Here is a 135,351-nt window from a genome sequence, read left to right as displayed (position 1 = left end):
AGGGTAATAAATGGAGGATTTGCACACTTAAAGTTATGTTACATTGAAAATATATGTTGTGAAGAAGAGAAACAGAAAGACCATAGAGTCTTGTCAGTTGCTATTTCATCTACTGGAAATGAGAGTTCAAGGAGAAAGAGAAAAATATATTCAATTATAACTGTTAACCAAACAAGCCTGGTGCAGTGGTGCATGCCTTTAATCCCAGCTACTTAGGAGGCTGAGGCAGGAGGATCCCAGGTTCAAGGCAAGGCCAGCTTCAGTAGCTTAGCAAACCTTGACTCAAAATAAAATAAAAATTGCTGGGGGATGTATATCAGTGGTAGAGTACTTGCTTAGCATGTGTAAGGTCCTGGGTTCAATCCCCAGTGCTGCAAAGAAAAGAAAAAAAGCCTGTTGATATAGTTCTAATAACTGAATAGTAAGCCAAGTAAGGTGGCACATGCCTGCAATCCTAGAGACTTTGGAGGCTGAGGCAGGAAGATTGCAAGTTGAAAGCCACCCTCTGTGACTTAATGAAACCCTGTCTCAAAATAAAAAAAATAAAAAGGACTGGAGACATGGCTCAGAGATTAAGCATCACTGGGTTCAATCCCCAGTACTGAGAGAAAAACAAACAAACAAACAAATAAAAAAAAAACTGGATAAAAGTGGCTCCAAAACCACCATTATATTTGAATTCCAAACAGATACATTTACAAAAGTGATGTAGTAATTTTACTTAAACTGTTAGTTAATGCCTACTATATGCCTAAAATTCTTTGTAATTAAACTCATGGCCAAACTTAAAACATATGAGGAGAATCAAGTTCTTTTAGAGGCAAATCTGGTCTAATCGACATTTTTAGAGCACTACACTCAACATTGCTTAATACCACCCATCTCCCCCTCCTTTTTTTTTTTTTTTGGCAAGTGAGCCTCAAATATACACCATATGCTGGTCATAAAGCAAGTTTCAAAAATCTTCAAAGGAAGCCATACTGTGTTCTCTGATTACAAAGTTAGGAAAAGATAACTGGAAAATCCCCAACCATTTGGAAATCAAGCAAAACACTTTTAAATGTTTAAATGCTTCTAGGACAGACTTATTGCATGCTAAATGCTTTGCTTAATGCAGATTTTTCCAATTTAGCCCAAAGTCAGACACATGAGGGAGATAGGCTCCCCCTCTTTTCTCTTTTAATTAATTAATTATTATGGTTCTGGGGATTGAACCCCGGGGTGCTCTGCCACTGCGTTACCTCTCCAGCCCTTTTAATTTTATTTGGAGACAGGATCTAGCTAAGTTGAGCAGGCTGGCCTTCAACTTGAGATCTTCCTACCTTAACCTCCTGAGTAGCTGGGGATTATGGTACATATGATACATGCCCCCACACTTGACCGGTTTTCCTTCTTTTTTAGGTTCTCCATATCTATATCTAGTCTCTTTTTCTTGAATAATTTGCTTTCTAAAAGAAATAAAGACCTCCTGGGAGCCCTGGGGCATGTCTGTAATCCCAGCAACTAGGGAGACTGAGGTAGGGGGATCACATGTTTGAAGCCAAACTCGGCAACTTTGTGAGGCCTTAAGCAACTTACCGAGACCTTGTCTCAAAAGAACAAATAAAATGGACTTGGGATGTGGCTCAGTAGTATAGTGCCTCTGGGTTCAACCATCCCTTGATCCAGGAAAAAAAAAAAGACCCATATCCCAGTGTAGGGTAAACCCCACAGTCTCCCTTCAGAGGCACATTATGCTCTTCCTTCAGAGACTCAGATCTAGCCTTTGCACCTGAGCTTCCTCAGAAATTTTCCCACCTGTCTCTTTCCTGGACAGTTTTTTTGTACCAATGACCCTGATGTGGCCAGCACATTATTTGTCATTTTAAAAAATTTCTTCCCTTTGAATATTCTCTTCCCAGTTGGACTGCTTGAGATTAAGGATCCAATTATATAATATTATTAAGTTATATATCTTCTGAAAATTGAATTGAATTAAAGATCATCCTGAAGCTAGGATTTCTTGCCATAAAATGAACTATCCAGGTCTTTCCAAAGTAGGCTAGGAGATTTTCATAGGGGATCCATAATAAAGAGCACGCTCAATGAAGTTTGAGAAAGAACAAAATGACAACGTTTTCTAAATGCAGAATTTGCCAGACACTGTAAGTGCTACTGTGGGGAAGAGAGCTAGAGATGAGTGCTCCCCAAACATATTTTACCATGGAATTCTTTCATCGAGGAACATCTTGTGGTACTGGGTGCAACTGGAAAGTCACATAGAAGGTACGTACACTTTGTCCAAGTAAGATGCATTTGGCAGGAGTCATACCTGCCATTTTCCAGTCCTGTTGGTTCCCCAGGCCCATCATTTGGGATTTGGCCTGGCAGAGCCTCTGCACAAGCTTGCCTTCAAAGCCATCACCCTGAGAATGACAAGACTGGGCCTGTGTGTCTGTTTTCCTTCAGCATGGCTCAGCTCCGGCCAGGCTTCCTGAGATGACTCAGTTCCTGGCCCCCCTGGACCTGCCTCAAGCAGCACTAGACACATCCCCAACCTCCCAGAACTATGGGGAACTCAGAATATAAGCCATACATTCACAGCATTCCTGGAAGGCCGGGCCCTCAGCCAGCTGGGCCAACGAATCTCATCCACAGCCCTCATTTATATGTTCTTCTGTGGGTTTTGCCAATGAATCCTTTCCTTTCCATTCCCTGCAAAGTCCAGCATGAGACTAGAACGGAGCTCTGTTTCATCTCCAGAAACACAGAGAGAAAGAGAGCGCCTTTGTTCAGAGAAATTCTCAGCTCTCCAGGCGCCACCTCAGGCTCAGGTTATCAATAATAAATCCATACAGAGGCCCTACTCCTGAAAGGTGGGCCAGACCATGTGCTCCTGGCACTGTCCAGCCGGGGGCGGGGGTGGGTGCTGATACCAATGTGGAGCCAGCCTCCATGAAGCTCTAGATTCAGTGGAATGCTCACAAGCTGGGAGAAACTTAGAGACCAGAGACCGTAAGGGTGTTGAAGATTGGCCAGGGAGCTGCTCACAGAGAGAGATGAGCTGGATCTAGAGGGATTGCTACGATTTTATTTTTATTTTATTTATTTGTTTTAAATATATTTTAAATTTTAGTTGACACTGTAGTTTTTTGTTGTTGTTGTTTATTTCTTCTAAATAGCCCTTCTGGTCTCCCACCCCCCTTTTTTGGGGGGGATACTGGAGATTGAACCCAGGGGTACTTAACCACTAAGCCACATCCCAGCCCATTTGTTTCTTTGTTTGTTATTGAGAAAGGTCTAGCTAAGTTGCTGAGGTTGGCTTTGAACTGAAGATCCTCTGGCCTCAGGCTCCAAAGCTACTGGAGTTACAAGTATGCACTACCACATCCTGCCTCTTGACTAAAAAATTATTTTATGATCACTATATAAAACTTAATATAAAAATACTGAAAGAAACCAGGCATGGTGGTACATGCCTGTAAATTCAAAGCCAGGCTCAGCAAAAGTAAGGCACTAAGCAACTCAGTGAGACCATGTCTTTAAATAAAATACAAAACAGGGCTGGGGGTGTGGCTCAGCAGAAAAGTGCTCCTGAGTTCAATCTCCAATAAACTCCCCCACCCCCTAAAAAATATTGAAGGAAGATGTTTTAGTTAGCTTTTTCATCACCAACACTAAAATTAAGAACAATTTAGAGGAGGAAAATTTGTTTAGGGTTCCTGGTTTCAGAGAGCCCAGCAGAGTAAAGCTGCTCAGCTCATGGTGGGGTCAGGAAGCAGAGAAGGAGCTGAGAAAAGGCCACAGGGAAGATGTCCCCTTTCAGGGCACATCACCAGTGACTCACTTCCCAGCCATGCCCCACCTGCCTACAGTCTCCACCCAGTCATTTCCTTCATACTAGGAGAGACTGATGAGGTTACCGCTCTTACAATTCAAATGCTTCACCTCTGAACATTTCTGCACCAACACTGGAGCTTTTGGAGGACACTTCACATCCAAACAATAGCAGAAGTAAATAAAGACCACCCTATTGTAAGTGGTTTTCCAATATGCATATATATGGTAATTACACATACACACACAATATGTGTATATACAATTTTTATGTTTATGTGTACATATATTTTGGAGATATATATCTAAAGTTTTATTTAAAATAAATACATATATATATGTATGTATTTATTTTAAATAAAACTTTAGATGAGCCTGTGAAAATGTGTGTGCATATACAGTGATACCAGTAACTACTAACCTTAGCTGTTCATTACATTCCCCTTACATGTTTGCAGAAAATCCTGGTATCCAGGTCCCTAACAAACTGAATGAGAATCTTAGAGGTTGGGGCCCAGGTATTGGTGCTTTTAAAGTACTAGGGAGATTTGAATGTGCTGTCAGTGTTGACAACCATATTCCTGTACTGTCTTGAGTAAAGATAATGTACCCCTGTTTATCCCAAGAGTGAAATGATCTAATGATCACAGCAAAGGGTCCATAAGTTCAGTGGATACCTTCTTTAGAGACTGTACTTAGGAATGGGTTGTAGTGGAAATGGAGTTTGCCCTGGATCCATCATGGACTGCTTACCTTCAAGTGTTATCCTCAAGAGAGGAGCTTCAGGCCACCCGGACACAGGATGTCCTTTGTCCAAACTGTGGAGATTAAGGTTGCAGTCAACTACTAATCTTGGGCACTAAAGTGCCATTCCAAGGGCCTGGGGCAACTCAGAAAATCAGCACTTCACTAGATTATTTGATCAAAAGGAAAGAGCTTGTTGAGGATCATGGATGCAAATAGGTCTTGCTCACTTAGGCTATAGAGCTGAGATGGGACACAGCCTACCATGTTGGCAAAGCAGACCTCAGAGGCAGAGACTGAACTCTTCTCTTACATGGGTAGATCATAATGCGTCTCCTGCTGATTCATTTAGATTTTTTCCAATTTTGCACTTTTGTAAATAAGGATGTTTTAAATATCCTTGATAAGATTTTTTTATGTGATAAATGAAGGATTTTGATGGGACCAAAGGATATGGTAAATAAACAATATGGGAAATAAGAACAGAAACAACAAAGAGAAGAAATAGAAAAAAAATATAAGGCAAGTCTGGGGATCAATAAGTAATAAGAAATCTCTGAAGTAAGAGAGAAGTGTAAAAGTACTGAACTGGCATAAGACAGACATTTAGCAATCAGAATCAAGGCTGGCCTTGGGCAAGGGCAGAGTTCTGGAAGGTTTCTGCTGGGCCAAGCATCAACCCTCTAGATAATGGATTGTGGAAGCTGGGGGAGGCCGAAAGCAGTAGAGGATATTGGGAGAGGGCTCAGGCAAGTGGCTGTTTACAGACTGATATACCCAATGTTGTAATAACTTGTATGGTCCTAACAGAGCTAAATACTAGCTAGGAGTGAGCTGAGGACAATAGTCCATGTACTTTGTAGAGTGGCCTATGTCTTTATCCAAACTTTTCTAGCTACCACCTTATACATCCTGGTTCTAATAGTGAGGACAAGTGTTTCTTGAATTCCTTCTATGGCAAGAGGGGACATTGAAAGAAGGGAAGGATTTATGACTTTGCATATAGATTCAAGGAAGGCATTGGTCACTGGGAGTAGGACATGAGGTTAGTGCTGCTCTCTTCTGAATGAACCTCTTCTGGCAGAGTTAGTTCCACCAGGGGCTTCTAGACACCATTTCATTAGAGACCTCTTATTTTTCTGTGGTGCAAGGGGGAAAATGCTTTATAGATGCTCTATGACACTCTGGCTCAGCACTTAACACTTAGAGAAATGGTTTTCCCAAGAAAAAAAGAAGCCAGGAAGGACTTAGAAATATTGTCCTGACTCACAAGCTCTCATTTTCCACACCCACCTGTGTCAACATAGTAGCTTTGGAATGAACTTAAAGAAGTTGACTTTTTAAAAAATTTCCAACTGTCACTCTCTTAAACAGCAAACAAGCTTTCACATTTGATCTAAGGTAGTGTGTTTTTTTTTTTTTTGGTTTCTTTTGAGACATGAGGAGGGGAAAGGTGTTCATTTATATTGCCTTGCAGGGGGAGCACCTCGGGGTTGAGTTCTGGGGATACTTGGTTCCAAGAGTCATGAGTTCCCCTTTGAGTACAACCTTTGTTTCTCACTCCTTCCCAGTAGGGGGCTCTGAGAAACACAATTGGTCCATTGAGAATGAAGGGAAATGAAAGAACACAGTATATCTCCCCACCCCCCATGGTGCCTGGAATTGAAACTAGAGCCTCATGCATAGTAGGTAAACACTCTACCATCAGGCTACATCTCCAACCCAGTAGACAATATATTCTTAATATGAAGTACAGACAATAGCTTTTCATATGTTTATGTGGGGATAACACTTATAGATAGGCCTTGGCATCTAAGGACCTCATTTGCATGGACACCCTCTTCCCAAAGGTCATTTCCACTCAATGTGATTGATGCCCATGTCCCTGGAGGATCAGATAGTGTACTGAGTCAATGTCATTGTCAAAGTTAAAATTTGACTAATAAAACAGTCAGTAAAGACTTTGTTCAAGATTATTGCAATGGGGAGAGGGCCTGAACCAACTCCATTGACCCAAAGGACTGGAGAGGTTGACAGATCAGGAAGAGGAATTTCAGTCCACCTGTGGGTGCTAATTGGTCTTCATGACTCTAAAAGTAAGCACATACCCTTCCTCAGAGACAGGGAGGAAGGGGTGCTCGCTCCTTCCATGTTCATGTTTCAGAAAAATGATTGTCAGGTCCTTTAGAATTTCCTGAGGGACTGGGGGTATAACTCAGTGGCACAGTGTGTACTTAGCATGCAAAATGTTCAGCATCCCTCCTCCTGAAAAAAAAAAAAAAGAAAAAGAAAAGAAAAGAAAAAAAAAGAAAGACATTTCCTGGGTTGTGCAACTGGAAGTAGCTGCATCTATTTCAAGGGGAAGAGAAAGAATTTACAATCCCAAGTATTAGAGCAAACCCTCTAAGAAAAAGGAGGTCAGGGACCTAGTCAGGAAGAAACTTGTCTAACATTTAACTAAACTGCGGTGAATGTTGAAGCCATCTTGGCTACTCTCTAAGGCAATTCTTCAAAAATTCACTGCAAAATTCATTCCTGCCACTTGAGAAGGATCTTAAACCCAGTGGTACATAAATTTGGAAATTTCATGTCTTAGTACAGGTACCTTTTCATGAATAGCCCATTGAAATGAGCATATAAGTGTTTCCTTTTGATACTCTCATGAAAGGCCATTTTAATGGATCAATAAATATGCAGGAAGCATCTAGTCAATGTCACACACCATATTAATCATGACAAGGAGAAAACATGCCTCCAAAGAGATCTCACAACACTGAAGGAGATAGCTAAATAAATAAACATTTGAGATATGAGTTTTTCAAAATATTAAATATAAGACCCAGGTGTCTGGCCAGCAGAAATGAAAGCATGTGCCTCCGCAAACTCTTGTACACAAATGTCTACAGCATCATAATTAATGATAGCCAAAAGATGGAAGCAAACCAATGACCATTGACTGATGATGGATAAACAAAATCCTGCATATCCATATTATTCATTAATATTCAGCAATAAGAAGGAATGAGGGACTGATGCATGGTGCATCAAGGATAAACCCTGAAAACAGTCTGCCAGTTGAAAGAAGCCAGACACAAAATGTCACATATTGACCAATTTCATTTAGGTGAAAGGTCTAGAACAGAAAAATCCAGAGACAGATCAGAAATGAGAGGCTACATAAGGCCCTGGGGTAGGGAAAATGATGAGTGACTCTTAGTGGGTCAAAGGCTTCTCTTGGGGGCCAACGAAAGTGTCCTAAGATGATTTTTGTGGTGGAGTCACAACTTTGTGAATATACTAAAAATCATTGAATTACATACTTTTAATGGGTGAATTGTATGGTGTGTGAATTAATCTTAAAAATGCTGTGTAAAAATGCTGTGTAAGAAATCTTAAAAATGTGTATATAAACATATACATATCTATATGTTACATGATGTGAAAAAAACGTGAGGATACTCATCTATGGGAGTCAAGGGGAAGCAGGTGGGATCAGGAAGATTTCAAAGAGGAGGTGAAAGCTCAGATGAAACTTGAAGGATAAGGGTTCCCAAAGCCCTATCAGAATGGAAGCCCAGAGCAGCAAGGCCCTTCTGAGGACCCACAGACAGTTTAGGGATCCCCAGAACACAGGAGCATGTGGAGGGGCTGAAGGCAGGCAGGGCCTGGCACTGTGAGGGGTTCATCCTTCCTGCCTGTGAAGCAGTACTGGATGACAGTGATAAGCAAGACCCTGAGGCCAGGCTCCATGGGCTCAATTCCAGTTCTGGACTTACAGAAGCTGCAGGGCCTTGGGCAAGTCACTTTACTTCTCTGTGCCTTAATACCCTCCTCTGTCACATAGATTGATGGACACAAAGTCCTTGGAATGGTGCAGAGAGGCTCTGAGCACTGTATGCATGCTTATCATGTGACACAATCACAAAACCACTGGATGATTTAAAGCAGTGACCACAGGAGGGTTTTCCAGGAACAATACCCTCCCAGTGACATGGAAGGCAGGAGGGGTTCAGTGTGAATTAGGTGAAAAGTGACTGGGTCTTAGAGAAGACTGTTGCAATTGTCCAAGAGAGACATGATGTCTGTAGAGTGCAGAAACAGCAGGAATGGGAAGGAGGACAGAGAATATTCAAAAAGAGTTAAGGATGTGATGACTAATAAGCTCGGAACAGTGAGGGGTTGGGAGGTGTGTATTGTGATGGTCCCTGAGTTTCTAATTGGGTAACTGGGTGGACAGATGGTGAGATCATTCACTGAAATGGATGAAACAGAATGAAGAGAAAGCTCAAAGGATGTGTCATTGGACAAATCTACTATGTGGCACCTGTCTTCTGATGTCAGATTCAGTATCCTTCTTGTCTTCCCCCAGCCATCAGAATAGTACCCTGCTTTCAGGTGATATGGTTTGTTATACTTGGGGGCATCATGTCACGAGGAGGCCGGCTCTGCAGCACACCTGATAATGGAAAGTCAAGTACCAATGATCTAGAAAGTTCTGAAGGAACTGAGAGATTATTGAGACAAGCTCTGGTCAGATCATCACTTAGAACAGATCAGTGTAGCCTGGAGAATCTCAGGTCACCAGCTTAGTTATATAAGAAATGCAAACTTATTTTTCCAGAACTGGGCTTAATTACCTATAAATTTCCAGTCTCCATTCCTTGAATCTGTGCATTCTGGATCTCCTGCCACCGTCTCCTGACTGCACAGGGCTTGAGATTATTCTCTGAAGCCTTTGTGCCTGATGAACAGGGTAAATACAGTGTTCAATGGGGAGCAGAAACACTTTTGGGGAAACTACACAGGTTTACTTAAAGCTGATCCCCAGTGACTAGGGGATCTTGGGCAAAGGAGGTGCTCAATAAATGTGGTTAAAGTGCATGTAACTGAAATAAGGCACAGGTGGATTTAGGATGTCAAGAATGTCACAGGTGTTTCCCACACCCATTTTCTCACCTAGAAATCCCATCAAAAGCATTCTGTCTGTGGCCCTTCCCCCTCCCAGGGACATCTATTCATCTGTTTGATGAGTCCTTGCTGATGTGACCTCGCACAGGTTGCACCCACAGCCTTTCCCCACTGACTAAGTATAGTCCAGTCAGTGTCCAAGGGGAGCCCACATAGAGCCAGCACTGCCACTGGCCACATTTTTCTCCACTGGAAGTCAACCTGTTTATTTTATTTACTCTGCCTCCATTATTTCTCTGGCACTAACACGTATTTCCTGACCAATGATCAAGTTCATGCAGGATGGTAACATACAGTCTATGGAAGGGGAGCCTCCGATGGGCATGGGCTGGGTTTTGCGTCTAGTGATGGTCGCCATTAAAAAGTTTCTTTCTCCACAATGCCCAGGGGATAATTCTTCAGCAGGTAACAAAGTACTGATGAAGGTCATAATAAATGGCAATGGCAGGAACAAGCCACCATAGAGGCTGGGCTCTGATGCCCCACAGAGCTCTGATTTCCTCATTGATCCCATTTCTAGGGACAAGTTCCTTCCCACATGGGCGTGGTGAGTGTGGTTTGTGTGGTTCTGAAGAAGTGTGCCTAAAAGTGGTTCTTTTCAAATGCTGTACCCCTCCTTCTCTACAGGGGAAGCTTGACCCATTCTCTTCCTCTATTTCTCCAAGGGGCTCTAGGACTCCCAAGGCTAGGGTTCCATGCTTTGCTTGGCAGCAATCACCAGCTGGGGACAATGTGTCAAGGGAGGGAGTTGTCTGTTGTTACCAGAATGACTCACATGTTTCTGTGTTACCTGGATGGCTGTTCTGGACACCATGGTCCCACCTTGCCTGGCATTTGAATAAGGATTTCCCAGTGCTACCCTCTTCCTCCCTGCTCTCGTATGCTCAGGACTTGGAGTCTAGGGTCCCAACCTTCCTGAAGCAGATGCCAGGAGTTCTTTGAAACATGCCCTTGGTCTCTGGAGTCCTGACTCTTAGGCTGAGCCTTCTCAATAGCAACTCTTTGGGATGTTGGACCGGCCACTTCAAAACTATCACATGCAGGGCCCCTGACTATAAACTTTGCTTCTGTAGAGGTTTGCCAGGCGCCAAAAACATTTCCAGTGCTCCAGTCAGGAACAGCCAATGGAAACTGCAGCCAGGACCCCTCCCACCCTCCCCCAGTGGCCTCCTGGCCTCCTGCCTCTCTCTTCCTTCCCTCTTGCCTGTCCTGCCTGACTCAGAGTGAGGACCAGGCGAAAGTCAGCATCAGCAGCATTAGGAGCTGCAAAGAGACTCAGCTTCTACAAAGATGACTTGGCGACAGGTCCTTCTCCTGTCCTGCCTCTCGGCCATGGTGCTCCTGTCTAGTGAGTATATGGGAGGGTTAAGGGGGACTGTGTTATCTACATAGTAGATAAGACTTACCTTCCACAGGTAAGTGCTCTCAGCTGGCACAGAGAGGCCATTCTTGGTGTGTGTGTGTGTGTGTGTGTGTGTGTGTGTGTGTGTGTGTGAGAGAGAGAGAGAGAGAGAGAGAGAGAGAGAGAGAGAGAGAGAGAGAGAGAGATAGCAAAGAAAGAAAAAAAAACAGGAAACACTGTAGTTTGCCTTATGGGTTCCTAGGGAGATTGGCCCCATACCTGGCATGTGATGGACAGAGGACCCCACATGAGGCCTGGCAAGCCACTAAGCCTAGAAGGACTATTGAGGCCTTGCTCAGGGCCTGGGCTCCCCTCCAATGCTGGAGCCTTTCCTCTGTGATCTTGTCCTCCAGTGCTGCTGGAGGGGACCAGCGCATCAGTGGACAGCCCTCAGGAAGCGGGAGAAGAAGCCCAGGAAGGTGAGTCTGGGGACAACCCTTGGGTGCAGGACAGGTGGAGCCCACTCCCCCAACATCCCTGCCCCCAGTGCTGGTTGTGACAGGCCTCTCTTGGGTTTCAGGTGTGAAACCGAAGATTTTCATGTAGGAATCAGATGCCTCAAATTTCCTCAAGAGGCGCAGCAAGCGGTCCCCCAAATCCCGAGATGAGGTCAATGGTAAGGATGCTGAGTGGTCTCTTACCACCACAGGGGATTAAGGGTTGCAGCAAAGCCCTTGAACATCAGGATGACTGTAGCTCTGAAGTAGAAATTATAATGTTTCCTTGATGGTGGGTCACATGTTGGGGCAAATGCATTGCTAGGGTGAGGACCAAAAAGAAACAGTGATGCATCAAATGTATCTAACAATTATGAGATGCATCCCTTCTTCAGAAAGTGAAAAATGTAAAGGAGGAAATGTTCTCTGGTCTAGAAAGCACCTAGCACTTTAGTGGATGTTTTGGAGTATTGGCAAGGTGCACAGTATAGCAACAGAATCACATGCAGGAAAAGATCCCAGGGGACAGGAGTGCTGAGAAATGTGGGCTTAGTGACAGCTCTGTTGCTAAGTGGCCTTAGCCACTTCCTGTCTGTGGTCCTAATTCCCACTTATATGCCTCTGAACAAACTGTGTTTAGCCAGCTGTGCTTTCTTGAAGCTTTATTTGCAGTGCAGTTGGTGAGCACGTCTCCCTTAGAGCCTGGGGCCTGGGGTCCACACTGCAGGGCCCTCATGTTCTTGACCTACCGCCTTTGAACGCATTTGAGTTTCCTACCTCTAAACTTGATTCTTCTTAGACTCTAAGCTCAGGCTGTCCTGGCCAAGTTGACTGCTTGATTCTTTCCTTGTGTGTGTAGATGAATGAACTCTTTGTATCCCTGAGCATATGCAGTGAGGTGACTTTCTCAGTGAAAATAACAGGATTATTTTCAAATGATGAGGAAGATCAGAGGTGGAAATGCTTGGAGATGAGAATTTTTTTTTAATTGGATAAGTGTAGTCAGATTAGTGAAATCTCTAGACCTCACACAATTTGGGATTTAAATTTGGCAAAATCAAAAAACACTGAAAGGCTATGATGGATGTTGGGCCATTCTTGTCTGAAATCAGAGAAGCAGCTTTCTGCAAATTTCCAGGGGAAAACAGGCAACTTTAATACAGACCAATATATCTGTCCTCTGAAGCTGACTCAGAAACATAAGATCTGTGATTAGGCTGAATTCCCTGACCTTAGGCAGGAGCTCAGTGCCTCAAGCAGTTGTGAGAGGACAAGGACAGTCAGGTGAACCCCAGGACTGCACGTAAATGCATCTGAGGATACCTCATCGATTTGTATAGATGAATGGGCAGAGCTGACAGAGATCCAGAGGCCCAGGCAGTAAGGTCACAAGTTCTACACCAGCCTGGATGAATTAAGCGAGACCCTTTCTCAAAATAAAGACTAAAAGGACTGGTGATGCAGCTCAGTGGTAGAGGATTCCTCAGTACAAAAAAAAAAAAAAAAAGGAAAGAAAATAAAATGAAAAATAAATAGAGAAATAAACAAACTTCTGGAGAATCCTTCCAGTGGTCCTTAAGTTGGGAATAAGAAAGGTGATATTTTGAAGCAATTTGTATTGGAATCCAAGGAGATGGAAAAGTGACTTCTTTAAGTTTCTGAGATCCAGGCTCAATTTACTTTAGGGTGAAAGAGAATCTGAGGGATGTATGTTCTTGGTAGAAATGCATGTAATGCAGAAGGTGATACCTAGCATAGAAACACCGTCTTAACTGGGCCTGGTGACATAGCCTGCAATTCCTGCCACTCTGGAAGCTGAAGCAGGAGGATTACAAGTTCCAGGCCAGCCTGGGCAATTTAGGGAGATCCTGTTTCAAAATAAAATAAAAAGGGTAGGGATGTAGCTCAGTGGTAGAGCCCCTGCCTAGCATTGTGCCAATCCCTAGTACCTAAAAACAAACAAACAATCAAGAGTTAAATTGTTCTTCTTTGTTGCTACATCTAACACCCTAATGGAGGTGCAGGACTATAATCCTAGTGCTCATGAGACTGAGGCGGAAGACTCGGTTGAGTCCAGAAGTTCGGAATCATCATGGACAATACAATGAGACTCTGTCTCAGAAAATGGAGGAAGAGGAGGAGGAAGAGGAGGAGGAGGAGGAGGAGGAGGAGGAGGAGGAGGAGGAGGAGGAGGAGGAGGAGGAGGAGTAAACGTCCAGTTTTTGGCACCTCTGAAAATGCAACTTGAGGAACCAAGGAACTAGGGGGTACTCTGGGCAAGTACTAAGGAATCTGGTGTTCTAGCTCTAGCCTCAGCTCCACCCCAATAGGCTGTGTAGCTGTGTGACTTCAAAGATGTCAATGCACCTCTCTGAGCCTGGATGCCCTCTTGAGAAATATGTGCTGTATGAAGATGGATTGGATCACAAACCCCTTATGCCAGACTAAGGTTTCCTTCAACTGTATAGGCAAAAAGGCAGGAATCTGGGAGAAACAGAGGACTTACCTAAGGGATTCTAAGACCAATTTACAGATATAGTGATTTTTAATCTGAGTTAAATAGTATAATTTCAACATAAATAACTCATATTTATAGAATTTACTGATAAATGTAGGCTCCTTGGATTTGAGGTGGTTTCTGATGTTACCATTGTGCATAGGAGTACTTGTCATTTCCTGAATGTGGGGTGAGGCAGGGGCCATGGCCTCCCTTGGTTCCTCTGCTTCCCTCACCTCCCCCACCTGCTCTTGCACATCAGAGTTGTGGGGACAACAAGAGCGCCTCAGTCCCCCAGGAGAATGTGAGGTTTCTGAGGGGCCTGTTCTTCCTCCAGCAGACATGACCCTCAAGTCTTTGTTGATTTTTCTAGTTGAAGAATGTGCCAGAAGTCCTTGAAGGTAGAGTTCTAGATACTGTCCTCCCAATAAGTCATGTTCTCCAGAGGACCACAGTTCTCACAGAGTTTAATTTCACAGCCAAAAGCTCAGTGAAACTTGTTGGGGTTTTTTTTTCTTGGTGCTGGGAATTAAAGTCAGGGCTTTATGCACACTGGAAAGCACTATGCACTGAGCAACACTCCCAGCCCCTGAAACTTGCTTTGAGGGCTCTCTCCTCACCTGGATGACAGCCATTTTAAGTGAAGGACAGCATCTTTCTTACTTACCTTTGTAATTCCAGCATTCAGTCTATATCCTGGTGTGACAGGTGCTCAAAAATGTTGACTAGACTTGAAGGTATTAATCAATATGACATCAACTTTAAATTGGATACGTCCTTTGTGAAGTTTGTTTATTTATTTTTCATTTTCTTTTCTTCTCTTTCCTTTTTTTCTTTCTTTTTCTTTCCTTTTTTTTTTCTTTAATACTGAGGAGTCCTCTACCACTAAGCTGTATCACCAGTCCTTTTTAGTTTTTATTTTGAGACCGTTAGGTGCAGGGCAGGCTGAACTAAGTTGTCCGCAGGACAGGCTGAACAAATGTTAGCTGCAGGATAACCCATGCACTCAACCCCACATCTAGCCCCTGCCCCACCTCGTCTGCCTGAAGACAGATGACACTACCGTATGACCCAATCTCCCTATGCCAACAAGGCAGCTTGCAGATCCAGAGACCCCATTAGATTTGGGCTATAAAAACCTCCCTCCTGCCGGGCCCCTCTCTCTTGCTCTCTCTGTCTCCTTCTCTTGCTCTTGATCTCTCTTCTCTTGTTTTTGTTCTCCCTCTCCCTCTCTTCTCTCCTCTTCTCTCTTTGCTCTCTCCCCTCTTTCTTCTCTCTTTCCCTACTCTTTCTTTCTCTTTTTCTCCTCCTTTGTACTGCTGCAATAAAGATCTCTTGGTCGCTTCAAGTGTTGTGGTCACTTTCCTTTCAGAGACAAGGTCTCACTAAGTCATCCAGGCTGGTGTAGAACTTGTGATCTTACTGCCTGGGCCTCTGGATCTCTGGGATGACAGATGTGGGTCACCGTACCCGGCTTGTGGAGTTTATCTCTGATTTCAAATGTCTAAGTGGCCTGGTGTACTTGGATTATACCACTAACTTGATGACTGGGGCTAACTCACTTTTTCCTCTTGGGGCTTCAATCTCTTCACCTGCAAAATGAGGTGATTTTGCCTGTCATGATGTGCACATCTGTAATCTCAGTGACTTGGGAGGCTGAGGCTGGAAGATGGCAAATTTGAGGACAGCATGGGCAACTTAGTGAGACCCTGTCTCAAAAACCAAAAACCAAAAAATAAAACAAAACAAAAAAAGGCGGGGCTGGGGATGGAGCTCAGTAGTAGAGTGCTCCTGGGTTCAATCTCTAGTACTGTTCAAAGAGAGGGGATGTGGCAGGGGGTGGGGGGTAACTGGGTAGGATCATCTCCCAGGTCCTTCCAGTTTAAAGCCTCTGCCAGGAATAAACCATTTCAGTGGAGTCTCCCAAGCTAAATACCTCCCAAACCACTTTTAGCTTCTCAGGTAAAATGTTGGTGTTTCCCTAAATGTGAGCCCTCAATGTCCCTCTCTTGGGGGCAACTACCTCTTTTCCTTCCACAGTGGAAAACAGGCAGAAGTTGTGGGCTGATGAGCTACGGAGAGAATATTACGAGGAACAAAGGAATGAATTTGAGAACTTTGTGGAGGAACAGAAGGATGGTAAGGGTTCTTGCTCATCTGCCATTTAAGCCCTGTTTTCTGAGTCTTGACCTTTCATCTCTTGTCAATAGATAAATAGTAGAAAAGGCAAGAGGGCAAGTGACTCTAACCAAGCAATTAATGTACCATGCCCCTGCCCTCAAGGCTCCTTTCTTCCCTCCAGCCTTGCTGGCTGCATCAGGGCTTCAGTAGGGAGTGGGTATGGATGAGATAGAGGAAGACTATGTCTTTAAGCCAATGCCTTCCACCAGTGGGATTTGACCTTGCTGTCTAGTGTCATCCACAGCAGACATCTGTAGCAACATTTAATGAGGATCAAACCAGTAGGCCTGATTCTCATTATGTGCTGGTTTCTTTCTTTTTTGGTATTTCTCAAACTTCAAGATAAAAATGGTCCTGAACAAGCTCACTTGGTACCTCCTGGTACATATGAGCTTGAACACAGGACCCCGATTTGGGGTACTTTTGTTGGAGCCAGCTCTTTTGTTTTACCCTGACTCCTTGACTTTGATAGACAGAGGAAGTATGATCCTTTAAGGGCATCCTCCAGTGAAAAGACTCCAGTGAAAAGCCACCAGGACCCAAGGGCTACAGGCTGTGCTTATAGCCCTTCAAGTGGCATCTGGTTGAGCCCAACAAGCAGATCCTGGGCTCAGATCCTAGCAAATCAAACTTTACATTTTTTTTTAGTTGTTGATAGACTTTTATTTTTTAAAAATTTATTTATATGCAGTGCTGAACCCAGTGCCTCACACATGCCAGGCAAGTGCACTACCACTGAGCTCCAGCCCCAGCCCCCAAATCAAACTTTTTTGGGGAAGATACTGTGAAAAACTCAGGCTGTCCTAGCTTAGAGGCCAATGCTTGTTACCTTGGTGGACAGCTTGGGGAGAGCTGTCTTAGTTTTAAGAAATGAAAAATATGATTTTTAGTCATACTACTCATCATAATTTTTTTGTGTGTGATTTTTTAAAAAATTTCAGGTCCAAATCTCTAGCACATGGGTGGAAATAATTTGCTGTTTTCTTTTTCATGATGAATTATGAAGGAGGTCAGGTACCTATAGGATGATGTGTCTTTTTGGAGGATGCTAAGATCAGGGTCCTCAGGCTTCATCCACAGAGATGGAGAGGCCATTTTTAGAAGAGGCCACAGGTCTTTGGGAACTGAAGTTATAGAAGCTGTTGGTGCAGAACACTTGTTCTGCCAGGTACTGTGCTGAACCATCTAACTACTACAAGCTTCATCTGAGACAGGACTTGTGAGTTTCATTTTAGAATTTGGAAAACAGGCTTAGAAAGGACACATGAATACCCAAGGTGACATACTAACAGGCTAACTAACGTAACAGGAGCAGTTGAGGATAAAGGTCTGAAAAAGGCGGATCTCTTCTCAAAATTTCTTTCTTTTCCAGAACAACTGTTGCTATGGCCTGGTTGCCTGGGGCCATGTTCAAAATCTCCATCTTTTGGGACCTTCTATGAGGCCCATGACATTCCCCTTTCATAACCCTGTCTTTAGTTAGCTGTCTTATCCAACAAAGCCACATGTTCTAAGAATAATTAATAGCAGTTGAATGTTCAACCTTTTTCAAGGTATTTACTTCATAAAAGGGATAGCCAATCAATTTCTATGGCAAAATCACACTCTCAAAGAGGAGTTGGTCCACTGAGCTTGAGCAATGTCTGAAAGGGCTGAAGGCTAATGAATGAGTTCTAGTCCAGGAGTTCCAGTCTATCTTTGGGGTACCAAGTACCTAAGAATATTTTTCAAGGGGAGCACCATCTCCAGGGTGCCATGAAAGGACCATGGTGCCTCAATGTGCAGTGGTAACAGGGCCCTTCCTCCTTAGTCCAGGCATATGGCTCTCACAGGTGCTAAGGAGCAGAGGGACATCCATTTTGTCCATACCACCAGTTTGTCCTATTAGCCCAAGGCCAAAGAGAATGCCACTTTCATTAGCACCAGAATCAAGTTCATAAACTTTTTGGAGAAGTTCACATTTGAGACAATAGAGGCAAGGAAGACATTTAAAATTTTTAAACCTCGACATCATCTTCTGTCAGTATTTCCATCCTCCCAATATTTTTCACAAATTCTTTTCTTAAAAACAAAAACAAAAACAAAACAAACAATTAGCATGGTGGCACATGTCTATAATCCCAGTGGCTCCAGAGGCTGAGGCAGGAGGATCACATGTTCAAAGCTAGCCTCAGCAATTTAGCAAGGCCCTGTCTCAAAGGAAATGTAAAAAAGGATGGGGATGTGGCTCAGTGGTTAAATGCCCTGGGTTCAATCCCCAGTACCGAAAACAAACAAACAAAAAACCCCAAACAACCTTGTGGTAAAATAGAGATAAGGGAAAATTTGCCATTTAAACCATTGCTGAGTATACAGGTTCATGACATTTAGTACATTCATACTATTGTGCAACTATTACCACTAGTTCCAAATGGTTTTATTATTCCAGACAGGAACTCTGTACCCATTAAATAATAACTGTCCATTCTTCCTTCCCCCTAATCTTGGTAACCTCCATTATATTTTTTGTATCCATGAATTTTCCTGTTCTAGATATTTCATATAAATGGAGGACACAGTATTTTGTCTCATTATGCATGGTCTATTTCATTTAGCACAATGTTTTCAAAGTTTATCCATGTTGTGACATATATCCATTCATTTCTTTTTATAGCTGAAAAATTTCTCTTATGCATATTTACATACATATTTGTTTATATATCCCCATAAATAACACATTTTGTTTATCCATTCACCTGTGGGTGGACATTTGGGTCGTTTCCACTTTTGAGTGACTGTACATGTTGTTGCTGTGAGCATTCCTATATGTACAAGTATCTGAGGCTCTGTTTTCAATTCTCTTGAGTATAAGTCTAGGAATAGAATTTCTGGAAAATGTGGTAATTTTATTAACTTTTGGAGGAGTCTCACTCACCTTTTTCAAATTTTGGAGGTCTTATGATATCTGCCAGTGCCTTAAATGCAATTAATGGTAGCATCTTGAATTGGCACCAGGAGCCTAATTCTACAATTACATAAAGATGTTGTTTGGAAACATATCTGAGCAAACAAAAGTAAAATTATAGCTTTCTTAACTCATTAAAAACTTTCTTCATCCCTTTTCAGCCTTTTACTATGAAATACTTAAAACATATGGAAAAGGATCAGGTTAATGAGCCCCATAGAGCCAGTTATCTAAGTTTTCCCACTTTTAGTTCATCCATCCTTTTTCCAGTTAGTTTTAAAAATGGAAATTTATCTTTGAAGCTTAGAAAATACAGAATGGTATAGAGGAGAAAATCTGTAATAATTCTGTCATTCCAGATCCACAATAATTTCCATCCAGGAGCTTTTCAAGGCACAGTGCTTGGTCTCTGTGTTACCACATTGTTACTTTTAGTGCTTCAGTTGTCATCTCTTTGAGCCAGTGACTGCATAGGCTCTTCCCCACATAGGCAAAGAGTTCAGATGCCAGACACTGGTCTCAGTTCTCCAGCAGCCAGCTGTGTGGCTCTGATCCACAAATGGAGGCCGCTGGACTCACATTCTCAGGTCCCTTCGGAAGCTCTGATCTCGGATGTCTCCAGGGCTCATAGGCACACTTGACTCATGTCACCTCAGGGTGGGCCATGTGGGCTGATGGCTGCTTGTTTTCAGGTCAGAGTCCCCTTCATCCTCATGTGACTTCATCTTTCCTCTCCAGAGCAGGAAGAGAGGAGACGGGAGGCCGTGGAGCAGTGGCGGCAGTGGCATTATGATGGGCTGTACCCTTCCTATCTCTACAATCGCCATCGCATCTGACCCCATCCTGAAGCAACCCAGGAAGACAGAGCATGAAACATAGCTGCTCACCCGGGTGTACCAGCACCTCTTTCCACACAAATGCCCTAATAGGGACCTCAGCTTAGGGTGCGCTGTGGTCAACAACCCTGGTAAATACACATGCCTTTCATTCTGATGCATTAAATGTCCTGACTTTTGCTTTTTTGTGGATGATTTTCCAAGGTGAGCAACCACCTGTGGCTCATCCTAATCCCTAATCTTTGTTGGTTTCCCCTCACTTAGTCATTGTCCCCAAAGCAGATCTCCTGTCTGATTGGACAGGAGAATCACAGTTAAGAGAGAAATTTTGTGTTTGCTTATAGCTTACAAATAAAAACTCTGACTTAACCATATGTATTAGCATCTCAAGTCTCCAGTTGAGCAAGGTATAGACTTGATCCCCGCTCCCCCCAGTGACAAGGTTAATGTTGCTGACTTGGTTGTTAGAAAGTTTGTCCTTGGGAGTATCAATCACTCCTCTATTATGTCTCAGTAGTTAGTTATGTAAGTGAAAAAAATACTAATACATTTGTTTTGGTAAAAAGCCTTCAAAGGATTGCTGAGTCCAGGGACTTCCTTCTTCATCCCACCAAAGAGGGTTAAGGTTCATTCCTGATTTCTTAATTGCACCCTTCAGAAGCCAGAGTTACAGTAAGGCCAGTTATATAAACAAAATGAGAAACCCTTGGTTGGCATCATCTCACTTTTCTTCATAGTGTCTTATATTTGTTTCCCTCTGCTGCCATTAACAGAGTACCACAAACTAGGTGACTTGAATCAATGGAAATTTATTCTCTCACAGTTCTGGAACTGAAAAGTCTGGAACCTTGATGTTGGCAGGGCCAGGTTCCCTCCAGAGCTCTAGGGGTATCCTTCCTTGCTCTTCCTGCATCTGAGGGCACCAGGCATTCCTTGGCATATGGTGGCATGATGCCACCCCACCTCAGCATCATATGGCTGCCTCCCTGTGTGCTTTCACATCACCATCCCTCTCATGTATGTCTCATGTCTCTTCTTCTAAGGACACCAGTCATATTGAATCAAGGCCTCACTCTACTAACTTTGTCCAAACTTGATTAGGACCTAAAAACCCTATTTCCAAATAAGATCCCATTCACAGGGACTGGGGGTTAGGACTTCAATGTATTTTTTGAGGGGCACAGAATTCTATCCCTTCCTTTCCTCTCAACCACTTTGCTTTCTGGTCCCAGGCTCATTAACCCTATTCCCATTGTTGCTCCCCACTGACATCCAGAAATTGCACAATAAGAATGGCAAGGAGTCAAAACAACTTAAGTGGGCTCTGGAAGATAAAGAGGACTCTAGGTGAAGAATAAGCACCCACTCTTCCCCAGATTCCCATCTCACCTATGGGCCCTTGCTTCCCTCATGCCTGGGGTACCTGGTCAGCTAGCCCCCACCTGCTTTTGAGGTTGAGCTTCCAGGGCAATATAGGGTGATTTTATATAAGGGTTGCTGTAAGGAAATTTTACCTTCATGGTGGCAAAATATTCCACCAGAGCTAGGGTGATCTATCAGGTTAGGAGATTTTGTAAACAATGCATGTATTTTTAAGTTAGTTTTTAAAAAAGCCTATAAAGTCTTTTAAAAAGCTCTAATTATTCATAATGGATAATTGAATCTAATGTATGAAATATGATATATCAAGAGCTTTGTAATGTTTTGAACAACCAATAAAAACTCCAATTATTAAGTGATTTTGTGCCAGATTACCTCATATTTAACAATTAGTGCTATTATTTTCTTCCCACAAACTCCAAGAAAGAGCTAACATGACCTTGGGAAGATGAGGTGGGCAGTGGACAAACTCTCATACTAAATATATTTTTATCTTTTTTCAGTGCTGGGGACTGAATCTTGGACCTTGGTCATGCTAAACACATGCCCCATCACTGAGCTCTACCCCCAGTCCTATCATTAAATGCTGTTTGTTGTACAGAAAGATAGAAGGAACTCTAGGGTTCACAATTTGGAAACTAGAGCTTGAGGAAAAGTCAAGTCTCAGCATAAGAAAGGGCAAATGGCACTCTTTTTAGTGGCATAACTAAGGAGAATGTTTTGAGTTAGTCTTCTTTAACTGTGGCCCAGGTGTACCTTCCAGATACTTCTCTGTTGGATAACAGGTGCTCAGGAATTATCTGTGCTCCTGTTTTTCCTCTAAGGTCTATTTGATATTTATACCATTAGTGGCGGTACGGGGGGGTGAATCTTTGCTCCCTCCACATGTCATTGAACAGGCTAGACTTTGTTCACCCATTTCTTCATTGGTAAAATAGATGAAATGTGAGTTGCAACTTTTATGCATTTCAAACTGGCTGTATCAAACTTCCCTGTGAAGAGATTAGGTGCTTACTATCACTGGGACATCTTTGCTAGTCTTTTTATAAAGCAAGCAAATTGAGAATATTTGCAGAAAAATTCATGGTTGGGGGCCCTTGAATTATTAACTATTTATGAATCCCCTTGGACCACTGCTGTTAGATTTAATCAAGTCAGACCTAAACAGGTGACTAGCGCTCACTCCTCTGTATGATCTGTGTATTTCTACCCTAACACCTTTGGACCTGGTGCAACAGAAAGTTTGTTTAGGAATTATAGTTGCTATAGTTTGGAGTTGGAAAGTCCACGAAAAGCCCATGTGGTAAAGGACATGTCCCCAGCTTGGTGCTATTGGAAGATGGTGGAAACTCTAAGAGGTGAGGCCTAGTGGGAGATCTTCAGTTGTGAACGTGTCCTTGAAGGGGATTGTGAGATCCTAGTCCCTTCCTCTTCCTTTCACTTTCCAGCTACAATGTAGGCAGTTTTGCTCTATTGCATGTCTTCCATGGTGTGCTCCTTGTCCAAAACAATGGGGCCAATCAGTCATGGACTGAAACATGACTGTGAGCCAACATAACCTTTTTCTCCTTGTAAGTTGCTTATCTCAGGTATTTGTTATAGAGATGGGAAACTGACTGACACCTCATTTCTCTCCACCCTCCCGGAGAGTGTCATTCTGGAAGAAACTGATATAAAATAAAAACTTGGAAATGCCTCAGCTTTTCATTGCTATTTTTACTCTGTTACCTGGTGAGACTGATATTACTTGGGAGGGAAAAGGATTTCAATGTTTTGAAGCATAAATCTCAACAGGAAGGAGCTCTGCTGCTTGCCTTCCATTGCCCCAGTCTCTGATCCAAACTAGAGAGAGCAATCAGTTTGAGTACAACCAAGATGAGAGATGTTCCTTCCTGAACTACTGGTCAAGAGCCACACATGAATCTCATTTGCTTCCTATCCCAGCCCCTAAAATGAGACAAAACTGGAGCATTAGCAAGTTAGTGAGGTACACTCCCAGCTCAAGGATATTCTAGGTCTGTTCTTTTGGGGCTGGAGCTCCTCAGCACTTAATCCATACCTAGATTAGACATTCTAAAGTAGCATGTGCCTATTCTAGATTGGCTATCAAGTGAAGTGGGTGAGGGTGAGTCCTCAGCTGGGTTGGCATGTGAGCACTGGTGTGGGTTTAGCTCAGGTGATCTCAGATTCTAAGTCTGAACTGCAGATTTTCTGGCCAGTGGTACAAGCAAGGATGAACTCTGGCCACATGCAATTGCCCTTGTGGTTCAGGAGTGTGATGGGCCTTGAGGATCCTACACCTGTAAGGCTGGTATTCTAGGACAACAAGGTGCTTTTTAAATAAATTATAGTTGTTCCTTGAAATCTGAGAGGGATCAGTTCTAGGACCCTCCTGGATACCAAAATCTAAACATGTATTCAAGTCCCTTAGGTATATGGCATGAATTTACATGTAACTTTCACATATCCTCTGGTATACTTTGAATCATCTCTAGGTTTATTAAAATATCAAACACAATGTAAATGCCAAGTCAAAACCTCTACTGTATTGTTTGGGGAATAATTACTATATAGACACAATTTTTTGGTCTGAAGTTGGTTCAATCTGTGAATACAGAATCTGTGCATACAGTAGGCCAACAGTATTTTTATTACTGTACAATATAAAAAAAAAAGCAAAGAACTGTTCTCACTTCAGCTGCAAATCAAAAGGAGCCAAAATCTGGTTCATATCAGTCAGGATAAAACAGCCTATGCCTTCTGGTGAGCCACCTGCCTCTCCCTTGTGCTAGTAAGCAGGTGGATGGCAGCAAATACATTCTGACTCAGGGCCACACCACACAGCCACCTGCCTGTTGTGTCTGTAGGAAGGAATGTTGGGGCCATACAGATGTCAAAACCAGAATAGTTTGGAGGAGAGATTGTTTAAAAACAGAACAAAATAAGTTTGTTCTTGCCTCTTCAGTGACCAAGCTTGGCAGGCTGGCTCTAAATAAAGAATTCTAGCAGAAAGGGGCTAAAGAAGAATTTGATTACTCGCTTGCTCCCATCCCTAACAAGGCCTCCATTATACTTCAGGGTTTTCAAATTTGGCCCAGAAGTCCTTAGCTAAAATCCAAGCAAAGTCATTTCCTTGGCTGGGAGAAGGATGCCAAATGTAACATGACCAGGAATTTGAGCAGCCATATTTAATAGGAAATTAATGACAGAAAAATTTGTATTTTTGGACACTGACCTTGTCCAAAGTGTGGCCTTTGGACATTCTTTTGCTTACTCTTCTGTTCTTTTACTACTATCCTGTTGTTCTTAATGTTCTTAAGGACTTCCAGGTAAGTGGTTGCAAACAAATTTGTTAAAGATTAAATTTGTTAATTTTTTATCACCAGTTTTACAGAGTGCCCCCCCTGACCAACCGAAGAATACTCTGTAGCTCAGTAAAGTGCATGCTTAGCATTCTGGAGGCCTTGGGTTTGATTCCCAGAACTAAAAACAATCGTGTGTGTTTCTGCATGCATTCCAGGGGAAATGTTGCAACTTCTTATCATCTGCCTTTATTTACTTAAGGTTTTTTGAAAAGAGATGATTATTTTTGTGAGTTCCAGAATGATTTTTAGTTTTTGAAGTCTTGTTAGGAGAAAGTTCCATTTCTAATTTATTTTCAATGATATTCTAATGCTCTCACAAGTTTTCTATAATTTAGAAGTTCTGTTTCAAGCTTGTAAAAATTTGTCTAAAAGCATATGGGTTGAATATTAATGTTCTAGTTCACAGTTGATAACTTTGGCATACTCTGTGATCCTATAACAAATCAAGACTTAAAAAAAAATCCAAAAGATGTCTATTGAGATGATTTCCCGCTCACCTCAACTCAGGGTGCTTTGGGTGCTGCTTCCTCTTGAAGGACAACCCTCTAGTAAGCCTGGCTTTTCCTCCTATGGGTTGGCAAAGGACAGTGAAAAGGGCAACACCCAAAACTACCCTTTGTGTGGCTGAAGACTTATAGCATCCTGGGCCTGTCGCATCCATGGAGGGGGAATGGGGCTCAGTGCTAGGTGCTCACCTCTAGAAAGGGCTGAAGGAGATCCTTTGTGAGAGGCATGATATCTTGGGAGGTTTGTCACTGCTGGAAAGCTTTGCCCCTTTCCATATTACCTTTTTTAAAAAATTAAAGTTTGAATACCTAGCATGTGTGAGGCCCTTGGGTTCAATCCCTAGCACCACACACAGACACACAATGTGAACAGGTAATCTCCATACATGCTTTCAAACTTACAAAGGACAGAAAGGAACACACTAGAAAGTACATCCCTCTTGTCTCCAAAGGAAACCATCAATCGCACATCTTGAGGATCCTGAAGGTAATCTGTGTACACCTAAGAATCTACAGAAACTTATTTTTATTTTTTAAACACTAAAATTCATTTTTGTCCAGTAATGCCTACTTTACCTATTGAACCATTTCTTTTTTATCATATAAAAAAGATGGTATAGTTAATTTATAGTTAAGCAGTTTTCAAAAAGTTTCCTACAGGAACAGCAATTTTTGAGGTTTGGGATATGGCTGGAAAATAACTGATATGAAAACTAAAGTGAATATATTTTCTAGACAACTCATTGATTTAGACACCATAATACTTTGTGGTCTTAAATATTACACTAGTTATTTTGAAATCTTTCAGTGTGTATACTCCTGTCCTTAAATCTTTCCCCAAGTAAAAACAATAACAACAATGTCATTATTATAAAGCACTGGCCTTACAAAAACAATTTCTTTCTTTCTTTTTTTTTTTTTTTTGATAATACTTGTGATTGAACCCAGGGTCTCACACATGCCAGGCAAGTGTTCTATCACCGAGCTACCTTCCCAATTCCATCTGGTTATTCTCAGGCAGGGGCTTGCTAAATTGCTGATAGGCTTTGAACTTGTAATCCTCTTACATCAGCCTCCCCGGAAGCTGGGATTACAGGTGTGCACCACGGTGTCCAGCAAGCTTGTGATGTTATCAGCTCATGGTTGATCATTCATGCACTCAGCAGAATTATGGCACCAAGAGGCAAGATATTTAATATTCTGTAAATTGATTTACATGAGAAACTGTCGCGACCCCCCTTGCCCACAAGGAAGACGCGACTCAGGAATCTTCTTTCAGCAGTTTATTCAGGCCCTTGATATTCTTCTAATAATTCTTCTACTACTACTACCTCGGATGCCCCTCCCAGCCTTAATAAAGCACCGCGAACCCCAATGCAAAGCTGCCACGTGTACCCTTCTCACAGGGTGCTAGAAAATGACACGCCAACTTTCTCTGATAAGGAGCTGGGAACACGCCAACTCTCTTTGATATGGAGTTGTCCTTCACAGACCACAACGGAGCCAGCGCCATCATGTAATGGCGACCACAGTCCGCAGGAACGGCTCACCACAAGAAACAATCTAATTACACCATTAGATAGCTCTCCTGAAGTCATTATTGAAAAAAATAAAATAGTACAACTTTTAGTGAGGACAACCTTTCTTATGCCTTTAACACATGAACAAGTACCTGTCATAGTTTGGATCTTCAGTGTCCCCTAAAGGTCCCTATGTTAAAGACTTGGGTTCTAGCCTGGTGTGATTGGGATAAATTTTCAGAGGTGGAACTAGTGGGAGGTCTTGGGTCACTGGGGTTGTGCCACTGAAGAGGACTGTAGGACTCTGGTCTCCTCTTCCTCTTTTTTTGCTTCTCAGCCATGAGTTGGTTTTGCTCCAACATGCAATCCCAACATGATACACTGCCCTGCCACAGGCCCCAAAAGAATGGGGCCAACCATCCTCCAAAACTGAGCCAAAATAAACCCTTTTTCTTTATAAATTGGATATCTCAGGTATTTGTTATAATGATGGAAAACTAACACAGTACCTGAATAACATACAACTAGACAATACTTCCATTTTGATATATTTGCTAATTATGTAAAAATAAATCAGAATAAAAAACCCAGGAATTTACTAAACCCAGTACTTGAAATGTTCTCTCTCAAGGTCAAACCCACTGTGCTCAGCTGATTACATCACTGGGGAATTATGACAAGAAAAAAACCAGACTATTTTCATAGATCTTCTGCCCAACATTACTCAAAATACTTTCATGATACTTAATGGTGAAAGAAAGCACTTGTATCCAGAATATACATAACTCAATCCAATAATTAAAAAAAATATATAAATGGATGAGTAGACATATGTCATAAAGACACATGAGGCTGGGCATGGTGGCAAAAGCCTATAATCCCAGCAGCTTGGGAAGCCAAGGCAGAGGGACTGCAAGTTCAAAGTTAGCCTAAGCAACTTAGCAAGGCCCTGAGCAACTCAGCAAGACTCTTGTCTCAAAATAAAAAGGTATAGGGATTAAGCTCTATGGTTAAGTGGCCTGGAGTTAAAAAAACAAAAACCAAAAAACAAAACAAGGACATGAATGGACAGTACATGAAAAGATGCTCAAATAGTATTGGTTACCAGGGAAATGCAAACCAAACCATAATAAGATGCCATTACACACACATCAGAATGGCTAAAAAGACAATATCAGGTATTGGGACAGTGGAGCGAACGGAACCCTTGCACATTACCAGTTGGTGTATAAAATGGTACAACCACTTTGGAAAACAACTTGGCAGTTTCTTATGAAGCTTCCCATATAACCCAGAAATTCCACTCCTAGGTGTTTGCCTGAGACACAAAAATACTTCTATTGCTAAAATAATTTTAGCAGTTTTATTCATGATAGCCCCAAACTAGGGACAATCCAATCCATTATGAATATCATCAGGTGAATAAACAAACCATTTACAGGGAAGCCAGCAATAAAAAAGAAAAAAAAAACATTGATAACACACTATAATATGGATAAATTTAAAAAATTATGCCACATGAGAGAAGCCAGATATCAAAGTATGTTCTGTAAGATTCCATTTATCTGAAACTAGAATATAAATCTGTAGGAGCTGGGATGCAGATTGATTGGCAAGAGATTCAACGCTACCTTTTGGAGGAGAAAGCAACATCTTGCTTTAGGTTTGTAGTGTGGCTACATGGGTATAAACACTTGTTCCAATTTTTCAATTGTACACCTTAGGTATGTGCCTTTTACTGTATGTAATCTATACCTTAATATAATTGATTTTAAAAAATATTGTTAGCTAAGTCTTTGCTTAAGAAATCTTACTATGGCTGGGGTTGTAGCTCAGTGGTAGAGTGCTTGCATCACATGCATGAGGCCCTGAGTTCAATCCTCAGCACCACGTAAAAATAAATAAATAAAAATAAAGATATTGTATCCATCTACAACTAAAAAAAATTAAAACAAACAACAAAAAAAGAAACCTTCCTAAACTTGGTTCAAATAAGTCTCAGCCCTTATTTCTAAATTACTTAACCAATTTCTAATCTGCAAAATAGAGTATACCTGGATCTGGTTGTATTTGAGGAAATACTATATAGTCATTGGTTATTTGTGCTTCAATGTTTGCAAATTCACCTAATTTGATTTATAGCTTCTAAATCAGTTCTTCAAGTGCTTCTGTGATGACTTGCATGCAGAGTAACGTTCTTCATTTTCAAAATTTAGTTAGGCCTTTTTTACAAATTGTCATCAACCTAATAAGCTAACTGATCTCTTCTACCTTTAATGCCACTTAGTTTGTGGCTGCTAGTGACATACTTAAGCAAACAGATCTATGCTCCAGATTAGAACAAACAAACGTCATTAGAATGTCATTTGCCTGTTATAAACAGCATCAAGCTTTTCTTTTATCATGAACTTTTCCACAGAAATCCAGTCCATGTACTCTCTTCCTTGTCCAATGTGAAGCTTTTCATATTTTAGGTTCCCTTTGGGGAAAATTCTACACCAGCCATTCAGAAGTTCCTTATTTGCTATTCTGAATGATTTTTACCTAAAATACTTGTTTTATTTTTGTTGTTTAGAAAGGGAAAACATTTTATCATTATAAAACTCAATGAAAGGTGATTTTCTATTAAAAAGCCAAGTTTTTTTCCTCCAAAAGGAAAAATGCACAACAAGAATACCAAAACCAACCAACCCCCCCCATAAAATCAAAACAAACAAACAAACATACAAATAAAAACTATTGTGAAAATTATAATCTTCACACCAAGTTCTCCATAAAGGACAAATGGCTACTGCTCAACCCTGCTCTGAAGGCCTGTGATGACACAATACCCTACTAATGACAGGTTAAAAAAAAAATTAACACCTGTTAGGTTTGTGTGAAAGCATTTAATACATGTTGATAAACAGGATTAAAAGACTGATCTCATTAGGAATGTTTTCAAGGCCTACAAGTAAGTTCCCCCACCTGTGCTGTACCCCTGGCCCACCCACTCATTGCTCAATGTTCTAAACACCTCAAAGGAAAGCCCTCCAAGATTTAGTGTAACTAAGGAGTAACTCCAAAAATTTATGTGAATGCAGTAATGCAGTCATCTAAAGTGAGAACAGGAAAGATGAGGACATCTTGATTTTCCACCTGTAAGTCAAAGTTATATTTGGTGTAAAATTAATACAACAGAGGAAAGTAATTAAGGAAAGTGGATGGGCTTATTAACAAGTTTTTGTTTCTAATGGTGTCAATCAGCAATATGGGCAATGCAGAGCCAGTCCCTTGCTTTTCCAGACCCACAAGAAGCAAGACAGGTTGTGAAAAAAATATCTGAAGTTAGGGTCATTTAAGGCTATTCAGAAATTTAGCATGTTCTTTTCCTCTTGGCAATAGGGTTTCTCCTCCAATCTTTGGACCAGTCTTTTCCTAGAAAAATGAGAACACTTAATAAGAACAGGCTTAACATTATTTCCCTGGATCACTAAAATGAGTCACAAATTAACACTGAAGTAATCCACCCCTATAGTTGGATCTAATATGCACCCCAAAGACCCACATGTTTAAGACTTGGTTCTCAGCATGGCACTGCTGGAGGTGTGGAACTTTTAAACAGATGGGGCATAACAGGAGGTCATAGGTCATTGGGGTTGTGCCTTTGAAGGGACTATGGAACCCAGGCCTCTTCTATTTCATTCCTAGCCTTGAGGTAAATGGGCCTCCTCTGCCATGTATTCTTATCACAATGTGCAGTTTTACCACAGGCCCCAAAACAATGGGGCCAACTAGCCATGGATTCAAATCCCTAAAACTGAGCTGAAATAAATCTTTCCTCTTTCTCAGTTGATTAGCACAGTGGTTTGTTATAGTAACAGAAAGCTTATGAAAACACCTACCTTTAGCATTCCATCTCATTCCCATTTGTAGAGGCCACAATTACTGAAAGAGAAAAGATGGATTTACTCAGTGGTGAGGTATATGCCAACACACTTAAATACAATGGGGCTTACTGTGTAATTAAAGAGGAAAAAACCATAGGAAATTATCTATGTACTTTTAAGGTGGGGATGGGGTAAGAGAAAAAGAAAACTAGAAAAACAATAAAAACCATAAAAGTACAAAGCTGTGAGATTAAAAAAAATTCCCTATTGATTCAACTTATAAATCAATAGTTTGGGAAGAATATATTTACAATGATTAAAAATTATATGGGACTGCTCTTGCCCTCCACTGAGCCAGCTGCCCGAAGGAAGCTGAATTTCTGTTGCAGTTTGGCGAAAAGACTCCCACATAAATGGCTTGAGGAAGTTCAGCAGAGGAGAGATAATGAAAAAAAGATAGAAGATAGTGGAGTAGAGAAGAACTTGTTACTGGCATGACTTCGTGTGAGTGGTCGGACGCTTTTCAGCATAGGAGCCATTCATAAATTTAAGCTTCATGGAGTTTGTGACAGGATTTTAAGTAGCGGTTTGTTACAAGGGCAGCCAAAAACTTGAAAATACCCCGAGTAGTTCTGTGCGCAGAAGCCGGCCAGGAGCAGCGGGGCCTGGGAACCAGCTGCAGATGGGTGAGGCAAGCGCAGTGGAGTTCTGGCAGCATAGAGACACAGGCTCACAGATCCTTTAAGATCAGAGCGCGCCAGACTGTGACCCCAGGTCTCTGCAGGGCACCAGACTGAGGACAGAACTCAAGGCATAGTGGATAAACATCCTAGCCCCCCACACCTCACTGGACACCCTGGTGCCGAAATGGGCGGTTGCCATCTTGGAAAATCTACCGCATCAGCTTTTGGCAGATGTAGCAGAACAGGGAGATTGGCAAATGAACAGGTGTGTGATACCCAGCACCCTCTCTACCCAGCTGTGATAACTCAAAACCTTTTTTGTCAGCTCTCAGGTAGGCATGAATTTCAGATGGGAATGAATTTCAGAGCCCAGTGAAACTGAAAAGGTGCCAGATCTCCCCCTCCCCCCCAGCTGTGATAACCTGAAACCTTACTCTCCAACTCTTGGTGGGCATGGCTATCAGAGAGAATACAGACAGAACAGGTTGCCCGTGTCCAACTCACCCTCTCCACAGCTGTGAAGACCTGGTGACTCCCCAACACAGAGGTAGTCCCCAGTTGATCAGGAGCGCGGGGTGGCCAGGGCGCCATAAGTCCAGAGTAACCAAGGGCTGCAGAAAAGAGTCCCAGTATTTGGGGCCTGGTGGGCAAGAGAAGTGAGGGGGATAGAGACCGGGATTGGAGAGGCACCCAGCAGGGGAGGGAGAGCCGCCCCACATGGATTGCTTCCTATATCCTGAGGGCAGAGACTCAACCTGGAATGCACAACACCACCTACCGGAAGAGAAGAAAATAGAATTCTAAGAGTGCATTATTTCTTTCCTTTCTTTTTCCTTCTTTCCTTTTTTCTTTTTATCTTTCTCTTCTCTCTTTTTTCATTCCTTTTTCTCTTTCGCTTCCCTCCCCTTTTTTCTTCTTCTTTTCTTTTTACTTTTCTTCCTCCTTCTCTTCCTCTCCCAACCTTCCAAGTGTTACTACTTCTACTACATGTAAACTACTAAATGCAAATAGGTGATTGTTTCTATGCTTCTTATTGTCCTCCCATGTACTTAGCCATCCTGAAATACCTCCTGTCTATTCTCCTGTTAATAACCCCCTTCATTAGAGTTCTCCTCTAAAGTAGCTAAGATATATTAGGCCCCATACCCTCACATCTTTTCCCCCTAAACATAAAGTCTTATGACTGACTCTCAGTTCTCTATACGTCACCAGAATCTGTATGCCTTTTATGAAGCTAATGAATATACTGTAAACTATAATTGAATCCAACATCTCTAGACATTGTTTCCCATCACAAAGGAGAGATCTCGGAACTATTCAAGAGCAATACAAAATTATAGGAGAGAAATAATAACACAACAGTCAAACAGAGCTGGAAAGAAGCATGAGCAACATGAAAAAACAAGGAAAAAAAGGGCCACAAACAATGCAGGACAACTCAAAAATAGAGGAGATAATAGCTGCAGCAAAAAAAAAAATGTCAGATAAAGATTTCAAGATATACATGGTTCAGATCTGGAGTCTTAAGGAGGACTTTAGACAGCAAATGCAGACAATGAAAGATCACTTTGACAATAAAATACACAAACAAATCCAATAAGCAAAAGATCAACTCTACAGGGAAATAGAGGTTATACAAAACAAAACAAAACAACAACAACAACAACAAAAAATAGAAATCCTGGAAATGCAGGAAATAATAAACAAATTAAAAACTCAAATGAGAGTATCACAAGCAGAGTAGAACACTTAGAAGTCAGAACATCAGACAACGAAGACAAAGTATATCATCTCGAAATGATAGCTCAGAAAGGCTGATAAGAAACCATGAGCAGAACATCCAAGAAATATGGGATAGCATAAAGAGACCAAATTTAAGAGTTACTGGATAGAGGAAGGTATAGAGGTCAAAACCAAAGGAATGAGCAATCTCTTCAATGAAATAATTTTAGAAAACTTTCCAGACATGAAGAATGAAATGGAAATCCAAATCCTAGAAGCCTACAGGACACCAAATGTACAAAACCACAAGAGACCCACACGAAGACACATAATAATGAAAATGCTGAACATATAGAACAAGGAGAGAATTTTAAAAGCCACAAGAGAAAGGAAGCAGATTACATTTAGGGGTAAACCAATTAGGTCAACGGTGGATTTTTCAACACAGACTCTGAAAGCTAGAAGATCCTGGAACAATGTATTTCAAACGCTGAAAGATAATGGGTTCCAATCAAGAATCTTGTATCCAGCAAAATTAAGCTTCAGGTTTGAGATGAAATAAAAACTTTCCATGATAAACAAAAGTTAAAAGAATTTGCAGCTAGAAAACCGGCACTTTAAAGCATCATTGGCAAAACATTACATGATGAGGAAATGAAAAATAACAATGCAAATCAACAGTGTGTGGTAGTACATTAAAGGAAAAACTAATCAAAGAGGAAAAACAAATCAAGTTAAATAACAAAAATAAAAAAATATGGCTGGAAGTACAAACCATAGCTCAATAGGAACCCTAAATGTTAATGGCTTAAACTCACCAATTAAAAGACATAGGCTAGCAGACTGGATTTAAAAAAAAAGATCCAACAATATGCTGCCTATAGGAAACTCACCTGATAAGAAAAGACATACACAGACTGAAGGTGAAAGATTGGGAAAAATCATACCACTCACATGAAGCTCAGAAGCAAGCAGGGGTGTCCATACTCATATCAAATAAAATAGACTTCAAGCCAAAGTTAATCAAAAGGAATAAAGAAGGACACTACATACTGCTAAAGGGAACCATTCACAAACAAGACATAACAATCATTAATATATATGCCCCAAACAATGGTGCAGCTATGTTCATCAATCAAACTCTTCTCAAGTTCAAGAGACAAAGAGACCACAACACAATAATCATGGGTGATTTTAATAAACCTGTCCTACCACTGGACAGATCATCCAAACAAAATTTGAATAAAGAAACTATAAAACTCAATAACACAATTAATAACTTAGACTTAATTGATATACATAGAATATATCAACCAACATCAAGCAGATAAAATTTTTTTCTCAGCAGCACATGGATCCTTTTCAAAAATAGACCATATATTATGTCATAGGGCAACTCTTAGCAAATACAAAGGAGTAGAGATATTACCATGCATTTTATCCGATCATAATGTAATGAAATTGGAAATAAATGATAAAACAATGAAGAAAAATTCCTACATCACATGAAGAATGAACAATATGCTACTGAATGAACAATGGGTTACAGAAGACATCAAGGAAGAAATTGAAAACATAGAAACAACATATTGACTCTCTGGGACACTATGATAGCAGTACTAAGAGGAAAGTTCATTCCTTAAAAGAGGAAAAAGCCAAAAAATAAATGACCTCACACTATATCTCAAAGCCCTAGAAAAGGAAGAACAAATCAATAGCAAATGCAGTAGAAGGCAAGAAATAATTGAAATCAATGAAATTGAAACAAAAGAAACAAAAAAATTGACAAAACTAAAAGTTGATTCTTTGAAAAATTAAATAAGAACGACAGACCCTTAGCCATGCTAACGAAGAGGACAGAGAGAACCCAAATTACTAGCATACAGGATGAAAAAGACAATATCACAACAGATACTACAGAAATACAGAAGATAATTAGAAATTATTTTGAAAGCTTATACTAAAATAAAATAGAAGATAGTGAAGGCATCGATAAATTCCTTAACTCATATAATCTATCCAGATTCAGTCAGGAGGATACACACAACTTAAAAAGATCAATATCAAGTGAGAAAATAGAAGAAGCCATCAAAAGATTACCAACCAAGATAAGCCCAGGACTAGACGTAATACAGCCAAGTTTTATAAGACCTTTAAAGAAGAACTAATACCAATACTCTCCAATCTATTTCAGGAAATAGAAAAAGAGGGAGTACTTCCAAACTTCCAAACTCATTCTATGAGGCCAATATCACCTTGATTTCAAAACCAGACAAAGACACCTCAAAGAAAGAAAACTTCAGACAAATATCTCTAATGAATACAGATGCAAAAATCCTCAATAAAATTCTGGCAAATCGGATACAAAAACATAACAAAAAGATCATGCACCATGATGAAGTGGGATTCATCCCTGGTATGCAAGGTTGGTTCAACACACGGAAATCAATAAATGTAATTCATCACATCAACAGACTTAAAGAACCACATGATCATCTCGATAGATGCAGAAAAAGCACTTGACAAAATACAGCACCCCTTTATGTTCAAAACACTAGAAAAACTAGTGATAATAGGAACTTACCTCAACATTGTAAAAGCTATCTACGCTAAGCCTCAGGCCAGCATCATTCTAAACTGAGAAAAACTGAAGGCATTCCCTATAAAATATTGAACAAGACAGGGATGCCCTCTCTCACTACTTCTATTCAACATAGTTCTTGAAACACTGGCCAGATCAAATAGACAGACGAAAGAAATCAAAGGAATAACTATAGGAAAAGAAGAACTTAAACTAGCACTATTCGCTGATGATATGATTCTGTACCTAGAAGACCCCAAAATCCTCCACCAGAAACTTCTAGAACTAGTAAATGAATTCAGCAAAGTGGCAGGACATAAAATCAACAGCCATAAATCAAAGGCATTCCTGTATATCAGTGACAAATCCTCTATAAAGGAATTGAGGAAATCTAACGCATTCACAATGTCCTCAAAAAAAAAAAAAAAAAAAAAGAAATACTTGGGAATCAATTTAACAAAAGAGGTGAAAGGAGAACTCAAGATGGCGGCCGGCGAGGAAGCAGTGATTCCAATGTCTCCACTTTAACGGGACCAGAACGACCCATTGCAACAGCCGCAGCCGCAGCCTACCTATGGAGGAAATTCTAACAAAATTCCCTTAAGAGGAGAGCAGCCGAGAACTGGTAGGTTTATTGGAAGTGACAGTTTGTCCCAGAGAAGTGGATCTTGGCTGGCCACGCGGGCACAGAGGTAAAGTCCTGCAGCCATCAGCCGCTCCTGCAAGGGGCTCTCATGGGAAGCCCATCTCTGGCTCAGCGAGCAGCTGCCCCACCCACCTGCATGGCTCTTGACCACACGGCCGCAGCTACCTGGCTCAACAGGCGGCTCCACGGCGGGTGCAGGAGTTTAATCCCGCAGCCAGCACCCGCTACTGCAAGCGGCCGGCACCCGGCGGCTGGCCCGCCCCACCCGAACCGGCAGGCGCCCTTCACCATCCAGGCTCACACGGGAGGCCCATCTCTCGCTCAGCGAGCGGCTGCCCCACCCACCTGCCTGGCTCTTGACCACGCGGCCGCAGCTACCTGGCTCCACAGGCAGCTCCACGGCGGGTGCAGGAGTTTAGTCCCGCAGCCAGCACCCGCTTCGGCAAGCGGCTGGCACCCAGAGCTGCGTGGCCCACCCCGCCCGAACCAGCAGGGGCCCTCCACCATCCGGGCTCTCACGGGAGGCCCATCTCTCGCTCTGCGAGCGGCTGCCCCACCGGCCCGGCTCTTAACCACGCGGCAGTATGAAAAGACAAGGAAAGAAAGGACCACAAGCAATGCAGGTCAACTCAACTTTAGAAGAGGCAATAGCTGCATCAGATGGAATGTCAGATAAAGAGTTCAGGATATACATGCTTCAGATGATCTGGAGTCTCAAGGAAGACATGGAACAGCAAAATCAGACAATGAAAGATCACATTGATAAGGAACTACATAAACAAATACAGGAAGCAAAAGATCAATTACACAGGGAGATAGAGGTAATAAAAAACAAACAAATAGAAATCCTAGAAATGCAGGAAGCAATAAACCAACTTAAAAACTCAATTGAGAATACTACCAGCAGAGTAGATCACTTAGAAGATAGAACATCAGACAATGAAGACAAAGTATTTCAACTTGAAAAGAACATAGACAGCTCAGCAAGACTGCTAAGAAACCATGAGCAGAACATCCAAGAATTATGGGATAATATCAAAAGACCAAATTTAAGGGTCATTGGGATACAGGAAGGCACAGAGCTCCAAACCAAAGGAATAAATAATCTATTCAATGAAATAATACGAGAAAACTTCCCAGACTTGAGGAATGAGACAGAATCCCAAATCCTAGAAGCCTACAGGACGCCGAATGTGCAAAACCATAAGAGATCCACACCTAGACATATTATAATGAAGATGTCCAACATACAGAATAAGGAAAGAATTTTAAAAGCTACAAGAGAAAGGAAGCAGATTACATTTAGGGGAAAACCAATCAGGATAACAGCGGATCTCTCAACACAGACTCTGAAAGCTAGAAGATCCTGGAATAACATATTTCAAACACTGAAAGAAAATGGGTTCCAACCAAGCATCGTGTATCCAGCGAAATTAAGCTTCAGGATGGAAGATGAAATTAAAACCTTCCACAATAAACAAAAGTTAAAAGAATTCGCAGCTAGAAAACCTTCTCTTCAAAAAATCCTTGGCAAAACATTACAGGAAGAGGAAGTGGAAAATAACATTGAAAACCAACATTGGGAGGTAGGACAGTAAATGGGGGAAAGTAATCAAAGAGGAAAACAAATCAGGTTTAGTATCATCAATAAACAAATATGGCTAGAAGAACAAACCATATCTCAATAGTAACCCTAAATGTTAATGGCTTAAACTCACCAATTAAGAGACACAGGCTAGTTGAATGGATCACAAAACAAGACCCAACAATATGCTGCCTGCAGGAGACACATTTGATAGGAAAAGATATACATAGACTGAAGGTGAAAGGTTGGGAAAAATCATACCACTCATATGGACTGCGGAAACAAGCAGGAGTGTCCATACTCATATCTAATAAAATAGATTTTAAGCCAAAGTTAATCAAAAGGGATAAAGAGGGACACTACATACTGCTCAAGGGAACCATACACCAACAAGACATAACAATCATAAATATATATGCCCCAAATAATGGTGCAGCTATGTTCATCAAGCAAATGCTGCTCAAGTTCAAGAGTCTAACAGACCACCATACAATAATCATGGGAGACTTCAACACACCTCTCACCACTGGACAGATCTTCCAAACAAAAGTTAAATAAGGAAACTATAGAACTCAACAACACAATCAACAACCTAGACTTAATTGACATATATAGAATATACCATCCAACATCAAGTAGTTACACTTTTTTCTCAGCAGCACATGGATCCTTCTCAAAAATAGATCAAATATTATGTCACAGGGCAACTCTTAGACAATATAAAGGAGTAGAGATAATACCATGCATCTTGTCTGATCTTAATGGAATAAAACTGAAAATCAATGATAAAAGAAGGAAGGAAAAATCATACATCACTTGGAGAATGAACAATAGGCTACTGAATGATCAATGGGTTTTAGAAGACATTAAGGAGGAAATTAAAAACGTCTTAGAGTTAAACGAAAACACAGACACAACATATCGGAATCTATGGGACACATTGAAAGCAGTTCTAAGAGGAAAATTTATTGCCTGTAGTTCATTCCTTAAAAAAAGAAAAAACCAACAAATAAATGATCTCATACTTCATCTCAAAATCCTAGAAAAAGAAGAGCAAAACAACAGCAAAAGAAGTAGAAGGCAAGAAATAATTCAAATCAGAGCTGAAATTAATGAAATCGAAACAAAAGAAACAATTGAAAAAATAGACAAAACTAAAAGTTGGTTCTTTGAAAAAATAAATAAAATCGACAGACCCTTAGCCATGCTAACGAAGAGAAGAAGAGAGAGAACCCAAATTACTAACATACGGGATGAAAAAGGCAATATCACAACAGACACTTCAGAAATACAGAAGATAATCAGAAATTATTTTGAATCCTTATACTCCAATAAAATAGAAGATAGTGAAGGCATAGATAAATTTCTTAAGTCATATGATCTGCCCAGATTGAGTCAGGAGGATATAGAGAACCTAAACAGACCAATAACAATAGAGGAAATAGAAGAAACCATCAAAAGACTACCAACTAAGAAAAGCCCAGGACCGGATGGGTATACAGCAGAGTTTACAAAACCTTTAAAGAGGAACTAACACCAATACTTTTCAAGCTATTTCAGGAAATAGAAAAAGAGGGAGAACTTCCAAATACATTCTACGAGGCCAACATCACACTAATCCCTAAACCAGACAAAGACACTTCAAAGAAAGAAAACTACAGACCAATATCTCTAATGAACCTAGATGCAAAAATCCTCAATAAAATTCTGGCGAACCGAATTCAAAAACATATCAAAAAAATTATATACCATGATCAAGTAGGATTCATCCCTGGGATGCAAGGCTGGTTCAATATACGGAAATCAATAAATATTATTCACCACATCAATAGACTTAAAAATAAGAACCATATGATCATCTCAATAGATGCAGAAAAAGCATTCGACAAAGTACAGCATCCCTTTATGTTCAAAACTCTAGAAAAATTAGGGATAACAGGATCATACCTCAACATTGTAAAAGCAATCTATGATAAGCCACAGGCCAGCATCATTCTGAATGGAGAAAAATTGAAGGCATTCCCTCTAAGATCTGGAACAAGACAGGGATGCCCTCTCTCACCACTTCTGTTCAACATAGTTCTCGAAACACTGGCCAGAGCAATTAGACAGACGAAAGAAATTAAAGGCATAAAAATAGGAAAAGAAGAACTTAAATTATCACTATTTGCTGACGACATGATTATATACCTAACAGACCCAAAAGGGTCTACAAAGAAACTATTAGAGCTAATAAATGAATTCAGCAAAGTGTCAGGGTATAAAATCAACACGCATAAATCAAATGCATTCCTGTATATCAGCGACAAATCCTCTGATACGGAAATGAGGACAACTACTCCATTCACAATATCCCCCCCAAAAAAATAAAATACTTGGGAATCAACCTAACAAAAGAGGTGAAAGATTTATACAATGAAAACTACAGAACCCTAAAGAAAGATATAGAAGAAGACCTTAGAAGATGGAAAAATATACCCTGTTCATGGATAGGCAGAACCAACATCATCAAAATGGCGATACTACCAAGAGTTCTCTATAAGTTCAATGCAATGCCAATCAAAATCCCAACAGCATTTCTTGTAGAAATAGATAAAACAATCATGAAATTCATATGGAATAATAAAAGACCCAGAATAGCAAAAACAATGCTAAGCAGGAAGAGAGAATCAGGCGGTATAGCGATACCAGACTTCAAATTATACTACAGAGCAATAGTAACAAAAACAGCGTGGTACTGGTACCAGAACAGGTGGGTGGACCAATGGTACAGAATAGAGGACACAGTAACCAATCCACAAAACTACAACTATCTTATATTTGATAAAGGGGCTAAAAGCATGCAATGGAGGAAGGATAGCATCTTCAACAAATGGTGCTGGGAAAACTGGAAATCCATTTGCATCAAAATGAAACTGAATCCCTTTCTCTCACCATGCACAAAAGTTAACTCAAAATGGATCAAGGAGCTTGATATTAAATCAGAGACACGGCATCTGATACATACTGTGGGGTCGGGCTCCAAATTCCTCAATAGGACACCCATAGCGCAAGAATCAACAAATGGGACTTACTCAAACTAAAAAGTTTTTTCTCAGCAAAAGAAACAATAAGAGAGATAAATAGGGAGCCTACATCCTGGGAACAAATCTTTACTCCACACACTTCAGATAGAGCCCTAATATCCAGAATATACAAAGAACTCAAAAAATTAGACAATAAGACAACAAATAACCCAATCAACAAATGGGTCAAGGACCTGAACAGACAGTTCTCAGAGGAGGACATACAATCAATCAACAAGTACATGAAAAAATGCTCACCATCGCTAGCAGTCACAGAAATGCAAATCAAAACTACCCTAAGATACCATCTCACTCCAGTAAGATTGGCAGCCATCACGAAGTCCAACAACAACAAGTGCTGGAGAGGATGCGGGGAAAAGGGTACACTTGTTCATTGTTGGTGGGACTGCAAAATGGTGCAGCCAATTTGGAAAGCAGTATGGAGATTTCTTGGAAAGCTGGGAATGGAACCACCATTTGACCCAGCTATTCCCCTTCTCGGTCTATTCTCTAAAGACTTAAAAAGAGCATGCTACAGGGACACTGCTGCATCGATGTTCATAGCAGCACAATTCACGATAGCAAGATTGTGGAACCAACCTAGATGCCCTTCAATAGATGAATGGATAAAAAAAATGTGACATTTATACATAATGGAGTATTACTCTGCATTAAGAAACGACAAAATCATAGAATTTGGAGGGAAATGGATGGCATTAGAGCAGATTATGCTAAGTGAAGCTAGCCAATCCTTAAAAAATAAATGCCAAATGACTTCTTTGATATAAGGGGAGTAACTAAGGAAAGAGTAGGGACGAAGAGCAGGAGAAGAAGATTAACATTAAATAGGGATGAGAGGGGGGAGGGAAAGGGAGAGAGAAGGGAAACTGCAGGGAAAGGGAAGGTGATCCTCAGGGTTATATAAAATTACATACAAGAGGAAGTGAGGGGTAAGGGAAGAAGACCACAAGTGGAATAAATGTTTTACAGTAGAGGTGGTCGAGAGAGAAGAGGGGAGAGGAGGGGAGGGGTGGGGGGATAGTAGAGGATAGGTTAGAGAGCAGAATTCATCAGACACTAGAATGGCAATGTGTAAATCAATGGAAATGTAACTGATGTAACCGATGTGATTCAGCAATCTGTATACGGGGTAATAATGGAAGTTCATAACCCTTCTGAATCAAATTGTGAAACATGATATATTAAGAAAGATGTAATGTTTTGAACGACCAACAATAAAAAAAAAAAAGAGGTGAAAGATTTATAACAATGAAAACTATAGAACCCTAAAGAGAGATATAGAAGAAGACCTTAGAAGATGGAAAGATCTACCTTGCTCATGGATAGGTGATTGTAAGAATTAATATTATTAAAATGACCATATTACCAAAAGCACTATACAGATTCAATGCAATTCAGATCAAAATCCCAATGGCATTCCTCAAAGAAATAGAAAAAGCAATTATGAAATTCATCTGGAAAAATAAGAGACCCAGAATATCTAAAGCAATTCTAAGCAGTAAGAGTGATACAGGTGGTATCGCTATACTAGATCTTAAACTATACTACAGAGCAATAGTAACAAAGACAGCATGGTACTGGCACCAAAACAGGCTGGTGGACCAATGGTACAGGATAGAGGACACAGAGACTAACCCACAAAACTACAACTACCTTATATTAGACAAAGGTGCTAAAAGTATGCATTGGAGAAAGGATAGAATCTTTAACAAATGGTGCTGGGAGAACACTGGAAATCCATATGCAACAAAATGAAACTGAATCCTTATCTCTCACCATGCACAAAAGTTAACTCAAAATGGATCAAGGATTTAGGGATTAAACCAGAGACTCTGCATCTAATAGAAGAAAAAGTAGGCCCTAATCTCCATCAGATGGGGTTAGGCCCCTATTTCCTTAATAAGACACCTATAACACAAATTAAAACCAAGAATCAACAAATGGGATGAATTCAAACTAAAAAGATTTTTCTCAGCAAGAGAAATAATGTGAGGTGAATAGGGAGCCTACATTCTGGGAACAAATTTTTACCTCTCACATATCAGATAGAGCTCTAATCTCTAGGGTATACAAAGAACTCAAAAAGCTATACACCAAAAAACCAAATGCAAAATGTCTTCTCTGATATAAGGGGGATGACTCAAAATGGGGAAGAGAGGAAGAGCATGGGAAGAAGATCACCTCTACATAGTGAAGAGGGGTGGGAGGGAAACAAAAGGAGAAAGGGAATTGCATGGATGGTGGAAGGAGACCCTCATTGTTATACAAAATACATGTATGAAGATGTGAGGAAAAAAAAAAGAATAGTGTTACCCTAGATTAGGTAGAGAGAAGTGATGGGAGGGGAGGGGAGGGGGTTGGGGATATAGGGAGGATAGTAGAATAAAACAGACATTATTATTACTGTTTATATGTGACTGCATGACCAATGAGATTCTGCAACCTGTATACTCAGAAAAATGAGAAATTATATCCCATCTGATTCAAATGTATGATATGTCAAGATCATTGTACTGTCTTGTGTAACATATAAAAAAATTATATGGGACTAAGGTCGTAAATACTAAAAGCACATCTATAAATAAAGAAGAAAAAGAAGCTCCAGTAGGGTAATTAATAAGAGAGAGTAACAGAAAATACAAAAAAGAAAAACATATGAACTGATATTAAAAATATCAATACCCAAATACATATAATTTTAACAAACTATCAGAATGCCACTTTGTACTCTGGCAAAAATGTGTTGAAGACAGAGGGATATGGAGGCCCCTGTGTAGGCCTGATGGAGGGACAACTGGCCTGGTCACTCTGGAGAGCAGCCTAATACTATCTGGTCAGTTCTAATCCCAGGTACACGCCAAAACATCTCCTATACCAGACTCTATGAGGACCTAAGGGGTGAGTAAGGGGTATGGAAATCCATGGATGAATGTGATGAATGCTAGTCATGGAGCAGTATTATCAATTGGTGGAACACACTAGAGCACAGAGAGAGCAAACAGAGGTATCCTAAAAACACTGAGTGAAAAGAGACATTAAGATGAGACATTTAATATAGTGCCATTTCTGCAAAATAAAAGTGCATAAAAACAGAACATTTTACAAAAAACCAAAAGCATAATATTAATAATGTGAGAATGGTTGATTATGTTAGGAGGTGGGAAGAGGGGGTGAGGAAGGGGATAAAAAGAACAAATAAATAAGACGAGGAGGATGGTGAATGGACCAGAGATGGAGGAGGAAGAATTCCTCAGCCTCCCCAAGAGGATGACATCACCGTATATGTGACCCAGCAGCTATGCCTTTGTATCTGAGCCTGCCCACAAGTAAACACAAAAACAAATAAAAGAACATTAAAACATGTATACTTTCTCACGTGTTAAAAGAGATTTTAAGTGAAGAAAAGATTCCTTGGAGAGAGAAAAACACTTCTCTATCTTAGTCCTAATAAGTAGATATATTCATTCACCAGCCCAACCTATACATATTTCATTTATTCCATGAACATTTCTGAGAACTCTATGGGCCAGACACCACATTAAGTGTTGGGGATATAGCAGTGAAAAGGAAGTGTCCCTACCTCCAAGGGATTCCAACTGACAACTGTAGTCTTGAGGATATCCAGAAGCTCTAAGAAGGCATGGAATAATGTTCCTATGATTCTTTCAGCACCACACTGTAACACCAAAAGACTTAAGGAGCCCTGCATGCGACAGAAAACCCCAAGCAGAGTTCATACCTGCAGTGCTTCTTTGGGAGCCTGTCAAGGGAGATGCTTCTGTTTCCACAGGGACACTTGAAAAACCTCTTGATGCCATCATGCCAGTGGTAGTCATGTTGCTTGCTGACACACGTCTCCAAAGGTTTGAAGTGGGTGTAGGCGCACTGCACAAACCAACAGACCACATGTCCATGAAGAGCTTTTAAGGAGAGACTGGGTAGCCAGCCTCTGTTCCAAGTACATGGTATCATCCCCTTACTGCCTAGATCAATGCTGGGGATGTCACCACTTTATCTTCTAGCTCTGTGGATCAAGTGATTTCTTGACACTCCCTCATATTGATTACTACTTTTTCTAATGTCTACTTGAACTTCTAGCCAGGCATGAAGTACCCATTAACTTCTGTGACATTAGAACAACAGTGATGGCCAAAGGAGCCCAGTGTTGTAAACTTCTCAACAGCTTAGAATGGTCTGTCTTAGACTCCTCCTTATAGGCTACTGATGATAGATGAGGCTTGGGACTTATTTAGAAAGGCTGATCCATAGCTCTTTCACTTTCTCCTACAAGGTCTATGAAAAATATATAAGCTTGTTATCACTCCAATTTTACAAGCAACAAAACCAAAACATAATTCATCTTTAGTTTTGATTCCTGAAAGGAGTGAAGAGAAGAAATGGTAGAAAGTTGAAATGGGTACACTCACTGTCTTACACGTCACTACTCGACACTTCACTTCTCTGATGCTTCTCATCTTTTCTTCCATTTGTTCTTTTTTCATCAGTGGCTCGAAATAGCATTCCTGAAGCTCAGCCTCCAACTGAATGACAAAACAGTCAAGAGTATTTGCACAAATTCCAACATATGCTCAGACAGTTGGATAATAATAACAATAATCTGTTGGGACAATAATCAAAACAGAACTGAAGAGACAGGCTAAATGTTAGGGAACCCTAAGTAGTACTTCAAGAACTTTAAACCAAAGATGAAGGTAAATAGAAATGAGCTCTTAAAATGTGTATCAGGGAGAACCAAAACCATGAAAACATTTGGTGATTTGTAAAACACCAAATGTAAATAAAAACAGCTAACATTATTAACACCATCATTAGGTCCAGTGTGCACCAGCAGACAGTTATTTCTACTGTTCTAATACAGACTCTATGTGGGGAACATGCTCAAGATCTCCAGTGATGACAGCCCCATTTACTAGGTACTGGTCCCAGATTGAGCACTTGGCAGAACTTCCTGGGTGCTGGGAATAAGAGAAAGGATGAGGGGAGGGAGGTGTTTAATATAGAATGTGGACACAGCTTGAATTGGCACAGCTGCATAAGGCAAAAGAGTTCAATATCTGAGGTCCCCATGAGGAAGGAGCTCATCTCTACGGTCTTTAGGAGTCGGCTCTGACATTTCAATTGCCTGAGTTTTAAGTCTAGTGGAAAGATGGTTTATAACCGTCTTGTTACTTGGTAATCAAGAGTGAAGATCATCTGGCATATCAGCATTAAGTGGAAACAACACTAGCCCCAAAGACATTTTGAGAATGTGTGTGGTGCTTTTTTGTTATTGTCATGATTGCTATCTCCACCATTGGCAGAGAAAAGGGATGCTATGCTGTCTGCAATGCACAGAACAGTCCCCTACAAAACAAAAGATTGTTCCTTATCCCATTTGGCTTCTGTGTATTAATGGGAGATCCATGTGCATGAGAAACCTAATTATAGGTTTTATATATAAATCCGTTTTATATATAACCCTAAGTTATTTGTGCATGGTTTTAACATACATTATATATTCCAAGAGCACATCTAGGTAACTTCTGTGTACACTGAGGGTTTTCCAGGATAATTCATTGTTAAAAAAAAAAATAGGCCCATGGTACTTAACAAGAAAACATAGCTACTACATGAGTTCTCATTTCCAGCTGTGTCATGTACATTTTTAAATTCAAGCCTCTAACTACTTCATTATTTCTTTTAGGGTAAGCTATGCCCAAGCACTTCTAATGAAAAACATTATTTTCCTCTTTTTAAAAACTTTTATATTATTTAGGATACCATACTGATATCTTTGAAATTTTAAGTATAGGTAATACATATCATTCATGAATTTTATTTTATGATAAAGAGCAATAAAAAAGTACTTCTGATTAAAATGGTCTTTGGGAGTAATGATGTTAACTATTGATGTAGAGCATTTGAAATGTCAACATTAAAATATTTGAATGGAAATGATAACTTTCCATATTGCAAGGCAGAAAATATTAAGCAGTATCGGACCATTTACACATGATCTCATAACCATAATTACATGAAAACAATTTTATATACTGAAGTTTGTTTAAATAATAAACAAGTTGCTATTCTTCAGTATAAGGACAAGAGCAAAGCTAAAATTATTTGAAAATATTCCTGCCTTTCCAAGCAAACCCAAACAAACTGCCCTAGTTATTTCTTGACATATGTACAAGAAAGTTCTTTGTTGTACAACAAAGCACCTCAGGTTTGAAGGACATTGACATCTCTCTGATTTTGGGGGTTCTTACCTCTTTCTGGATGCCTGTGTGCTTTGATTTTGCTTTTAGAATTTTCTGGAATTCCTCAGATTCCAGGTAAGATCGTTGCTCTCTCCTTTTTTTCTTGGTAGGCTCCAATTCATCCTCAGCTAGAGCAGAAAGAAAAAATGTTAAATGTAACAGAGAAATCTGAGACAGCAAAGCATCCCTGTTCCCTGCCAATGGTACCTCAGATGTTTAGCTTCCTCTGACTCTCTTTCTATTGGGTCTTTCAACCTTGAGACCCATGAAGAAAGCTCAGAGAGTGAGCCAAGCAGTAGAATATAGGGGTGATGTGACCGCTGGGTCAGAATATCTCTTTCACTTTAACATAAGGATCTGATTATGATAACAGATAACAAGAAAAATCCTATTTATAAACCAATTAAAAAATGGCATTACTAACTACAGAGTTTTAAAAATGAACTGCAATTTAAAACAAAGGAATTCTATTTATTTCAAAGTAAATTTTCATGCTAATGCATTCTGCAAAGATTCATGAGGAACCTTTTTCCTGATGGTTCAAATTGTGTATTAATTTCATTCCAATTTAATGTGGTTATAAAAACACAATCAGTTTCAATCTTAAATCTTATGTGGGGGAAATGCAAGTGAAAAAATGACTTGGGTTGGGCATAGTGGTGCATGCCTATAATCCCAGTTGCTTAGAAGGCCAAGGTAGAAAGATCGCAAGTTCAAGTCAACTCAAAATATAAAGGGTTGGGGACACAGCTCAGTAATAGAGTGCTTGCTTCACATGTGTGAGTCCGTGGGGTCAATTCCCAACACCACCACCAAAAAAAAAAAAAAAAAAAAAAAAAGACTTAGCATCAGAGTACTGGTTATGGTTACTACCTTGAGGAGAAAATGTATTGTTCTTTTCTACACGATTCTTCACTTCCAGGACATTCTGGGAGTCCTTTTATTTCTTTGTAATGTTGTTTGGATCAGTTCTTGTAAGAATCTGGCCTTTTGCCCTTAATTTGGAGATAGCAGCCAACTAGGAAAAAAAAAAAAAAGAAGCTAGGAATCTAAAGATGAAACAGGCACCCAAAGCATCTTTTCCCCTTTCCAGCTATTAACCAGTGGAGTGTTTCTATTTTCTGATGGAAATTGACAGAGTATTTCTTCATCTTACCTAGAATTAGTAATAATTATTAGAATCTACTAACAGAGAGACAGGTCTATAAACTGATGAATGAAATTTCAGTTTACTTAAATGAAATAAATAGCTTAATATCACAGACTACAGGCTTCAAGATCTATAAAGGGGATCACATGATCATTTTGTAAGTTTTAGAATCAGAATTCAGGTAGAATTCCAGCTCAGGCCCTGAGTAGCATGTAATATTACTTCATTTCTCAGTCTCAGTTTCTACATTGATAAAAGGGGATGATGATAGCATTGACCTGTCTTATTATAAGGTTCTACTTGTCTGGATTCAATGAGACAAGGCACATACCTGCACATAGGATGAGCATGGCATGCGCAGAGTAATATTATTACTCAATATGTGCAACTGCTGTTATTGTTGATGTTACTGTTAACATTATTATAGGTAAGGGGTTTGGGCTTAGAGTGAGCTTTTGCCCTTAATTTGATTATTCCTGGTGATTAGAGAAAAGCAGAAAGAAGTTCAATCAAGGGACTAGGGCAGTTGTGAGATGGTGTTCTGGGTACCCCCCCCACCCCTACTACAGCCAAAGCAATTTAGCTTTCATCTATTGACAGACTGGACTTCTGTAAAAGGTTCTTTTTAAAGAAGAATTCTTTTTTATTTTTTTGGTTGCTGGGATCAAACCCAGGGCCTTGTGTGAGCTAAATACACATTGTAGCACTGAGCTACACCCTCACCCTAAAGAAGGAATCTTTAAACCACTAGTTTTTAGTCTTGCCTCAAAAATTCCAATTTTTTCCCTAACAGCAATGTCTCTAGCTGTAAAGCAATATTTTCCTGGAGGCTATTTCCTTTAGCCTAATTAAGAATAGTTGAGACAGGGCTCAATTTTCTTAGATTAAATGAATGGTATGTGGATACCATTATCATTTAAAGTTCCTTTTACTTTACATAACACGATTGGTAAATAACCACTAGGAATTGAGTGAACATGAGTATATAGTTTGACACCCAAGCTGTGTCTTACGGAATGCAAAATAAAGCACTAAAGAAAATAGAAGCCAGTTACCTTTTTAGCTTCTGCAACTGCACTCAGTTTTGGTCCTGGTGGTCGTGACTCATCAAAAAAGAGAACATCTTCCCCTTCTGAGATGCCTCGGCCAAGCTTAGGCACTTGTGTGGCCACTGTGCCTTCCAGCCCTGGGAACTCAGCCCCTGTTCTCAGAGACTGAAAAGTGGGAAGCTGAGATGAGCATGGAACAGCTGGTCTCTGGTCTTTGCTGGAGCTTTGAAGAAATCTTTAAAGAAACATGCAGAAATAAAACATACACTCGGTTTTACACAGATGGAAACTCCAGAACTCAAACTGGACTGAGAGACTCTAGGCAGGCCACCTAGTTTGTTTTTAAAATAATTTCTTCCTAGGTTAATCATTCAAGTTACACACAAGAACAACTCTAATACTTAGATTAATTGACTTTTCATTGAATAAGCTCTGACTGTTGTATACTTTAGTACTGATGAACTCTTTCACCACCAACTGTCTTTCCAATGGGTGTCTTCTGCAGGGCTCAGTCCTGAAGCTAAGGTGTGGACAGAATCCCAGCCTGTTGTTAGCTCTAGGACTTGCAGGACCTCACTGAATCCCTCTGCATTTTAGTTTACTCAACTGGGAAGACAAAAAACATAGGATGTGTTTGGAAGTCCTTAATAGAGAGGCATTGTAACTTCATGGTGATTACACATGGTTTTAAGAGTTATTTAAAAAGAGTGAATCTCCAAACTAAAAAGCTTCTTCTCAGCAAAGGTAACAATAATATAAAGAGAGAGCCTACAGAATGGGATAAAATCTCTACCATACACAACTCAGACAGAGCACTAATCTCCAGGATATATAAATAACTCAATAAACTTAACATAAAAAAAAAACCCACATAACCCAGTCAATAAATGGGCTAAGGAAGTGAACAGATACTTCACAGAAGAAACAGAATTGACCAACAAACATATGACAAAATGTTCATCATCTCTAGCAATTAGAGAAATGCAAATCAAAACTACTCTAAGATTTCATCTCACTGTAGTCAAAACAACAATTATCAAGAATACAAGTAATAATAAGTGTTGGCGAGGATGTGGGGAAAAAGGCACACTCACACATTGCTGGGGGAACTGCAAATTGGTGCCACTACTATGGAAAGCAGCATGAAGATTCCTCAGAAAACTGGGAATGCAACCACCATTTGACCCAGCTATCCAACTCCTCAGTTTACACCCAGAGGACTTAAAATCAGCATACTACAGTAACACAGCCACATCAGTGTTTTATAGCACCTCAACTCAGAATAACAAAATTATGAAATCAACCTAGATGCCCTTCAAAAGATAAATGGATAAAGAAAATGTGGTACATACACAATGGAATATTACTCAGGCTTAAGAAGAATGAAATTATGACATGTGCAGGTAAATGAGAAAATCATACTAAGTGAAATAAGCCAAACTTAAAAAAACAAAGACCGAATGTTTTCTATGATAAGCAGATGCTGATCCACAGTGTGTATACATGGGCAGGAGGGAATGGCAGGGAAGGGAGTTTGGGAACAATGAAGGAACTTTGGCTTTTGCAGAGGGGAGTGAGGGGAAGGGAGGAAGTGTAGGGACGGGAAGGACAGTAGAATGACAGTCATCATTGCCTTATATACATGTATGATTACACTACTGGTGTGACTTTGCACCATGTACACCCAGAGGAATGAAAAGTTATGCTCCATTTGTGTACATTGTGTCAAAATGTATTCTACTGTCATGTATAACTAATTAGAACAAATGAAAAAATTAAAAAAAAAACTTTGGTAGTCTTCAAATTCTTTTTTAAAAATGCTTTATATTTTTTAAAAAAAACCCACAATTTAAGAATACAACAACATCAAAATAGTGAATCTCAAAAATCATTTTGTTCAAACTCTTCATTTTTAGATGAAAAAACTGAGGTCCAATATCACATTGCTTACAAATGACACACTCACTACTGGTGGCAGTTAATCTCAGACCAGTATTCCTCTCTCTATCAATGAGCACTCCTATGAGGTCTAGGCTAGTTTGCAAACCGCCTATCAAATCCTGCCCAAAGTTTATGTTTTGTTTTGCCAGAAAAATCCAGAAAAATGTCATACTATAATGCCTTCTAGATGACAGGTATTATTTATTTCCCACCAGGCTCACAACCCAATATATTTTCATGTGCATATATATATTTATGTTACCTGGAGGCACATGAGAAATAACTTCTGTAGATATCCTATCAGAATCTCAAACTAAGCTGCCTGAGACCAAACTCTTCTTACCCTTTTCTTATTTTTCCAAAGAATTTCTCCTTGACTTTTAATTGAGTTTCCATGTAACCCCCACCTTTTTAGCAGCCCAGACTTGGGATAGCAGATTGGTTAAAACAGTGGAGTAGAATGGGTGGAGGCTAAAACCCGGCTGTTATCTTCAGTTACATCATCAGTGAAACCAGGACCATAAAGCCTTGTCAGGTTATTGTGAGGACTGAATGAAATGCTATATTCAGGGAGTGACTGCTTGGTGCATGTTAAGCACCTATAAACAGTGGTTGTTATCACTATCTAGACGACCTGAGTTCAGGAATTTCTGATTTGTCCACCCTCCCTATTTCCACTTGATTTTACTTCAAAAAATGACTCCTTATTTTTAGTGCCTCATTTTTCTCATTTATCTGAATAGCTAAGTATAACAATTTACTCATTGGCTCTGCCTATATTTAAAAACCTAATTCTTACAAAATAAAAAAAAAACAAGAGCCAAATAAGTGAACATGTCTTCCCTTTCTATAAAAATCCTCTCCATGCTTCACTCCTTTCTCTTTTTCCACAGTGGTACTAACTAATCTATATCTGGTTTCAGGAGTCACTAGCCTAAGTTAGAAATGTAGAGCCTTCAGTGCTCTTCAGGTTATGACACAAACGTATCCAACCAAATCTGAAGTCACATTTTGAAATTGAAATCGATTAAGAAATTCAAAGGATTCCCAAGATAAGTTACCGAAACCGTGAATATTAAATCTGCTCCTCTTACCTTTTCTGAATTTCTTCTGATTTCTTCTTCCTCATCTCCAACATTTTCTGCTTCTGCTGTTTCAGGAGGGCTGATGCTGAGATAGACTGGATGTCAGGTTTTGAGCTTCCCATGAACCCTGAAACACAAGCCCATCTTAGGGGTTCCCTGAGAGCCAAGAACTAGGGCCCACACTGCTGACTGAGAGCCTTGGCTTTCGCTAAGTGTTCTTTTAAGTTTCTGGCTCCAAATATTGGCAGGTCCATCAGTTCCCTGAACTCCTCAGAGCAAGACAAGGCCTTCTGGGGTATTCCTGGGATGTGCAAACATCGGCTTTAGAAAGGATCCAAAATTCAGATGGTTTGATGTCATAAGATGTGTCATTTTAAAAAACCTGTATTCATCATAATTTAAACATTTAAAATGAAGTAAATGGAATGTCAAGAGAAAATATAGAGCCCTTGACCCCTAACATCTGTCTAGGACTGCAAGGGTATTGTAAGTATGTTATTTCTAGTAATAACTAGAATACTAGGCACTAATATCTGTGGGGTTGTTTCAGACAGTATTTCTATGCTAGACCCCAGCCATGTTAAGACCAAAAGTACACAGTAGGCTGGCATTCTCTGATTTAGAATTAACAAAAGATAACTGATAGGACTGACCAGGAATTCAAAACCACTGATTCTAATGCTGGATATTAAGAGCCTGACCCAGATACATTAGGAAATCTTAAAGCACACAAAGCCAAGGCACAGCTAAGATCAACATGTACGTTTTCATTATGTCTTGCTTCTGGGCTTCATGCTTTTAGCTTAGGCTATATTATGCATTAAGTGTGAGTGACGGCTGGATATTCAGCACTTACGAGTATAAGCCAAATAAAACATATTTCAACTGGAGAAAGAAATTTATGATGAAGAAACTAAGTTACCTAGTTTTTGCGGAGTTTCATGAATGATCAAGTTTGTGCCCTTCACAACCAGATTACTTAAAGTAGTTTGAACCTTCTTAGGAGCAACAGCCGCAGCACTGAAATGATAAGAGCCACACCATGAAAGAAAAAGCACCAGCGCCAATGCTCTGATGAGTAAAGGTCACAGAAATAAATATTCAATGTATTTACTACTAACAGTTGAAGTCTCTCAAAGCACCATGTAAGTAGGCTTTACTAATGCCATGACCTGGCAGTGTAACTGGTTTATGTGGAGAATAAGAGGCAACCTACAAATTTGCCTGAGGCTATTCTGGAAGGCCAAAAGAAATACAAAATATGTCAACATTCTAGAAGTCCAGGAATTTGTCTTAAGATGATTAAGCTTTGTGTAAAAATTGAGGATAGCTTAGTTTATGATGTTATAAATTAGAAACACCATTAATGTTCCTCTAAGTGTTTAAAAGAGCCAAGAATAAGAATAGCAGGTAACCACTAAAAATAATGACATTAAATATTTGACTAGGAAAACATTATTTTGTGAGGAAAAAAAGGGTTCACAAAGAAATGTATAAGTATAATATGGCTCATTTAATATTACCAAAAGTTCAAACTTAAAAAAAATAAAAACCCCAAACACCTGGGTGCATAAATACCAAACAGCTCATCATTTTCTAGGTGGTAGGATTATAGGTGACTTTTACTTTCTTCTTTTGGTTGAATCGCATATTCTTATTTTAAAATAATGCACACATATTGCTTTTTAGCAATGTGGAAAAAATACTGAAATTATTTTAAATCATAAAAATGTGTTTGATATTATTAAATAAACAGGAAGTGTGAATCCTCTTGCCTAATTCCTGTTGTACTGGGAACAAAATTTGTTTAATGATAAACCAACTAAAGTTCCTTTGTGCCAAGTCCTACCTGTCATATTTTCTGATGTGCTCCTTACAATATAGTGACAGGGCCATTGATCATCTACTTCAGGGACTCTATAGACAGTCTGAGATCCCCAGAAAGGGGCCATGAGTGTCTGCCCTGCAGCATCCCACCCCATGTGAGACTTCACATGGTGTGTTCACTAAATTTAAATTGGGTTCTAAGAGGTCTGCAACCTCGATCAAATAGTCACAACAGAATTGACTCAAGGACTATTAAGACTATGATGAGCTTACTCTTAATGGTATACCAACAGCCCCCACAAAATCACACCATTTGTGTTAGAAGCTAAAAAAAAAAAAAAAAGTACGGGCTCTGTGATAAAGACCATGACTGCTTAATCACTCCCTTCTGTATGCTTTGCTCTCTAAGAATAGAAATCCTGTCTACCACATTGCAGGCAGTAAACTATGAAAGATAAAACCTGGACAAGTATCCTAGGTCAGTTACAGAAAAGTCCAATCATTGGGTTTACTCTTAGGAAACAAACAAAACTCTTGCCCCAAAAGAAGCCCTGAGAATGTCTTACACGGAAGCTGCATATGATGCAGAAGACACTCCTCCATAGTAAAAACCATCTTGACACAGGCGCTCTTTTAGACTGGCACCTTTGCGTGCAAATTTCTTTGGTATACGTCCTCCGGAGAAGGTGGATTGCAAATCAGCTCGCTTTGCAGAGTTTCTTGTACTGAGCCTGGATACGATACTGACAGTACTCACAGTTGTTCTGCAAAGAAGAGCAGCTGATGAGGACTAGGGTTGAAGCCCTGGGAGCTGAAGGCAGAAAGAGCCTCTTTTCAGCCTCACAACACTATCTACATGCAGAGTCCCCTAAATGTTTAGAGCAGCATTATTCATATCTGCCAAATGTAGAAACTTAAATGTCAAGCAACTGAAGAATGGATAAACAAAATGCAGTCTGTTCATGCAAGGGAATATTATTTAACCATAAAAAGAAATGAAAGAATATTACAATATGCGTGAAACTTAAAAGATGTGGTAGGCAAAATAAATCAGTCAAAAAGGTCACATTCTGTTTCACATTCTATGAATTATTTAGAATAGGCAAATGCAGACACAGAAAGTAAACTAGTGCTAACCAGGGGGTATGAGAAGATGGACTGGGGAATGACTGCTATTGGGTATGGTTTTTTTTTGACGTAATGAAAGTATTCTGAATTACATGGTAATGATGGTTGCACAATTCTGAATACATTAAAAAATTACTGATTGTATATTTAAAAGGGTGAATTGTATGATATATAAATCACATATCAATGAAGCTATTTTTGTTTTCTTAAAACAGTCATAAGGAAGTTATATTATAGTATAGGTTTCTGGTGTATTTCATCATTGTTGGCAGTGAAACCCTCCCTATCCTTAGCTTTTTAAACTGGCAATTATTAACCACACATTTCACTTTCTCATTTTGAGTATTCCTGTTAAATAGGAAACTCTATTCCAATTTAATCATTACAGTTAAATACCTAAACTCTAATCCTAATCACTTTTCTTTAGGAGAAGCCATCTTAGGTTTGAAACCAACCAAATTAACAGTCTGTGTACAAGGCTCTCCGTTCTTCTTCTTGGCTTTACATGTTCCCAAGTCAAGAGCTTCACCCATAATTAAAACCTTCTGAGGATGATCAATAGACAAGCACACTTAAAGGAAAAAAAGGCAGAGTTAAAAGCAGACAAAGACAGGGTCTTTTAGTAGCAAGGATGGATAAAAGAATGGTTGGTACTGATTTAAGACTTTATTGGTCAAAAGGAATTTAAGACGGGAGATCTATAAAAGAGATTTAGAAGTGAGAAAACATTCAGCTTTCTTCTCAGTAATGATCTCTTCCTTCTTCTTGGCTATCAGAATTGTTCCTTTATTTGGACTTGCAAAAGCTCAGCCTCAGAAAAGGGATCCCACTTTGCTTTCCCAGCACTCCTTATAGCTAGTAATGGTCTAGCTTTAAGTCTTAAGACTTAGCCAATGAGATTTCAGCAGGAATTGGTAGGAAAGCCCTTGCTTTCCTAGTAGGAGAGAGTGCCCGCTCATCCTTCCTCTTCATTTGCTGCTTTGAATGGTGATATGATTGCAGGAGGAAAACCAGTTCTCCTCCTTCTTGCTTGCAATTCTCAGGCAGAATGTATTATGAACACAGGTCCTAATATAAGGAACAACTGTCCTGAAGAGCCTAGATTTTATCCTCAACCCTCTTATAATACTTGAGGCTTCTATGGATTATTAGAACCTATCTATAAGTAATAAAGTTACTTTTCCTGGCTTTTGAGAGCATTCAGCATCAATGGACTCAAACTCTGGCAGTCAGGTTTGTGCATAAGCCTCTTGCCTAGCAGAAACTGGCAAGGTGTTTCGAGTCCTTTTCTGGGAGTAATATCTGACACAGTATTCTGCTCCACAGTGATGACTGGAACTTCAGTCATCTTGTAAGTAAGGGGGAAAGTCAGAGACTCACAGAGTCATTGCCATGACATTACTATACTGCCCATGTTTAGCTTTTTATCATGTAAGAAAATCAAGCCCCACCATTTATTGTTAAAAAACAAACTGTAGTGAAATTTTCCTATTATCTGTAGACAAACACATTCCCAAACAGATAAAGATCTGATGCTATTCTTTTTTGTTGAAAACAAGGAGTGAAATAACTTTTTTTCCCCTTTCATTACTTTTGAATTTAATCTGACAAGAAGGCAAAGCTTGCTGGATGAAGGTAAAGAAATTACTTGGTGCTAATTCAACAAGTAATTTGTAATTTATTAGAGAAGCAGTAGATGGTACCAAAAAGTCTAATATGGCTTGAGAAGAGGCTTTGATTCTAAACTACAGTTATGACTGTAATAATTAATGAAGCAAAATTCCTTGAGGCTACCATGAAAATTTATAAGGAATCTAAGGAAACCTGAGCATAAGAGTTCAAAAAACTCTAGGAACCTTGGAACTAATTTGAAAAGATATAGTAAAGGTAGTTATTACAAAACACTTTGAAGAAGGTAGAAATTCAGAACACTGTGGATGATTAACAAACACCAAATTAATGGAGACAATAATATAAAAGCATGACTCATTTTTTGGGGGTAGACCAATACAAACATTTTTTATAAAACTCAGCTAATTTATAAAGACAACCAATCAATATAATCACAGACACATTCTTACCTCCTCTGAACCATCCTTGGGCTTCATGGGATTAGCATTTAGCAATCCGATGACAGTACCTTGCTCCGTTTTCCAGAGTCCTTTATGAACTTCCCCAAACAAGAATAATGACACATATCGCATGAGGTCCCGAAGATCATTTAGTCTCCAAATGCTAAATGTTTTCCCCTGAAAAGAATTTTTATTCTATTTTTAATTTGAATTTTTGAATTGTTGATTACCCTGTCTCTATTTATGGTTCAAGTGCTAAAGTACTCCTTTTGATACCAGGGATTGAATCCAGGGGTGCTCAACCACTGAGCCACTTCCTCAGTCCTTTTATATATTTTATTTAGAGACAGGGTCTCACTAAGTTGCTTAGGGCCTTGCTAAATTACTGAAGTTGGCTTTAAACTCACAATCCTCCTGCCTCAGCCTCCAGAGCTGCTGTAGTTACAGGTGTGTGCCACCATGCCCAGCAGTTCAAGTGTTTCATTGTAGGAAAACACAGAAATATAATGAATCCCAAAAATACAATCATCAAATGTCTGCTAATCCTATGCAGTGGGCACAACACTTCCTTTTTAACCCCTGCCCCCAACACAACCATTAAGAAGACAAGAAGCTACAGTGTTACCATTTAATAACTTACTAACATAAACTTTACTATGTAAACAACTTGGTATCTATTAGTTAACAAACACCAGATTAATGGAGTCAATAATAAAAAATTAATAATATTATTAGCAGTAATAAAGAGGTTCTGCTGTATGCTACTAAATTTCTGCTTGGCTTGGTAGCAAAAAGCATCGTTTAATCTATTATGCCCATTTTCGCGTTTATGAAACACCTAGAAAACCTAAATTGAAATGATGGTGAAATGTAATGATCATTACTATCCAAAGCACATGTATGAAGACATGAATTGGTGTGAATATACTATGAATATAACCAGAGATATAAAAAATTGTGCTGTATATGTGTAATAAGAATTCTAATGCATTCTGTCATATATAAATTTAAAAAACTTACATTAAAAAAAACTAAATTGAGCAACAAATATACCACTTATGGTAACTTTCACATAAATATTTGTTTTTGGAGATCCATTCTTTTGAGAAAAGAAAGTGAATAATTAGTACTAATATCCATTAATATTATTGACATAATTAACATTATTAATGATAATAAGTTATATAATAAGCTCTAGATTATGATTTCCAACCTATTTTAATGCCACTGTGTCAATTTCATTGAAATATTCAAGAATTGAAAACCTGGGACTTAACTGGTTAAAGAAAATTGGCTGAGCTTTGAAATTTCACAAGTATTAGAGAAAACAACTCAAAATGTCAATCACTTATAACATGAATAACCTTCAAAGACACATTTTAAAAAACAGAACTGTTTGAATAACACTGAAACAAACTATTTCATCAGGGCTGTCCCAGGACGTGTCTGGTTTTAGGCTATAGTGAGTTAGTGCCTGTATTATTAAGCATTATAATTATTCTTCCATGGGTTCATGCAATGTCTTTCTTGGAAGAGCTGAGATAAACTTTCATATCTACTGTTTCAATGTCATTCTAGCCAGTGTGAAACAATTAAGAACTTAATTAAATGAAAACCATATTTGTTCACATTTATCCCAATAGTAACAGAGCACACTAATCTAAAGCTCAATCTTGGTATCAGATCTTATGAACAATCCATGGTTGGAAAATTCTAAATTGGAAAATAATAACAGATTGGGCCTGATTAAGCACAATATTTTAAAGCTGGAAGGGATTTTCAATATAACCAAAGCCAGGCTTCATTTAATGGATAAGAAATGGAAGTCTTTCAAAAAAGATTAAGGGTCAACCTGAGGACTTACCTTTGTTCTTACTATTTAAAGAGAGAACAAAGCTTAGAACTTAGGTTTTTTGCCTTGCTAAGTCACAGAGGTTTTCTTCCACACTATGCCTCAGTCAACTGCAATTTTGAAACTTGGGAGATCTTTTGGAAGAGCCACCAACTTAAAGATACCATATTGTGTTGGCATAGGCCAGAGATTTCAGCACTTTTGTGATTGGTAATTTGCATTTACAGGGATCTCCAAAAGATCTGTGAATTCAGCTTCTCTGATCACTTGCCCTTCTCTCCTCCACAGGAAGAATTACAGTGTCACATGGATGTTCACATGTATAAAATACTATGAGAATGATTTGAACAATGAAAAGCCCAAGAAACCTATATAATTAGCTTTTTAAAAGATAAAGCATTCTTTACCTATTCCCCTTTATACCAACACAAAGGACGGTGAACTAGATTTTTCAAAGTGAAATACTGACAAGTAAAAAGTTAAAGATATAAGTTCCATTATCAGTTTTCAATGAAGTAGCTCAGAAATCAATAGCATGGCTTACATTGTTAGTACTCTGTGGAGTGACTTTCTTCACTATAACTCCAAATGTCACCCATTCCATTTCTTCCAGTTTCTCACTTGCCATCTTTTCCTTTATCTGAGACAGTCTGATTAATTTTCGGCCAGTCATTTTCTTGTTCATTTCTGTGGAGGATACTCTAGGTCGCCTAAGTTAAGAAACCAGCAATAAACAGATTATAATTCTAAAAAGAGATTATCTGGCATCTTAACCAGGTGATAAGAGAAAGTGTTATGGGCACACACCTCTACAGTTTCTCAAGGGGTTAAATTATATAATATAAACAATGCACACATTTTTACAGCAAATAAACAAAAATCAGATAATTTTTAAAGTGAGGTTTGCCTTTCTCCAAATATAGATCTGGGATTTACACAGAATAAGAAAAAAAAAATCACAAATCCTTTAAGTGCTAATAAGTTATAACATGTTATAATATTCTTTTTAAAATTTTTATAAAACTGAATTGATATTTAAAGCTCATCAGTTCTTCAAGAATCTCACAGTTTCTACAATTTCCAATCAGACTTTTTAAAAAAACAAATACTCTAACAACAATAAAGGTTTTTGAATTTAGCTTTGATGAATACATTCTCTTTTTTATGGTATTGAGGATTAAACCCAGGGGTGCTTAACCACTGAACCACATCCAAGCCCTTTTATATATTTTATTTAGAGACAAGATCTTGCTAAGTTGCTTAAGGTCTTACAAAATTAATGAGGTGGGCTTTGAATTCTTATTTCCTCCTGTCTCAGCCTCCCAAGTACTTGGGATTATAAGCATGGATCACCATACCCAGTTTGATGAATATATTCTTATTCCTAATCATTAGTCAAAATCTGGTGAATTTTCAAATTATTCTTCTCTAATAGAATATGAACATCTATTCTGTCTCTGACCATACTATATATTCATATAGAACTCTACTATCCTCATTCACCTATATAACCTAATATTTTAAAAAATCTATAACCACTAGTACAACAAAAATAAAATGTAGACTAAATTATACCTAAATAAAGATGAAAAAAAAAAACACCTCAAAATAGTGAATATCCCTGTTCCACCTGTCAATTTCTGATTAAATATATTTCCATTTTCTTAACAGATAAATATTCTTTATTCATCATGAAAACAATAAGTCTTCCTTAAACATTTCATATGCAACTGTCCTGAGTCAAACCAAGTGCTACTGCTGGTCTTGTGCCAAGTTTTGTTCAGCTCAAGCGCTGTTGGTATTCTGTCAATCTGCTGCACCAACATGCTACTTCTAGAAGTCTCTGTCTTCTGAGCAGAAGAGCCATCTAGTGGTGCAAATGAGGGAAATAAGAGGATTGTTATACATATTGACCTGAGTAGCAGGCCAGAGAAGGCTTCCACAGAGACCTGCTGAGCTGGTAGTGCTCCAGAATTCTCTGGTGTCCCCAAGCTCTGCTCTCTAGTTATCCTACTAGGTTTGTTCCCAGGAACAGTTTGGAGTGGTTGGGAGGGGGCACTTGTCATCCTTGAAAATGAGCTCTTGGCCTCTAGAAAGTTACCTTAAGAATTCAGTAAAAAGAAAGCCATGTGGATAAATGCAAAATTTGTTTTTAGTTTCTTTTTTAATTAACTAATGCAAAACAAACAAAATGAAGATAGAACAAAATGAAGCCCACAAGACCATTTTTAACCTACCCTCAAAATCTCTGCAAAACAGTCCAACACAATATGATGGTAGCCACCAGTTACAAGTAGCCACTGATTACTTAAAATGTGACTGGTGCTTCTAAGGAAATAAGTTTCTAATTTAAATAGATACACGTGGCTAGTGGTTACTGTATTTCAATGTGCAGTTCTAAAATACCTATGTAATGATACTTATGGAGTGTTCACCATATACAAGATTTCAGTAGATTCTAATCAGAAGTGAAAGCCTTCCTTTAGGAATAAATAATTAGAGATCTATGCACAGATCAAATTCTAACTTGGGCATATCTAAAGTTAAATTCCCTTTTGATTTTCTTATTTAATTTCATTCCATTCCATTCCATTTGTAAGACAGGGGAGAAAAGGGGGACGAGGGTATTCTGATTATTATCTGCATTAAATATCCCTGATGTGGTTACTTTTTACATCTTGGAAGTGTTTGTAATGCTCCCAAAGATCAGAAAGCTTGGGTATATTCCATAATAAAATTTCCCTTGTTATATAAGATTATGTCAAAGGGACTCTGGATCATTGCTCCCAAGTTAGGAGTCAGGACAATTCTAGAATTTTAGAATTAGAAACCATGTCCATGTCCTAACTCCTCAAAACAAATCTTTGAAAACTGCCTAATGAAATATGCTAATAATGCCAAAGGTCTCAAGAGAATGGACAATTTTCATGAGTGAATAAACTCAATATAGAACTTGTTATCAAATTAATATGACCACTCCAAGACTGCAACTATTCTCCACTACCACATCATAGGTCAAAGCTATTCAAAAGGGCTTTTGAACAAACATGGCCAATAAATGCTGCTTCATTTAGGCTTCTTTATCTCCAGACCATTTTGTCTCAAGTTTTTTTGAAGAATAATCACTTTGGACAAACTGAAGCAATAAACCAAGACCAATATAGGGTTTATAAATTCTTTTCATTTTGTGTGTGTGTGTGTGTGTGTGTGTGTGTGTGTGTGTGTGTGTGTATGTATTTGCTTACCATTCTATACTCCTGGCAAAGAAGTTTTATTTTTTTAGTTCAATGGACATTTATTTTATTTATTTATATGTGGTGCTGAGGATTGAACCCAGTGTCTCACACATGCTAGGCGAGTGCTCTACCACTGAGCCAAAACCCCAGCCCCACAAAGAAGTTTTTTCCCCTAAAGAATAAACACTGGCTTAATACAACCCAGTTTCAAATAAAGCTTTACCATTTTAAGGGCATATATGCCTTACTCTCCCAAGCCTGAAGATTAAATTTACATATTCCCAGCATGAGAACTTCATCCACATGTTATACTTACTTCAGTCCAAAGTACAACTTTAAGATTACATGGTTAAAATAATTCAACCTGTTAACTATTCAGTAAGCATTTACTTCATACCTAAGGGTTTTCTAAATACTTTGAGACGTACAGGAAAGGCACAAAATATATCATATGATTTCCATTCCCAAGAAACTTACTTTTCTCAGTGGGGACATAAGACAGACCAAAAGACTATAGATAAATAGACAGACAGACAGATACACACACACACATGCACACAGGACAATGCCAAAATACATTTTAAACATAGCTAGAGCAGTGGCAACCAGTGAGGCCTTGAGTATCACACCTGTAGAAGTCTTTGGTTTCCGAGCTACTCGCTTGGTTCTTGGTAGGGCAGGGACATCAAGCTCTGCAGAAAAGCATGTTGATTCTTGAATTCTCTGAACTTTCTTCTCCTTAAGAGGGGGCCGTGGAGACTTACTTTCTTGATTAAAAATAAATTAGAAAAACCTATTTAGGAAGAGGTTCCAAGGCTGTTTTGTTAGGAGTTGAATTCAAAGAATAATGTTACAATTTCTTAAAGACAGAATGCATATTATTGTCAGAAGTACAGTCTTATTACCAGGGGATTTATGTGGAAGGGCTGGACTTGAAGGCTGTTTAAGTGATGCTGCTTTTAGCTGTTCCTGTAAGGACTTCATTTGCTCTTGCAACTTCCTTAATTCATCTAGGAAAGAAAAACAGATTTAAAAACAAGGAAGGAAAAAAATGGATACATGAGAAAAATGCTGGCAATACATTGTCCCCCACCACAAAACCTTGAGACTCTCAATATAACCACATACTTAAAGCTCATGCTTAATTTTTACTTCAAAGAGGTCCCTCAGAGAAATACTTTTCATTTCTAAGCAATTAAGACTCTCATATCTAAGCTAGTTAGGAATTTGTACCACAGATATTATTGATGCATATGTAGAGTTAATTTTTAGAAGCAAAGAAATAATTATACAGGGCTGGGGTTGTGGCTCAGTGGTAGAGTGCTTGCCTAGCATGCGTGAGGCACTGGGTTTGATCCCCAGCACCACATGAAAGTAAAAACAAATAAAATAAAGGTATTGTGTCCACCTACAAATAAAAAAAAAAATATTTAAAAAAAGAAATAATTATATTTATTTTGTAAGTTGAAATATCATAGCTAACATAATAAATGCTAGTGCGTGTATTAGAAGAGACAGTAAACCCCAGAACTGTGTTATGACTTAAAAATATGCCAAGAATAAGACAAAGTTATGCCTCAAAGTTTCTGTTTGGGAACAGCCCCCTGCTTACATAGAATGTGTGGTACCTTTGTAGTCTTATCCCTGGTTTCAATGCACATAAAGTATGTAATAAGTATAAAAAGAGCCATTCTGTGGAGGATCAATTATGGCTGGCTGACAATATCCAAGGAGGCCAATGGATGTTGAAACAAATCTTGAGTACCTACTGTCTTAACTACCTACTGAAAAAATTTTTATTTTTTACAAAGTCATTTATCTCTACCCTTGAATCAGCAAGTATTTTGATGAAAACTATCTGTTTTGTGGTTTTGGAGTCTTGTTGGCAAATGGTTAGAGCACCTTGTAACTCCTGATTGGTTTTCTCTTGACTAGGTGCAGGAGTCAGGAGGACTTTGTTTTCAGTTGTTTGCAATGTAGGAACTTCTTCCTCATCTGTTAAGTCCTCCATGTCCCCAAAGAGAGTGGCCAAATTTTCTTTCTGGTCTTCCATCTTTCCCACTTCATCAACAGCCTCTTCTGTATACAATTCACCATCACCATCAGCATCAAAGAGTTCATCGAACGTGTCAGGTTTCCATCTTCCTGGGGCAAGGAGTTACTTTCTTCTGAATTACAAGCCAAGGCTGACTCATTTTCCTCCAGCAGAGCTGTCAGCAAAGACAAATCATCTTCCTCCACTGGAGGAAATAAAGGTGGGAAAATAAGCCTACCTGAGAAATTGCTCATGACAAGCATAGTTAAACATTCAACATAACAAAACTATTAAAATCAATTTACAGATTCACCATTTTGCCTGATTCATTGTTGTTCTCCTTGTATCTACATTTCCTGGCCTCAGATACTTCTTAGAAGGCATAAGACCAAGAAAGAAAGGACCAGGATCTGCTTAGTGACTACAGAGGCCCAGGCACTGGGCTACATCTTTCTTACCTGTGCTACTTTAACTGATGAGACAACTTTCTGAATGACAACTTCCATGAGATTTAGCCAACAAAAGAATAATTAAAAAACAGTAAACATAGATCCAGGCCTTAGCTGTGTATGCTTCCTTACTTTTTAACTATTTTGAGTTTTTTTTTAAATACAAAAGTATACTAAAAGTATTCATGTCCCATCATCCAAAATTAGCCATCACTAACATTTTTTCTGGCCTTTCAAGTAACACTTAGCAGGAATCTATCATGCCAGATCTTTTCCCAATTTCTTATCACTCCCTATAGCAATCACTTTCATAATTTGGGGGTATCATTCTAGACCATTCCCATACTTTTACATAAATATATAGGTAATAAGAGTCAATACATGATATTGTTGTCTTAAAAGAAACATAAATATTTCACACTGTATTTATTACTCGGTATCCACTGGTCTTTCTATATTCCTTGTAAAATTAAAGTAAATCAAAGTAGTTCTAGTTTATTTCTTTTACTTTTTGTATCATATTCTATAGTAAGGCTGTATCAATAATCCATTTGGTAATAAATAACATTAGGTTATTCCCAATTCTAAAAATGATTCTAAAAAGATATATATATATATCTTCTTGCACATGTGTGTTTCTTGGAAGTGAATTGCTGGATTGTTGGGAATGTACACTTCCTATTTTAGCAGCTACTGCTAAGCTATTCTCAAAGTGGAAGGACACCATCTTGAATTTTTTTTTTTTGCCAAAGATGACTTAAAAATTATCACACTCTTTTGATTGGCATTTCCTGGATTACTGGTGAGGTTAAGAATCTTTTATGATTACTGGCAAGTTGTATTTCTTCTTTCTTAATTAGTTTATTTTCTTTGCTCATTCCCTCTTCCCCACATTTGGGCACTATTCCTTTATAAAACCAGAGGTATTTAGAGCAAAATGTCAAGGATATCTGACCGATTGCCCTCATTTGAAAGATAAGGGCTGGAATGGGTAGGAACTTGTTCAGATTTACAGGAGACAGGTCAGTGTGGTAGCCTGGGTTAGTAAGGAGTTCTCTAGATCAACAAACCAACCCCTTCTACCACTCTATACTCTCAGCAGATAGAAAGAGCAAAGGGCTAGTCTTACATCTTAGAATGTTCTGACAAGCCTAATGGTTAAGAGTCAGATGTCATTTAAAAATTAGTTTCAATTGCTGGGTCAACAAAGACTTTAAGACTGCAGCGTGTAGCATGAGAAGAGAGGTGATCCCAGCTCCCCGTGCTTCAGAGAAATTACAACATCTCTAAATCAAAGCAGAGAGGCCTCTACTACCTCTCATTTCTAGCTGCCAAAGATAGTGCATCACAGGAAGAGGGCTTGACTCTTTTTCCTTCTTTTCATTTCTTTTTCGTAGTACTGGAGTGTCACGACCCCTCGCCAGCAAGGGAAACACGACACAGGATTCTTCTTTCAGCAGTTTATTCAGGACCCTTGAAGCACGATAAGAAAACAGGAAAGAGCGTGAGCGGTCGGTCTGCCCTGGCTTAAGTACCCAGCCCCGCCAATGAACTAGCACCACGTGGAAAAGTCTAATAGGTACAGCGCAGTGGAAGCAGGCCAGAGCCCAGCCCCACAGCCTTACAAGGAGTTGTTTACCTCTAACAAATCTAACTGCTAAAGAAGCAGAAGCAGGAAACCAGCGCCATTTTCAGGGTGCGGTCGCCAGCTCCCAAAACTGGAGAATGAACCTAGGTGCATGCTAGGCAAATGCTCCCAGGGGCTCCATCACTAGCCCCCAAAGACTCTTAATTCCCATGCTTCTCTCACATGTTCTCAAGTTCCCTGACAAAATCTTAACCATGAGTAAGTCCAACGTCTACCACCTCTATACTAGCACGCTACCTGGTCAATATTACTGGGAAAAGACATGCTGTCATGTTAATTGGCCTACTTTTAAATTTATGCCACCAATAATAAATAGGCATTCAACAATGCTAAAAAAATGCTTCCCCAAAACATTTCCTTTCCCTTTCCCTACTTCACACAGCCTTTCCTCAAACCACCTATACCTCCACCTCTCTTTACTCTTGGCTGATGACCTTGATTTATATTTATCTTACTCCCTTGATGAAAATGTAAGCAGGAACAATGTTCAACAGTGTATCCCCAGTACCAGTAAACTTTTTATTCTCTCTAGGTTGGCCAAATTGTGAAGCCATGCCAACCACATTAGTTTTTCCTACTGGATACTATGATTTCTTAGCACACATCCAAGCACCTCTTATTTTCATGTCCACCTCATAGAAAAAGTTATGGTTTTTAATACATAAACTACTCTATAGTTTAATGATTTTAGAAAAACAAGAAACTATCATCATACCATAGTGCAATGAGTTTCATGTATACCACAGGGTAATGAATTTTAACATTTAGTTTTATAATCTTTTTTTCCTTAAAAAGTATAATAATCTTGAAATTTTTTAAAAAAAATCTAGTTTCAGACAATGACCTCAAATATGCAACCAGAAAAATAATGCATTTTATTTGTCAAGGTCCCTTTACAATCAACACAAGTCATTTTTATGCTGCTTCAGGCTAAGCTTTGCAAATAAGAAAAATATCTCTTTACTGACTAGTATTGTGCACACATCCATGAAAAAAATCAAAGTTAGAAAGGACTGTTAAGAGTTGGGGATGTAGCTCAGTAGGACAGTGCTTGCCTAGCACATTTGAGGACCTGGGTTCAATCCCCAACATTGAAACAACAACAGAAAAAAACTGTAAAGGTCGGGGGAACGTCGGAGGAAAAGACCACCAAGAGACTGTCTCATGCAACAGCAAAGGGTTTATTGGGGGTCCAGCATGCTGGGGCTCAGAGCTCACTTCGGAGGAGCAGAGAACCCTGAGAACAGCTTGAGCAGAGCTTATATTCATTCTCTGGAAAGGGCAAGGACTTCACATACAGCATAACAAATCATCATACGCCACGGGAAAATCAAACAACAATTCTTAACTATGATTAGTACATTTACTGGCAGGAACAAGTCGGGTAGGGGTGATTGGTTAGTACAAAGAAGGGTATACATTCAAACTGATTGGCTCAAGCCCTGAGGTGTGTACGTGCTGGACTGCACGGTTTCTGGGAGGGGGGTTGTTTTTACAGAGCAACCAGATGGTCAGGGGAGATTTCAACATACATTTCAGTGGCTTTTCCAGGAGTTGTTTTTTAACTTCCACATGAATTTCAGGTTCCACATGCAACTTAACAGAACTTAAAAACTTTACAGAACTTGAAACAAATTTTATCCTTTACATTTCATTTCTTTAACCTTTCATTTCCCACTCCTTTTTCTAACTACTTTTAATCTTAAATGTAATAATTCATAATCATTGAGGGGTTTCACATTCCATTTCTGTCAGTGTCGCATATTGTTGTCTGATTACCATAAGTTTTACCTGACCAATCTGAGCCTGGAGAAACGGTTAAGCAAACAGAGTCCTACAGTTAGCAATAGCATGAGGATGATTAAGAGCATAATTAACCAGGGGGACTGGGTGAACCAAGACTCAAACCACCTTTGTTGGGTTTCTATCTTTCTCTGGCGCTCTTCAAGGCGTTTTCTTAATTTACTCATGGATTCCCTTACAACTCCAGTATGGTCAGCATAAAAACAACATTCTTCCCTCAATGCAGCACAGAGGCCTCCCTCCCTCATGAAGAGGAGGTCCGACTCTCGCCTGTTCTGTAAAACAACTTCAGAGAGAGAGGTTAAGGGTTCTTGGATGGCTAAAGTCAGGGATACAGGTTCCCGGCGGAACCGGGTTGTATGCCCCCCTATTTGATGTTCAAACGAACCTGCATCGTGATAGAGCACTCTGGGAAACATCTGCACCATTACACAATAATTTACAGAGCTGTTAAATACCTGAGCTGAAATGCAAGGAGTTAACCCTGAGTCACATGCCCACCAGGTTCCATTTTCAGGGATAAGAAAGCCCTGTGTGGTGCTGATTTCTTTTATCTGGGTACATAAGTGTTGTTTGCTTTTAGGTGGGGACCCTAGACATAAACCTGCCCCGGTTACTTCTGGGAGGGTTAACTTAGGATTTTCACCCCAACTACAGGAGGAACTCTGTGCTTTTACTGTATAAGTCCCATTGATTGCTATCCCTTCATAGTAAGGGGGAGTAGTGGAGAGACAGAGCCAGCAAGATTGAGTGAGGTCTGGTTGTGTGGAGTTCAGTACCGCAAAGGCCCCTTCAATTAGCCCCCAGTAGGAGGGACTGGCTTCACCCTGGATTGGGGAAGTAGACGGGAGTGGAGTTTGGGTATTGGATGGTGGTGGGACCTTGGTTTTCGATGGGGTGGTAAATTGAGGCATGGGAGATTTGGGAGGCCTGATTCCTGGCTTAAGGAGATTGGGTCCTATGGCTGTGGGGTTTAATTGTCTTTTAAGCCGGATGGTGAACCAAAGACCAAAATCATACCCTGAAGTATAAAATCGCATCCCATAGGTGTTCCCTGAGATCCATGACTGGGTATAACCTTTTCCTTTAGGGGTGAAAGTTATATTTAGAGGGTTACATAGGGTATTGGAGTGACATCGGTTATTTAGAGCCAAAACTCCATCTTCTGGGTCTGGTCCAGGAGAGGGACAGCTCTCAGGGTTTATCCGGGTGCTATTTCTTCCCACCCGGATAAAACTGTCAGGAGAGTCTGGTTCCCACCAGGCTGCCCCTGTTTGTTCACATCCCCATGACTTGCAGTAAAAGTCGCTTTGCCCCCCGCATAACTGGGACTGTTCGTGGCTCCCATAGCCTGCAGGACAAACGTAGTAATCAAGGCTGGCTAACCTGCATCTGGCTTGTGGGGAACTGCAACCAAAGGTTCCTGAGTCTCTTGTGCCTGATGGGATTTTGGTGGGATCTTCTACGTCAGGGATATCCCAACTGGGGAGACCTATAGCAAGCTGACAAATATCCGGGTGAAGAGATGGCCACCAGGTCCATAAGGGGGCTGTATGCGAAATGGACCATACTTCTTGTCCAGTAGGATTTATGATCTGCCACCGTTGCTGAACAGGCTGATGGGGATTAGGACTGCTGGTGGCCAAGGGAAGAGTCCATAGCCCTATCCATATTGCAAATATGCAATTTGAAAGAGTTACCAGTCTTTTCCAGTCTCCAGCCAGAATCTGGACAGGGCGCAGGCTTGAGATGGGAGGCATGGATCCAGGAATCGATCCTGTCCACTTTCACCGCTGTAGGTGTTATAAGCAGCACCTGGTATGGTCCTTTCCAGCGGGGCTCCAGGGATGACACCTGATGTCACCTCACGTAGATGAAGTCTCCTACTTGATATCAGTGTGGAGTTCCTTCGTCTCTAGGTTGGTAAGCAGTGGCCAACTGTTTCCACAGGTATCACTGGGTTTTTTCAAGAGCTTTAAGTCTGTCAAGCAAGGGGATGTGAAAGGAATCATTAAGTCTCAGAGTTGGGGTTAGGTCCCTTACTGGAGGAGGGGCACCATAGAGCATTTCATAGGGGGTGAGGTTACACAAAGAAATGGAAGGACTATTTCTTGCACGAAACAGTGCATAAGGTAGGAGCATAGTCCAATCTTTTATGCAGGTCTCTAAGCTTAATTTCGTTAAGGTCTCTTTGATGGTTCTATTCATTCTTAACTTTGAGAGATGCTGTCCTTGGGGGTGGGAGGTTCCCTGGGGATGTGGCTCAGTGGTTAAGCACCTCTGGGTTCAATCCGCCACTATCATCCCCCTCAAAAGAAGAAAGGACAGTCAGAATTTAAGTCAGATCTAGACTAAGACTAAAACGATTTCAACATATTTCCACATCAAATGCAAGCCTTGAGGTCTGACTTCCTGGTTCAAATCCCTGATCTGACAGTTTAACTGGTGACAAGTTACTAAACATCCCTGACTTCTTGTCTATAAAATACAGTGGCTATGAAGATTAAGTAAGTTAATATATGTAAGGATCTTAGCAAATGCTTGCCATATTTTAAGTACCTGTCAGCAAGCAGTATTATGAAAGACAATTACAGTTGCCAGAGGGAAAAGAAAAATCTCACCTGGTGAAAACAAATAACATTCAGAGACTAAAATGAGATCTCTTTTGAACCACTGTGATATTATGCTCAGGGTAGGAAAGCATTTTCACTATTTTGTAAGTAGAATAACAAGTCCATGCAGGAAAGCGTGGTTTTCCATGAAACAAGGAGAAATTAAGAAAATAACCAGGTCTTACCATCCACGCTGTCAAAAAACAGTTGTGCCAGGAACTGAAGGAGGATTAGATGGCCAAGAGGATGAGTACTGTAGAATCTTGGCTGTGTGAAATCAACACAAGAAGTCACCTTTGATTCTTTTTGGTCTAACAGTGCATATCCAACAAATCCCATGGGCTATAACCTTAGAATTCATCTAGAATCTGACAAATTCTCATCTTTTCTCTGCCCACAGCCAACACTATCTCCTCTTTACATGTAAAACAATCTTCTTTTTCTTGTCTTCACACTATGATTACGGAAATCACACATTGGTGAAATGTAGTAGTTTGTAAAATACAAGGTGGTAGAAATGAGACAGACTATGAATAAGAATCATTGAGGCTGGTCTAAATATTAGGGCTGGTATCCCATATTATTTATTATAATGCACACGATGTTGACTTTATCCATAGTAGCTTAGTGTGTAATTACTTAGTTCCAGCCTTTGTCAGAATTTTAATTCAATATTAGTTAGCAAAGCACAGAGGAGCTTTTTAAGATAAAAATATATCATTCTGTGTGCTCTCCTTTTTTTCATTTAAAGTGACTTATTAAATTGCAAGGTTATTTAGAATTAACTTACGTATATGTCACTTTCACAAGTGCAATGTCAAGATATTGATTATGGTGCTTTCTTTTTATTTATTGAACAAACATTTCCATGGACCCCATCGTGTGTAATGTAGGATGTTATACACCAGGGAATCCAGTGAAGAGTTAGGAGCAAACTTGGTTCACTGCTATAACCAGCCCCTGCCTTCTCTCAGATCATACTCACTCTCATATCCTGGGCCATTCAACAAGTGTTATGGGTTTTATTGCCAAACTAGTGCTCAAATCTTTCAGTTTTCTCCAACCTCACTGACAAAACCCTAATATGAGCCACTATTAATCTTTTGTCTGGACTATTATGTTAGCTTCCTATATTGGTTTCTTTGCTTCCTACAATCTATTTTCCATACAACAGTCACCATAATCTTTCCCTAGTAAACTTTTAGGAACACATACAAGACCATAGTATTTCCTTAACTGAAATTCTTTATTGGTTTTTCATTGCACTTAAAAACAAAATTTACAAAGCCTGCGAGGCAATGGATACTGTCTCACCTTGTATTTCTACTTCCTCATCTTTTCCGTTTATACCCCATCCAACTCTACCCACTTCCCAAACTATGCTCCAGCCAGACAAGCCTGCTTTCAGGCCTCAGGCACTTTTGTTTGGAAAACTCCGCCAGAGCTTCTCATCCTCGCTTAACTCTCCATTTTTCTAAGTTTTTCCAGACCAACCTATCTGCTAAGCTTCCTTCTATATCCTTCTCATCATAAATGAAAGGAAGATATCCTTTCATCTATCTTATGGCACATCATCCATCACCGTGAACTTGTTTGTTAATCTATTTTCCTCCTTAGACCGCAAGCCTCCTCCTAAGGGTAGACATCACGTGTCCGGAGGTCGGCAAATGCAGCTTTCAATACTGGTTAGGAAATTAAATTACTGATTAGACAAACAAAGGAACGAATCAATAATGAACAAAAGGCATTCATTTGGCAAGTATTTTTAAAGGTTACTCTTTAAAAAACAAAACAAAACTGATTTCTTAAGCAGGAGACCCCGCGCCCAGGCGGGTCTTCCCCGCGGTGCCGCACCCTTAGCGCACCCTCCCCAGGCCGGTGCTCAGCAGCTCGCCCCCACTGCAGGCCGATCCCGGATCTCGCCCACCCAAGCGCCCAGGGTTCTGCGCCTCTCATGCTCAGACTCCTCCAAGTCCTCCCACAGACGCGCAGGGGTCACCCGCACGCCCAGAACCCGCGTTTCTTACCCAGCGCGGGGTACAAGACCCAGTCTACCGCGGAACCCGCCAAAATTAAAACTCGGGCCAGCCCCTGCTTCTGACGTCAGACGCATGCGGCTGCAGAACCGTACTGATTGGCTACGCTAGAGCTCTCCTAGGCGAATACCAGGGGAGCGAGCGAAACACGGCCCCTGCGCAGAGCAATCTGATTTGCTTACGTCACCGGGCGCCCTCTTTGTTGAGGGCACCGCAACTTCCGTGAAGTTCTTGGATGGACCCTGTAAAATAGAGTCTGACGCCCCCCAGCGTCAGGATGCCTTTACAGTATTTTTTTATACGCGGTCCAAACTCGTTTCTTCACCGTTTTAAGGACTGAATGATCCAGTTCGTCGCAACTGCATTTTCTCCTTTCCAGGAGGTGGAGGCTAAGAATTGCCACAGAGAAGCCCCGACATTTGCCAAACGCTTACTGCTGCGCTCAAAAATTTCCTGTGGGGTAAGTAGATATAGGTCAAAACAAGCTGGTTGATTATCTCACTTAGCTTTGCTGGCCTTATGTCCAGTTGATATTCGAACTCAACCTAAATAAAATAAATAACTTTTATTTTTAGGTTTCCTTTCACTATTTGTAAAATGAGGGAAAGGCTAGATGACATTCCTTGACTTACAAACCACTATTCCCAGATAGTTCTAGGTCCACAGATTTTGAGAATTGTAACAGGTGTCAGAGTTCACAATAACTTGGCAGGAAGCCATATTTTTCACAGAACACTCTGTAGTAAATTCAGACCTCTTGGTGTATTTACATTCTAAAAATAGTGTTCAGGGCTGGGGTTGTGTTTAGTCTCAGTGGTAGAGCACTTGCTTAGCATGTGTGAGGCACTGGGTTCGATTCTCAGCACCAAATTGTGGTATATATGTGTATTAAGAATTGTAATGCAAAAAAAAAAGCACATGCATAAAATAAAGTTCATCGACAACTAAAAACATTTTAAAAATAGTGTTTGTACATAATATTAAGAATACAGTTTTTAAGTGCAGACTTATCTTCTACATAAGTTCAAAGACTTCCGAGCAGACAAGTTTTTAATGGACCAAAATGATCATGTCTTTTTTTTCTCTTGAGGACACTACTCAGGCATGGTATTCCCCCAATGCATTTCATATAAGATGTTATTTTGTCCAATGCATCTACCTTCATTTTAGAACAATTAAAACCAGCTTTAAGATGACTGAAAAGCAAACAATCCCGACATCATCTACATGGATTTTTTTCCTCCGTGTATTAATGCTCCACTTATGAGCTCAACCTGGGAGCAATACCTTTTGAGAACTGTGAGTGCTGAAAATTTCACAGTATTGAAGAGACTACAAAAAATCAAATTGAAGAAAGGTGTTTAAATGTATCACTGCATCTAATTATAAAAGTTCATCGCTGATTTAGTTTTAGCCATCATGTAGAAATTCCTTGACAAATTCTGATTGGTAGTCTAGAGTTGGTTTCTTCACCTTGACTTTTAGGTCCCCTTTGCATCCCATGCTATACAAGGAGTAGGAAACAGTACCAATCTTTAAGCCCTCAAATCTTCCTGGAGTGAGGGAGCAAGCCATTCTTATGGGATTTAGAATAGTGGCAATTTTGAGGAAAGAGATGGGATTAATTTTGAGAAAAAATGAGAGCAGATTTAGGACCCATTGAAAGTGGGGATATTAAAGAAAGAGAGGGTGAGGATGACTGATAGATTTTGGATTTGTGCATCTGGGTGTTTTTTGAGGCAATGCAATGAAATAGGGGACACAGGAAAAATATAACATGTTTAGGGGAGTCAATAGATTCTGTTTTCAATTTCATAATGAGATATATCTAAGATACTGATTAAGAAAGGCCAAATAGTCAGCTTAATCTCCAGTCTGGGGTTCTTGGGAGAGGTTGATGTCTCCTTAGAATAAAAACAGAGGTCCATGAACAATAGTTTTGAGAATCATAAAAAAAATACCTAAAATGAGATCTAAACAGAGTCTATATTACAGGGGTTCTTAATCTTTTGGGGGGTATGTGATATCACAAACTCCTTTGAGAAAATACTGAAAGTGATTCTATTTTTCTTCTTGGAAAAATGTACACTCAGAATCTGAAGATTTTGCATACTTTTTCAGGGGTTCACATATTTTACTGAAGTTCATCCATAGACATCTCTCAGATTAAGAGCCTCAGGCGTAGAAGGTCAGAATCCTGGGGAGCACAAGAATTTGAGGGGCAAGAAGCAGAGGTAAATAGGAGCAGCCAAAGACAGAAACTGAGCAGGAGCAGCCAGAGGGATTAGGAAAGTGAATGATCCTATTTTGGGTGTGATGGTGCACGCTTGTAATCCTAGAAATTTGGGAGCTGATGCAGGAATATCAAGGCCAGCCTCAGCAACTTAGTGAGGACCTGTCTCAAAATAAAAAGGGTTGGGGATGTAGCTAAGTGGTAGAGTGCCTCTAGGTTCAACCTTCATTACTATAAAAGAGAAAAAACAAAAAAATTGAACTACTCTTATCCCAAGGCCAAAGGGCACCCTGACCATGTCCTTTACATGCCCTTGTTCTCTCCCATCCTTCTTCCAGCTGTACCCTTTCTCACAGGGAGATGAGCCCCACGACCAAGGGAATATACCACCAGGATCATGGGCAACCCCTTGTAATCAAAGCTCTATGTCATAGGCCCCTGGAATTTTCTAACCAATTGATCTAAGCCTGTGTCAAGGGCCTTACTTGGGCCTCAGCCTCTGGTTGTCCTTCCAAGGGCCAATCCTTTGTCTAAGATAGTGGCTGGGGTAGGGGTGCAGGAAGCTTGAATAGCAGGCTGGGTGTCTTGTTGCTTGTGAAAGAGGCAGAAAAAAAGGTTGGGAGGCCTAAGGCCCACTGTTCATGTGCCATAATTCAGTGTGAAACCCAAGGAGATGGTAAGTTTTAACCATAAATTTTCAAATGGTACACATAGAGTATATAGGCCTCAGTTTATATTCTTGCCCCCAGGTATTCCCAGTATAAGAGATGGGTCTGCAGAAAATGATGGCATAGAATTCCAAGAAAGGAGACTTTTAGGAAGGAAATGGCCATTGTCAGTGCTATAAAGCAGTGCTTCTTAAAGTCTGGTCCCTGGACCAGCAGCATCACTATTACCTGGGAACTCATTGGAAATCATATGCTTGCTGTTCCTGCAGTGATGACCTCCCCACGAGAACATGCCTCTCGCAAAAAAATCTCCTTCATCCCTCTCCAGAAGAGAAGAGGAAACACAAGAAGTGGTTCCTGGTGCAGAGCCCCAATTCCTATTTCATGGATGTGAAGTGCCCAGGATGCTATAAAATCACCACAGTTTTTAACCATGCACAAAGAATAGTTTTTTGTGTTGATTGCTCCACTGTTCTCTGCCAGCCTACAGGAAGAAAAGCAAGACTTACAGAAGGATGTTCCTTCAGGAAGAAACAGCACAAAAAGCAGCCTGAATCAAGATGAGTGGGAAAACATACCAATAAACATGTTTTAGATATTAAAAAAAAGAGAAAAAAAGAAATCACATGCTTGGGCCTCATATCCTATCTGTTGAATAAGAAATGCAAGATAAGACTGGACATTTCTCTGTTCAGCCTCTGTAATATCTTTCTATAGCACTGGTTAGAGTGTATCAGAATCACAGTGAGGACCTTTTAAAATATATCACAAAACAAGAAAGGGAAACAAAAGAGAAAGGTTAGTCTCCGAAGGACATAAATGCCATGAGTCCATTATGCTGCTGAAGTTCTCACTCACTGTGTCCAGTTACACAGGCTCTAGCTCATATCTCCTGAATCTTTTCTCTCTCCTACATCCTCCCTCTTTAGTCTCTCATCATCTTTCATCTTTAGCTTAGCTATTGCTGATCCATTTCCAGTCTCACACGATTCCTATCCATTTCTCTTGTTGCCTCCATTTATAAAACAATCTTGGCATTGCTTTTCCCTGAAAAAAATCTATCAATCACCTCTTAGTTCCTATAAATTTCAAACTTAGAGACTCAACTTCCACCCACTTTTTCAATAATCTGAACTCTTATCTTTCCCCACTACTCTTTTTTTCCAACTACACTGAACTATTCCTTCTTCCTCAAGTATTCCAGGCACTGGCATGCCTCAGAGCCATTGTACATGTAAATTCCTCTGCTTGGAATGATTTCAACCATTGGGTCAACATCAACTACTACCTGATCAGCTTCTACTCATCCATCTAAGCTCTGGCCAAGAATCCCTCCTCTGTGAAACTCCTCTTGATCCCCTGGACTAAACTTTCCTATTTGGTATTTCCTTGAGCTCTACACTGGTCTTGTTCATAGAACTTGCCATGGTGCTCCCTAATTGTTTGTATCTTTTTCTTCCTACTATAATGTGAGCATCTGGAGAGAAGGTAACCATGTCTTGCTCATCTTCCCACATCATCCTCTATTTTCTCTCACTGCTACTGTCTCTGGTGCACAATGTTTATGGAAAGGAAAAACGAAATAGCACATTTTTTTAACAAGTTACTGACCATTTGAGGACAATGTCTGGATTAGAAGATTTTAGGGAGGATCACATGAGAATATCCAGTACATTTTCACACAAAACAGCCATAATAGTACATTGCCTTATGTAGAAAAGTGTTAGGCAAACACGTGATTCCTATTCCAGGTTTTAACAGTGTAATATGGGAGATATGACAATGCATAAGAGGTAAATAACAACAGGTGACTACCAATTTTGCCAGAGGGGCAGGAACATATAGAGAAAAGGAGGCAGAAACATTAAAGGAAGTATGTAGAAACATTATCTGGAGGATGATAGACACAGGTCAAAACCTTTTTTATATATATATTTAGTTATACATGGATAAAATATCCTTATTTTATTTGTCTATTTTTTTAATGTGCTGCTGAGGATTGAACCCAGTGCCTCACACATGCTAGGCAAGTGCTCTATCACTGAGCAACAACCCTAGCCCCCAAAACTTTTACTTATACATAATAAAAAGACATGTTTGAGCAGATGGAAGAGGAAGGTGGATATACAGAAAAAAGATATGGCTAAGTACTGAGACTGCATGCAGCCTTGAAGATTGCATGATTTTAACTGCCACTTACAACTATGCAACTTTGGATAAGTTACTCCTCAGTGACTCCACTTACTTCTCTGTTCAGTAGGGATGGTAATTGTTATTTCATAGGACATTTGAAGATATTTAAATAGAAAAACTTGAAAATATACACAATGTGCCTGGTACATGGAAGCATTAAACGTGTACTAATTTATATTCTCATTATTCTGTAAGGAGATTAATCAGAAGATTAATCAGAAGGCTTCATCTTCTTAATCAGAAGATTAAGCCTATTAAAGATGGGTGCTCAGGAACTGAAATGCAAGACACTAGGGGCAGAGAACTTGTTAGAAGGTTGTGACAGTCACAACTATGAGAATACAGAAACAAATGGGGAGCAGGTGAAGGTAAACCTATCTGCTTTGGTAACTGACCAGAGGAAAGCACCTGTGATAGGAAAAGGAGAAGACAATGGCCAGGGTGTTACTACCTGGGAGACTGGCAGAACCATAGAAATACACTAGAAACCTAGAGAGGAGCTTGTTTTGGATAGGCAGAGATGTGGTGTGAATTTCAGCAGGGTCTTTAAATTTGTGACTGAAGCCAGGAGGATATATAGCCAATACCCCAAACTGTATTTGAAACCTTTTAAGTTTAACCTCTTAAACAGTTTGAGGTATTGGCTAGTGAACATAGTTGAGAGTTCTCTAAGTAGACAGTCTAGAAGTGTATTATCTTTGAGTATATTTACCTAATTAATGAGCCAAATAATTAAACCAGTTCTTCTGTCCTGACCCAGGAGGAGGGAATACTATTCAAAATGAGACCTATTAGAAGTAAGAGCCTAGATGCCCTGCATCCCTCACCTCCCTGTAGGCATCAGTTTATATCTACTTCACATCTCTTATCCTCTGTGGTATAGAATTTTCTACAGTCTTATCTCAAACCTGAATTTGTCCAGTGGACTGGACAAAGATGCTTTACTGAGAGAAATGCTATGCTTGCTCAGCAGAGACCCTCTACTTAGTGGCCTTTCTGAGAAAGAAGAAAACTAATCTCCTTAATTGTCATAACAGAATATTCTATTTGTTGCTCAAATAGATGTTTATTTCCCTTCAACCAATGCAGCAGTTACTTTAAACAACAGGGCAGAACCCTCTATCTTATGACTTCAACTGGTGTTTTGCAAAGGGAAACCAATAAAATGTCTAGTTGCCAGGTGTGATGGTGCATTTATAATACCAAGTTTCCAGTAGAGAGAGAGAGAGAGGGAGAGAGAGAGAGAGAGAGAGAGAGAGAGAGAGAGAGAGAGAGAGAGAGAGAGAAGGAGGAGGAGGAGGAGGAGGAGGAGGAGGAGGAGGAGGAGGAAGTTCAGTGTTTCAATTAATCCATAAGAATATTAAACATATTTCTTCCTTGGTTTTGCTGGATAAATAATTGTGTGTGTGTGTGTGTGTGTGATTGTGTGTGTATATGAGAGAGAGAGAGAGAGAGAGAGAGAGAGAGAGAGAGAGAGAGAGATGAAATAACTTTCACCCTTGATTATAGATCCATATATTTAAAAGACAAAATGGCTACAGAAAGTTCACTAAGAGTTCTGGAATCCATGCTTCTTGTATTATGTACTTCACATTTCTAATTACTTAGTTAAAAAAAATCAACAATGAAAAACATTTTCCTGAGAAGAGTACACAATTTATCTCAATAATTTTTAAGCCATGAACCATGTAAGTCAAAGGATGTCAAAGAAAATGCTAAGTTTATATTTCATCTGCCTTTCATAGCACAGTAATTTGGGTATTTTTTGTTGTTTCATTAAAGCATATGGAGATTGGTCCATATACTTGATTCCTGTTTCACTTAAAAGCTGCACTAGGTGTCATATCAGATTTCCACCACTGATTTAATGATGGCACAGTAAGTTTGATTTTGTATTAAAAATAATCCCAAGTTATCCCTTTCATTAGGGTCAAATGGAACTCTTAGCCAATCTTCACAACAATCTTGATTTTCTGATGCACACAATGAATTTTAGGATGTTCGTACTAAATAATCTTTTAGTTCAAAGTTATTTTTTTATTAAAATTGGTGTCAGTTTTTAGAACAGCTTTAGGATTATAGAAAAATTGAGTGGAATGAACAGAGAGTTCCATATAGCTGCTTCACACAGTTTCTACTATTATTAATATCTTGTAATAATAATACACGTGGGACATTTGTTATAACTGATAAACCAATATTGATACACTAACTATAGTCCATATGTTATGTTAGACTTCATATATTCATCATCACTGTATCATAAGAATACTTTCACTGCCCTAAATGTCTCCCAGCTTCACCTATTCAGCCTTTTCTCCTCCCAATCCTGGAAACCACTGATCTTTTTTCTCATTTCCATAATTTTGCTCAGACCAGAGTGTCATATAGTCGGAATTATAAGCTTATAGTTTTTTTTAAGACAGCTTCTTTCACTTAGCAGTTTGCACGTTAAGGTACCTGCTATCTCATTTCTTTTTTTTTAAATATTTTTTTAGTTGTAGTTGGACACAATAACTTTATTTTATTTATATGTGGTGCTGAGGATCAAACCCAGGGCCTTGCATGTGCGAGGCCAGCACTCTACCACTGATCCATAACCCCAGCCCCATCATTTCTTTTTATTATTGAATAATAGCTCATTGTATGGATGTGCCACTATTTGCTCATCCCTCCATATATTGAAGTTTATCATGGTTGCTTCCAAATTTTGGCAATTACAAATAAAGTGGCTATAAACATTCATGTACAGAATTTAGTGGCTGTAAGTTTTCAATTCATTTGGGTAAATACCAAGGAGAATAACTGTGTAAGGTAAGTCAGGTTTGTTTTGTAAGAAATTGCCAAACTGTCTTCTACAGTTGCTATACATTTTTCATTCCCATCAGCACTGAGAGTTCCAGTTGCTCCACATCCTCACCAGCATTTAGAGTTGTTAGTGTTTTGGATTTTAGCTATTCTAGTAACTGTGAAGTGGTATCTCATTGCTGATGTTTTTTATTTGTTTTTGTTTTTGTGGTACTAGAGATTAAACCTTGTGTCACTCTACGTGGAGCTACATCCCCAATTCTTTTTGTATTTTGAGACAAGGCTTCAAATAAGAAGTTTCTAGGGCTGCCTTCAAACTTCTGCTCCTCCTGCCTTTGCCTTCCAAATATCTGGGATTACAGGCATGTGCCACTGTGCCTGCCTCATTTGCAATTCTTCAATAACATGTGAGGTTGATATGCCTGTTTTCCAGCTCTATATCTTGTTTGGTGAGATATCTGTTCATATCTTTTGCCTGTTTTAAGATTTGACTGTTTTCTAAATTTTAAGGGTTCACTGTATATTGTAGATAGCAGCTCTTTATGGAAATGTGTTCACTAAAGACTTTCTTTCAGTCTGTGACTTTTTAAAAATAATCTTTTTTAATCCATTTATTTATTTATTTATTTATTTATTTATTTATTTATTTATTTTTATGTGGTGTTGAGGATTGAACCCAGTGTCATGGTAGACAAGCACACTATCACTGAGCTACAAACTCCAGCCCCAACTTTAATTTTTACGAAAAATGTAAGGTCTATGTCTAGATTCTTCCTCTTCTTTGCCTCCTCCTCTTTTTTTGCATGCATATGAACAGTTGTGCCAGACACATTTATTGAAACAAAATTCTTCATTGAATTTCACTTATTCCTTTTTCAAAAATTAATTGATTATATTTGTGTGAATCCATTTTTGGGCTTTCTGTTCCATTGATCAATTGGTCTGGGTTTTTTTTTTGTTGTTGTTGTTGTTGTTTGTTTGTTTTTTGTTCTTTTGTTTTGCAGTGTGAGAGATCAAATTTGGGGTGATACACATACTAAGCAAGTGCTATATCCTCAGTTCCTCTTCTGTTTTTATGCCAACATCACACCATCTTGGTTACTATAGCTTTCTAGTAAGTCTTGAGGTCAGTAGTATCAGTGTTTTTACTTTATTCCTCTTCAATACTGCATTAGCCATACTCTTCTCTTTCCCTATAAAATTTAGCTTGTTAATATCCATAAAATAACTTGTTGGGACTTTTAATAGAGATTACATTGAATCTACACATCAAATTGGAAGAACTGACATTTTTAGAATATTGAGTCTTCCTGTGCATGAATATGATCTCTCTTCATTTATTAGATTTTTTTCCATCACAGTTTTATGGCTTTCCTCATAGGTTTTTTGTATATCTTACTAGGTTTATACCTACATCTTCCATTGTGTGTGTGTGTGTGTGTGTGTGTGTGTGTGTGTGTGTGCTCGCGCTAATGTAAGTGGTACTGTGTTTCTAAATTTCAAATGAGCATTCCTCATTGCTGGTATGCTAAAATTGGTAATTTGTCTCTGCTTTCTTAATCTGGCTATAGGTTTACCAATTTTATTGATTATTTCAAAGAACCAGACAGGTTTTATCAATTTTCCTCTGATGATTTCCTAGTTTCAATTTCATTGCTTTCTACTTTTTTCCCTCCTCAGGGAGAGAAGCTGAAAGCTAAGGGTTTTCACCTACTTGTCCTGCACTGAATTGAGGGAAAGTATTATGGTAACTGAGTGTAATTTTTGCTATAATTTTTTTCTTTTCTTCTGCTTATTTTGCATTTAATTTATTATTTTTTTAGTCTCCTAAGTGGAAACTTACTGATTTTACATACTTATTCTTTTCTATATGCCCAATCAATGCTACAAATTTCCCTGTCAGCACTACTTTCTCTGTGTATCTTGAATTTTGACAAAGTGTACTTTCATCTAGTTTAAAATATTTTAAAATTTCACAAGGTAAAATGGGGGCATGCCTGTAATCTCAGTAATTTAGAAGGCTGAGGCTGGAGTATCACAAGTTAGAGGCCAGCCTCAGCATCTTAGTAAGACCCTTAGCAACTTAGTGAGAACTGTCTTAAAGTAAAAAATAAAAAAGGACTGAGGGTGTAGCTCAGTAGAAAAGTACCCCTGCTTTCAAATCCCCAATAGCAGAAAAAAAAATAATTGATTTCAGTTTAGACTTTTTGTGTTGTTTTGGAGATGAGTGATGACTTCCAAGTTCCTCACATGCCAAACTGGATCAAAGTTATTTTAAATATAATAGTTGATGATTTAATATTATTAAATGATTTAGTTATCTGATTTTCATTAGTTCATTAATATTTCTTAGTTCCTATATTTCTATTGTTTCCATTTAACAAGACTTAAGAATATAGCAAGGTATGCTTAAAAAAGGGACCAAGAGCCTGATGCAGTAGCACATGCCTGTAATCCCAGAAGCTTGAAAGGTTAAGGCAGAAGCATGTTCAAAGCCAAGCTCAGCAACTTAGCGAGGCCCTGAGCAACTCAGGAAGACCCTGTCACTAAATAAAATATTAAAAGGGATGAGAATGAGGCTCAGTGGTTAAACACTCCTGGGTTCAATCCCGGTATTAAAAGAAAAGAAAAGAAAAGAAAGAAAGTAAGAAAAAGAAAATGGGCCATAATGCCTATAAGGGAGATGATGGCATCATCAAGATGGCAGCATAGGAAGCCTCAAGCCCTCCCTTCCCCCAGAGAGATGATGACTTAACAATATATATATCAATTCCTTTTGTGAGAAATCAAGAAGATAGTTAAGATGTTCTTATACCTGAAGTGAGTATAAAACAAACATGTAGGCAAATTTGTGGCACTCTATTGTTAGACGGAGTACCTCCCCCTGACTTAGTATAACATGATCAAGAGAAAACTCCCAGCTTCTGAGTTCTCCCTGGGGTGGCAAAGACGAGACTGAATACACCCAATGTGCAAACTTTCCAAAGGTTTGCCTGAGGGACTGGTTTCTATCTTGTCTCAAGCCCAATACTGAGAGTGGTAGAGGGCAGGACTGGATGGACAAGGATAGAACACACAGGACATATAACACGACAGGTGGCTGAGAACTTCTGAGAACAAAGAAGATCTGGATTAACATACACTCAGTTAGCATAGTACTTTCCCCCAATTCAGTGCAAGACAAGTAGGTGAAAACCCTTAGCTCTCAGCTTCTCTCCTTGAGGAGGGAAAAAAAGTGGAGCATGCATTCAGTTTTTAGTTAGAGCTGCCCAAGAGACTAGTTTTTGTCTTGCCTGGTCAGAGTGCTGTACAGAAACTTGTATACTACAGATGGGGGTGGGGGTGGAGTGGGGTTCTAACAATGAGAGTTGAGTGGCTTGCTGCTGCTGTAGAGGATCTATATCACAGTAGACACAGGCCACTACATGTTGGGAGCCCCTCCCTTGGGAAGAGAAGAGTGAAGCACGTGTCCATTGTTCCATCTTTACTATCATATGATCTAGTTCTCTTGTGAATAGGTAGTTATAAGAGAGAGTTGTACTCCCATATTCATTATAGCATCACTCATAGTAGCTGAGAGGTAAAACACCTGAATGTCCATCAGTAAATGAATAGATAATGAAAATGTGATGTACATATACAAAGAAATATTACGCAACCTTAAGAAGAAAATCCTGCTATATATAACAACATGGATGAACTTTGAGGACATTGCTAAGTGAAATAAGCCAATCACAGAGCAACAAATACTGCATGATACTCTTATGTAAAGTATTTACAATAATCAAAATCGTAATCAAAATCATAGACACAGAAGGTAGAATGGTGGTTGCCAGAGGCTGGGACAGGGGAAAATGGGAATTGTTGTTTATAGGTACAGAGTATTAGTCATGCAACATAAAAAGTTCTAGAGATATTCTGACAGTAATGTGCCTATAGTTAACAATACTTAGAAATTTGTTAAGGGTAGACACCATTCTTTGTGTTTTTATCCCCCCCCACAAGATTTCTATGAGGAGTAATTAACTGTTAATATGGAACAAAGTGTTTGAAGAGATATAAGAATAAATAAATTAGATAAGACATACACAGAGCTTATATGTTGTTTACTAAACTGGTTGATTCCCTTAAAACAGCCTTAATTTTTTTTAATATACAATGCATTATTTATTACAGTCACTATTTGTGTCATATATCACTAAAGCTTATTCCTCAAAATTGGAATTTTGTTCCCTGTGATCAACATCTCCATTTTCCCTACCTAACCCCCTCCCCATCCACTAGTAACCACCATTCTATTCTCAACTTTCAAGAGTTCAACTTTATAGATTTCACATATAAGTAATACCATATGGTATTTGTTTTTCTGTGTCTGGCTTATTTCAATTAACATAACGTCATCCAGGTTCATCCATGTTATTACAAATGACAGGTCTTCCCTCTTTTTAAAGGCTGAATAGTATTTTCATTGTGTATATACACCACATTTTCTTTATTCATTCATCTAATGAGGGACACCTAGGGTGCTTCAATGTCTTAGCTACTATGAATAATGCTGTAATGAACACAGGATACAGATAACTCTTCAACGACCTTAATTTAAAGCAACCATAAGAACTTGCCTTCATTTGTAATACTTTTAGTTATCAAGCAAATGATTTAGTCACAAGCTTAATAAGCTCATTCATATGGTTATTTTGGAGTTTAGATCTCCTGAATATCTATATTTGAACAAAGTAAAAGAATATCCACAATAACTTAAACATGAAACCATTTTGTTTTCTTTTCTATTTAGGATTATATTGAAATCTATTTTATCCAGTATAAAAGGATAAAAACATTTATATTATAAACTATAAAGAAGTAAAGAAAAATTTCATTATAATTTTAGAAATGTCTCTAACAAACATTCTCCCTGGGATGTACGTATGATAATCTTTTAATCTAGATTAATAAGGTGTACAGTGTATTCTTATACTCTTGGCATGAAGATAACTGTAATTTGCATAATATGTTCTTTTGGCATGAATTAACTATTGATTCATATTTAAATATGCATAAATGCATATACATATGTGTGTAATCAAGTTTGTCTAGGAGATATCTTATGATAAATACAAAGGAGATCTTTTAGTTTTCTCTTAAATGTTTTAGGAACTGGATACATAAAGATATTGTTAACTTCTATGGCTTGTCCAGTACTAGTTAGTAAACTACAGGTCTAAAATAAGGTAAATCCCTATCTGTTCACCTTCTTAGTAAGAATAACTCTCTAATTCAATCATGTGTTGGTCTCAACAAAAGGATCTTGCTCATCTCCATCAAATTAATAAAATATATCTTACTAAGTAAGCTTATATTAAGCTAAATGAGCTTAATACAGAAAATGCATACTATGAAATCAATCAATATATGAACAATGTAAAAGATTCATAAACAAAATTTTATTTTTCAATAACTACTTCTTGTGATTATGAAATTTAACACTGTGAATGATAAGAAATCTAGTGAACTTAATCCCAGTGACTCAGGAGGCTGAGGCAAGAGGATGGCAAATTCTAGGCTAGACTATGAATCTTAGTGAGACCATCTCAAAAAAAAAGTGGGGTTAGGGGAAGTGGGGCATGATGTAGCTTAGTGCTAGAGTGACCCTTAATTCCATCCCAAGTTTCCTTTTCTAACACATATGGAGAGAGAAAAAAGACAAATCCAAGGAGCTTAAGGTCATGTAGGCCAACATTTTTTGACTTGTCCTAATATTAACTGAAAGCTCACCATACTAGATAAAAAGTGGTATGTCACAACTTTGGCTACAATAAAACTACAACATATACAAAAACACATAAACCCAGAAGATCCAGTTGTGTTCTCTTAGAACTGATACATCTTTTTTTTCCCTCCTAAAACAAGCATAATGAGGCAAAATGTTTGAGTGAAAACAAATAAGACAAGAGTACAAGTCTTAGAGGAAAAAGCTGACATTTACCAACAGTTTGGGGGAAGGTGAAACATCAACACTTAAATGATGCAGTCCATCACATGAATCTGTAATGTATCTATGTCAGGCAGAACTTCTCCACACTTGGGACAGGAATGAATTGGAATACTCTTGTGATTGCTCTTGCCGCCAGTTCCTATCCTCAGCTCCTGGGAATAAGCAGGAAATGAAAAGTTTCATTAGTTACACCTTGAAAAGAACTTCTGCTTGATTTTAATAACTTGGTTAATTTGGTCATCTGTTAAACTTGATAATCAATACCCAGTGGGATACCATTCCCAGTCCTTTTTATTTTTTTAAATTCAAGACAGGGTCTTGCTGAGTTACTGAGGGTCTGGCTAAGTTGCTGAGGACTGGCTTTGAACTTAGGATCCTCCTGCCTCAGCCTCCAAAGTAGTTAGGATTACAGGTGTACATCACCACACTCTTTAATGGAAGACATCATTGTATGCACAGAGCAATCTCCACAGATAGTATCTGCTACTTTTATATTTTCCAGGATTTAAACTGTATTCCAGGTGTGAATATTTGTAAAGACATAGTTTCAGTTCTAGGTACAGGACAATATAGGTTCTGGATAGAAGCAAAAGAGGGAGAGAATAGGAAGGAAGGAATCATGAGAGTATGGGAGGGGTCTCCTGCAACAGTATGCACCTTTTTAGAAGCAAAACACTCACTCCCATTTATTCAGCAGATACTTGTAAACCCTCACGGATGTGCAGGGTACTGACAAGGTGGGGAAGCCAGGTAAGAGAAGGGGCAGTGGTGGTGTGGAACGGGGAGAGTGTTAGGCACTGTGGGGTTGGGTAGGAGTAAGAAGAGCTGGGGATGTGGCTCAAGCGGTAGCGTGCTTGCCTGGCATGCATGTGGTCCGGGTTTGATCCTCAGCACCACATACAAACAAAGATGTTGTGTCCGCCGAAAACTAAAAAATAAATATTAAAAAATTCTCTCTCTCTCTCTCTCCCTCCCTCCCTCCCTCTCTCCCTCTCCCTCCCTCCCTCCCTCCCTCCCTCCCTCACCCCCTCTCTTAAAAAAAAAAAAAGAAAGGCCTCCTGGATGAGTAACCTATGAGAAGAGCCTTGGAAAGAATATGAATTGCCCAAGGAAAGTCAGTGAAGAGAAACAACTGAAGAATGAATCCTGTTATTGCCCCCATTTCTGAGTTAGGTTGAGGTTGAAACCTAAATCAGAGAATGTTTGAAACAAGCTCTTATTCTGGGGAGGTCCTAGATCAATACAAACTATGATCATTGCTGAGATTTACTTCTGTCTCCTGGGCATCTCTCAGGCCTGACCTTTCTGGACCAGAGCAAAGCATTTTATATTTTTAGAGTCTCAGCCCATACTTTGGTTCATCCCCAAAACTTTGTTTTTGGATCTTTACCATTATTATTTGCTTCAAAATACATTACTGAGTTCAATAACATGTAAGACTTTCAGACAAAAATTAAACTTAAGAAACTTTCTGTTTTTTTTACATTTTTTCAGTGCTGAGACCCAGACCCAGGTCTTTGCATACTGGGCAAGTGCTTTACTAGTGAACTACATACCCAGCTCAAGAAGCATATTTTACTATTGTATTCATCATAAAGTATGATTTTTGAAGCAGGGCTTTCTAATTGTCTCAGTGCTTGAGATTAAGGATCAACAAACTTCTGTAAAGGACCAAAGAGGAAATATTATATAGGCCTTGCAAATCATCAATAAAATCTCTGCCACTGCAGCATGAAAGCAGCCAAAGACAGGATGCAAACAAAAGGGCATGATTACATCCCCAATTAAATATATTTGTGAAAACACATGAAAGGGGGCTGGGGATGTGGCTCAAGTGGTAGTGCGTTTGCCTGGCATGTGTGGGATGCTGGGTTTGATCCTCGGCACCACATAAAAATTAAAAAAAAAAATTAAGATGTTGTGTCCACTGAAAACTGAAAAAAAATATTAAAAAATTCTCTCTCTCTCTTTAAAAGGAAAAAAAAAAGATGACAAGCCAGATTTGGCCTGTGGGTTGTAATTTGCCATTGGCATTGTTGGTTCTGCATTGTTGTCTCCATGTGTGCTTTTTTTGGTGCTATAGCAGCCTGCTCAAGGTTCCCTCTGCCTCCTGCCTCTCCAATCCATAAAAAGCTTAGTCAGTTTCCCTCCCCCCCCTTTTTTTTGAGAGAGAGAGAGAGAGAGAGAGAGAGAGAGAGAGAGAGAGAGAGAGAGAGAGAGAGAGAGAATTTTTTAGTATTTATTTCTTAGTTTTTCGGCGGACACAACATCTTTGTTTGTATGTGGTGCTGAGGATCGAACCCAGGCCGCATGCATGCCAGGCGAGCGCACCGCTACCGCTTGAGCCACATTCCCAGCCCCTTAGTCAGTTTTTATTATCAACTGATCACACTCATTTCTGCCTTTGCCCTTTTACTTTCACACTTCACTTATACAAATCCTAGCTTCAAGGTCAAGGTTAGAATCATGTTTTTTCAAGGCTTTTCTTAACTCTCTGTGCCTTTATGATCAGCTTTTTCTCTTATCTTCACCACTATTCCTTTTATTTACCTACATGCTATCTTGTATATGAATTTATGTTTTTATGTGCACATTCTGTCTCCAGCTATACCATAGCCCTTAAGGACTTGACCACACCTTATGCCTTTCTATTCCCTGTCACTTAACCAAGTCCTAGAACAGAGCAGACAGAAACTGACCAGTCTTTTTTGCCTTATAAAGAACAGCAATCATTCCTTAAGACATCCACGTGCAAGAGACTGACCATTTTGTGATGGGTTCACTTGATGCTTTGACTAATATCCCTTGTGGCTTTGAATCTTACATGTTTTTTTTTCCCCCTCCAACCTTTTTTTCCTTGATCTTCTCCTTCCTGATCATCTTTTCCCTAATCTTCTCCTTCCTGATCTTCTCCTTCATCTCATTTTCTCTGAATCACCTCTTTAAAAATCCCCTGTTCATTCTGATGGGTAGAATCACAGCCTTTGGGACAGGAGTCGGCAACAATTTGACCCCAGACTACCTTGTTGGACATTTCTAGAATCAGACACATATAGACAGGCATGGTAGTGACAGATTCAATCTCCAGTACTGATGGGGGGATGGGGGAAAGGAAAGAAAAAAAAAAGGAAGGAGGGAGGGAGAGAGAGAAATCAGATAAGTGGAAAGAAATCAAAGGAGTGGGCAGCTGTAGGTCTCTGAGAAAAACATAGCTTTACCCACTGATGCTAAAAAATGCTTCATGGTAATATATTAAAAAAAAAAACATTTATTCTTTAGTTGTAGTTGGATACAATACCTTTATTTTATTTACTTTTATGTGGTGCTGAGGATCGAACCCAGGGCATTATACATGGTAGGCGAGAGCTCTACCGCTGAGACACAACCCCAGACCTAGGGTAATATTTTTGTTAGATCAAATGGTAGCTTTTCTGCATTTTCCTCATGAATAATCCTATGCATATTTTTAACCTGAATTACTATCTCTAATGTTTAATCTTTTTGTTGTTCCTGTCATAGGACTTTGGCGGGTTGGGGAAGGGGAAAGATAGAAAATAAAAAAAGATACTCAGAGAAATTTCTCTGAGATTTATCAGTTCATTATATGTGTTAATATTGTGTCCTTACTGATGAAAATATTGCAGTTCCATTTCAATAGTCGTTGGTATGTGAAGAGACTTAATCTGATAAAATATTTATAAACAAAAATGTTAAAGCTTTTTTGTGATATTTAAGGGGGATCCTGAACTCAGATTCTACTTGATGGCACTGCCATTAATTTATTTTTTCTAGCTATGTTAGTCTTTGATCTTGGAATTTTATTTTTTAATACCTAGAATTAAGGTTAATATTTTCCTTTCAGTGATTCATTATAAATTACAGAACATTATTACTAGCATATTATTAGTGTATTATACAAGTATAAAATCATGTACTAAATAGAGCACCACTCTTTTAAAATGTATCATGATCAGTTTTATTTAGGAAATTAAAATCTGGATGTATTACAAAATTAAATGATATCTGTTATACGCAGTATACTATGTAGTAGTCAAAGTCAGATAACCTTTGGTTCCTTTTCCAATTCTGCTCCCAACCAGCCTTATAATCCTGGGTTACTTAACCTTGTCAAAATTTTAGTTTTGTCTTTTTTAGAAAATGATTATATAGACCTCATGGAATTTTTTTGAAAATCAAATTAAATAATACAGACGAAGTTAGATCAGCAAAGTGCCTGAACATAGTACACTCTCAAAAAAAATGCTAACATTATTATGTGCAAAACACCAGGTATTGGGTGAAAATATACAGTTCAAAAGCCAGGTGTAGTGGTGCACACCTGCAATAGTAGTGACCTGGGAGCTGAGACAAAAGAATCACAAGTTTAAGACCAACCTGGGCAACTTAGCAAGTGCCTTTCTCAAAATAAAAAATAAAAAGGGATGGGATGGGAATGTAGCTTAGTGGTAGAGCACTCCTGGGTCCAATCTCCAGTACTAAAACAAGAAAATGTACTGTCCTGGGAGCTCATCACTTAACAGACGTCTTAAATACATATTTCAACATATAAATACTTAAAAGATAGCAGAAGAATGAAGTATTTTGGAAGTTCAGAAAGGTGACAATTTGGAGACAGGAAAATATGAAAAAAAATTTTTTTTGGCCATACTGAGGATGGAACCCAGGAGTGCTCTACCACTGAGTTACATCCCATTCCCTTTTATTTTTTTATTTTGAGAAGGGGTCTTGCTAAATTGCCCACGTGGCCTTGAATTTGTGATGCTCCTGCCTTAACCTCTTAAATTACTGGGATTATAGGAGTGTGCCTGTTTGAAAAGGGTTTTAAAGATGGGATAAGAATTAACTGGAAGGAGACTATAAGAAGACAGGAATATGCATGGAAAAGACATCTACATGAAGGATACTGCACAAATAAATATATGCAAGTAGAGGCTTAAGATGAGTTGAAGGGGATGATGCAGAGCGCCTAATATCTGCAGTCTACAGCATGGGGTGAAGAGTCAAGCTTCGTATTAGTAATGGATAGAGATCTGAGTACTAGGGGTATAAGACTGAAGGGTGCTGTACTTGGGGTAGCTTAATTTGAAATCCCTTTTATAGAATATAGTGGGATTTTTTTCTCTTTAGGTGCCTTCTTAGTAGGATATTCCCTGAATATCTTAGACTTGAATGTGACTCACCTCTTTGGATGAGGTAAGCCTGCTGGTCTGGGTCACTTGTTCTTACCCCATGCTGGCTCTGCATTTCCATCAAGGATTGCCTACTGGGATTAAAAGCAACACTATATGTGATGTTGTGTAACTCTGAACCATGACAACACGAAGCAGTCAACAAAAGTATGGGGGAAAAAAAGAGTCAAACTGCAGTTCAAGGTTCATAAAAATCAGAATGTGAGATTAAATTGATTTTTATATAATAATGGCACCAGCATACTATGAGGTAAAAGTAAGATCTTTAAAAATCAACTAGGAAATAACCAAACTATTAATTGATACTATAATGGATTAGAAAATAAGTTACACATTTCTACACTAAGACACCACACAGGTATTAAAACAATGAATTAAATCAGCATGAATCAAAATAGACAGCATTTGAAGTCACAATGTTACATAAAATTACAGAATAATCTCTACACTAATTATTTTGTAATTTAAACAAAGAGTAATAATATTGTTTTAAAATATTATATTGGAGTGTATGTATACACATGTATAATATAGATGGGAAGGCTACCCACTAAACTTTGTTTGTACAAAACAAAGGAAGAGGAGAATAAATGAAGGATATGGAACAAGAGACTTCAACTTTATCTAAAGCTCCCTTTAATAAAAAAAAATTGAAGCAAAAAAAAAAGATACACTAGCAATTGTCAATTCAGGATTGTGTGTATTTTGCTGTGTATTATTTTTTTCCTCTGTATTTTTCTAGAATTTAAAGATGAAATTTTAAAAATCAGGAGAAATTTGGAAGTATTTTCTTTCAAAGCACATTAAAAATTTAAAGTGTAGAGTATATTTCACTCACGACTAGCAGGGTAACATTGGGACACATAAAACATATTTTCATAGCTTTTCTCAAAGCCAAGAACTTGACTGGTTTCCTACAAGTCTTTGTCCAGCTTTGTTAATAAGCCAAGTATAGGAACAAAAGTGTAGGTAGAGTGATTCTAATAGCTCAAATTAGGAAACATCTTTAAGATGACAGGTAACCTCTCCTATAACCCATGCTGTCATATGTTCTACCTTTCTCTTGCTTTACTTTACCTGCCTCCATCTTCAAAAACGTTGTTCTTTTAGCAAAATTGCCAGCTGCAATGCTAGTTGCTCCTTTTCTTCATGAATCTTCTCTCTTGCTGCTCTTTCAGCATGAAAATCAGAACAATAAACCTCCATCTGTTAGAGGAAAAAAGTAAAGAAGTTTCTATTGAGATGAATGTGGATTCCCTGCAGATCACCTGTTTATAAGGTTGAGAGTGCTGCATCCTCAGGTAGGCCTTGTGAATGATAGGTACATATTCCTGCTAGAAACTAGTATAATAATCACAACTTTCCAACTACTTTCAAATAGTAGATATGAACTGTGTGTTCATGTATGCTTAAACAATTAGGACCCTGAAACTGCACTGATATAGGTGGTTTAGGCAATATATGCAACATGAATTCAGTAAAACACGCCCATTTCTTTTTTTAAAAAGATATTCAGAACTAATATAATATAGTAAGTGGCTTATTCACTTTGCTAGATAAACTTAAGAATGCTGCTCTTCAGCTAAATTTAAAATAATAGAAAGATGCGATTTATTGAATTCCAGACACATGTGAAGTCTCCATGTAGGATGTTCATTTCCTATATCAAAAGTCCTGGAATTGGGGCTGGGGTTATGGTTCAGTAGTAGAGCAATTACCTAGCATGTATGAGGCACTGGGTTTGATTCTCAGCACTGCATATAAATAAATAAATAAAATAAAGGTCCATCAACAACTAGTAAAATATTTTTTAAAAAGTCCTGGGATTGTAGAATTGCTATCCTTATTTTATAAACTAGTTTCATAGCTCTTAACCTTGGAGAAAATTGGCCATATCAGTATATGAACCTAGACAAAAGTCCATTTTCCCAAACTACTTCTCTGCCCCTGAGATGGCTCCAATGATTTCCATCTGTTGATATTCATACTCTTCACAAGAAGAAGGAGCAAGCAGAGCACTTAAGATGGCTTTTTACTAAATGGAACCCAGACACCTGGACACATAGAAAAAAATATAAATCCAAATTCTTATCTCACTCTATATTTAAAAGCCAATTTCTGATAGTCTATAGATCTTAATGTAAAAGATAAAACGGAAAAGTGTTTAGAAGACAACAAAAAGAGTATCTTCTTGGCCTTGGAGTAGTGAAAGTTTTTAAATAGGACACAAAAAAGATACTAATTATAAATGGAAAGACTGGTATCTTGGACTACTTTAACGTTAAGAACCTTTCTCATCAAAAGACTCCTTTTTGAGGGCTGTGGCTGTGGCTCAGTGATAGAGTGCTTGCTAAGCATGTGTGAGGCACTGGGTTTGATCCTCAGCACCACCTAAAAATAAATATATAAAATAAAGGTATTGTGTGCCTCTACAACTAAAAATATTTTTTTAAAAAAGACTCTTTTATGAGAGTGAAAAGGCAAAACAATGATAAGGGCTTATATCAGACTATATATGGAATTGATAAAATCAAGAAAAAGCCAGACAGACCTAAAGAAAAAATGAGCAAAGTTGTATCAGGCACATCACAAAAAAGAATATCTAGAAGACCAACAAACATTTGAAAGAGTACTCAAACTCATTAGTCATCAATGAAACACCAAATAAATGTGATACCATTACAAAACCCCAAATCAATAAAAGTAAAATGACTGATAATACAAGCATGGGTAGGACCGTAGAGCAATGGAAACTCTGTGGATGGGAGTGAACATTTCCAAAGTGGTACAACCACTTTTGGAAAACTGTTTACTTACTACACTGAGTAACATGCATAGCCTGTGAACTAGCAATTCCACTCCCAGGTGTGAACCCAACAGAGAATGAGTGCACATGAGAACAGAAATATCTACAGGAATGTCACAGTAGCATTAATTATAATGCCACGAATGAAAATAACCCAATTTCCTATCAGTTTTGGAATATAGATAAATAAAATTCATTTGAGCTGTGCACTCTGCAGACTGGGGGTGTAACTCAGTGGTAAACATTTGCCTAGCATGCGTGAGACCCTGGGTTCAATCCCTAGCAACACACACACACACACACACACACACACACACACACACACGACATTGGCACACTTTTTATCAACTTAAAAGTTTTAAAAATTTCACTGGTGGGGCTGGGATTGTAGCTCAGTGGTAGAGCAGCATCACATAAAAATAAAGGCATTGTGTTGTGTCCATCTACCAAAAGAAAAAAAAAAAAGGTTCTCTCTCTCTCAAAAAAAAAATTTCACTGGAGGAAGGAATATAAAATAATGTGTGTGTATTAAACACCATCACTTTTGTATTTGCAAATCTAATTGGGGCTTATCCCACTCAGTTGAGGTTCCACAGCATTTCTTACCTGAGTCCTAAGGACACCCATGGTTTCCAGATCCTCCTCCTGCTTGGCAATGGTCTTTTTCATCTCATCCATTTGAAGCTGCTTGGAAGCCAGTGCCCTCTCTGCCATTTCCAGTTTTGCATTTAGTTCTTGCAGCACTGCCCTGTTTACTTTTTCTGACTACAAAAGACAATTTGATTCTAGAAATGTAGCCTATGTTAGATAAACCTTTAGTTTTTTAAAAAAAAAATTATTAGTTTTGTTGGGCATAGTGGCTAACACTAATAATCCCAGTTACTTGGGAGGCTAAGGCAGGAAGGTAACAAGTTTGAGCCAAGCCTAAGAAATTTAGGGAAGCCCTGTCTCAAAAGGAAAAATAAAAGGATCTGGGGATGTTGCTTAGTAATAAAGTGCCCCTCTCTAGTACCAAATAAATACATAAAGAAATAAAAAATAAAATAAATAAAAATCATTAACTTTAAATTAGTCTGTTCATTAGCAATACCAACTTACTCAAAAAATTGTATTCATTTAACATATGGCTTGCAAATCATAGTTTCCTCATTTATTTATTTAAAATATTTTTTACATGTAAATGGACACAATATCTTTATTAATATATTTATTTTTATGTGGTGCTGAGAATGAAACCCAATGCCTCACACATGCCAGGCAAGTGCTCTATCACTGAGCTACGGCCCTAGCCCAATTTCCTGATTTAAAACAACAATATTTTTAAAAGATAATACTGATATAGAGACATAATAACCCCCTCCAAAATTGATGAACTCTAGATAGGGCAAAGGAGTGGGAGGAGAAAGGAGGGAGCAGGGGGTTAGTAATGATGGAGGAATGTGATGGACATCATTATCCAAAGTACATATATGAAGACATAATTGGTATGAACATTCTTTATATCTCCTATATGTGTAATAAAAATGGTGATGCGTTCCACTGTCGTGTATTTAAAAAATAAAAGCAATTTTAAAAAAAACAACCCCCTCTAAAAAAGAGTATATTTATAAGAATATAAATTCAAAGACTTTCTAATTCAAAGTTTCCATTGTCTATAAATTATCACACCATGCTGGGCATTATTATCAATTTAAATTGCAATCCAGTGAGTCCAGGGTTCCAAGTTCACTGCAGGCAGGCAAACTGGCCTTGTACAATCACATGTGAATGGCCCCTCCAGCCCTAGCCAGCTGTCTTACTGTACACTGTGCACATAGGAGCCCATGCTCTTAGCTCTCCTACAGCTCTCTCTACCTACTCTGAGAAATACAAATGCTTACTTTTTGATGGTGGGACATGAACACTACCTTTGTAACACAAAGCACATTGTACATAAGTGAGAAGTTGTAAATATTATGACACAAGAAATCAATTATAAACTGAAAAGCAACTTTTGAAACGGGACTTAGTCAAGGATTCAGGTAACTTTTTTTAAGGTATAAAATGCTCAACAGTTTCCATTAATCAATAATCTATTTTTGTATGAGTGCCTCTTTCCTTATTAGTTCCTCAATTGTTTTCAATGCATTATTATGTTTTTGAAGAAGCTTGTTGTGTGTTAACTGTAGAATGGCTAACTTGGACCTATTAAAAAAGATATTAATAAACAGAATCTTGCCGGAGGATATCACAAACTCAAAGCCTTGCCTCCGAATCATCTTCTGAACACTCCAGTAGCAAAATTTCCTCTTATCTTTATAATTCCACCATTTACTAGCATTTTATTACTCTCAAAACAATAGTTTCTGGGGAAAAAACAAGCTAGATACAAAGAATAACTTTGTTATAATAAACCTTTAAAATTTTATCCCTCCAAAGTATCTCATAGTACTCTTTCAGATAAATAAAAAACAAATATTGTGAATTTATTCTCTATTCCTAATTCCAATCTGTATTTTAAAAAGGTATTCTTTTGGGAAAGCTTCCATTCTGCATAGTGTACTTACTTTCCATCCTCTGTTTTAGCTTGCTCCATTTTTATTTCCGATCGCATGCTTTCCACTTGCAGCTCTAGCTTCTTGTTATTATAAACAAGCTCTTGCTTTTCATTCAGCTCTGCTGGGATTGCAGAATTTTTCCTTTCAAGGACCTGGCATCTAAGAAAGATGAAGATAAACAATGCAATTTCACTTCTCAATGGCTTTTCAACACATCCCAAGAACAGGTTAAATTCAGAGAAGTTTAAGGACTGTAGGATTTATGAATGTAAAGTAAAATATTTTATCCATTCTGCTTCTTTACTAGACATGTCTATATCGCTGAACTTTTATGTCTAAAAATAAATAAATATAGATATAAGGTGATATGAGGTACTCTCATCTTTGAATAATTGGTGTATGTAGTCATATAAATATATTTTTCTTAGCTAAATACAGACCAAAGTAGAAGTTGGCTAGCAGTGATTCTCATATAGTGATCCATGGGTACTTTTTATATTTGAAAAAGTTCTGTCAATCACCAAAACTTGGATTTCTAATAAAGACCCAACAAAGGAAAAAGGAAGCCCTCACAGGTTGTTTTAAATATCAAAAAGAGAATTTCGATCTGGGGTTGTGGCTCAATGGTAGAACACTTGCCTGGCATATGTGAGGCACTGGGTTCAATTCTCAGCACCATGTATAAATAAATAAATAAGATAAAGGTCCATCAAAAACTAAAAAAAAAATTTAAAAAGAATTTCAATATAATAATAGCAAAAACAAATAAATGACAGCTATGTACAATGCATTAAAGCCAAGCACATTAAATATCTTATTTAATTTGGTGTACATTAGAGAAATTATGACACATAATTTACACATGACAAAACTTAGGTACAGAGAGGTTAAATAAATAACTTGCCCAAGATAGTAACACAAACAAGTTATATTTGCTACATTTTGGGTAACTTCTTAGATCAAAAGAAATAAGCAAATGTAAAATTCTCAATTTATATGCTAGCTTTAATGATTGATTAAACAACAGATTGAGATGTACTTTTCCCTAAACTTCACTCAGTCTCTTTTCAGCTTTCTTTTGTGTGTGTTCAAATCAGTATTGTCACAGTATAGGAAATCTGGCTTGCTACTTTGCACAGGTGGCATGTAGGCTAGTATACTTAGAATCAAAGTCCCCATTCTTTCATATTACAACAAGAAGTTTATGCTTATACATTAACCTGTACATTAGTGTTTTCTGAATTCATATTTTACTTAGGCCTGTTTTTCTTTTACTCAGTAACATAGTAACATACATAAAATTATAGTAAATATACAGTAAATATATAGAACTATATTTATAAATAGTAACATATTTAATAAAAATGTGTATTTTTCCAAAGAGGATAAAAGCAACCTCTTTCTCTTACTTTTCTTTTTTTTTTTCAAAGAGAGAGAGAGAGAGAGAGAGAGAGAGAGAGAGAGAGAGAATTTTTTAATATTTATTTTTTAGTTGTCGGAGGACACAACATCTTTGTTGGTATGTGGTGCTGAGGATCGAACCCGGGCCGCACACATGCCAGGTGAGCGCGCTACCGCTTGAGCCACATCCCCAACCCTTCTCTTACTTTTCTTGAAGTCTCTTCTTCATCAGCTCGGCTTCACTCAATTTTGTATGAGCCTCTTGAAGCTCCTTAAACAGCGATATCGCCTGAAGGTTCAACATTTCTACTTCGCTTCCAACCTATCATACAGGAAATACCAAACATTCACACTTGATTATCACAAGATTAAATGGACTTCTTTGTGAGAAAAGAATCTCAACCACTGGTATGGAAATAAGACTGACTGGTAAATAAATAAAGTTTTCACAATTACAACCCCAAATATCTTGCATGAAAAGAAATATTTTGGATACAATTCTACTTCCTAATAGAGCATTAATCAATTTCGATGCTCTTCTGATAATGATTTTTTATCACTAATAAGTAATCTTACATATGGCTCAGTGATCATAGAGATATCAAAGCATATCCCTATTTATTGTCTATCAATTCATCTACATATTTCCTTGCTAATTTATGTTTCTAGTTTGCACAACATTTTTGTTATACAGCCTTTTCCCTAGCAGTCTGTAAATGAGTAATAGATAGATAGTTGAATTAGTTTTTGTCAATAGAGTGCTGTTACACACTAGTGGTCTCTACATCTGTTTTCCAAATAGTCTAGATTCTCTTGAACATAAGGCCAACAGTGGGCATTTGATAAATAACTTGCCCAAGATAATAACACAATAAGTCCATTAGTTAAAATGGCTATTTTATATAAGTACCTATCACATGGACTACTGTGGCTATCATAACTTCATGGTTTCATTAACTCTAAATTTAGGACTCTTCAGACTGAAAGATACATCTCTAAGTTTCACACAATAGTGAATACATGGACCTTTCTCATTCCAACTACTTCGTTCCTACCATTAGAGGCATACAACCAGGGTCTTTGAATCCTACAATTTTCTGAGTTATATCCTCAAGTGATCTCATTATAAAGTAGATGAAGTTCCTTTTTAATGTAGTGAGCTTTCTCACATAAGGATTTAGGAGACAAGAAAAGGTATAGGAGTGATTTTGTAGAATATTGATCGGAATATATCTCACTATAATTAACACTGAGTGAAGCTCAAACCAGGACAAGAAATATTAGAGAAATAAAAAAATTACTATTAATATTATTTCTACACTTTTTTAAAGCTAATACACATTGCAGCCACTGTACTACTTTTTATCCACTTGTTGTATCAGCAGTCTTGGAATCTTAGTACCCACAGTCTCTGTGTCTTTCTCCTCTTCATTCTCTTTTTCTTCGCTGTCCTCTGTCTGAGTCTCAACTTCAGAATGATCATTTGCTTTATTTTCAAACTCTGAAATTCTGAAAAATTACAGAATGTTAAAAAGTTACTTTTGGCTCAAAAGGAGTAGCAATTACAGAAGCACTCCAAAGAACACTTCAAAATCTGGGTAAAGAATCAGGGTTTTTCAAAAATCTCTACATTCACTGTATTAGCATTAGTTTTGTTTTTCATCCTAAGACTTCCTAGAACTGATGTGATTTAAGATATGAATATATGTAGAAGTGAAAGCCAAGAATAACTCATTTTGAATACTGCCTGTTTTCATGTGACTGAACTATCCAAAAAGATTTTTAAAATTTCTTGTGTGTGTATACACATGTAGATATGTGTGTGTGTTCCATGAGTGTGTTTGTCTCATTTATAAGAAACTAGCAGAAGGAAAGACTTTTCCTTTAGGATCCATCTGAGTTTATAAGTTCCTTAGCAAACAGACACAGCACCATTTTACACTGAGTCATAATCGCAGGAAAGCCAACCCAGTACAAATGAAAAACATGGAGACTGGTTAAATATAGGAGGTCGAGTATGTGCATATAATTCTTCTCCTACCCCAGATGCTATGAAAATGACTTTCAAAAACCTATGTAACTATAAGAACAAAGAGAAGGTGAAAGCAAACAACAAAATTTAGAAAGCACAGAACTAAGTGGGAACAGGCTCAGCATTCCAGGAAGGTGACCCTAAGCCAACAGTAGGGAATGCCAATAAATAATATGATTTACACTGTGGAAACTCCAAAAAGGTTGGGGGTAATGGGTACCTCTGGATGTGGTAAAGGTGGAACCTGTTTAAAAAGTGTTGGAAGATAAAACAAAGGATTCTGGACTCAGAAGAGTTATGCAGAGAGATTGGGCCTTCTATTTAAAAGGGAACGATTTACATAGATTCAGCTGAAGGCCTCAGCCTTCTTTACCTACTCATCTCAAGAACACTGGAATCTAGAAAAATGTCCTTTAGGCAGGAGGTTAGAAGCATCTTCTCAGGAGAATCTGACCAGGAAAGGGAAAATATTTTAAGTTTCAGACTTGGGGTTTCCCCAGGAACCTCTCAGCTTATCTCCCTCCAGATGCTCACAAAACTTCAGGTAACTTCTAATTCTTACTTACTCTTAAATCTCATCAAACAGCCAAGATTTCCAGACGAGATTACCTTAAAATAAAACAAATATTTTCTACTGAAAGTAAAATATGCCAGTGGGAGGTGGGAGGTGCTATCCCCAGAGACATAGGAAATATACTGCAGCCATTGAGAAAGGAACATTAAAAGCAAGCAAGCATGTGCACATGTGCACCCATGCATGAGCACTTCCCCAATACAACAGAAATGAAAACTGAAAAAGGAAAATGAAAAAGAGATGCCAAAGATGAGTAAAAGTTAAGAAAATCAGATGATGGGTCCAGGAGATCCAATTCAAAATAAAACAATAGTAGGTTCTAGGAAGGCAAATAAAGGAAAAAGAAAATTGAGGCTAGGAAATAATCTTTAATTTGAGATTATTTTTCAAGAAATGAAGGTCAGCTAGGAGTAGTAGGATACATCTATAATCTCAGTAGCTCAGGAGACTGAGGCAGGAGGATTACAAGTTCAAGGCCAGCCTCAGAAACTTAGCGAGGCCCTGAACAATTTAGCAAGACCCTGTCTCAAAATAAAAAATTAAAATGGCAGGGGTTGTTGCTCAGTTAAGGTCATGAGTTTGCAGAATTAAAAGGTGCAAGGTTAAAAAATAGGCTCACACCCAGAGCACATGTGAAATTTCAGAATACTTGAGACAAAGCAAAGAACTTCCAGAGAAGAGGAAAAACAAAAAGTTTTCATACAAAAAGATAAAGATCAGAGTAGCAATAGATTTCTCATCATTAAATCTAGAAGCTAGAATACAATGAGGTGATGCTTTCAAAAACTGGAAAGAAAATAATGTCCAATCTAGAATTCTGTATCTAACCCAACTATCCATTAAGTATAAAGGTAGAGAGATTTTTTTCGATAAGTAGACCTCAGAAAACATACTCCTCATATTCTCAGTATGGAGATGTAGTGTACACTACTTAGTAAAAGATTAAGAAAGGCACTGGATTAAGGAAATGAGATCCAACACTGGAGAGCTGAAGGAATTCCACAGGATGATGCCAAAGGAAGATGTTGAGATGACTACAATACAGCAGGACCCAGAAGTGACCACGTGAGACTCTTGGAGAAGATTCTGCAAGAAAAGCACACTACTATGCTATCAATGTTTTCTAAAGTAATTAAGAGACTTCCTCATTGGAAGAGAGTACATGGGGGAAACTCAGTGCTAGGGTTTGAAAGTCACCCTCTGAAACTGAAACTTAATGTTGATTAATTGCCATTGGCACTATAACAGTATAGTCATGCATGGATTAAAGCTGCTTTAAGCTCAGGAGTGAGAACCTAATAAAACAATGACAGTAGCTCTGTTTTTCTATTGTGCATGCTTGCTTGCCCTTCTTCCATGTTATGACATAGTAAGAAGAACTTCAGCAGAAGCAGCCGCTATCTTGAACTTCCCAGTCTCCAGAACCAGGAGCCATATAACTTACATTGTTTAAGATGTAAGCATCTATAGTAATCTGGCATAGCAGCAGAAAATGGACTAAGATTTAAGCAAAAAATAAAGCAGTGCTAAGAGATTGAACCTGGGTTCTTGTGCATGCCAGACAAGAGCTCTATTACTGAGCTCCATACTCAACCCTTTTTTAAAATTTTATTTTGAGATAGTCTCATTAAGTTGCTAAGGCTGGCCTTGAACTTGTAATTCTCCTACCTCACTCTCCTGAGTAGAGATGGGATTACAGGCTTGTGCTACCACACTCAGCAGCAAATTTTCAAAAAAAGAATTATACACAGAGGTTAAAAAAAGTTTTGTCAAAAGGAAAAGTGGTCATGGTATAGAATATAGCTCACCTGTGAAGTGTGTGTGTGTGTGTGTTTTGTGTGTGTGTGCGTGCTGAATAATTATCTTAACTAAATTTCAATATAATCAATTTCACAGGCAGAGAAAGGACAAAATGGAGGGATCCAAAAGCATATTTATGTGGTGTTGATGATGTGTAAGAGAGTTAAATCTTCAACATGCATAGTGGGAGATTAATAGATTATGTATAAAATGTTTAAAAAATTTAAATAACAATTTCAGCCTAATATATGAAGTTAATATCAACAGAACCAAGTAAATATGTTGAAAGTGTTTAAGAAGAAGGAAAAAGTAGCTGGAATGGCTTGTCAAAGAACTGTTGTCTTTCTTTAAGAAACTTATAAAACAATTTATTATATGAATGTAAAATTGATTTTTAAATAAGGACCTAGTGATGATAAAAAGTAAAATAACACTGTATTCTGTTAAATTTTGCCAAATCTAATTGGTGTACAGGTGCTGTCTCTGGCTAAGCCCAATAAATGGGTTAAGTACCAGATGGTGGGGGGCAAGAGGGTAGCCTTTACACCACCACTCACACAGGACACAGGTTTTGACTTATAATTCAGTTACAACTTAAGTTTTTTTTGTGGTGCTGGGGATTGAACCCATGGCCTGTACATGCAATGCAAGCACTCTACCAACTGAGCTATATCCCAGCCCCAAGCTTTCTTAATTTAAAAAAATATATATATTTATTTTTTAGTTGTAGTGGTTGGACACAATAACTTTATTTATTTATTTTTATGTGGTGCTGAGGATTGAACCCAGCACCCCCCACGTGCTAGGTGACTGCTCTACCACTGAGCCACAACCCCAGCCCCTCTTAATTTTTTAAGGCATTTTTTAACCTTTATTTTATTTACTTATTTTTATGTGGTGCTGAGGATCAAACCCAGTGTCTCACATATGCTAGGCAAGCGCTCTACCACTGTGCCATAACCCCAGCCCCAACATTCTTAAATTTTTTACCTCGAGCTGACTTTTCATGGCCACCTCTTAATTTTCCAGGGCTACATTTCCTATAGAATTTCCTGCTTCTTATTGGCTATCAGAGTATATTTAGAAACACACAGATTACATGAAATATTAATCTTGGCAAAACTGTAGACAAATCTACTGTTCACTTTCCCCATAAATCACCTAAAAAATTTTCAGAGTAAGTTTTAGGGTATGTACATTTAGAACAACTATTTCCTATGATTAATGAAAATGCTTGAAAATTGACTTACTTCAGAAAAGGACATGTTATATCTTGCACACGTGTTTTTATCATATCTGTGTATACTGTGTGAAAATCAAGCCAGGTTGTTCATGTGTCAGTGATTTTGTTCCTTGGTTTTAGACCTACCTTATCTAGGAAGAAATCATCCTATGCCCACATAGAGAACATTATTCTCAGCAGCTAGTTACTGACTTGTCAGTTGTTAAATATTGAGAGAAAGATGGTTACAAAGCAGAAATTGAGAGTTATTGAGAAAGAGACCTTTACAGGGTGCTCATGTGGGGCATAAGGACTTCATCTCAAAGGCAAGCCTGACTCATTACCTACAATCTGAAGAAATAAATTCCTCTAGGCATCTGGGTAGAAAGCTATGACTTTTTTGAAAGCAGGTAATATATATTTCATATGAAAGATCATTATTTATACCTAGCAAGTTCCTAAGTTTATACTTCCACTAATAAGGCCAATCATATTGGTTTAAAGATGAATTGCTTATTAAACTTGACTTTTTGGAATGGTATATAAAACTTGAAAAATAAAAATATGCCTTTAAAATACAAACACACTGATTACTCATTGCTGTTAAAGGTCTCATTCACAGAACATATTCTTTTAAAACTCAACTATAATAATAAAAAGAATGCTTTTATTTGTACTACTTACTATGTTTTTGGATTTACTGAAAATAAAGGATGAATATATTTCCTCATAAGAAGACAATGGAGGTAGTACGTTCCTAGACATTAACTCTGAACTTTTCTGAATAGTAGTGTGTCGGGTCAAAACCTAGATGCCTCCATGCCCTTTTCACCTTTGAAAAGAGTTGATCACCAAATAAGACACTGGACAAATATTGACATGCCTTTCAGGTTATTTTTTCTATCTGGGAAAAAAACTTATATTTAACATTTAAGAAGAGATCTCCTTATAGTTAAAATTCTAAACTGTTTCAACTGCAAAATACTTTCTTTTTTTCCTAAAGGAGGATTGAACCTAGGACCTCTCAACATGCTAGGCAACTGTTCTACCACTGAGCTACATCCCCAGCTCTGGAAAGTGTTTCTTAAAGTGCTGCAGTATAAGATTAAGCCAGGCATGGTGATGTATTCCTATAATCCCAAAGACTTAGGAGGCTGAGCAAGGGGAATCAAAAGTTCAAGGCCAGCCAGGGCAACTTAGCCAGATCCTGTCTCAAAATAAAAAATTTTAAAAAAAGGCTGGGGATGGAGCCCAGTAGTAAAGTGCCGCTGGGTTCCATCCCCAGTACCACAAAGGCAAAACAAAACAAAAAAGCAACATATAATGTTTGAGAGAATTAATTATGCCATAGTATATTATGATTAAATATTCCAGTCACAAGAACTCTAAAACTATAACCTCCCCTGCATCTTACACTATATACTTTGTATTGTAAAAAGTATATTTATAAACAGAACTTAACTGACTTAAAAATGCTTAAGACACATAAATGTACCCCTGAAACTAGTCTAAATGATTTTGTTTACAACAGCATTGTTGTAGCTATTTCCATATAAAAAAAGTTCATTGGATATTTTTAAAAGTGTATGCATCCAGAGGAGGAGGTACCATTTTTCAATTCATTCTATGAAATCAATATTAACCGAGAGCAAAACTAGACAAAGATATCTCAAAAAAACTATGAATTATCATCCCTTATATATAGAAATAAAAGTCCTCAACAATATATTAGCAAACTGAATCCAGCAACATATAAAAAGGATTATATATTATATGACAAAGTGGGAATACAAAGTTGGTTTAACTGAAAATCAATTAATATGATATACTATAGTAATAAAGGTTTTTCTAAAACCATATGATCAACTCCATATACACACAAAAAGCATTTGAAAAAATCCAAACCCCTTTCATGATAAAATTACAACAAACTAGAAACAGAAAGGAACTTCTCAACTGATAAAGGCATCTATGAAATACCCATAGCGAACATGAAATTTAATGGTAAAAGATTGCAAGCTTGGAGTTGAGGTGTAGCTCAGTGGTAGAGTATTTGCTGAGCATGCAACAGGCCCTGGGTTCAATCCCCAGTACCACTCTTCCACCAAAACACACACACACTGAAAGTTTTTCCCTGAGGGTTAGGAACAAAACAAGGATGCTACATTTCTAGTTAATACTACATTACAAGTTCTAGCCAGGGCAGTTCAGGCAGAAAAAGAAATAAAATGCATTCAGATTAGAAATGAAGAAGCAAAACTATCTCTATATACTAATGATACAGTCTGATTCTGTAATAAAAAAAAATCCTGAGGACTCCACTAAAAAATTAGCACTTAATAAATGACTTTAGTAAGGCTATAGGACATAAAATCTACATACAAAAATTGTTTGTTGTATTTCTATGTAATGCTAATGAGAAAGCCAAAAAATAAGAAAACTATTCCATTTACAATAACATCAAAAAGACTAAAATATTTGGGAATAAATTTTGCAAAAAAAAAAAAAAAGGCAGGATGTATTGAAAAGTACAAAACAGGACTTGCCTAGCATGTGTAAGGCCCTAGATTCAATCACCAGCACTGCAAAAACAAACAACTCCCCCAAAACAAACAAAACTCAAAACCAAAAATCCCTGAACTATTAAAAGTACAAAACATTATTGGAAGAAATTAAAGAAGATAAAAATAAATGGAAAAGCATCCCATGCTCATGAGTCAGGATATTGTAAAATGATAATACAGCCCAAACTGTATCTATAGATGCAATGTAAACCCTAAAAAAAAATCCCAATTGACTGTTTTTCCCCCCAGAAATCATTCAGGTGATTTTTTCTTTTTCTTTTTTTTTTGGTACCAGGAATAGGATTCAGGGGCCCTCAACCACTGAAACACTGAGCCACATCCTCAGATCTGTATTTTTATTTTATTTAGAGACAGGGTCTCTAATGAGTGAGTTGCTCATGGACTTGCTATGTTGCTGAGTCTGGCTTTCAACTTGTGATCCTCCTGTCTCAGTCTCTTGAGCCACTGGGATTACAGGCGTGTGCCACCATACCTGGCTTATCCAGGTGATTTTAAAACTCAAATGGAGGGGCTGGGGTTGTGGCTTAGCAGTAGAGTGCTCACCTAGCACACATGATGCACTGAGTTCGCTTCTCAGCACCACATAAAAATATATAAAATAAAGGTTATTTAAAAAAACTCAAGTAGAATAGCAAGTAACCAAGAACAATAGCCAAAACAATCTTTAAAAAGGGCAAAGTTGGAAAACTCATATTACTGACTCCAAAACTTACTATAAAGCTCTCATAATCAAGACTGTGTGCCTGCATAAGGACATATAGATCAATGAAACAGAACCAAGAGCATAATGAAATTAGCCTTCTATATCACTCCATACACAATAATGAATTCAGAATGTACCACAGACTTGTAAAACTAAAACAATAAAAATTTCAGAACACAGAGTAAAGTGATACTGGGTTAGACAATGATTTCTGAGATACCATACTAAAAGCATATATGACAAGATTAAAAGAGAGAAATCACATCAATATAATTTTTTTTTCTTGCACTGCAAATAATATCATCAAGAAAGTGAAGGGTTGAGAATTTAGTACAGTGGTAGAATATTTGCCTAGCATGAGCTGAGTTCAATCCTCAGTAGCTCAGTAACATGAAGGAAAAAAAAATGGAAAGGGAAAAGGGAAGGATAAAAACAACACACAGAATGAGAGAAAATATTTGTAAATAATACTTTTAATAAATAACTAGTCTATTTGAATAGCTATTTCTCCTAAGAAAATTAAAACATGAAAAGATTCTCACTAGGGAATTAGAAATCAAAACTACAATGAGATGCCAATTCACATCTACTGAGATGGCTAAAATAAAAATGGTAGACAGGTAATGATATGGATGTGAAGAAAGTGGAATATACATATACTGCTGGTGGTAATACACAGTAGTATAGCCTCTTTGGAAATTATTTGGTAGTTCCTCAAATATTAAACAGACTAGTAATTCCATTTCCTAGGTATACACCACAGAGAATTAAAAACATATGTCCAAGCAAACACTTATATCCATGTGTTCATAGAAGCATTCTTAATCAGTAAATGTTCATCAAGTGATAAATGGAAAAATGTCACATATCCAATGTAGAATATTATTCAGCAGTGTTATGGTTTGGATGTGAGGTGTCTCCCAAAAGCTCACGTGTGAGACAATGCAAGAAGGTTAAGAGGAGAAATGATTGGGTTATGAGGGCCTTAACCCAATCAGAGAATTAATACCCTGATGGGGGATCAACTGAGTGGTAACTGAAGGTGGATAGGGTGTAGCTGGAGGAGGTGGGCATTGAGGTGTTGCTTTAGGGTATATATTTTGTATCTGACAAGTACAGACTCTCTCCCTGGTTCCTGATAATCATATGAGCCTCATCTTTACCACACTCTTACACCATGCCTTATCTGGAGCCCTAAGGAATGGAGCTGGTCTTCTATAGACTGAGATCTCTGAAACCATGAACCCCTAAATAAATTTTTCCTCTTCTAAAATTGTTCTTGTCAGGTCTTCTATTCACAATGGTGAAAAAGCTAACTAAAACAAGCAACAGTAAGGAATTAAGTACTGATATATGGTACATTGTATATGAACCTCAAAAATACTATGCTAACTGGGCATGATATTGCACACCTCTAATCCCAGCTACTCAGGAGCCAAGGCAGGAGGATAACCCTGTCTGGGCAATTTAGCAAGACTCTTTCTCCAAAAATAAATAAACAAACAAACAAATAAATAATAATTGGGGGCTGGGATATAGTGCATAGCATATGTGAGACATGTGAGGCTCTGAATCAACCCCCAGTATTAGGAAAAAAAATCACTATGATAGGTCAAAGAAGCCAGTCATAAGAGATCACAAAAGATCACACATTTTGTAATTCCATTTATATGAAATGCTCAGAATTGGAAAATGTATAGAGACAGAAAGCAGATTACTGGGAGGCAAGGGTAGTATAGACACGCTAATGGGATTTGGATTTCTTGTATGGTATGAGGGAAAAAATGTTCTAAAATTATATTGTGGCAATGATTGCACAACCCTAAAACCAAGTATTGCACAATATTCTGAAAACATTGAAATGTAAATTTTAAATGGAAGAACTGTGAGGTATCTCAGTTATATTTTAATAAAGCTGTTAAAAACAGTATATGCACATTTCACATCAAGCCATCTCATACCTTTCTTTGGCTTCTTTGAGCACAATTTCAAGTCTCTCCACCTTCTGGTTTCCTTCCCTTAGGCAAAGCAGGAGCTGGCTCACAGTTAATTCTTCAAATTCCAAATAATTCTTGGCACCTTTGGCATATTTGCTCCTTTATTGATACCACCACCACATTCAGTATAAAGGTTAAAAGGTTTTTTTTATGAAAAAATGAAAACCAACACTTAGAGTAACCCAATATAACTGAGATCAGCTTAAACAAATTGTTTTCCAGAACATTCTCCAATTAATTCTCATCTACTGACATATGGATGGTCCCAAGACCCATAGTGCTATGCTCCTTCCTACTTTCTGGGGAAGGTGTAGGGACTGACAGTGAGACTCCAGAGAAGCTAGCCTTAAAGTGTAACTTGCTGTTTCTGAATGGTCACTGTGTAAGTAAGACCCCAAAACTCGCTTTCCAGAGATCTAGTCTCAAAGAGGACTCAGCCAAATAAACTACATTGGTCTTTCTCCAAACCTGAGAAAGTCACTTTTACTTAAGAAAACATTTTTTTTCTTTTTGTTTCAAGTAATCAAAGAGAAATATAGCCAATGTTGTCAAATATTTTTCTGGCCTTCAAAATATGATTGAATAGAGACATTCTAATGACAAACAAAACCATGGCTACCACTCTAAAAACATTCAGGGACTATGATGACTATGGCAGGCACTATTTCAGTAAACTACTGGAGCTCACAAATCTAATAAAGAACCAACATTGAATTCCATTACTAGGACTCCAAAGCTCAAACTCTAAATCTAAATCAATCTCAAACTCCTTCTGATTATCATAAATAATATAGGGTTGTTATTGTTTTTTTTTTAAAATAGCACAGTGGCTTAAAAGAAGAACTGATCTTTGCATGTGGTATGAATGAGGAGGAAGTGGCTTGAAATTGTCAAACAATTTTCTTCCTTCCCTATACTTCCAGGAAAGTCTTCTGATACCAAAAGCAGAACTTGGGAAAAAAGTTTTAAGAATTTTTAACCTAAAAAAGGGAATAATATTCACTTATGCCAACAGCCATTTTTGATGAAAGAATATTGTCTAATATTTTCTCTCTGATATAAGGGCTTAGAAACATGATTGGAAATTTTTTTTCACCTTTTATAAGTCATTATCTATGTACATTCATCAAGTTATAGAAAAAATATTTTAAAAGTCTATGAGGCAATCTTGGGATGTAGCTCAGTGGTACAGTGCTTGCCTAACATATGTGAGACCTTTGGTTTAATTTCCAGTACCACAAAAAACCCCAAAACAAACAAACAACAAAAAAAAACAATCTATGTAGTGCTGGACACAGTGGCTGTAGTAATCCCAACTACTTAGAACGCTAAGGAGAACTGCAAGTTTGAGGCCATCCTCAATCTAGCAAGAACCTGTATTGCCCTTTCATTATTTAAGTTGTCTGTTTCTCAGTATCTACTTGGTTCAGGTAAACTTGAGACTATGCAGATATGATACCTGGGCACTTTCAAGAAACTCCTACAGTGATTGCTAGCATTAACAATAATTGTTAGAGAGGATCACCAGCACTGATCACTCTGGCTTATAACTAGGGATGAACAAGGAAGATAAAAGTGATACATCTCATTTATGGGAGCTGGGCAGCCTGCTCCAAGTCAGACAGCACTGGTAAACAAATTAGCAAACATGGGTCCACTGGTAAACAAATTAGAAAACATGGGTCTTTGGGAAGCAATATCTTCTTTTGATGCAGGGCAGGACTGTTTTCACTTCTTACCTGATGGAGATGAAACACCTACAACAGAGTAGTCTGCATTAGTCAGCCTAAAAAAGGCACCAAACATTGTTTTTATTCTCCACCAGTTTGGACTATAACATTAAATAGCATTCAAACTGAATATTAATGAAAGGTCCTACTATAAATCAATAAAAAGTTACTTCTCCAGCCCATCATGTTTGACCTCCAGTGACAGATTCAAAGGGACAAGACTGCCCTATATTTCTGCCTGACAGCTCTAGTCTTTCATCACATACATGTCAATGGAGACTGTTCTTGTAGGCTCAAGACTATTCTTGATTTCTTTTAATGTTCCATCTGCTTCTCCTTCCTGTAAAAGCAGAAATGAAAGGGATTAAAACAATATCTCTACAAGACAAATTGTTTGTCAAAAGAAAAGAAAAAGGGAAAAGATCAAGAATTTTGATGATACAACCCAGGAAACTACGCAATATTTGAATGTGAAATGATTAAATTGGGTCACTCAAGTGGAATGGAAATTTACTCTTCCCTCAGTCTGCACACCCTGTCAGGATTATAAATATCTAGGCCAAGGCGTAAAGGTCAGACTCTTCTCATTGAACACACTCACCCTGACTCCATAAACATGAAAGCTTATCTCGTATCTCTCCTTTTCCCCTAGGTTAAGGTCACACAGCTAACAATCCCACATATCTTTCTTATACAGCTCTCTAAAATGTAAAATACTAGAACTCTATGAATTAAAGTTGACAAAGAGGCAATTTTCTTTGGATGAGACTTACCTACATTTTTTTTTTTTTTGCCAAATTACGTGCTGTTAGAAATTTGCATGCACCATAGGCCATTTAGGGATGGAGAAGGTTAAGTAAGACTAAAGCAGTATTTGCAAGGCAGTTATATTCAAATAAACTAATAGGGAAATCTTCAAAAATTATAATAGATACTGTAGATATACTTCCTAAATCTTTTTTTTTATACCACACTGAGCCTCATCCAAGCCCTTTTAATTTTTCTATTTTGAGACAAGTTCTCATGAAGTTGCTTAAAGCCTCACTAAGTTGCTGAGGCTGGCTTCAAACCTGCAATCCTCCTGCCTCAGCCTCCTGAGCTGCACTTTCTAAATCTTGTGCAGTATTTTCAAGTTCACAGCAGTGAGGCAAGCACAACTGTCCCTTATCTGTGAGGCAGAAGATGATGTTAACTATAAGAGAACAAGCCTAATTTGAAGAAGTCTGATATACTCTTTTGGTTTCCTGAATTTTATCAGTTATTTGCAGAAGATTAAAGCTATTTGATCAAATTTCTGCTTCAGTCATCTTCCAGGAAGGACACTCTGGTAAAGGAGCCTTTTCAAACCTAAATTTCTCCTGATTTTGGCATGGATAGTAAGGTCACTAAGAACCATTTTCCAACTCTATTAATCTTTAGTGTGGTAAGTGAATAAGGAAGACCCACAGTATTATTCCAGAATACCTAGTAGATCAGCTGTTTTTCAAGTTGCTTCCCACTACCCCTGACTGATCTATAAAGTCCATTTCCTTTTTCAGGGCACAATTTATCTCTTTTCCCGTATCAGATCTGCACTTTGACAAAGCTCAAATGACCTTCTGTATTACAGAGGATTTTATCCTTGTGTGTTTTTTCTCCTTCAGTGTCCAATCTTTTGTAGTGTCATGGAAAGAGAGGCCCCTGCATGATCTACGTACTCACTCTGCTCTTTAACAGGACTATGTGTATATCCAGAAACAGTCATAATAGACACTTAACAAGAGTTTAGGGATCAATACACACCACCTTGCTTAGCTCACTTCATTTTGGGTTGACAGGAATTTGACTTTGACAGCACTGGGTTCAAACTCAGTTCTCATATACTCCACAACCTGTAACAGTGGTCATGTTATGCTTTGAATATAATTCTTACTGCTCTGCCACTGCAATTTATTTTTTAAATGGACATGTTTCTTTCTCCTCCTCTCTCCTGGGTTCTCCCTAATCTCAGGGGAAACAGGATTACCTTTCTTCCCCATCCTAAGCAGAGTACACACTCACCATAGGAATGAAGTAATCCAGACTTTGGGGATGGTACCAGAAGTTCTCAGAAAGGTCTTATCTCCCAAATGAACAAGTGAATTACAACTCCAGAGAACACACAGAATGTAGCCTTTGAGTCACCTCTTTAAAAGCCCCCTGTTCTTGCTGATGGGCAGAGTCATGGCTGTTGGGACAGGAGTCCCCTGTGTTTCTCCTCTGCTAGCAAAGCAATAAATCTTCTTTTTCCTTTTTCTCAAAATTCTGACCTTGTTATTGGATTGGCTTTGCAGACAATGACAGAGATTTTTGGCAACAAATCCACCACCAGAACAGCTCTTCCCTCTCTTCTCATTTTTAATTTCCCTAGTTCCTCATAAGACTTTGAAAAGAGAAACCCACAACTAAAAAGTATTTAAAAACCATTGGTTTACTACTTGATCACAATTCCGCTCATCTAAGTGAACTGTTCTCACGGCTTTGAGACCTGATTTTAAAAATGACCAGAAAGTTCATGCTTTATGTTTTTTTTTTGTTTTGTTTTTGAGTTGTTTTTAGGTCAGTCACAAAAACATCCAATTTGCCAAGACAAGTTGGGGAAAATAATTATATCTTTTGTCATAAAAGGTAATTTATATATTTTCATTTTTGCTAGGGAAACCCTTGCTAGCATTGTACTTAAAAAAATATGGGAGCTAATTTATCATTGCTACACTAAAATTTCCTCATTATTTCACTTCCATTGTTGGCAAAAAACAGTAGTAATTGTTTCCTCTGTCTAGATGAGGCGTTGTAGTTTGCTTAAAACAAGACCAAAAACAAACCTCTTACAGCCATCTTGATTTCAACAAAGGAGTCTTCTGAGGAGCCGCTGGCAGTCAGCTTGAGCTGTAATTCAGACACGATGACCAGCAGGTCTGCCTTTTCAGCCTGAAGGCTTGCCACCTGGGTCTTCAGCTGTTTCCACTTCCTGCTCTGCTATCACCTTGGGAAGCCTAGAGTCACCAGTGGGGTCCTGGAAATGACAAGGAGTAAAGCACATAAACAAATCAACTAAGGGCCTATGCATCAAAATTGATTGTCCTCACACTCATGTAAAAGGCTGTTTTCAATATCTTTGTACCCTGGTTTAAATAGAAAACCCAGCTCTTACTTACATTTATTTTAAAAGAACATTTAAGGTGGAAATTTTTACTGTGTGTGCGCTTCTGGGTATTGAACCCAGTGGCTCTCTTCCACTGTGTTACATCCCCAGTACTTTTTATTTCTTATTTTGAGACAGGTAAGTTACATAGGCTGCCCTCAAACTTGAGATCCTCATGCCTCAGTCTCTGCAGTAGCTAGGATTCATATGACACAATGCCGAGCATTTTACATTATTTTTGTTGTACTCAAATAACAGAAATTTAAAATGACTTCATGAAAGAAAGAAAGTCTTCCATAGCACATTGAAATATGGATATTATGAAAAGAACCAGCCAGATTTTGGCAATGGTGAATTAGACCAAAACTCTAGAAAACAAAAAGAAAAAGAAAAAAATCCCACCTTTTTTCCTCTCCAGAAATGTCCACTTATCCCCATTCTCCCTATACTCATGATATCTAATTAGAAGCCAAAGCACCAAGGATATTACTTGGTCCCATGACAGCAAAACGCAGTGAAATGACCCAAATCCTCCCAATATGTAAGTTGGTGGGTACAATATTCTATGTTGGTGTTTGAAAGTTGGTAAAAATAAATCTGGTGAGAAATAGGAAATTTAAAATTCAGAGATTGGTACCAAAAGCAAATGAATAAATAAACAAATTTAGCCTATAAAAACAATAATTAGCACTAATATCCCACTAGTGCCTACTATGCATTGTGTTCACCCTGTTGCAATGACTGCATATGTCAACGTCACAGGAGAAAGACCCTTTTTAGGTATGGCATTTTCACTTGGGAATAGGGAGAACAGATCTTGTCTATACACTGTCCAACACTGGGGGTATGACCTTGAACAGAATCCCTGAAATTCCTGGTCTCAGTTCTCTTAGGTTAGAAGGGAAGATGTGACACCACATACTTGGTTCTCTCCCTAAGAAACCTCCAAGGCTCTTATGTGCATGACAACATGCTTCATTTAGTTCCCTTTCCAAATTGGAAGTATAGATGCTTGAGAGCACCAAAAAAATTCAGCATTCCCTGCATCTTAATAGTTCAGTGAAAAATAACAAATTCTTCAGACCAGCCTTTAAAGAAAAATCTTAATTCTCAGAAACTGATAGCATAATTAACTATTATCAACATGATCTCTAAACAAATAATTTAAATTAGTAATCCATAACTTGTAGTCAGCATTATCTGAGTTTTATCCTTTTCCTCTCCCAACCTCTCTAAAAGATTTCCCAAGAAACAAAGAATAGGCCCAAAGGTTCAGAGTGGAACTTTAGCAGTATAAGAAAGACACGTGGCTGGACCACAAACCAGCTAGTCCATGAGGTACTGACTTGTTACCCGATGGGCCTCCCGCTGCCCAGGTGATACTCTGCCTTCAGGTGGAGCAGTGACATGCTGGGAACTACCACAAATTCAAAGGAAAGCAGCTCAAAGAACCCCAAGAAGCAAGGAAAAGTTAGAAGCTGTGCAAATTCTCTCAGCAGTGACTCACACAAAAGAAACAAAGGTGAAGAATGAAACAGAAAAAGCATAGGTATACCTCACCTAGAACGAATCTAAGCAAAACTAGCCTTTTAAGGAATCATTATGTGTGCCCTCTTGACCTCTCTAAGGACATTTTGTAGAAAGCATTTTTATGCACCTTAGGAGAGAAAATAGAGTTTTAAACAGTGTTTGAGGATCAAGGATAAAAAACTGACATTAGAATCTCAGATTATTTGTCTAAATTTTCTTTTTTCACAATTCCCTTAATTGTCCTCAGGAAATAATAAATCCAATTATTTTTCCATGAAACTCCTTATAAGATAACCCTTCAAATTTCCCTTCATTTACTACTGAAATCCTTTCATTTGCTTCCTGGATTAGCACTTCTATGGTTTATCTCTGATCTCTACTCCAACTCCATTCTTTGTTACTCTGTTTCATCACTTCTGAGCCCTTACCACTGACCTTCATGTGACACAATTTGTCTTTTCATGTATTTGTACAATCTTTCCTCCCACTGTCCTGAAAATATGCCTAAGTTAATATGCCATCTTAGAATCCTAGAAGGATTCTATCTATTGACCCTGCATAGCCATTTATACAAATAAGGTAGAAAACACTCCCTGGAGATAATTTTAATGCATAATTCAGTGAAATCAGACAGAACCTCTAGTGCCTGGCCTCATGAGGATCAGAAGGTAGACCTCCAAGGGAGATCTCTGTTCATCCTCATGTGGAGTTTGTGTCCTATGATCACTTGCCTTGAAAGCAGCTGTCCAAAGCTTCAGCTTCTGATTTAACTTCTTCCAATTCTGGAGCCTTCTAGGAAAGCCCATAGGCAGATAGCTTAAAAAGACAAACTGCTTCTGAAAGCTGCTATCTTGGCTTCAGTGTGATAGGCCCCAGCTGGCTAAAGCCAATAATCAGCTCACATTCCAAAATCCAAGGAAGCAACATAATTTAAGATATTTTCTTCCAGAGATTAGAAAATCATTCATATATCTTAAGTGATCATTTCTTCAGAGAATTTTACCTCAACAATATTTAGCTAATGAGAAATTCCTGCCCCCCCCAAAGAAACAACTTCATGCTCTTTGAACAGTAAGACAAGTTGATGGTTCAGGCATGATAAATCTTACCAACAATACAAATATAAATTTATCCAAGCAGAATATTCATCATTCCATGAGCAGGATGATGAGTAAGATCATTGATATGAACTGTAGTATTTTTGTAATGAACTTCTCATGTTTTGAATTATTCACTCCCCTTTTCCATTATTTTTAATTTTCTTTCTATTCCTTACCCATTCAAGAAAATAGAGATCAACAAAGTTCAAAGTAAAAAGCCTCAAGAAAAAAATCACTGATAGCTAGAATACATCCTCCCTAATACAACTAAGTACTTCATCTTCCAAAGGATTAAGCTTGGAAGAAAATGAATAGCAGATGTCCACCCAAGTGAACAATAACTAGTGACCCTTGGTATATTGTCAGGGACTTCAAATGTGTCCTGGTTTGTTTTTCACTAACATCTTTGACATCTACTCTCTAGTATGAATACATTTCCCAAGTTACTTGGGTGATATGTCTCTTTCTCTTTAACCATGGCAACTCTATAGCCAGCCCCTCATCACAACGTGGCATTTGACAAGTCATTTTTCAAAAGAAAATGTAAAGTGAATTATCTCCATTTTAGATTAGAGAAAGGACAAATTCAATAAGTAAAAATAGTGAATAGTAGATGTTTTAAATGTGATTTTTATCAGAGACATAATCTAAAAGACAACAATTGGATGGTTCAAACCAGAGGTCCACCTGCATCGCTGTAATGAATATGAAACACTGATTTATCGCCTCAGTATTCTTTGGACTACAACCAACATGGTTAAAGCCTTATAGATTTCTTTTCCCCAGCAGAGATTATACAGGCTTAAGCTGCAATCAAGGGCTGGGGTTGTGGCTCAGTGGTAGAGCGCTTACCTAGCTAGCATGTGTAAGGCACCGAGTTTGATTCTCAGCACCACATATAAATAAATAAATAAATGTCCATCAAAAACTAAAAACATATTTTAAGAAAACTGCAATCAATTTTTTTTCACCAGAAACACTTTATACAACACTAGTTCAGCCTGAATCATGAAAGGTTTTCATCTAGGAGTCTAGACAAATAAGATTCTATTGAAAATACTAAGAAACAACATCATAATTTATCAGTCTTCTCACCTCAAATGGTCTTTCTGATTTCCCTTTTAGTTTTCCAAGATCTTCCTTCAATTTTTCATTTTCATGACTCAAGGCCATCAGGCGCTCTTTGGCTTCTTTGCTCTGTATCTCAAAAAACTGGTGTTCTTCCTTCTGTTTCTCTGTCCAGGCTGAGAGCTCCTCAAATCGCCCTTTCATAGCTTGATTATTTAGCTTCATGGCTTCTGTATGGGGGTCAGAATGAGGAAGTCACACACACCAGGAGAATGGACCAAATGCGCCCACAGCCCACTTCATCACTTGGCTCTGGATCCAAACAGGCCAGCCTTGGCCTGGGCCCAAGGGTCAGCAGGAGAAAGATTATATCAAAGTGAGTGGTTTTTGCTTTCAGACAGGACTAGTGAACATTTCTAGTCCTCAAAGTATCAAGAAAAAAAATTGATTTGGATACCTCCACTATAGCCCAAATTCCCATTTCTAACTAGGAGACTAAGGCAGGTCCTATCACTCTGTGATAAGAACACCCTTTCTGCCAAAAGCCATAGTTTGACATATCAGAATGCTTCCTACGAATAGGTAATATTTAGGACTAAGTCTGTATTCAAAGAAGCTTTATTTCTTTCCCCCCTTAATAGACTAAATGTCACTAAACTATTTCCCTGAGATAGAATATTTTTTTTTTCTTTTTCTTTTTTTGCAGTGCTGAGGATCCATCCCAGGGCCTTGCACATGCTAGGCAAGCATTCTGCTACTGAACAACATCACCAGTCCCTGACAGAATATGTTTTATTCTTACATTATCAAGAGGTAAATAACAGAAAGCATTTTAGCCCTACCAAAAGCCATCTGGGCTCATGTAGGAGACTTGTTACAAAGGAATTATGTTTCATAAAGGCCCCAGGTGAGTGGAGAATACAGGTTGAGTGGCTGCTCACCTTTCAGCTGGTGGTTCTCAACCAAGAGCTCCTTCATCTGCTGCAGCAGCTCCTCTGGGGTGAATGTATCCAGGCTGGGGTGAGCCAGAATGGGGGGTCCATTTCCTGTGGTCTCAATGGGACTGTCCCCTTTTTCAGTCAGGCAGCTGAGAGGTTGGTGGGACATGACAGAAGTTCCTATGGAAAAGCCACAAACTGAAAATCTAGCCATGCCCCTTCTACCAAGGGTGTCCTTGAGTCTCACAGACCCATTAATAATTACTAATATTTATTTACAAAGTTGCCAACTTTCTCCACTTGCATTTTGAACTTTTTAAATTATTTTTTTGTTTTAAACAAAAAGGCATATCCCAGTTTCAGAAAAACATGCATGCATGTATACATGAGTGTACAAAGGGATACAATAAGAGACTGGAAAATGAGAAGGAAGGGTATGTGTAGACATGGGCAAAGCATCATTAAATTTTCCCATGCAGATCTTTAAGTTCAAATATCCTTACTTTGAGTGAATTATATGGTATGTGAATTATATCTCAATAAAACTGTTAATTTTCATATATTTATTTTTTGTAGTTTTGGTTAAAAGAGAAGGGGAGATTTAACATTTTTTTCAATGCTTAATTTGTGTTAAAACACCACCCAAACATGTCATTGCCTCTACATTCTTCATTAAAAGTCACCCAGGTAGCTATTTTACCATGAAGAAACTGAGTTCACAGAGGTATACAGCTTGTTCATGGCAAAGAAGTGGCACAAACAAGTATCAAAAGATGATTTCCACACCCACCCTATCATACAATAAAGGTGCTACTAAATACATGGCCTTCAATATCATATTTTGTAAAACATATACCAAAAAATTTTAAGACATCTTTCTATTTTGTATTCTGAAAATATTTCTACTCATATGACTTTATTTTGTAAATGGGTCAGTGTGGACTTAAAAATACAAGATACCAGTACATACCAACTCTATTTCTTTATTATGTACCACCCAGACAAACAGGGACATCATTCCATGACTGGATATATACTATGTGAAAAAACTTTCATCTTCACACTTTTTTTTTCCATCAAGAACTGATGTGGATGGATTATAAAGCTAAACAAAAGCCACTGACACCAAAGAAGGCCCTAGGATGAAGAAGTAAGCAAGCCCATTTTTAATGGGAGAAAGACATTGCTCTCAGACCCATCAGCTCCTCATGATTACAGAGCCTGTGTGGCCCCTTTGAATTGTGCATGAAATCAGTCACTGCAAGACAAGAGGCAAGAGAACTGCCTCCTAAAATATAACAAGAGGCAAGGGTTTCAACTCTCTGCCTGTGCTTTGGAAATAAGAGGATAGCACACTGATTTTGGTAGGGAAGAACTTGTAGGCAATCAGAGACAATGCTACGACCAATAGAGCCAGCATGTCCTGCAGTGCCACTAGCCATGTGACTTCTACCTAAAGCAGTCAGCACAAAGAAATGCATACTCATGAACTAGTCCCGAGAATGGCAACTTTATGAATGGAAAACACTGATAAAGCATTTTACTCAATTCTGAACCTCTTGCATTTATGTCTTACACAACTAAATTGATCTAGAAAAAAGATATCATGCTAAAATGTTCCATCATTTAGCATTAAGGAACTAAAGCAGACTGCTCTTCTAGAAGGAAGGAAGAGAAGGAAGGGAAGGAAGGGAAGGAAGGGAAGGAAGGGAAGGAAGGGAAGGAAGGAAGGAAGGAAGGAAGGAAGGAAGGAAGGAAGGAAGAAAAGAAACTGCCAATGTCTATGACTTTCCATGAATTTATTTCTGTACAGAATGATCTTGGTATCAACATTTCATTAAAATGAGGTTTTTCCTTTTTTTAATGGGGTTTTCTGATAACAGTGTTCATACCTATTTTGCAGAGGAATAATAAACTTCCAGGTAATAGGCCTAAATGTGTAATTCATCAGCCAATATAAAATTTCCTTAGTTATTCCTCAATTACATTATAGTTTGCAAGGGTGCATCTCTCTCTCTCTCTCTCTCTCTCTCTCTCTCTCTCTCTCTCTCTCTTTCTCTCTCTCTCTCTCTCTCTCTCATACACACACACACACACACACACACACACACACACATTTTTTTTTCCTCTTAGTACTAGGGATCAACTCCAAGGCCTTGTGCATGCTAGGCAAGTGCTTTACTACTGAGCTACACCTGCAGCCCAAAATATTTTTTAAAATATCTAAACACTTATCTAGAGATGTTCTCAGTCTTTTCATATGAATAAATTTTCCCTTAATTGTTTTTCCAAGGGAGAAGGAATAGAAAGGGAAAGGAAAAGGGGAAGGGAAGGGAAAGGGATGTTCCCTTGAAAAGTATTCAGATGTTTTCCTCCTTGACCTTCCTTGACACCTTTACCAAGTCTACAGATAAACCATAATAAAGGTAAAACCAGATCTAGTTGTTATATCAGTGCTTCCAGCTTTTTCAGATTGTCCAGGTTTTATAAAGATATTGTAAAAAGCCGGGTTGTGCTAAAAGAGGCAGTAGAAAAGCACTTATACCACTAGCCAAATGTGTGGCCTTGGGAAGTCACCTGACCTGTTGTGATAACTCACTGACTGGTATAGCAGATGATATGCTTCATTGTTGCTCTCAGCTCAGCAACCCTGTGAAAGGTATTCTTTGGTTTCTAAGATTATAGTCCTACTTTACCCTTCAACATAGACACACCCTCATGAGCATGTCTCTCACCAATTCATACACCTGTCCTAGTTACAGCAAACTATTTTTATCCAATATTGTTAGGAAAAATTAGTTTTTAATTCAAATGTTATAGTAGATAAGAAGTTAGCATGCACGATAACCATAGCATATAGATTCTATCAAAATTTTACTAACAGTAATTTAATATAAAATAATTTTGGATGACTCAAAGGGCACTTTATGATTTTAGAATGTTCTGGAGGAATTATTATGAGTGATCACTGTAGAGTGCACATGTGAAATATCTATTGGTAGAAATGCCAGTTAGGGAAAACTTAAAATTAAGTTTTAACATCACCTTGAGAAACCTTCAAGTGGGCAAACACAGAGGTATATTATAAATCTTTGCACATATATTCAGAGATTACAGAAATTGGAACAATGTCATTTAGTCCAAGAGTCTATCTAATAACAGATTTTCTCATAATAATCTAAATGACCTCAATCTGAAGTGTGTCAGTTCTCAGAAAAAGTGATATTTAATAATGGAAGGATTGAGCACAGAATTTGTCAAGATTTCACCAGTAAGGAAGACTGAAAACTACCCGGTAGGTAGAAGGTCAAAAAAAAAAAAAAATCTAGATTTTATTCTTAGATCTGCTACCTGAATTCCTAACATCATATTCTTATTTTTAATTCCAGAATATCAAGTAATTATAGAAATGACTTGACCTTGGAGACATGGACATAACTCACATTCCTGAGTTGGCCTTAGAGATAATTTAGTCCAACTTCTTATTCAAAGCAAGAATGTCTTGTCTAGTTTCCACGATGCATGCTCACAAAACAGGTTTGAATATTTCAATGACAGAAAACATGAGCAATAATTCAAGTTGTGGGCACTGTCTCTTCTATTACAGGATGGCTGATGGCCAGAAAATTGTAATGTGTTAAGTAGAATTTACACTGGCTTCTACCCACTAGACATTAGACACAAAATAAGATTAGGCCCTTACCCTGATGCAGTTGTGCCTTCAAATTTGCTACTGAAGTATTCATAGGTTCAATTCCTACATGGATAAATCACATTTTGTTGTTGTTGTTGTGTTTGTTTGTTTTTGGTACCAGTGATTGAACCCTGGGGTGCTTAACCACTGAGCTACATCTCCAGTCCTTTTTTATATTTTATTTTGAGACAGGGTCTCACTAAGTTGCTTAGGGCTTCGATAAATTGCTGAGGCTGGCTCTGAACCAATAGCTACCTAATCCTCCTGCCTCAGTCTCCTGAGCCTGGGATAAATTAGTCTTAAAGTAAAAACTTGTTTCTTGATCAGAGATAATAGTTGGCTCTTGGAAGTATAGTTGGCTCTACCAGTATGTATTCACAGAGGGGCTAAGATTCCAAGGTTGCATCAGCTAAACCCATCACCACACTGGAAAAAGAACTTAAGAGTATTTATAAAAGAAGGCTTACCATTATATACTAGAAATTCTAGTTTGATATAGTATCTTCCTATTACACAGAAAACAGAAACAGCTTTAACCTAGTCACCAAGATAGGAACCTGAGAGTGATGCTTGATACTTTGAATTCCCTCTTCTGTCAAGTATAATGGATCCTCAAATAGTAGTCTCTCCCACCCACTAAATGCTTCTCAACCTCCTCTCCATCCCCATAAGCTTAGCTCAGGCCCTTCTTAGTTTGCCTGGACTCTGACCTGACCACCATTGAGAACAGGATTTTTTATTTGTTTTGTTTAGTTTTTGGTCTACTGCTGTACCCCCAGCCCTGAGGACATTACGTAAAACATATAATGAAAGGTTCAATATATCCTTATTGAATGGATTTTAATAGCTGCCTTTAAATGGTCTGACTTTTATCTCTTTCCATTTCAGTTCCATTGTCTCTTCTATAACATGAGGTCATTACCTGAGTACAACTAATCTTATAAGACAGAATTCTGGCAAGACAATATGGCCTTTCAGGTCCAGGCTCAACATACCTATCTATGGTGTCATCTGTCACCAAACTACTCATACTCAAGTACACAGAAAGGCTCACAATTCTCTGTGTTCTTAGCCTCTGCACCCTTGTCTCTCTTTTGTCATTTGCCTTAGATCTCTGACTCCATCTCAAATATGATGTCCTGTATCAAATGAACTCTTTCTTCTCTTAAGCACCCAAGAGCAATTTGTGTCTCTACTTCCTTGGCCTTCCTTCCCCAAACTTACTGTTGTCATCTTATGCCCATCTATTTTCTCTCTGTGTTATTCTGACTAAAGACTGTACACAGCAGGCTTCCAAACAATGTTTGCTGAAATGAAAAGAAAATACAGCATAATGAAGTATTTTTAAGTCTAATACCTGTAAAGTGTTTTCTGCTGTATAAATGACAAACCCCACATGCTGGTATTGTTATGTTTTCCTAGAGTTCTATGGCATTCACTTCCAGATTTTTTTTAAATCAACCTTAAAACCAATTTTAAAAATCAAACTTGCTTTTTATATCACTGTAAAGGCATCGAAATACTATCTCATAACATATTCTCATGCTCCATTGCAATACACATGTTGAAGTGGAAACAATGAAAACTTTTAAAATGGATTTTATTTTTAAGATTTTAATTTTTTCCCTTTGCTTTTTGTTTACCAGTCTATAAATTCTAAAGAATTTATTAAATAGGCCAACTCTATAAAATTCAGATAAGCAGGTTTGAGGATCACTGGGTATTTTTCATGGTGAGAACACCTACGTGCTACTATTTGAGAATCAAATAAAAAAAAAGAAAGTAATACACTGATCAATTCCTTTCAAGTTTATTTGGAGGGAAACCTCAATTCTGTATCATAATATGCAGGTTAAAGTTTTGTTGTAAAACAAAGACGGTGTTACTTTTATAGTGTTGTACACACTATATAAAGATGTCCTAAAACAGATTCAGTGAAAAAACAGATCAAATACCCTTCAGACTCAAATCAGTCCTTGTCCACTACAAACCACACTCAAACTGCACTTGTCTTGTCCATTCCAGGGCAGTCCCTGGCCTTGGCTTCTGCTCTGGGTCCTCTCTAGTACAATACAAATAGGCCGGTCCTGGGAGGCAGCCTTGGCTCCCCACCTCTTCTTTCCCTAAGTCAAAAGAGCCAGGTGGCTGGCTGCTCTTGTTACAGTGCTGCTCTGCTAGTCAATTCTTAAGCTTCTGGGCATCCTGACACTGTCTTCTGTGTTTTTCTAAGTCTTTCCCTAAGGCTTTAATTGTCCATTTCATCCTTAAACACCTCTGTGGCACACATTTCCATAAACAGTACTCTTGGTAGCAAGGCCTGGCCAGAAGCTAGGTTTCATTTCTTCTGAGCCTGTTTATTGCCTCATCTTACACATTTCTGACTCTAAAAGCAATTCCTTTGAGATTCTCAGCTCATCAAATATTCATCCTCTCTCCCTCTGCTGTATATCTATCTGTATAGCTACATAAAGTAAAATCTACATATATATGTAGATTTCAGAGAGAGAGAGATCACACACCTTCCTAGACACAACGGTTTACGTTGACTCCTCTGAGCTGACCACCTCGGAGAGCCCACCACCTTGGAGAGAGGTCAGTACTCTTTACTGTTCCTGGAACACCTCGTTGATAGTGTTTTCATGTCTTCCAAGAGTGCACCTTTAACCACTTCCTCCTACAAGAGGACATTACCCCCAAAACACCTCTGTGACCTGCAGAAGAAGTCACCTGCAGCTAACCAAGCCACTGTTTTTACTATTCCGGGGCTCAGGGACCCTCTGGGGTGGCCGCACCGGTCGCCCTTTCACAACAGGTCATGATCCGGGGCCTGAAAACCCCAAAACCCTCGCAGGGCAGTTGTCCCACAGGAGGTGTGCCCCATGGCCGCCCCAACCCTCGTCATCCTCACGGCAAGCTCAGGCCTAGAGGGGGGAACCGCTTCCAGGGCGAGAAGCACTCCCCAAGGAAGGAGCCACCCCCCGCCCAATCCCTGTCGCTCCCTACCCCAGCTCACCGGCCGCCAGCGATCGGCTTCTCTCGATGTCACTGACCCCTAGGCATCGTGCCCCAGGAGGAGAGCTCCCGGCCCGGATGTGGACGCCGGCTGGGAGACCGGCCAAGGGCGGGGACCGGAGCGGCGGGGCCCGGGGACTTAGGATCGGCCTCGCAACCAGCCCGGCGCCGCTCAGCTGACCACAGCGCCAGCTCCCCGCCTCTGCCGGGGAATTTCTCAGGCTCCGCCCAAGGCACGCCTGTGGCCACGCCCCTCGTGGCCTCGCCCAACGTCCCGCCCCTCTCTCTCCTGCTGGTGCCCAGCGTTCCACCCTCACTGCTTTGGTGCAGTGCCAAGCTCCCCACCCAGGGGGTAAGAAAACGCTGAGGTGACAGACAGATGTCCTTAATTAAGATAAAGTACGAATTAGAAGAAGCGTGTGGAATCGGTCTTCCCTGATTTGCTTCTTGCTCTGCAAGACCAGAGCAGCAGGAGGTCTTGGAAAGAGGAAGAGGGTCCCAGGCAATGTATATATGTATGTATGTATATATCATATATATATATATATATTGGACACAATACTTTTATTTTTTTTTTTATTTTAATGTGGTGCTAAGGGTCGAACCCTTAGCAAGTGCTAGGCGAGCGCTCTATGGCTGAGTCACAACCCCAGCACACCCCCCACCCCAGGCAGTTTCAAAATGAAGCCTTTATCTGTTTTAAATCAACCTTAAATCTAGGCATAGTTAATAGCATAACAGCTTTCCATCCCAAAGACACCTCCCCTTTTGCCTTAATTGAAACGAAAGTGTTCAGGATGCTGATTGGGCTCTTAGTCTTCCAGATCTATTAACACCTGGATGCTTCAGATGCCCCAGGCAGGTGGGATTAATGTATTGATCAGGATCATATTTGTGAAGCCGTCTTTGCTGTTGTGGGAAGTATTGATCTATTATGCCAAAGAAGGGAAGATGCTTCTGCATTCGACAGTAGAATTAAAGGGTTGAAAACAATAGGAGAGAAGATCTTTCCTGGTGCAATCCAAACACCGGAGAAAGCATCAGTGAGGCATTGTCATAGGACCCAGACTTCATGTGATCACAAGGGCAAGGACTTGGTCAAAGTGTTGAGACCAAAAAGGGGATCCCAGAGCAAGACACATAAACAAATTAGGGTGGGATCCCAGGTGGTCTGGGAAAGCGTTTGTGAGCAGGTTTGTATTTAAGGTAGAAAAGAATGTCATAACAGGGAAGAACTTTATCTAGGCATATAAGTGTTGACTGTGTTAGAGTTAAAGCTTCATCCTAGGGTTTCATAAACTGACTTCCAGACCACTCACATATAATTGAATCAAGCCTTTATTGAAGCACACCGATGGCGGCTGACCAGAACATAAAGTTGTTCCCCTGATCAGCCCCGAACAATTGCAAGGGTACTCCTTATAACCCTGAAAACCGAAAAAGGGATGTTGGGGGGGGGGGTCTAGACAATGCAAGCAAGCCAGGTTACAAAAGCGGGACAGTGCAGTCAAGTGGAGGGAAACCTAACCAATCACAGTTAGCCCAGTCACCCCAGTTATAGAAATAGAGCCCCATTACCCTAGTTACAGAAACAATACCTCATTAGGTAGTTTTGTGTTCTTAAAGGTTCCTATAGCAAAAGGAAAAGAACACCTTGCCCCAGTCATGACTCTTCTATTTGTAATGGTTGTTTTACAGGATGAAGTCATAAAACAAAATGGAGTCACATTTGCTCCTACTATCACAACTTTTACTCACATCAGTGGGAGTAAGCAGCGCATGTTACTAATCTATGGCTGCTCACAAATGGGAAATAAACAAAATCCTAATCATTGCCTGGAGCCATTGTGCATGCCTATAAACACAGATACTGCAGAGGCTAAGGCAGGCAGGAGGATCACAGATTCTGCTGGCCTAGGCAGAATTAGTGAGTTCCTGTCTCAACTAAAACAAAAAGGGATGGGAATGTGGCTCAATGGTAGAGCACTTGCCCAGTATGTGGAAGATCCTGGATCCCATTAGCAGCAACACACACTCACAAGCCCTCCTAACCCAAAAAAGAAAAAAGGCAGAAACACCCTCTCCTCATGTACTGCAAAGGTATAGCTTTGCTGTGTAGATCTCCTGCTGCCTGGCTCTCAACAAGCCCCTGGTGTTAATTAACCAAAAGTGGGTTGGGGTCTGAGAATATAGGACAAAAACAAAAACAAACAAACAAACAAAAAAACAGTTTCTCCCATCCTCTTACTCCACAATCAATACAGAAGAGTTCTATGACCTCTGATCACCAAGAAGTGTGTGTATGTGTTGAAATGCCCCCCCCCACCAACAACCAGCTCTGTGGGAGACATTGGCTGGGTGTCCATTAATTCAATTATAACTCTATCTACCTGGATGTGGTGGCACATACCACAGGATAAGGATTCAGTCCCATGGGACTGACCCCCACTTCCAATGCCATTTGCAATATCTAGGTTGTTTGACAAGAGTTTTTGACCAACTGACAAACTAACAATAAATTGGGGTTTCCAGGAACCCTTTGAGTTTAACTCCAGGGCTGCAAATGCCACAAACATACTGTTTACTAATCACAAAGAAAGAAATCAAAGGATTCAATGGAGGGGGTTTGGATATTACAATGGAGGGCTGCATTGCATTTAGAAGCAGGGGAAATATACACGAAAGGGGGCATATCCACTGCCCAGGACAATCTAACATTTCCTTAGATGTTTTATGAGTACATTTTTCTACTTTACAACCAAAGTCACTGCTTTGATCCTTATATAAAGATTGGTGACAAGGCAAGTGTCCAGTTTCCCCTATTTCCATTATCACATTCTTGAGAGTCCTTCATAACTACTTTTTGGAACAATAAACTTTCTTAGGTACTAACTAGTTTACCCAAACATTCCACTCCTTCAGTGCCTCAGAGGCCCTTAAATGTACTGCCCATGTCTTTTGGAAAGTCCTTGGGACAGAGCTCTGGAGCCCTGCATCCATATCTTACTAGGGCAGTACAAAGAGCAAGAACCTATCAACAAGGATGTTAAAGTAATGAAGATTGCAAGTCCATTTCATACCCAGGGAAGTTCTTCTGCTGCAGGTACACAGAATTCTGAGTAGATCCAACAGTGGGTCTGGTTGGCATGATGTGCAACTTCTGTTGCCCAGTCCAGGAAAATGTTACTTGTTGCTAACCTATGGAGAATATGACAAATGTTTAATGGGCACCAGTAATGGCAAATCAGCTCCATGAGGCAGTATACGGGTTACTGTGTGATCTTGATGTTAGTAGAGGACCTTGCACAATAGCCCTGCCTAAGCAAGTACACCATGCCAAACTATCTGTTTGCACTCTGGGGGCATAGAAAGAATAAGACACTCTGAAATGTAACTGCCATAAACTCATACAAAGTGTTCCTCAGATGTACAAGGGTGACATCGCTGGTACTTGTGAGGGCCAGGTTCCCCACACAGTGGGCTTTACTTGTAAGTTTAGGCTTGCAAGTAAACTTCAGACCCACAAGGGATCACAGTAAGGCAAATCACCAGAGGCTTCCATGATCAACTAATACTCCTTGTCTCTGATATGTTTTCAGATGCCAGCAACAGTAAATTGTTACTTGTGTCCCCAAGCCAATTTAAGAAAATGTCCAGTAGATTTTTTTTTTAGAGTTATAGATGGACAGCATGACTTTACTTGTTTATTTTTATATGGTGCTATGGATTTAACCCAGTGCTCACACAGGCTAGGCAAGTGCTCTGCCTCTGAGTTCAGCCCCAGCCCATGAGTGGACATGAGTGAGTTAACATAGAAAAGTCTGCATGCTGCTGATGTCTGGGTTTCTCATTTAATGCCCTCAGTGCTTCAGGCAGATGAGCATTTCACCCCTGCATAGAGTTGCCCTCAGTCCTTAAGACTTTTTTCAGCAGGCCATTCATTCCAGTTAACCCAGCTCCTTTTAAATAGTGTGGCAGATGGAAAATCCACAATATGTCTTGGTTTTGAGCCCATGGTTATATGTCATGGCCTGTGAAACAGTCTCCTGGTAACTCAATTACCTGTGGTGTGCCATACATGGAACTCAGCAGGATCAGTCCCTTAATAAAGAGCCTTTGAATTGACTCTTACTGGGGAAGGCTTGCATTGAGCTTGTAACTGTGTCCACACAAGTCAATGCATAGCAGGTCCCTTCTGATAATGGGAGAGGGCCAATGTACTCTATCTGCCACTGCTGAAGAGTGACAGCACCTTGTTTGGTATGCCCTTTGGTGGCATCCAGTCATTGTGAGTAGTGCTGACAGCAAGCAAGACATTGCTGGAATGCAGTGACAATATCAGATATCTTCATGTGCAGTCCCCAGCGTATTATAGCTGGAAACATAGTCTTGTCCTGTATGATTAATCTATGATGTAACCAAGTGGCAATTTTCTCCTCTGTGTCTTTCTCCAGCCATCTTATGTTTGCTAGTTGTATGACCTTGACTGGTTCTACTCTGATGGTTATGGGCTTTGTGGCAAGAAGGGTTGCATAAGTAGCATACAATTATTTTTCCAACAAGCAATAATGTTCCCTCACCCCTTTCTATAACTGTGAAAAAATCCACAAGAAGTCTCATGTCCCTTAATCCAATGCCAGAAGCCCCAACCAAAATCATTTTGGCTGACATGGACAGTAAGCTCAGTAGGTATCAATCAATGTGTCTATTGTCCCAAAGGCATGCACCTGTTTTGTTGTTCATTTGGCTTGATTAAATAACTCAGTACTCCAGTCAGTCCAGTCCTATAATGTACCCCTCCTGCACAAATTACATAGGGATCATTATAACTGATGAGGGAATGGAGGCCCTCCAATGGCCCAGTAGCCCCACAAATTCTTGTATTTGCTTACTATGTTGGGAGGTAGACATATTTGAGCTTCATCTATAACAACTTGAGTTATAACCTCTGTTTTACTTGACCAGACAACACCAATAAGCCAGGCCCCTGCACTTTTTCAGGATTTACAGCTATTTTCCTCTCCTTTGCAAGTCAGTCAAAAGCATGGGGGTAGCCTTGGTGTGCACTGAAAGAAAATCAGATATGATCATTATGTAAACATTTTTACCAGTGGAGGTTGGGACCAGGTTTATTACCATATTATGAAACAAGGTGGGGATATCCTTGAGGTAATATGGTGAAAGTCCATAGTCTGCTTTCCCACATGAAGGCAAATGGGTCTCAACCCTCAGAAGTTGTATCTGTGCTAAAAGGGGCATTATCAAAGTCTAGCACAGAGACTTTGCTGTGCTCTTCTCATGTGGCTATGATGAGAATGACTGCATAGGGGTATCACCCTATTTAATTTTCTATAGTCTACTGCCATGTGCCGAGTTCCATCCGGCTTTCTTACCAGACAGCTATGTAAGGGTTCAAAGTACTGTGGAGCTGGGTGTGGTGGCATATGACTATAATCCCAGCACCTCTGTTCAGGAGGCTGAGATAGGATGATGTCGAGTTCAAAGCTAGCCTCAGCAACAGCAAGGCACTAAGCAACTCAGTAAGACCCTGTCTCTAAATAAAGTACAAAAAGAGGGCTGAGGATGTGGCTCGGTGGTTGAGTGCCCCTGAGTGCAATCCCTGGTACCCCCCTCACACCAAAAAAAATAAAAAAAGAACTGTGGATTGTGTGAATTATATTTACTTTAGCTAATGCATTTATGGTCTCTGTCATCTCTTACTGGCCTCCAGGGAGCTGATCTTGTTTGGTAGCAAAAATTCAGCAGGGAGCCAGCAAAACAATAGGGAGATGTTTAGCACTCTCTCTTAATATTTCTTAATATTTACTTTACAGATAACACATTCTTAACAGCTGACACATCTCCTGGCAAAAGGGTTCCCCTATTGTGGTTTGCAAACGTTTACCCCATAAGTTATCAACACCTATACTGTATACAGGATGGAAGCTATGAATTCCAGGTATGGAGTGGGTAGCAGGTGTTCAAGCTGCAACATCAGTGTTACAACTCTGACTCTCACTGTTTCCCCATATCCATCAATAGCAGTTAATCTGTTTGAAAATTTGTCAGGATTACCATTTATCAATGTACCTTCAGTTCTCATGTCCAGTGCTGTTATCTTCCGCATATTTTTTGAAGATTAATGTGTTACTGATTCTATGTATGGTCTCTGATCCAGAGACATAGCTCAGACCCCTGAATTTTGACCTCCTCCTAGTTGTCCCACAATAAAAGGGTTCTAGTGTGTGTTGGGGGTGACGGTGTTGTGGGAGATGCTTATCTTTGTCTCCTTTTGAAGTAGGAGTTCGGTTTACCTTTCTGACTGTCTCCCTTTTCTTTTCCTTATTGAGAGTTAATGGCTGAAACCATTTGTCCTTTTTAATAAATGCTTTCATAACTACCAGGGTGGCATTAGGCTATTTATCCATTTTCCTTTCATCTAATACTGCTGCTATTAAGTCCACCCAGATCCATTTATGGGAGACATAGAGAGGTCCTTCCAGTTTGGGTTGAGTTTACAGACTCCCATTTTCTCTCTCAATCTGTCTCCCCTAGATCTGCTATCAATTGTGCTGCTTGCTGGAAAAGCTGCTCTACTAATGGGGCACCATAAATGGATGAAGGGACTATGTGTAACACTGTATCCCTCATCCTGGCAGTGAAAGTCATGTCCAGCCCTGGAAAGAGCTGTACCTAGATAGCATGTTTCATCCCCAGGTCCTGCAAACAGACCTGTAATTCTTCCTTAGAAGCCCAGGTGCTTCTGGGCATAGGAGTATATCCTAAATTTGACCAAGAAGCAGTCAAATTAATATTATCCCCACAAATGAAGCAGCCATGCTGGTGTACTTTTTTTTTTAACTTTCTGCCTGAACTTGGACCCCTGTCCCACCAGCTCCACAGGGGCAGTGGGGGGTATGTGGTCTCTTGGCAGTATATAAATATGGATTTGGAGCTGGAAATAGATGTAGATCTGCATCCTCAGGCCATTCTGGGTGAGTCTTTATCTTTTGGACAACTATCACTCTAGCTTCCATTATATCTACATTCTTCACAATAATTTCTGAGTCACTGGAACTAGCAGAGTCTCTGAGTGGGTCCTATGTCTGAGGGCCCAAGTATTTGCTAGTCACCAATGCCCAAATACAGACTCTGGATCCATGGTGTCTACTCATTTTATCATAAGGGCACTCCATGACTTGCAGGTGTTTGTCTGCAAGTTCTAAATGCCATGACAACCCATCCTTGCTGTCAACCTGTGCTAAATGGACTTCTCTTTCTAGTTTTAATTCTTTCTGTACTCTAATGTGAGTAGCTAACTCCCAGATTGTGACTGACTTTAATGTGCACATCAGAGGCTTTGTCAACAATGCCTGACATTTTTAAATTCTCTTTCCCTGACTACTTTGGATGCTCTTCCAAAATTTGCAGCACCTCTATTTGCATTTTCAGAATGTCCCTGAATGTATGCAGTGGTCCCCACCCATCCAAGAGGGAAGCCACTTCTAACCACATCAAGACTTATGGCCAGCCTGGATTTTCCCCACCGACCCCATGTCCCTTGGCAACTTTTGAGTCAACATGTTCCTCTTTGAGTTCCTGCCAGTTACACCAATTTTCAACTCTAAGGATGTAAATGCCACAAGCATTGTGTTTCCTGATGCCAAAGAAAGAATTTGGAGGATTCAATGGAGAGGTTTTGGACATTTTATAACTCTTATGCTCCTTGGGGAGAGGAGAATTAGAGAGGGAGAGGGAGAAGGAGAGAGAGAGGGGGAAATGGAGAAGAAGAAGAAGAAAAAGGAGAGAGAGAATGATAATATGAAGTTCTTGAGGTTTTTGTTGTTGTCTAACCACTGGGATAATTCAAGCATCAGAAACTTGGTTACACCTGTCTCCTGGGAACTGTGGAAGAGAATCCCTCTTGGACCTGCTAAGTGTACCTGGTATGAGGCATATTCCACTTGTTAAATAAAAATTACAGAAGGATGCTTATTTGGACTAATTTTTTGCATTAGGCTCCAAAAGACCAGACTAAAAGTCAAAATAGAGTCACTGAAGCTAAAGTTCCATTCACCAAGTTTAAACAAGCTGTGGGACACTGGATCTGATAGCATAACTTATTTATCCCACCTGAGATGTCAGTGTTGCAGAGCAAGGCTGTCTACAGAGCCAACATGGCCATAGATGTCTTCAGTCATTGGTTCTTATGCTAGAAAAATTTCAGATGAGTCACTCAATGGCAATCATGAGTTTATTAGAAGGAATAGGAAAAAGGAAACACTTTCAAAGGAGAAAGGGAGAGAGTGGTTCCTTTCAGAGAGAAGAGGAACAGTGTGCTCTTCTTTCACTCCTATTTCATTAGGGGCTCCAGGGAAGTTTCCATGGAATCCTGGCCAGGTCCACCTCTTCACTTTTGACTAATAGAGGATCCACTGTGTATCATCTTACCCCATGTAGAGGAGATTTTACTATTACAATGACATGCTAAAGAGCCGAGTCAATTCTGTGTCACCTTGACCTGTGCTGACTTGTTCTAATTTTATCTTATTCTTATAGATTTTATGTTTGGAGGCTTCATTTCTAATTATCCTGTCTCCCTAAGTCCTGGAATCTGGTCTCTGTAAAGGTCAAAAATCCCCCTTCAAGGAAACCCATGCACTTCTTAATGGCAGGTAGGAGTCCTTGGGCCTGCATTTCTCCTGCAGATAACAGGTTATTTTCTGAGGAATGTAGAGTATCCCAGTAACTCAAGCCAGGCAAGGCCAGAGTGGCCTCAGGCAAATGTCCTTCAAAAGAAAGCATGTGGGTGTCAACACAGTTCACCCAGTCCACAGAACCATCTTCCCAACCTCACATTGCAACACTTAATGTATGTCTGCCATCTATTTATCAGGATTAGAGAAAGAAGAGACAAATTTCCCAGTCTAGATTCAATTGATATGATAATGAAGTGTCCTAATTTTTATACAGGAAAGTAAACTTTTGTTGACCAATTATTTATTTAATGTTTGTCTCTCTATCCCTACTTTATACTGAAAGTAAGTTTGAAATGGCCAATTCACTTTTTGGTTTTGTTAGTTTATTTCTGTTTTTCAGTCTTTTTTTTCTTTCTTTCTTTTTTTTTTTTTTTTGTCTAGAAAACTAATCTCTTCTACTTGGCTCATCAGACCACTTACTCTATTTTTGGTATGAAGTGTTGCTGATTCTAAAGTCAAAAATAAAGCCAAGCTGGGTGCCATGTCACACACCTGTAATCCCAGCAGCTCAGGAGGCTGAGACAGAAGGGTTGCAAGTTCAAAGCCAGCCTCAGCCAAAGCAAGGCACTAAGCAATTCAATAAGACCTTGTTTCTAAATAAATTGCCCAGCTGTCCTTTAACTTGAAATCCTTCTGCTTAGC

The 135,351-nt window shown here is 38.8% G+C and overlaps 4 protein-coding genes across 4 annotated transcripts; 2 read left to right on the top strand and 2 right to left on the bottom strand.

Moving 5' to 3' along the window:
* Positions 1–10,860: 10,860 nt before the first annotated feature.
* LOC101955357 (putative cartilage matrix-associated protein) lies at positions 10,861–20,199 on the top strand. The gene is given in 5 exon segments (XM_078024701.1): positions 10,861–10,876; positions 11,284–11,349; positions 11,451–11,546; positions 15,905–16,003; positions 19,728–20,199. Coding segments are annotated over 5 exon segments (375 nt in total). The 3' UTR covers positions 19,826–20,199.
* A 9,265-nt stretch (positions 20,200–29,464) lies between these two features.
* Positions 29,465–70,063, bottom strand: LOC101955652 (protein MCM10 homolog). Its single transcript, XM_078024700.1, is given in 22 exon segments — positions 29,465–30,013; positions 30,481–30,523; positions 44,508–44,653; positions 45,196–45,309; positions 47,038–47,156; positions 47,902–48,046; positions 49,234–49,462; positions 52,263–52,380; positions 52,444–52,554; positions 53,176–53,273; positions 54,647–54,796; positions 54,798–54,844; positions 55,664–55,779; positions 57,280–57,457; positions 59,677–59,842; positions 61,047–61,211; positions 61,434–61,460; positions 62,955–63,135; positions 63,274–63,378; positions 64,271–64,504; positions 64,507–64,608; positions 68,950–70,063. Coding segments are annotated over 22 exon segments (3,792 nt in total). The 3' UTR covers positions 29,465–29,929.
* Positions 67,663–126,164, bottom strand: LOC101956249 (optineurin). Its single transcript, XM_078023535.1, is given in 20 exon segments — positions 67,663–68,589; positions 70,004–70,284; positions 71,101–73,404; positions 76,081–86,965; positions 86,967–87,000; positions 92,050–92,132; positions 93,136–93,162; positions 93,164–93,264; positions 95,471–95,629; positions 96,955–97,048; positions 97,411–97,560; positions 99,009–99,124; positions 100,209–100,311; positions 109,680–109,814; positions 111,712–111,785; positions 114,296–114,425; positions 114,427–114,479; positions 118,334–118,536; positions 119,248–119,424; positions 125,952–126,164. Coding segments are annotated over 16 exon segments (1,722 nt in total). The 5' UTR covers positions 119,414–119,424; positions 125,952–126,164; the 3' UTR covers positions 67,663–68,589; positions 70,004–70,284; positions 71,101–73,404; positions 76,081–86,871.
* LOC101955947 (small ribosomal subunit protein eS27-like) lies at positions 76,237–76,474 on the top strand. The gene has a single exon (XM_078023534.1). The coding sequence runs from the start codon at positions 76,237–76,239 to the stop codon at positions 76,414–76,416; it is 180 nt and encodes a 59-aa protein (XP_077879660.1). The 3' UTR covers positions 76,417–76,474.
* Positions 126,165–135,351: the final 9,187 nt, after the last annotated feature.

This window comes from Ictidomys tridecemlineatus, chromosome 10 (assembly GCF_052094955.1).
Source record: "Ictidomys tridecemlineatus isolate mIctTri1 chromosome 10, mIctTri1.hap1, whole genome shotgun sequence".
Taxonomy (NCBI): Eukaryota; Metazoa; Chordata; class Mammalia; order Rodentia; family Sciuridae; genus Ictidomys; species Ictidomys tridecemlineatus.
The sequence above is the reverse complement of the archived record's forward strand: the minus strand, read 5'-3'. Positions and strand labels throughout refer to the sequence as shown.

Bases quoted from the DNA above. Each gene is read 5' to 3' on its own strand.
- LOC101955947 (XM_078023534.1), top strand. From the start codon at position 76,237: ATGGATGTGAAGTGCCCAGGATGCTATAAAATCACCACAGTTTTTAAC.